Source organism: Diplotaxodon limnothrissa, linkage group LG22 (assembly GCF_057381915.1).
Source record: "Diplotaxodon limnothrissa isolate DT_005_m linkage group LG22, D_limnothrissa_male_GT1.1, whole genome shotgun sequence".
Lineage (NCBI taxonomy): Eukaryota > Metazoa > Chordata > Actinopteri > Cichliformes > Cichlidae > Diplotaxodon > Diplotaxodon limnothrissa.
Window position 1 is genome coordinate 6145354 of NC_140616.1, and position 144179 is coordinate 6289532.

General features: G+C 38.3%; 10 protein-coding genes across 12 annotated transcripts in view; 3 read left to right on the top strand and 7 right to left on the bottom strand.

The window, feature by feature from the left end:
* The window catches only part of LOC146609282 (class I histocompatibility antigen, F10 alpha chain-like), a 16837-nt gene extending 14007 nt beyond the window's left edge, over positions 1-2830 (bottom strand). Inside the window, exon 1 of the mRNA XM_085346282.1 lies at positions 2725-2830. Coding sequence (XP_085202408.1) covers positions 2725-2791 — 67 coding nt within the window. The 5' untranslated portion in view covers positions 2792-2830. The remainder of the gene's footprint in view (positions 1-2724) is intronic.
* Positions 2831-12413: 9583 nt separating this feature from the next.
* LOC146609283 (class I histocompatibility antigen, F10 alpha chain-like) lies at positions 12414-26977 on the bottom strand. Its single transcript, XM_085346297.1, has 8 exons — positions 26809-26977; positions 20672-20932; positions 17364-17642; positions 15837-16139; positions 15255-15350; positions 14387-14404; positions 14146-14214; positions 12414-13822 (listed from the first exon to the last, which is right to left on the bottom strand). The coding sequence occupies exons 1-7, from the start codon at positions 26975-26977 to the stop codon at positions 14168-14170; spliced, it is 1173 nt and encodes a 390-aa protein (XP_085202423.1). The 3' UTR covers positions 12414-13822; positions 14146-14167.
* Positions 26978-33197: 6220 nt separating this feature from the next.
* LOC146609284 (class I histocompatibility antigen, F10 alpha chain-like) lies at positions 33198-61368 on the bottom strand. 2 transcript variants are annotated; one of them, XM_085346279.1, is made up of 11 exons: positions 61311-61368; positions 59964-60224; positions 57975-58253; positions 57548-57850; positions 43931-44191; positions 37232-37510; positions 36172-36474; positions 35447-35542; positions 34579-34596; positions 34348-34407; positions 33198-34021 (listed from the first exon to the last, which is right to left on the bottom strand). In XM_085346279.1, the coding sequence occupies exons 1-10, from the start codon at positions 61366-61368 to the stop codon at positions 34370-34372; spliced, it is 1896 nt and encodes a 631-aa protein (XP_085202405.1). In that variant the 3' UTR covers positions 33198-34021; positions 34348-34369. The 2 variants fall into 2 exon arrangements, with proteins under 2 accessions (XP_085202405.1, XP_085202406.1); XM_085346280.1 differs by lacking the exons at positions 57548-57850; positions 57975-58253; positions 59964-60224; positions 61311-61368 and adding an exon at positions 49932-50076 and having other exon boundaries at positions 36157-36474.
* Positions 61369-63423: 2055 nt separating this feature from the next.
* On the bottom strand, positions 63424-71110 carry LOC146609285 (major histocompatibility complex class I-related protein 1-like). 2 transcript variants are annotated; one of them, XR_014905055.1, is made up of 7 exons: positions 71007-71110; positions 67674-67934; positions 66197-66475; positions 65416-65733; positions 64990-65081; positions 64593-64699; positions 63424-64485 (listed from the first exon to the last, which is right to left on the bottom strand). XR_014905055.1 is itself a non-coding variant. In XM_085346289.1 (6 exons), the coding sequence occupies exons 1-5, from the start codon at positions 71071-71073 to the stop codon at positions 65029-65031; spliced, it is 978 nt and encodes a 325-aa protein (XP_085202415.1). In that variant the 5' UTR covers positions 71074-71110; the 3' UTR covers positions 63424-64485; positions 64990-65028. The 2 variants fall into 2 exon arrangements, 1 of the variants encoding a protein (XP_085202415.1); XM_085346289.1 differs by lacking the exon at positions 64593-64699.
* Positions 71111-71817: 707 nt separating this feature from the next.
* On the bottom strand, positions 71818-81390 carry LOC146609286 (class I histocompatibility antigen, F10 alpha chain-like). Its single transcript, XM_085346987.1, has 7 exons — positions 81336-81390; positions 80413-80679; positions 79687-79965; positions 78821-79135; positions 78406-78498; positions 77803-77984; positions 71818-71919 (listed from the first exon to the last, which is right to left on the bottom strand). Exons 1-7 carry the CDS (start codon positions 81388-81390, stop codon positions 71818-71820), a joined length of 1293 nt encoding a protein of 430 aa, XP_085203113.1.
* A 7082-nt stretch (positions 81391-88472) lies between these two features.
* On the bottom strand, positions 88473-105748 carry LOC146609287 (class I histocompatibility antigen, Gogo-OKO alpha chain-like). Its single transcript, XM_085346276.1, has 9 exons — positions 105475-105748; positions 105048-105350; positions 95990-96250; positions 91828-92106; positions 90552-90854; positions 89969-90064; positions 89101-89118; positions 88861-88929; positions 88473-88535 (listed from the first exon to the last, which is right to left on the bottom strand). Exons 1-9 carry the CDS (start codon positions 105731-105733, stop codon positions 88495-88497), a joined length of 1629 nt encoding a protein of 542 aa, XP_085202402.1. The 5' UTR covers positions 105734-105748; the 3' UTR covers positions 88473-88494.
* A 3705-nt stretch (positions 105749-109453) lies between these two features.
* LOC146609288 (tapasin-like) lies at positions 109454-116133 on the top strand. Its single transcript, XM_085345981.1, has 8 exons — positions 109454-109816; positions 110957-111148; positions 112415-112663; positions 112786-113145; positions 113292-113615; positions 114788-114889; positions 115091-115119; positions 115276-116133. The coding sequence occupies exons 1-8, from the start codon at positions 109756-109758 to the stop codon at positions 115285-115287; spliced, it is 1329 nt and encodes a 442-aa protein (XP_085202107.1). The 5' UTR covers positions 109454-109755; the 3' UTR covers positions 115288-116133.
* A 964-nt stretch (positions 116134-117097) lies between these two features.
* Positions 117098-131406, top strand: daxx (death-domain associated protein). The gene is made up of 11 exons (XM_085345932.1): positions 117098-117390; positions 118794-119052; positions 120184-120633; positions 120949-121080; positions 121219-121335; positions 122784-123015; positions 123453-123622; positions 126285-126426; positions 126975-127509; positions 128391-128517; positions 129509-131406. Exons 2-11 carry the CDS (start codon positions 118810-118812, stop codon positions 129566-129568), a joined length of 2208 nt encoding a protein of 735 aa, XP_085202058.1. The 5' UTR covers positions 117098-117390; positions 118794-118809; the 3' UTR covers positions 129569-131406.
* Positions 131407-132996: 1590 nt separating this feature from the next.
* Positions 132997-136552, bottom strand: LOC146609290 (uncharacterized). Its single transcript, XM_085345748.1, has 2 exons — positions 136441-136552; positions 132997-133988 (listed from the first exon to the last, which is right to left on the bottom strand). Exons 1-2 carry the CDS (start codon positions 136550-136552, stop codon positions 132997-132999), a joined length of 1104 nt encoding a protein of 367 aa, XP_085201874.1.
* Positions 136553-141086: 4534 nt separating this feature from the next.
* LOC146609291 (uncharacterized) overlaps positions 141087-144179 on the top strand; it is a 3273-nt gene continuing 180 nt past the window's right edge. Inside the window, exons 1-2 of the mRNA XM_085345747.1 lie at positions 141087-141187; positions 143210-144179. The exon at positions 143210-144179 is cut by the window's right edge and continues 180 nt beyond it. Of these exons, the coding sequence (XP_085201873.1) occupies positions 141087-141187; positions 143210-144179 (1071 nt within the window). The remainder of the gene's footprint in view (positions 141188-143209) is intronic.

Below are 144179 nucleotides of genomic sequence, written 5' to 3' on the forward strand. Positions count from 1 at the left end.
TGCAAACACTGAAGGAACAACTGAAAAGCGACAGTGTGTGTGCTCGCGTCATGGACATGTGCACCGAAGGCTGGCCAGAACATGCAAAACAAGAGCCTTTACTGCGAAATTACTGGCCTGACCGAGCCACGCTCACTGTTGAAGACGGCCTTTTGTTAAAAGACACACGGCTTGTCATTCCTTCAGCAATGAGAAACGAGGTGCTGGAAAAACTACACGAAGGACATCAAGGTGTTGTAAAATGTAAAGCTCGTGCACGCCAAACAGTGTGGTGGCCCGGGCTGAGTCAACAAATCTCTGAGATGGTGCTCAAGTGCAAAACGTGTATTCAAGAAAGACACAATAACAGTGAGCCACTCATGCCAACAGAATACCCTGCCCGCCCATGGCAGAGAGTGGGCACAGATCTTTTCGAGCTGGGAGGGAAAACTTACCTTCTCGCTGTTGACTATCACTCTAGATTTGTTGAGATTGCTTTGTTAAACAGGACAAAATCAAACGATGTCATTACTCACCTGAAATCTTTCTTTGCCCGTCACGGCATCCCAGAGGTCCTCATGTCTGATAATGGGCCACAGTATTCAGGTCAAATCTTTACAGACTTTGCAGCAGCATACGGCTTCAAACACATCACAAGCAGTCCCAAGTTTCCGCAAAGTAATGGAGAAGCAGAACGTGCTGTGCAGACTGTAAAAAATCTTCTGAAAAAAGCAGCTGATCCTTATCTAGCTCTTCTTGCCTATAGAGCTACACCACTGCAGTCCGGATACAGCCCTGCAGAGCTTTTAATGGGCAGACGTCTGCGAACCACACTGCCGATGCTTCCATCGCAGCTGGAGCCCACACTGCCGGACAACGCACTGCTCGCTCGAAAGGAAAGGGAGAAGAGGATGATGGACATGGCAAACTTCAACAGGCGCCACCGCGCAAAACCTTTATGCAGCCTGTCCCCAGGAGAGCAAGTTTGGGTGACTGATGTCAAAACTACAGGCACTGTTATCCAAAATCACTCTACACCCCGATCATACACAGTGGAGTTACCACAAGGGACTGTGAGGCGTAATCGTGTGCATTTGATTCCTTTAAGTTCACCTGTGCATGAACCTGCTAATGTGCCTGTGTTGCAGAAGCCTCAAACACCCAGTGTGATCCCTGCTACACCTGTTAACACTGATGTGGTCAGAACCAAGTCAGGGAGGCCAATAGTTAAACCTAAAAAGTTAGATCTGTAAGAAAAAAAAAAAGGTTGTTGTTATGTAACTGTGTTATAAGGGTTTTGTAGAGCACAGTAAAATAAAGCTAAAAAGAGTTGTTAAGAAAAGAAAAGAACAAGAAAACAAAAACAAAAGGTTAAAAATGTAATGCAGATTGTTTGCCAGATGTTCTTGTATGGCTTTGAAAAAGAGAAGTTCTGTCCTGAGAAAAGGAATATTCTGTTTTTGTTTAAAAGGGGAGATGTGGTGTATTCATAATTGTCTCTGGTACATTTGTTGTATGGGCAGTATGTGTTCACTGTTTGATTGTGTAATTACGTGTTACGCACTGGCAATGCATGCCGGTAGATGGTAATACAGGAAGTAAAAGAGATGGTCTTACCGCACACAGTGGTCCCGCGTACTTATTCAGATTCAGAGTAAGAATCACACAAAAAGTACATGGATTTGTTTGTTTATTACTGACCAACGCACACAGTAGTTTAAAACGCTTCTCATTAGCGCCCCCTGGTGGAGGAGCGAGTGTGTTGCAAAACTCATCAGGGATTTCTCACCTGCAGCTTCTTATTGATCATTCAGCAGTGATAACAAAATTAGTTCATGATGGTATGTGTAGTGTACTCACACTTTACATACATAAACTATCTGATATTATGAAGTAATAATGATTTAATTTGCATCTCAATTCAGTTCAATTGAATTCTATTTTATTTTATTTATACACGTCACAACAAAAGTCACCTCATTGCGCTGTTAATTAAGCAATAACACCAGAAAAACAGTGAACTTCATATCCGGGTGTAACTACTCGTTAGTTACGACATGTGTGCGCAATGTTTGTCAAACAGAAAATATTCACAAACATAAAACTGGTGAATAATACTGAAGACACTACAAAGCAGGAGTCTTTTAACTTTTAATAGACTACATCAAATGACATGTGGCTCTTCATATACTGAACAAATAATTTTTAAATAATAATAAAATAAAAATAATATTTATAAAGATACTTAAATGAACTTTAGTTAACTTTAATGAGCAGCTGTTGTGTGAAAATGTTTTAAACCCTCATGAAAATTAAAATAGTACTTGGTTTTTAAAATAAACGTTTTAATTATTGTCACCAGATTATCATCAGACCTCCTCACTGATGTTTTATTTGATGGACTGTTTGGAGAGACAGCAGAGTCACAACGCTTAAAAATGCGTCACGAACGGTTTAAACCCGGAAATCATCAAATAGTTTGGGACATAAGTCGCCTTGTTTTAATCTTTGCCTTCATCTAAACTTTAATGTTTATTATTAGGTATTGAAAAGATAAACAGACGATTTAATTACCTGTATAATATAATCGATTGTTTCTAAACATTGACATTTTCTACTAGGATCCATTACAACTAAATGTTTAGCGTACAGGAACTTTCAGGGGAGCAAACAGTCCGTCCATTTGTCTTTCAAATTACATAAATCTGACATAGAAAAAGACAAAAATATAACAGTCAAACTGACCTGCTGCTGCCCCCTGAAATCCCAGGAGAAGAAAGAAGATGAAGGCCTTCATTGTGACCATAAACATCCAAACCTTTATCAGACTTTCTGCGTTCGCTTGTCCAGAAAAAGCTAAAATGGAGAACCAGGAGAAACGTCACCATTAGCCTCGATCAGAGCCAATAGGGATTTACTCTGAGAGTAAACGTCACTGAAATCAACGAAACTGAAAGTAAAATATCTTCATATGAACCAGTTTATCACGAAGGGAAGTTTAGTTTCAACAAACAAGGTAAAGTACTGAGAACAGTAACTAACAGGTAACTGACAAGGTCACGACAGAAGTACAGCACAGCAATCCTGAGTTTGTCTGAGTGACTTTCCAAGAGAGTTTTCTCGAGAGAGATCTGTGGATCAGTTTGTGCTGGCACCCTGGACAGCTAGCAATCATTCCTTTTGTTTGTAACCCTGTTTTGCCTTCACCGTAAATAAACACAATGTCACTGAACCTTTAAGTCTCACACTCTTGAGTCCAATTCTTTCCAGTGTCCATGACAGTTTAATCGATTAACTGAGAAATTGCAGAAAAAACAGGAACCTGTAAATATTTGGAGTTTAGTTGGATGAAATACTTTCATCATGATTTAATCATCAAACTTGCTGTTGATTAATTTTCCTTTGACCATCTAATTGAGTATTTGGTTCAAGACTAAGCCACTGTGGTCAAGGCAAGTTAATACCATCTAAACAAGAGTTCGGACTGTGATCTAAATGACAAATTTTCAATGTACTGCAAAAACAAACAAAAAAACATTAACAGCACGTGTCAGTAAAAACATCAACAAACCTCCAGTTTGGTTGAAGCGCTGCTTTAAATTATTAATGGAGGAAAAAATGCAGTGTTCCTCTCCCAGTGCTGTGTATCTGCTGCATCGTTCATCCACTGCTGTTTGGGTTCAGCTCTCCTGGTGCTGCTGTCATAACGAATCATCTGAACTTCATCAATCATCCCCGTGGATCCAGCTCTGGGGAATCGGGGTCCGTGAGCAGTGTGGGCTATTATTATTATTATTATTATTATTATTATTATTATTATTATTATTTGGTGTGTGTGTCGTCTGCACTGCTGCTGTTCTCTGTCCACATTTGTATGTAGGCAGGTGTGTGTGTGCATGTGATGTGTAGCTGTTTTCTGTGGCCAAGTCACAGCCACCTGGCCACACCCGAAGTCCTTGCCACACACCTGCTGCTGATCTGGGCTCGTCGGGGGAGCTGTTTAGGAGAGCGATGGAGATTCCACCGACGCGGGATTATTGCGTTAGACTTCACGTCAGTCTTCTAGTTTAGTTTAAAAGTCAGTGAGTGTATGTCTTCTGGGATTAAGTGTTTTAACGGCTGTCTCTATTGTTTTCCTCAGGAGGAGTGTGGGACGAGAGAGAGCAGTGAGCACGGGGAGTGCAGAGACACAGGAGCAGAGAGCACTAAACAGGGACTTTTTGGGAAGAAGACACGACACGGGAGTAAAGGGAGAGCACGGGGATTTATTGTCATTTTCGCACTGTAAATAAACAAACCACTTGCAGTGAAGAGTCCACTGTTCTTTGTCCTCCTTTCCCCCACATCCCCACGGCTTTGCCTGGCAAACCGTGACAATCCCAAGTGTAGAAATACTTCATAGAGTGGGTCACTGTAAGAAATATTTAATGTAGTGAGAAACAGCTTTAAAAATCAGCACATTTTCAAAATAAAAAAAACTATACCCACATAGCAAGCAGGTGTGCCCCGGATCTGGTGTGAAGCCGGCACTGCTGGCTGACTTCTGGCACGATAAGACGTATGTCATCCAGGTATGGGCCAAGCCTGGCATAGATGGCACTGTTTATGTGATGGCATGCCACATCTGGCCCGATTGTGGTTTGGTGTATGTGGCCCAGGCTCACAGAAAACGGGTCTGGCCCGGATCCGGCATTAAGCTGGCACTTCTGACTGACTGGTGTCATGGCAAAGTGTATGTCAACCAGATGTGGGTCAGGTCTGGCAATGATGGCACTATTTATGTTCCTATTTTCCTATTTTAGTTAGGAGACCCAAATGCCATGTTGCAATACTATACTGCTATGGTAGCCAACGTTTCAAATACAGGTTTGACAGGTTTGTAGTGTACACTTATACAAAACCTAGTGACGGTTTACTCATTTTTGCCAGTGGGTGGCTGTAACTCAGGAGGTAGAGCAGGTCACCTACTGCTCAGAAGGTTAGCGGTTTTATCCCTGGCTCCTCCAGTCTGCATTTCAAGAGTGTGAATGTAGTTAGGAAGCACTCAGTTTAGAGAAAGCGTGTGGTTGGGTGAATGTGACATGTTGTATAGACCACTTTCAATAATCTGGGAACGTGAAAAGCGTTGTATAAGAATCTGTTCATTCACTGTCTGAACAGAGTTTTGTCATGTTACTTTTGCACTGTTATGCACATGTTTTTATTACATGGCTTAATTAAGGTACACATTAGGCTGACATCTGGGGCCAGAGTTGAAACTCTTCTGGGCCAGTAAAGGACCACCATTGTGTCTGCAACTGGCCTTGTGCTGGCCCATGTGTGGGCCACCTCTGGCGAACCAGATCTGGGTCACCAAAGCGCCGCCATCCTTTGCGGTATGTGGGCCACGTGTAAGCACATTGTGTGGGACAGATCCGGGCCATACCAATTTTGCTATGTGGGTAGTGTCTCCTCTATAAATACAAAAATAAATTTATGAATCAATGTTTTATCTTTTCAGATTATCTTATATTAAAAACTTACATTTTGTAACTACAATATTGTTTTGTAAAAACTGTTGTTTGTAGGTCATTTTGATTTGGTTATACTTTCATGATGCATCAGTAATGATTTACAGTCCTTATTATGGCATTAACCCGACCACAGGCTGCCAGTAAATTATTATTATTTTTTTTTAAATATTGTGCAGATTACAACTGTTTCTTTCCCTTTTTGCTTATATAACACTTCTATACCTTACACCATAAAACATTATGAGCAGCTTAAATTTTTCTTCGTCTACAATTAGAAATTTAATTTCAACAAAAATAATTTGTAAACCAACACTCATTTAGGTTTTGATGTTTGTAGCTGTTTGTAGGCTTTCTGCAAACAGCTACAAACAAACATCAGGGACCCAAACCAGCCCTCTCACGGCCTGTTCTCCCTCCAGCATCTGGAGAGAGGTGACAGAGCATCAGCTGCAGAACCAGTAGGATGCTTGAAGACTTTGCACTAACAATCCTTATTTCGGATTTGTTATCACTGTATTTTATTTCTTTTACTGATCATTGTACCGTAGAGGCTGGTGAGAAGCAACATTTTGTTGAAGCCTTTGTACTTCTGTAAAAAAACAACACCAACAACAACAAAAACAAACAAACTGCGAAATAAAAATAAACTTTGAATCTTGAATATGTGGAAGCCGAGAGTCTGTTTACAGTAACACCTGAGCCACCTGAGAGCAACACTATCTCTAAAGAACAGTTTCATTTTATGAAGCTTACCTGCAGACACAGACGCTGTCCAGTAAAGAAGCAGCATCATAAACGTCCTCATTTTCAATTCAATACTCGCATTATAAGAACAAAAAAATTAATACAACCGTTTATTGTTTTAATTTTGCCACAAAATGAAACTACAGCCTCTGAGTCCGCACGCGCAGTGACTCCTCTCTGACCAATAGGAATTCAAAGCTGGATGCGCCTCACCAGTAACCAGGCAAAATGAGAGAACCGAGGTTTATTTATTTACTAATTTATTTTGGAAAGTGAAACGCTTCAGGCAGAAACAAAGAGCTAGTAGCGCGTAATCTGTGATTTTGATCAGAGACCTAAAGTGACGTAGTGATTAAAGACACATACCAATCATGTATATTTGTGTCACAGCTGTTATCACATATTTTCTGGAGTTATTTGTACTTAATCATATTCTTACTAATGCCATTTTAAAAGTAGTTTAAATTATGCTCATGTTTACACAACTATGCAATTAACCTTGAGTTCCCAGAGTAATCCAGATACAATTATTCATCCACCCACAAATTTATCTTGCAACCTATTCCACCTGATTTGGGACAAGAGATAAGGTACACTCTAACAGGTCTCGCCCAGAGAGAGAGAAAGAGCAACCATACACTCTCACATCCACACCTATGCTTCATTTAATCACCAGTTAACCTAAAATGCGCGTTTTTGGGATCAAGTCAAAGTGAAAGAAGTGTAAAAGAATTGTTGTTAAAGAAATGAAGCTAATAATGATTAACATGAGAAAAACTTTAGCAATGTAGAACTATGTATGAAAACACATAAACCACAATATTTAAGTATTATTGTCTGAATCCAAGGGTTACAGACATAATATTATGCATTTGGAATATAAAAACAAAGTTTTGGATTTTAAGACTTTTTACTAGTTCTGTTTCTCTTGTCCTCATCTGACATTTTTTGTTTGTTTTTTGAGTAGGATTTGCCACAATATCCAATATATTTATCTCTCTCTCGCTGTCTCATTAATAAGATTTGGATTTCTGAGATGTGGGTCAGCAGCAGAATTCAGTGGGTGGTGTTAATAGACCTGACTGTAACAAAGAAGGAAAAAAATGTCTGTTTGTAGACTCCGCCACACTCAAAATAAAACTGCCGCATGCGCAGTAGCTCCTCTCTGACCAATAGGAATTCAAAGCTGGCTGCATCTTAACAGTAACCAGGCAAAAAAAGGGAACCAAGGTTTTCTTTCGAAAGTGAAACTTATCATGACCTCAGAAACAAAGAGCCAGTGGTGTGTAGTCGTTGGGCTCTGTGTCTTTAACCACTACCTCACTGTAGGCCGTCTAATCAAAATCACGTGTATTTGTGTCACAGTTCTTATCACATATTTTCTGAAGTTATTTAATCACATTCTTACTAATGACATTTTAAAAGTAAATTAAATTATGCTCATGTTTACATTCATGTACAAATAACTTCCCCAAGCAATCGAGATACAATTATTCATCCACCCACAAATTCAACTGGCAACCTATTCTACCTGATTTGGGACAAGAGGTCAAAGCTTCATGTCTTTCTCTTTCTGCAACGTGATAAAATAATGAAACGATCAACAATTAAAATCAGAAAAAAATTAGCGATGTTAAATTTTGGACGTATAAAAACAACATTTAAGTATTATTGTCTAAATCGAAGGGCTACAGACTGAATATTATGTATTTGCATTCAAAATAAAAATGTTGACTTTCTGTTATTTCTGTCCTCATCTGACGTCTTTCTCATGACTTGCTACCACCCACTCATATGAACTTACTTTAAGTTATAATCCCACTTTTCATGATTAAAGCACTTATTCTGCACATGTCTAAGCATCAAAGACTGTCATTAAGCTTTCTCCAGAATGTGCTGCTGGGTTTGGTTTGTCAGATGGCGCCATCTAGCAATGGGATTGTAGTACTGCTGAATATAAAAGTAAGCTTTGTCTTTAACTGTCTAAGTTTCAGTCAACTAAGTTGTGTTTTCTTACCCCTCCCAATCCAAATGCATAATGCTAGTACGGTGGCTGTTATAGGACAAACAAGTTTTATTCAGCGAAGACTAAAATCATGAAACTGCCTCCATCTGGCAGCAGAGCTCTCTGCTGACAAACGGGCCATCTCTGACTGCGAATGTGCTACCTCTTGTTGTTAGAACTGAAGAAGAGGTGAAAACGACTAAAACTACTAAAAACTCACAAAGACTTAGAATCGGAGAAAAGGGAAAGCAGCAGTGAATAAAGAAATAGACAGCAATGTTTTTGGATATAGAAAATAAAACATGATATGCTGTGGAAATAGGGACTATTTATTAAACTTAAAAATAGGTGTAAAAGCTAGATTATTTAATCGGGACAGAGACCTTCTAGACAAAAGATGAATAAGAGTTTGTATAAATGGTACGCAATCTAATAACTGAGAATGGAACTCCTCAGGGAAGATTGTTTGAGCCATTAGTAATTTTAATTAAGATTAAATATATCTTTGATCAAATTCCTAGGCATATAGGAAAGTCAGCTTTTGCAGATGATACAGTCATCTGTAAGAGAGGAGGAAGTGTGCAGACTGTTTAAAAGCAGCTGCAAGAAGCAGTTAAGCAGGTACAAATATGGGCTACTACATGAGGATTTCAGCTCTCCATAGAAAATAAAACTAAATAGTTTATTTAAACAGGAAACATATAAGCAAATATTGTTTTATCTATCTGTCATTTTAAAGTTTTAGGCGTGCACTTTGATGTAAAGCTTACATGAACACAGCATGTTAACAGGACTGAGAAGAAAATGTAAAAAGAGTTACAAATATAATGTAGTGGTGGGGACACAAAAGGCAATTCTAAAAAGTATATATGCAAGTTTGGAATCATGGAGCTGTAGCATATGTGTCAGCATTGTGTTATTATCTGTTTGTATTGAGGCGCAATCGGCTTTGCAGCATTTAGCTGAACTGAGCAGAGTATAGACGTCTACACTTCAGTGAGCTGTCACTAGTGGCGCTAGTTAGATGATGTGCTGTGATCATGAGCCGTTTCTCTTTTCCTTTCCCATCATTCTGGTATAACCATTAGTTTATCTGTCCAATGATTTATTTATTTTATTTTCTACATTTCTGTGCACGCTGTTTTAGATGTTTTCTGGGAAAGTCTTCCTTTTCTTGAGTAAAACTAGTGTTTTGTACCTTGTTGTAAACCCTCTGTATTCACATTAATTAATTACATTAATGGTTCTCTAGACTGCAGACCACGACAATGATCTACCTAACTCATCAAGTGTTATTGGCTTTGTTAGATGTTTTGAGGTTATTGCATTCATGCACTTTAGTTGTCTTCTGTGGTCTTTCAGGCCTTTTGATGTTGACGAGCTGGTCAGTGCATTCATTCTTTTTAATAACGCACCAGATTGTTGATTCTCCATGATGTTGTTTCTCTCCATAACTTGCACTAACATCACTTTGGGCTTTATATTAAAAAATTACAGCTATTGTACTCATACTTATATAAAAGCTAGTCAAAATAATAATAGTTTGACTTTTCATTACACTGCAGACCAGCACCGACCAGGAACAAACCTGACAACAATCTGCTGGCAATGCTAAATTTGTACGATTGTACACAGACCAGTAAAATCTAAGAACAGCTTCAGCTGTTCTACAGGCAGTTATAGCATAAAGCTTGAATCGTGCTTTCCTCATGGCATAGTCACATAAAGCTAACACTTCTTTTGAGAATATTTTCAAGCCAAACGCTGGACAGTCACATCAGCAGGTAGAGTTTTTCCTACTTACAAGAGGATCATTGCTGCTTGGATTATATCCTGTGTTGTTGCAGCATAACTACAGCTAACATGCAGTAGAACAGTAGGCCCATATATTTTAAATTCCCTCGTTCAAGACCATGATGACTTAAAATCACAGCTCTATGTAAAGATTTGACTTAATTTTGTGAAAAACAAATAACACAAAAACAGTAACCTACCATCTGTACATCAGCTCAATAATTTGCTGTAGGCAAAGGCCAAGACTTACTGTTTGCCACCCAAAGCATTTTTCTTGCAGCATATCTGTCAAAAATGTCCATCAGGATTATTTTTAAATGGATTGCTTTTTCTGGTAACTCACATTTACAATCACAGACAAAATACAAACAAATTATTAAATTTGTGTGATTTTCCAGTTTGAACGCACAGAGGTACAGTGCTCAGCACTGTTGACTGTGAGGTTCCATGTTCAAATCACCTGATTTAATTATATGGTTTTTCCCTCTTTCTACAGTCTAAAGAAGTTAGATTGTGGTTCGTAATTGGACATGATGTGGTTGTGAACATATAGTTGTCTGTTCTGCAACGTGTCTAGTTCCCATGGCTGCAAAACAAGCTGGCATCATCATTCCTCCACCACCATGTTGACAATTGATATGCTGTGTTTATTTATTTGTTCCTCAACATGGTGCTGTGCATTAAGGCCAAACATTTCCACTTTGGTATTTTCTGTTGAAACTTTAAAACTTAATCTGCACTGGAATTTAGAAAGGAGGAGGAGACTTTCACCTGACAACTAACAACTAACCAAACATACCATATTTGTTCAGTCTTTCTCTAATTGTACTCATAAACCTTAACATGTACAGTAACATGCTAAATGATACCTGTAGATTTGTATAGCTCTTTATTTTATTTACTCTTTGTCATGTAGTTTCTCTGAGCACTGCATGGTCTCACCCTGGGGTGAATTTGCAGGGTGAACTGTCCTTGTAAATAATGTAAAGAACAATAGCTACTCTATTATACAATACAAAATTATACAAGAGACAGATACACAGTTCAAAGTTAGGAGGAAATTTCAATATTGTGTTAAATTCTTGAGTCGCCCTTTATTCTTATTTCTTTATATTTTCTTTTCAAAGAGCCAGACTTTGTTTTAATTTTTAACTAGTCTTTATCAATAACTCTCCAGGCTTTTAGAAAGTCTTTCAAAGTGTTTCTTCTTATTCCCAAAGAGCTATGAGCTGAAAACTTACATAGAAAACTGTCTCTAGTTTATGGTCTATAGTCTCTGTGTAATATCTTCACAGAGAACAGAAAAATCTGCTTTAAACATCCTTCAAGAAGTCTGAAGAACTCTTCCTGAAGACCTCATAAAGGAAATGACAAGAAAGCTGCCCAAGAGTCTTTGTTAAAGACGATCATACCGAATGTTCACTTTCAAACTTGTTAGAATTATACAGACTCTCTTTTTGCCTCATATACTGAATTTATACTTTTGTTTGTATGTTTGTTCATTTTTCCATAAATCATTGCACCTATTCCTAATAAAGTATTTTAAAAAATGACACATAGCTCATGACTTTTTCAGAGTTCTTTATATTTTGAGATGAAATGTGAGATTCATCTTATCTGGTGTGATTTCTGTCAAATTGCTCTTATTTTTAAGGACAAAGCCACGAAAGGTGTTTTAAATAAACAGAAAATGAACAAACATATTATAACTACTTGTAAAGTGGATGAAGCATTCAACACAACAAAGAGTGAAAAAGGGCAGATCTGCAAAATGAATGTACATCAGCATCTGAACTAACCTATTTTTAGCAGATAACTCCTCACATATTCCAAATACTTTAGCCACTCCTGGGTGAAGCAGCTGCTCTAACAAAGCTTTGTTACTGTCACTCTTCAGAGCACATGGAAATTAGTTTTGCTTGTAGGATGAAGGAGCATTTAGCTCAAAATATAAATAATTTCGCAGCACTTATTGTCCTCTCATGTTTTGAATGTGCAAAGTCTGTTTCTGAATGAATTATATATGTGATATATATGTAAAGCATAAATACACATAAATGTAAACTTCACAGGACTAAATCTGAATCATTAAATTGTTATCAGTTTGCTTTTTGTTTACAATCATATTTATTCATACTGTGGATCTACTGGCTTGAAGGGTTCAGTGTAGATTTTCTGCTAAACTATCAGCAACTAAAATAATCTGAGACATGTGGCTGAGAGCATCTCAAGCCTTACACTGTTAAAACACCAAACAGTGGCTATAGATGTAACACCATTTGGTTTTAAGAAGCCTTGATTATTAATGTTTAGCAAACGTTATTTCAAAATCTCTGCACTAACAGTTCTTTTAAACTCCGTCAAGCTGACTGGCGGTCATGTGTCAGTTCAAACAAAATGGCACGAGACTGGAATTAAATTTTGCCATCAACTGGTAGTCTTTATTAAATAAAGTATGAGTTTACGTGTCAACACACGCCAAAGAACCCAAGCCCTCTAAAAGCAGCTGGCTTCCTTTTATACTCTACCTGATTCAGGCGACCATTCTGGAATAGCACAAGTCTATAAAGTGTGAAGGTTGATTCTGTTCATCTGGACGTAGTTTTCAGTGGGAGAAACATTTCGTCACTCATCCAGGTGACTTCTTCAGTCTCAGCTGACTGCAGGTTTCCCATAAACAGTGCATTTGCACAATAGCTGAAACCAGCCCACTGAAGGAACAATGGGTTGTGAGGTCAGTTACTTCATCATATGCAAATTGTCAAGTCTAGTGTTGGTAAACCAAATGAAAAAAATAAACATCCACAAAAGCAAACATCGAACCACAATACAACACACACACAATACTTTTGTCACAAGGACACTTACTGGACTGGAGCTGGCATCATTACACCTAAGCTTACTGAGCTACTATCACAAGTTAAATTGTAGCTAATCCATTAATATTTGGGCTGGATTCATGAAACTTTAGCCAAGTGTACATTTTATTTTTTTAAAAAGTCACAGAAATTTGGATTATTTGGGAGTTTATTGAAAAGCAAAAGTACAAAAAGGAGAGAAAGAGCAATGCAGTTTTACTGATATATAAACAGAAACAAACCCACCAATGTGTTAAAAACATAACCCACACAAACCTCCAGAATCTCAACTTGAACTAAACTCTAAAATCAAAAACACTCAAAACTTGTCTTAAATCAAACAACAGAGAATAAACATAATCTTTATTAATTAAGAAATAAATCAGATATAAAGTAAAATCTTTTAAGATCTCCTGGAATTCAACACAAGTTTGTCTTTTAAATCAAATTTTAAGTAAACGTACAAGATTTAGAAATATATTATTATGATTCCTTTATCACTGAGAGTGAGGGAATCTCAGCATTCATGAGTGATGCAATAATTTACAAGAAAACCAGAAACACTAAACTAATATATGTTTGAGTGAAGATGAACATACAAAGGTTTAATTATGATTGTATTGAGACTGCTGTGATGCTTTCATTGTTTCATATTGTTTTTATTGTGTTTTACGTCTCTCCAGGTGGTCACATCTTTGTTAGATCTTCAGAATAATTTAATGCCACCATTATGATGTATATGTTAAACATTTGCCAACTCATTTTCAAACTCCTTTCCATTAAATCTTGACTAATAAGCATCTGCAACTATATTTTAGATTTTAGATCTTTTTAACAGATTTTATGATGTGAACAATCAACGAATCAACGAATTCAATGAATTCCAGTTTATGGAGAAGAACGAGCAGACACGTCTTCTCTCATGTTCTCTGTAGACATAAAGAAATAAAATAAATGTTAGGATAAATCAAATCCACAAATAACATATTTACAGTTTCATTAAGATCTAAAATTCTGATTCAATCGAGTATTTACTTCATATGTTTCTGAATGGAATTAACACATTTGTTTTCATTTTGTTAAATCATTTCATGAAACGTTCTTTTGAAAGTATCTTTCTCTTCATATGATTTAGTTATACTAAAGCACTTTTTTTTGGATATATTTAAAAAGGAGATTTTACTACAGCCACTATTTTACATAAGTTTAAAAAGAAAGCTAAAACATGAGACACAAATATGAAGTAACTCACTGTGTGCAGAGCTGTTTGTGGTTTAGGCTTGAGGAAGCATTTGCTCCTTGACTTCACGGTTCTCTACAGCTGTAGGGTCAGAAACACAATGTTAGTCCACATCCTGCTCTCATCTGTCACTTTTACAACAATCGAACACAACAGGAAACAGCCCTGAAAGACTGTTTAGATTAGAGTACAGAAACCCTTTTTAATTTAGTGTAGACAAGAGATTAGAGAAAAGTGACAAATTTTAACTTACGAGATGGTGGACGTTTCTCTGAAATAAAAAAGAAAAAATACATCATGTTAGTAATTTGTTGTAAATGTTAACACTATTTTTTTCATGTATTGTACAAGGCATCAAACATAATTTCATGTTTTCATTTTGTAATCTGGACAAAAGCATTAATTTAATGTGTAAAATTAAAAACATAGACACTGGGCTTACTCACTAATGTGTTTATAGATATATTCTGACTTTTCCCACAAAATGTGCTCATGTTAAATTTATAAGTAAAGCGACTGAAGGTAGAGAACGTACACATTTCTAATGCAGGTAAAGGTGTACCTTAGGATGTGTTTGTTTGGCAGAGTTGATGGTTAAGAAAAGAGAAACAATGTTTGGGTTTCAATAACTGAGTTGGTGGTTATTTTGTTCCCTGACACAAACTGTAGCTCAGGTGTAAAAAAACAAAACAAAAACAAAAAACAAACAAAACACAAAGACAGAAAGAAAAATGATGCAGAAAAAGTAAATAACAGACAAGAAGAAAAAGTGAAGTAACTGGACAAAAATCTACAAGTGCAGAGAAATGAAGGGGCAAGTTATGAAACACAACGAGCATGATTAATGAATATTGTTGTAATATATTGAGGATTTGAAAGAGTCTGATCATCCTGCTGGCAGAGAAAGTGTTAAAATACTTTAATATTAATCTGAGGACTCAGCTTACACTGCTTTTGGTTGTTACCTGTTTAATCCTGTGTGCATTGTTTGTTTTCTTTTGAAAACTGTTAATAATGACTTCAATTAAGTCATATTACTCTTACTATCATTATTATTGTTTGTACTATGTCATCATTGTTGTTGCATTATACAAGAAAAATCCAGGAAGTTTGTTTCTCACCTGTCCTCTTTTTGTAAATAATGAATGCGATCACAGCGATGGCAGCAACAACAACAACAGCAACAACAACAGGGATGATCGAGGAGAAGGAATTTCCTGTGGATCACAGAACAAACAAAAGGTGAGAACAAAAAGTTTCCAATCAGATAACAATCATGTACAAGAGCTTCGTTTATGGTCACTACATGTTTGTCTCACTAATGTTTGTTTTCATTCCAACAATAAAAGTTCTGCCATTAAATTAAATTTCAATACATTGCCAAAAAATTTGAACATATGTTTCAAAATATACCTTTTCCCCAATTTACTATTTAATCTTCTAAAACTGTCCATTAGTCAGATAATCAGTGGCCACACATGAACATGTTTTATATTCATCAATGTTCAGCAGGAAAAAATGTGGTGGAAAAACACAACTTGGTCTAAACTGATTTAGGTCTTAAAATTATTCTGACAGAAGCTGACAGAAAGAATATCAAAGCAAACAAACTTTCTCATCCAACATGAACCACAGGCTATTGCAGTAATTCAAGTGTGTGTTTCCCATGTTCATCACTCATCTGATCCTGATTCCAGACTCACCTTCATTGGTCTTGATCACTGCTTTGTCCAGTTTGGTGGCGATGTCCTCGTTCACACCAGAGAGCTGAAACACACATCTGTATCTGTCCCAGTCTTCAGGTGTGACTGATGAGAGATCCAGGTCAACACTCATCTGGAAGGTCCCGTCATTGTTGGTGAGAATCTCTCGTTTGTTCACACCCTCATGAAGCTCCACTCCATCTTTTTTCCAGACCATCTCGGCTCTGTTAGGATAGAAACCTGTAGTGTGGCAGGTGACTGGAGAGGAGGAAGACTTCTGGAGGAGAGACACTTTGGGGACATCTGTGGAGTAAAGACAAACAGTTCATTCTTTCTGTATTATTACTATTACTTGTATTTGAGCTGGAGGGGTGCATAGTGCAGACGAGACGTGAAGAAAAGAGTGTAGACAAGGTGGAGTGGATGGAGACGAGCAAGAGTGGAAAGGAAGGTTTAGAAGATGGCAGTGAGACCTGCTGTGATTTAATATCTGAGGATGGTGGCACTGAGACAAATACAGGAGACAGAACTGATGATATTAAAATTATCATAAGGAGTGAGAAGGATTAGAAATGAGTATATCAGAGCTAAAACTGTGGAAGATGATCTGCTATGATGACCAACAACCAACAAGATTATTATTATTATTAATGGATTGGATTTATATAGCGCTTTTCAAGGCACCCAAAGCGCTTTACAATGCCACTATTCATTCACTCTCACATTCACACACTGATGGAAGCAGCTACAGTTGTAGCCACAGCTGCTCTGGGGCAGACTGACAGAAGCGAGGCTGCCATATCGCGCCATCGGCCCCTCTGGCCAACACCAGTAGGCAAGTAGGGTAAAGTGTCTTGCCCAAGGACACAACGACCAGGACAGAGAGCCCAGGGATCGAACCGGCGACCTTCTGGTTACAGATGCGATTCCCAACCCCCTGAGCCACGGTCGCCCATTACTATTATTATTAAAACCATACCAATTTCTTTTGATGTGATGTAGTTTATAAAATTATATTAAATTTAAAAAATGTGTCAAAAGGCCACGCAAAGTGCAATTATATTAACCCTTTCACATTAGGGGTCACTACAGTGGACAACTATTCAAAGGCTGTTTTCTTGTATTTGTGTCAGTGATGATGGTAAACTTGCACATAAACCACTACATTGAACACTGATGTGTCACTCCATAGGCAGGGTTACAGTTGTTATAGTTGTTACATAAATTGTTATACTGTTATAAAATATTTTTAAAATATATATATATATATATATATATTGTCAAATTCATAAGTCAAAATGTTTGTTGTACAACTAAGTGGATATGTAAAAATACTCTTTAAAAATGAAAAGTACTTGAAAAATCTTTTTTTCATGCCTTAAGATGAATAAAAATACTCAAGAAAAAAAAGCTCTGATTGAGGTTTTCATAATTCATGCATGAAAAGGTTAATTTAATATCATATTAAGTAATAAACTGAGACATATAACTTTTGGTTAACAATCTAATTCTGGTCATAGATTTTACCTGTTTTCATCAGAGAGCTCCTCCCATAGTTCACATACTTCTTCAGTGACTCAGGACAAATCTGGGTGAGGTAATACTTATACAGAGCCATCATAGCTCTGTTATTTCCCCACTTCATCTGTGTCATGACAGCCTGTTGTTTTGGAGCGACCCATGTCGCTGTCTTCAGGTCAAAGCTTATGAAGTCCTCTCCATCATAACCTTCTTGGTGATATCCATTCACTTCACCTGTTTCTTCATCCCATTCACAGCCGCACATCTGCTGGTAAATGTGAACACCTGAGAGAAAAACAGAGACAAAGACTGCAGTGAACCAGAGAGGCTGCACTAAAGTCTTATACTGACACAGAGACGTGATCAACATATAGAGGATCTACATTTATGGCTGTTTTTGTCTCATTGGAAGATTTTTAAAACCAGTCATCATTAACAATGTAGATTTTACAGAAAGACACTGGGAAAAAACAGAATTCATTTTCTCCCGTTAGCACATCTACGTCCTGCCTGCAGAGATATCACTGCACAGTTTATCTATGCTGCTGTAGGTGGAGCAACTTCCTGTGAGCTGCAGGATCAGACAAACACACTAAGCTGGATCCTCAGCAGCCGACACAGATCCTGATTCTGGATTTAAATTTACATCCTCTGAAACTCTGCAGCCGTCATCAGTCCAACAAAATCCTCCAACAAAAAAAAAACTAAACACCAGACTGTCCTGAGGTTTTTCTAGAGGTGTCTCTGTTTAATATGATCATGTGACATTAATCTAATCTGGAGTTCTACTTACAGCATTTCAGGCTCCAGCAAATACTTCATGTCATCATTGTTGACTATGCAAGAAATAATTTTTGATAAATCACTTAATTTCTTGTGCTGTGACCTGACAAAAAGGTGAAAAAGGTTCCTCTAAGATTTTACAACCATGTTGTCATTTTTGTTACATTTACTAAGAGCAGAGGACTGAAACAATAACTCCGACTTTGAATTTGACTCCATGCTGGGACACTTTGGTGTTTTTCAGCGCTGTGACCAGATCAGATTTTGCACTAAAAATATTAAAACATTCACATTAATGATATTATTGGATGTGTAGCACAGAGATCTGTGGGTGTCTTTCAGTAGGAACCTGAGTGCCACTGATGCTGTGATGAGAGCCGACAGTCTACAGGTGAGAGCGACACGAGGAGTCATTCCTGCTTTTATAACATCGCTGCTCTCAAAGCCACGAGAAACGCCTCGATGCATCATCACAGGTATTTTCTTTATATGAACATGTGGAGTTACACACCACACTTTTCCAGCCTGTTTGGTTAATAAATTATATTACTATTATTATATTACTATATAATTGCTAATCAATAAATCAGGACGCTGTGAATGTCCATGGAAATCTCGCAAAAACACCTCCTTATAGGCGGCAACAAAGTGAATGTGGGATGAGCTGGTGTTGTCTGCACTCCTTTGATGTTTTTGTTGAAAGTCCAGGCAAGTATACACATGTTAAATGACAAGATATACGTGTTCAAATGGCGTCAATTAACTCACAACTATATGATAATTCTTCATAACTAAACAATAAGAACAAGTAGTCTGATGTCCTGTGATCATTATGAAGCTATAATTTGAAATACAATAACACGTTAAGTTTTTGTACAAAGTATCAGTATCGGATCAGTATTGTTGATACCACCCTGAATATTACATCACTAGTCACTGAGCGCTGGAAAAAGCAGCTCAGTGACCCAGAACGCTGTTATTTTCCTCCGCTTTCTGGAAATTTCTTGCTAAATTTTACGGCGTCCTGATTTAACAACACCACCTTAATAATCAACCTTCAGCCAGTTTATGGGAAAAATAAGACATTTTAACAATTTACTTTCCTTGATTATATTTTCAGGTTGTTGTTTATTAGTAAAAAAAAAAAAAACATTAAATTTTAAATCTGGGACCAAAAATATTAAACATAGACTGAAACTCATATTTACTGTCTTATTTTTAAATAAATAAAGAATAAATAAAAATCAGTGTAAAATTTAGAGAAACTGTTAGCTGTTAAACGTCTGTCTGTCTGTTAGTTTGTGTTTCTTATTTTTGGTCTATCTACTTCTCACCAAACTGTTGTCCTATTGAAGTAAAACTAAAAGTTAAATATTTATTTATTTTCCACAGAGTAGCTTTGAGTTTGTCACCGATTTATTTATGGAACCTCTGCTAATGAAAGATAATCCTGAAAACATTTCCTCATGAAAACGGGCTGAATGTTTTATTTTCATGCATTTAGTTAAATTCATTCATAAAGAGGCCGTGGACAGTGAACGGGCCTTTGAGCTGTCTCTACTTTCAGCCTGTTACAAAGTCAACCCTGCTTGATTCTACTGTTTTGTATTAAATATAACATTATTATTATTATTATTATTATTATTATTATTATTATTATTATTATTATTATGTGTTTAATGGAATCTGGAAAAACTGCTGTCAAAACTGTGCCATCACAGCACATTTAACATCTCAGCTAGATGATAAATTATTTCATCCTAAGATGCTGTTGATGGTGTCTGACATATTTTCTTTTTCTATAATTTATTACAACATGTGATTATTTGTGAGGGTCGTCTGAACTGAGACACGGAGCGACTTCCTGTGAGCTGCAGGAACAGACAAACACAGTAAGATGGATCCTGAGCAGCAGACTCAGATCCTGATCCTGGGTTTAAGTTTCCATCCTCTGAAACTTTGCAGCCTCCTATCGTTCTAACAAAAATCGTATAACTGCGGGAAAACTACACACCGGACTGTCCTGAGGTCTTTCTAGAAGCTTCCACTGAAGGAGAGTTTCAGTCCAGGATTGTTTTTATTAAAAGTCAAATATTGGTTCACAATAATTGTAAAACAAACACACTTCAGACTGATTATTTAGATCCTGCTGATTCTCTGGAGATTATTTTCTGAATAATCGATTATTAAGAAATTGCAGCAAAAACAACCATCAAGGTTTCAGAGGTAAAAAATCCTAAATATAAACCGAAAACTTCAAATATCATGAATTTATCTTTATTATTTGATTATTTTGATCAACTAAACAGTTAAATTATGGCAGTTCATACAAACATGATCATTAAAGCTGTTTGGATTAAATGAAAGTTTCCCAGACTGTAGTTCTACATTTATTACGTATTATTATGTTAATAATTTTAATCTGTAATCTGAATGAAACATTTAATGTGTGCAAACCTGTTTACTACTGTAAACAAAACACACTGAAAACATTAACAGCAAATATCAGTAAAAATGAAACATGAACAAACCTCCAGTTTGGTTGAAGCGCTGCTTTGCAATCTCAATGTTGGCTTTGAACCACTGCTGGTCACCCCTCCTTTTTGCAGTCTGACTCTCCCAGTACTGCTGATCTATGTTGCTGGCAAACCAGTCCTGTTTGGGCACAGCTTTCTCCGTGTTGCTGTCATAATAATCAACCTGAACATCATCAACCATCCCAACAACCACAAACTCTGGGAAGTTTGGGACTTGAGAGGACGCAGTGTAGAAATACTTCAGCGAGTGGGTCACTGTAAGAAACAGTTAATGTTGTGAGATCTCAGGAACACAGACTTATAAATCTGGTTATTTTTTAAATAACACAATAAGAAAAACTACAGCACATTAAGGACATCCTGTAATAATCCTGCTGTCCCTTCAAAAAACACAAAATAGATTTATGAATAGATATTCAGTCTTTAATGTCATTTTTCTGATCCTCTTTTCTTCAAAACTTCAAATTCTAGTTTGAACCTGATTATTCACAGAAAGTTTTAAAACTGTTGTTTATCCTTCATCCATCCATCCATCCATCCATCCATCCATCCATCCATCCATCTTCATCCGCTTTATCCGAGGCCAGGTCGCGGGGGCAGCAGCCTAAGCAAAGAGGCCCAGACCTCCCTCTCCCCAGCCACCTCCTCCAGCTTATCCGGGGGAACACCAAGGCCTTCCCAGGCCAGCCGAGAGATATAATCTCTCCAGCGTGTCCTGGGTCTGCCCCGGGGCCTCCTCCCGGTGGGACATGCCTGGAACACCTCACCCAGGAGGCGCCCAGGGGGCATTCTTGTCAGATGCCCGAACCACCTCAGCTGGCTCCTTTCGATGTGGAGCAGCAGCTGCTCTACTCTGAGCCCCTCCCGGATGGCCGAACTTCTCACCCTATCTCTAAGGGAGAGGCCAGCCACCCTTCGGAGGAAGCTCATTTCTGCCGCTTGTATCCGCGATCTCGTTCTTTCGGTCACTACCCACAGCTCGTGGCCATAGGTGAGGGTAGGGACGTAGATCGACCGGTAAATTGAGAGCTTCGCTTTTACACTCAGCTCCCTCTTTGTCTGTTTATCCTTCAGTTTAGTTTAATTCAGTTTTCATGATTGATGGTTTGAACGCATTATAGGTTTTAATTTAACTATATTTTTATTTTGTTTTCATTGTTAAACAAAATACATACAGATACATACAGATACATACAAAATAAATACAGAAAGTTTTACTTCCCATATCTTTGCAGCTTCTTATTGATCATTCAGCAGTGATACCAAAATTAGTTCATGATGGTATGTGTAGTGTACTCACACTTTACATACATAAACTATCTGATATTATGAAGTAATAATGATTTAATTTGCATCTCAATTCAGTTCAATTGAATTCTATTTTATTTTATTTATCCACGTCACAACAAAAGTCACCTCATTGCGCTGTTAATTAAGCAATAACACCAGAAAAACAGTGAACTTCATATCCGGGTGTAACTACTCGTTAGTTACGACATGTGGCTCTTCATATATTGAACAAATAATTTTTAAATAATAATAAAATAAAAATAATATTTATAAAGATACTTAAATGAACTTTAGTTAACTTTAATGAGCAGCTGTTGTGTGAAAATGTTTTAAACCTTCATGAAAATTAAAATAGTACTTAGTTTTTAAAATAAACGTTTTAATTACTGTCACCAGATTATCATCAGACCTCCTCACTGATGTTTTATTTGATGGACTGTTTGGAGAGACAGCAGAGTCACAACGCTTAAAAATGCATCACGAACGGTTTAAACCCAGAAATCATCAAATAGTTTGGGACATATTATGGGCAGAAATCTGTGCCATCAGAAACTGAATTTGAATAAGTTAAATTTGAATTTGAATTGCTCAGATTGAATCTGAATTGTAACTTGAATAAATGCTTTTGAAAACTGAATTTGAATTAGCCTAATTTGAAATTGAATTTATGGTTTGAAAATGATCATCACTAAATTGAAATTGAATTTTATATTTTGAAAATGAATTGATTTGCTTTGAAACTGCATTTTATCCTTTAAAAATTTAGCTCTTGAATAATTTCAGTTTCACTTCTCACCATTTAGTTTCAGTTCTACAATTCAATTTCAGTTCCAAAATTCAGTTTTTGGAACTTACATCCGGTTCCGGTTCAAGCGCAGATTAATAGAACTACGTTTTACTAGCGGACCGAAAGTGCTACTGACGGGAATCTACAGCATCTTGAGCTGAATTAAGACTTCAGAAGCCATTCGTCATGTCGAATGACCAGCGGATAAACTCTCAGGTTGGTAATAAATGTATTACATGTATAAGAACAAGCGTCATGTTAACAAATGATAGCCGTAAGGTAACTTTTATGCTTATTGTAGCTGTTAGCTAAAAACGCTAATTTAGCGTAGTTTGCCCTGAATTCAGCTTTGACAACAAATATGATCGACTGTTCCTAGTAGAATTCCAAAGTTGTCATCTTGGACCCTCTCAGAGTACCCCCTCTGTATGCTTGTATGCTACAGTAGGGAAACATGCAAAACAGTGTCCAAACCTTTGTATTTTAGCTTTATTTATGTCTTACACAGCATCCCAACTCTTTGGCTAACTTAATAACTTTAGCTAAAGTGAATAGTTAGTCTAATTCATTAGTGTAACATTACTGGATCACCTCTGTTTGAAGTGATATAATATGATATACAACTATCACTGTGTTTAACTACCATAATAATTCTTAGGGTACTGAGTGCATGCTTAATTAGATTTTGTTTTTTAAAGCATACTGCTCCATTACTATATTTCACAGGCTGAAGTTGTCGGGTCACCTCCTAAATCGACCATCTTTTACAGGTGTTTTGTGCCAGAAATGGAGTGTCCACTGAAGACTGAAGATACTGAATGTCTACGCCTTGCTATTGATCCCTTTTGTGCCTTCATCTAGACAAGAGACATTAACTTAACCACTCTCATATGCTCTGTACCTACATCACCTTCCCTGACAGTTGTAGCTTGGCTCATCTGAGGGTGAAATTATAAGAATGTGTTATTTTGCAAAGTGCTCTCTAGGGTTCCTAAATAAAATATGGCATTGAGGTCATTTCTTTTGAATTAATCCCTCCTTCTGAAATATAAGAACCTCTCCTGGTTTTAATAGCACTTTGGATTTCCTTACTTTCTGTTCCACTTCCAAACCCAAATAGATGCTGACAAGCTGACACAGTAACATGGAAGAGGGGAAAGAAGTTGGAAAGGACTACTACAAATAAACCCAATGCCTAACAATGAAAAATGTAAAATAAGAACAATAATGATAATAAAGATAAAAGATGAAGTAACAAGTTTTTAGTTTATTCCAAATGATCATCCAGATGTCTGTGACATGTGATGACAAACACCATAATGGAAGGCCTTAGTCATCACATGCTTAAACTCATCATATATTTTTGCATATGCTGAACAGGCAGTCAGACATGCTGTAACTGTGGGGTAGAAAACTGCATGAACACTATACAGCAGGGGTCTCAAACTCCAGTCCTCGAGGGCATGGAAAAGTTGCATGACACTGGCCCTTGAAGACTGGAGTTTGAGGCCCCTGTCATATGGAATATGACAGGTGTGGTTGAACTGCATGAAGACTCTGAAGTTTCTCTTCTCTTCTGGCAGGACAGGAATGTGGCCTTGTCCTGTGAGCCACTGTAAGGGTGTACTTGGAGTAGAACTGGACTGTCACCGGCCTCAGGCTCTTCACCCTTTTCAAAGACAAAGCATTCATTTAGATAAAATATTAGATATTGTTTACCTGTAAATGCACAAAGTAAATTTTGAAATGTAATGAGTGTCAAGAGTGAACAAGCACTGATAGTGTAATCTACAGCTGTGGCCAAACGTTTAGAGAATGAGAAGTGTTGTTTGCTTATTTACAAAGTTTGCTGTTTCAGTGATAGTTGTATATCATATTATATCACTTCAAACAGAGGTGATCCAGTAATGCTGCACTAATGAATTAGACTAACTATTCACTTTAGCTAAAGTTATTAAGTTAGCTAAAGAGTTGGGATGCTGTGTAAGACATAAATAAAGCTAAAATACAAAGGTTTGGACACCGTTTTGCATGTTTCCCTACTGTAGGGGTCTCTGCAAGCATACAGAGGGGGTACTCTGAGAGGGTCCAAGATGACAACTTTGGAATTCTACTAGGAACAGTCGATCATATTTGTTGTCAAAGCTGAATCCAGGGCAAACTACGCTAAATTAGCGTTTTTAGCTAACAGCTACAATAAGCATAAAAGTTACCTTACGGCTATCATTTGTTAACATGATGCTTGTTCTTATACATGTAATACATTTATTACCAACCTGAGAGTTCATCCGCTGGTCATTCGACATGACGAATGACTTCTGAAGTCTTAATTCAGCTCAAGATGCTGTACATTCCCGTCAGTAGCACTTTCGGTCCGCTAGTAAAACGTAGTTCTATTAATCTGCGCTTGAACCGGAACCGGATGTAAGTTCCAAATGTAATGGGGAAGGCTTTAGGACCCAGGGGACTCAATGGAGGGCATAAAAGAGGGAGTAGTAACAGGTGCTGATGATTCCCACTGACAAGCGGCTGTGAGTAATGGATGCGTGAGTAGGTGAAGAGCCGAGAAGTTTAATTGCCTACGACGCAAACTGTGGTTTTAAACCTCTAGATGAGGTTCAAGGTACAGGCTGTTTGTCTTTTAGTGTCCTTTCTTAAATTTTGTTGAAATGTATTTGATGTTTATTATAATTTATGTTTTAGTAGTGATTTCTGTTGAAGAAAAGGCCAAGACAAATCAGGTGTGCAGCAAATACAGTTGCCTACTCGAGGTATGTTAATTTAATATATTTGACATTAAAAAAAGGGGGAAAAAGTCTATTATGCATTATAATTTAACTTGTATTGTATTCCCTCCTGTAGGGCAGGCTGCACATGCCCTCCTTCTCTGTGTGGTTGTGTTTTTGTTTGATTTTAGCAGGGTCACCGTTTTTAATTATTTTCGTTGTTTTATCCCGGGTTTTGTTTATTTTTATTGGGTTGGCGCAATACTAAGCGGGCAACGTGCAATCCCTGAGTGGGGCTCATACCTTGGGGGAATGAGGATTTTTAGAGGTGCTCTGTGTGTGGGTTTGCCGTGATTAAGGTTTATTAAGAGTGCTTTTGTATTACCACCGTTATTGCCTGAGCTAACACTTAGTGCATGCTATAAGTGTTCGGTTGGGCCTGTATATGTTTGAGGTGGAATTGTCTCTTTTAGAGTGATGAGCACCTGGGACCGCCAAGGAGGAACAAACCCTCAGGTGATAGCCGCGTTGCTGTCTGGTTGCACCAATACTACCTCTTTTTGTTGTAGTGATGTTTTAGGTTTTTTTTTCTTTTTCTTAAAACTTTGGTGTCTTGTTATATGAATAAAATTTTGAACATCTTTTACTGATATTGACCCTCTGGTCCTGTTTATTCTGGACTCGGTCCTGTGAGAGTTTTGGGCCTGGAAGTTCGTACCAGTCATAGTAGAGGCCCACAGCGGTTACTTGGTGGCTTACGCCACGCTACACAAAAAACTGAATTGTAGAACTGAAACTGAATGGTGAGAAGTGAAACTGAAATTATTCAAGAGCTAAATTTTTAAAGGATAAAATGCAGTTTCAAAGCAAATCAATTCATTTTCAAAATATAAAATTCAATTTCAATTTAGTGATGATCATTTTCAAACCATAAATTCAATTTCAAATTAGACTAATTCAAATTCAGTTTTCAAAAGCATTTTTTCAAGTTACAATTCAGATTCAATCTGAGCAATTCAAATTTAACTTATTCAAATTCAGTTTCTGATGGCACAGATTTCTGCCCATAATATGTCGCCTTGTTTTAATCTTTGCCTTCATCTAAACTTTAATGTTTATTATTAGGTATTGAAAAGATAAACAGACGATTTAATTATCTGTATAATATAATCGATTGTTTCTAAACATTGACATTTTCTACTAGGATCCATTACAACTAAATGTTTAGCGTACAGGAACTTTCTGGGGAGCAAACAGTCCGTCCATTTGTCTTTCAAATTACATAAATCTGACATAGAAAAAGACAAAAATATAACAGTCAAACTGACCTGCTGCTGCCCCCTGTATTCCCAGGAGAAGAAAGAAGATGAAGGCTTTCATCTTTCTTCTTTCTTCATCTTCTTCATTGTGACCATAAACATCCAAACCTTTAACAGACTTTATGCGTTTGCTTGTCCAGAAAAAGCTAAAATGGAGAACCAGGAGAAACGTCACCATTAGCCTCGATCAGAGCCAAAAGGGATTTACTCTGAGAGTAAACGTCACTGAAATCAACGAAACTGAAAGTAAAATATCTTCATATGAACCAGTTTATCACGAAAGGAAGGTTAGTTTCATCTGGTCTTTATAAATTTTTATGTTATGACAGGTTTAGTTCATGTTATGCTGGGTATACACTGTATTTATTTAATTTATTTTCTATTCAGTGGATAAAATCTTATTAAGTTTCTCAGTGGAGTGATTTGTATTAATTTTAAACGCATACACTGATACACACTCATCCCCCCTCCCTTTCCAAACGCATTCGATGCTTGTCCCCTCCCGGTGTTGTGCCAAAAAGTGATTGCCGGTGTTCTGAGAAACCATCCTACTTTGACGTCCTCGTATTATGATTTGACGGTGACTTGTGACTAAACCTAACCCTACCCTTAACCATAACCCTAACCATAACTTTTAAGAAGTATTGCGGATGGGTGAGAGAAAAAGAAGCTAATTTGGGTTTGGTGTTCTGCACATGCGCGGCGGCTGCGCAGAAACATTGGGTAGGATGTTTTTTGAGGTAGGATGGATTCCCAGAACACTGGAATTGTGTTGTTTGTGTCACTGTAAGTATAACCCCCTGCACTGTGTCCAAAACATGTCTGTGTGTTCTGCTCCCGTGGTCCACCCGCATCGTGTCATAACAAAGAGACAACTCATTTTAAATTGTATTTTTGAGAAATTTGTTACTAGCAACTTCTCACAAACAAACACATTTGCTGAAATTGTTGAAGTGGACTGAAAATCGGTGGCAACAGGAACGGTAACAAACAAGTCTCACACTCTTGAGTCCAGTCAATTAAAATGTCCATGACAGTTTAATCGACAGTTTAATCGTATTCCTGCATAATGTGAATGTGAATATAAACAATAGGTTTTTTTTTTAAAGTAATTACATAAACATCGATTAAACTGTCCATGACAGTTTAATCGATTAACTGAGAAATTGTAGAAAAAACAGGAACCTGTAAATATTTGGAGTTTAGTTGGATGAAATACTTTCATCATGATTTAATCATCAAACCTGCTGTTGGTTAATTTTCCTTTGACCATCTAATTGAGTATTTGGTTCAAGACTAAGCCACTGTGGTCAAGGCAAGTTAATACCATCTAAACAAGAGTTTGGACTGTGATCTAAATGACAAATTTTCAATGTACTGCAAAAACAAACAAGAAAACATTGACAGCATGTGTCAGTAAAAACATCAACAAACCTCCAGTTTGGTTGAAGCGCTGCTTTAAATTATTAATGGAGGAAAAAACGCAGTGTTCCTCTCCCAGTGCTGTGTATCTGCTGCAACGTTCATCCACTGCTGTTTGGGTTCAGCTCTCCTGGTGCTGCTGTCATAACGAATCATCTGAACTTCATCAATCATCCCTGTCATGGACTCTGGGGACTCGGGGTCCATGAGCAGTGTGCGCTATTATTATTATTTGGTGTGTGTTTCATCTGCACTGCTACTGTTCTCTGTCCACATTTGTATGTAGGCAGGTGTGTGTGTGCATGTGTTTTCTGTGGCCTAGTCACAGCCACCTTCAGGCCTGGTGGGTGTGGCCCTGCTAGGGGACTGGCCACACCCGAAGTCCTTGCCACACACCTGCTGCTGATCTGGGCTCGTCGGGGGAGCTATTTAGGAGAGCGATGGAGCTTCCACCGATGTGGGATTATTGTGTTAGACTTCACATCAGTCTTCTAGTTTAGTTTTAAAGTCAGTGAGTGTATGTCTGCTGGGATTAAGTGTTTTATATTGTTTTCCTCAGGAGGAGTGTGGGACAAGAGAGAGCAGTGAGCATGGGGAGTGCAGAGACACAGGAGCAGAGAGCACTAAACAGGGACTTTTTGGGAAGAAGGCACGACACGGGAGTAAAGGGAGAGCGCAGGGATTTATTGTCATTTTCGCACTGTAAATAAACAAACCACTTGCAGTGAAGAGTCCACCGTTCTTTGTCCTCCTTTCCCCCACATCCCCACGGCTTGCCCTGGCAAACCGTGACAATCCCAAGTGTAGAAATACTTCATAGAGTGGGTCACTGTAAGAAATATTTAATGTAGTGAGAAACAGCTTTAAAAATCAGCACATTTTCAAAATAAAAAAACTATACCCACATAGCAAGCAGGTCTGGCCCGGATCTGGTGTGAAGCCGGCACTGCTGGCTGACTTCTGGCATGATAAGACGTATGTCATCCAGGTATGGGCCAAGCCTGGCATAGATGACACTGTTTATGTGATGGCATGCCACATCTGGCCCGATTGTGGTTTGGTGTATGTGGCCCAGGCTCACAGAAAACAGGTCTGGCCCGGATCCGGCATCAAGCTGGCACTTCTGACTGACTGGTGTCATGGCAAAGTGTATGTCAACCTGATGTGGGTCAGGTCTGGCAATGATGGCACTATTTATGTTCCTATTTTCATATTTTAGTTAGGAGACCCAAATGCCATGTTGCAATACTATACTGCTGTAGTAGCCAACGTTTCAAATACAGGTTTGACAGGTTTGTAGTGTACACTTATACAAAACCTAGTGACGGTTTACTCATTTTTGCCAGTGGGTGGCTGTAACTCAGGAGGTAGAGCAGGTCACCTACTGCTCAGAAGGTTAGCGGTTTTATCCCTGGCTCCTCCAGTCTGCATGTCAAGAGTGTGAATGTAGTTAGGAAGCACTCAGTTTAGAGAAAGTGTGTGGTTGGGTGAATGTGAGATGTTGTATAGACCACTTTCAATAATCTGGGAACGTGAAAAGCGTTGTATAAGAATCTGTTCATTCACTGTCTGAACAGAGTTTTGTCATGTTACTTTTGCACTACTATGCACATGTTTTTATTACATGGCTTAATTAAGTTACACATTAGGCTGACATCTGGGGCCAGAGTTGAAACTCTTCTGGGCCAGCAAAGGACCACCAGTGTGTCTGCAACTGGCCTTGTGCTGGCCCATGTGTGGGCCACCTCTGGCGAACCAGATCTGGGCCACTAAAGCGCCGTCATCCTTTGCGGTATGTGGGCCACGTGTAAGCACATTGTGTGGGCCAGATCCAGGCCACACCAATTTTGCTATGTGGGTAGTGTCTCCTCTATAAATACAAAAATAGATTTATGAATCAATGTTTTATCTTTTCAGATTATCTTATATTAAAAACTTACATTTTGTAACTACAATATTGTTTTGTAAAAACTGGTGTTTGTAGGTCATTTTGGTTTGGTTATACTTTCATGATGCATCAGTAATGATTTACAGTCCTTATTATGGCATTAACCCAACCATAGGCTGCCAATAAATATTTTTTTTAGTATTGTGCAGATTACAACTGTTTCTTTCCCTTTTTGCTAATATTACACTTCTATACCTTACACCATAAAACATTATGAGCAGCTTAAATTTTTCTTCGTCTACAATTAGAAATTTAATTTCAACAAAAATCATTTGTAAACCAGCACTCATTTAGGTTTTGATGTTTGTAGCTGTTTGTAGGCTTTCTGCAAACAGCTACAAACAAACATCAGGGACCCAAACCAGCCCTCTCACGGCCTGTTCTCCCTCCAACATCTGGAAAGAGGTGACAGAGCATCAGCTGCAGAACCAGCAGGATGCTTGAAGACTTTTCACTAACAATCCTTATTTTAGATTTGTTATTACTGTATTTTATTTCTTTTACTGATCATTGTAGCGTAGAGGCTGGTGAGAAGCAACATTTTGTTGAAGCCTTTGTACTTCTGTAAAAAAACAACAACAACAAAAACAAACAAACTGCGAAATAAAAATAAACTTTGAATCTTGAATATGTGGAAGCCGAGAGTCTGTTTACAGTAACACCTGAGCCACCTGAGAGCAACACTATCTCTAAAGAACAGTTTCATTTTATGAAGCTTACCTGCAGACACAGACGCTGTCCAGTAAAGAAGCAGCATCATAAACGTCCTCATTTTCAATTCAATACTCGCAGTATAAGAAGAAAAAATTAATACAACCGTTTATTGTTTTAATTTTGCCACAAAATGAAACTACAGCCTCTGAGTCCGCACGTGCTGTGACTCCTCTCTGACCAATAGGAATTCAAAGCTGGATGCGCCTCACCAGTAACCAGGCAAAATGAGAGAACCGAGGTTTATTTATTTACTAATTTATTTTGGAAAGTAAAACGCTTCAGGCAGAAACAAAGAGCTAGTAGCGCCTAATCTGTGATTAGAGACCTAAAGTGACGTAGGGATTAAAGACACATACCAATCATGTATATTTGTGTCACAGCTGTTATCACATATTTTCTGGAGTTATTTGTACTTAATCATATTCTTACTAATTTCATTTTAAAAGTAGTTTAAATTATGCTCGTGTTTACACTCATATACAAATAACTTCCCCAAGTAATCCAGATGCAATTATTAATCCGCCCACAAATTCATCTGGAAACCTATTCCAGCAAAATCAGCTGGAATAGCTGTGTGTCCTTCTCTTTCTGCAACGTTGCTGCAATGATAAAATAATGAAACGATCAATTCCTAAAATCAGAAATGTTGAATTTTATTTAAAAAAACAAAAAAAAAACAAATAAAGAGGCAATATTTATGTATTATTGTCTAAACCGAAAGGCTACAGACTGGATATTATGTATTTACATATAAAAATTAAAATATAATGTTGGATTTTAAGACTTTCTGTTAGTTCTGGTAGTCTTTATTAAATAAAGTATGAGTTTACGTGCCAACACATGCCAAAGAACCCAACCCCTCTAAAAGCAGGTGGGCTCCTTTTATACTCTACCTGATTCAGGCGACCATTCTGGAAAGCACAAGTCTATAAAGTGTGGTGTTCCCAAAAGGTTGATTCTGTTCATCTGGACGTAGAGTTTTCAGTGGGAGAAACATTTCGTCACTCATCCAAGCTGACTGCAGGTTTCCCCAATCTTATAAACAGTACATTTACACAATAGCTGAAACCAGCCCACTGAAGGAACAATGGGCTGTGAGGTCAGTTACTTCATCATATGCAAATTGTCAAGTCTAGTGTTGGTAAACCAAATGAAAAAAATAAACATCCACAAAAGCAAACATCGAACCACAATACGACACACACACACACACACACACACACACACACACACACACACACACAATACTTTTGTCACAAGGACACTTAATGGACTGGAGCTGGCATCATTACACCTAAGCTTACTGAGCTACTATCACAAGTTAAAGTGTAGCTAATCCATTAATATTTGGGCTGGATTCATGAAACTTTAGCTAAGTGTACATTTTATTTTTAAAAAAAAAAGTCACAGAAATTTGGATTATTTGGGATTTTTGAAAAGCAAAAGTACAAAAAGGAGAAAAAGAGCAATGCAGTTTTACTGATATATAAACAGAGACACACCCACCAATGTGTTAAAAACATAACCCACACAACCCTCCAGAATCTCAACTTGAACTAAACTCTAGAAGAATGAGATTCAATATGTTTTGGACCAGAGAGCAAAGCTTCATATTTTCTGGGGGAAAATTTGCTCCATGCCCAGGAACATCAGCAGCGCCTGTACAACAGAGGGGCTAGACTCAGTCAAATTTCATCCATTTGGTTTGTACCAATTTGTCACACTTCTGTTTGGATGGAGTCCCTGCCACCTTCCAGCACCTTTTAGACTGGGTGCTGCACCCTCACGCTGCATATTCTGTTACTTTTTGGATGATGTCATCATACACAGTGACACCTGGGCAGAGAATGTGGAGCAGGTGCAGTCCTGGAGTCCCTGAGGCAGGCGGGTCTCATGGCCAACCCAAAGAAGTGTTGATGGAGGGAGGTACAGTATCTGGAGTACCACTTAGGAGGCAGGCAGGGCATCCCAAGACCAAAAAGGAGGTGAGTCACTTCTTGGGGTTGGCTGGTCAATACCCCCGGTTTGCTGTATACTGTGCTAGAGACAGCCGCTGCAAAGCTGCACAACCAAAAGAGTGGAGACAAAAAAATATATAAACATTGAACCATCTTGCAACGCTGTGTCCGTGGGGTCCTTTGTCACAAGGACACTTAATGGACCTGAGCTGTCACTATGACACCTGAACTTACTGAGCTACTATCACAAGTTATATTGTATCTAGTCCATTAATATTTAGGCCGTATTTATGAAACTGTAGCTAAGTTTACATTTTATAACAAAAAAGTCACAGCAATTTGGATTATTTGGGACTTTATTGACAACCAAAGTACGAAAAGGAGAGAAAGAGCAATGCCGTTTTACTGATACATATTCTACTAATTAATTTTTTAAAGTTTACAGACAAATGAGGAAAACCTTGAAAAATCCTGAACTATAAGCAGAAACACATCTACCAATGTGTTAAAAACATAACCCACACAACCCTCCAGAATCTCAACTTGAACTAAACTCTACAATCAAAAACCCTCAAAACATGTCTTAAATCAAACAACAGAGAATAAACATCATCTTCATTAATTAAGAAAAAAATTCAGACATACAGAAAAATCTTTTAAGGTCTCCTGGAATTCAACACAAGATTGTCTTTTAAATCAAATTTTACGAAATACACAAGTAAACATGTACAAAATTTGAAAAATATTATGATTCGTTTATCACTGAGAGTGAGGGAATCTCAGCATTCATGAGTGATGCAACAATTTACAAGAAAACCCCAGAAAAACTAAACTATTGGATTTTTGAGTTAAGATGAACATACAAAGGCTTAATTATGATTGTACTACAACTGCTGTGATGATTCCATTGTTTCATGTCTCTCCAGGCGGTCACATCTTTGTTAAATCTTTCAAAGAAAGACTTTTTTAAACTGAAAACAACAAATTCAGAATAATTTCGTTTCACCATTATGATGTTTATGTTAAATATTTGCCAGCTCATTTTCAAACTTCTTGATTAACCAGCATCTGCAACTATATTTTAGATTTTTTTTTAAACAGATTTTATGATGTGAACAATCAATGAATTCTAGTTTATGGAGAAGAATGAGCTGAACCACATCTTCTTTCAGCTCCAAACCTACAGAGATAAAAAGAAACACAATAAATGTTAGGATTGTTCAGATCCACAAATAACCTACTTACAGTTTCATTAAGATCTAAAATTCTGATTCAATCGAGTATTTACTTCATATGTTTCTGAAGGGAATTAACACATTTGTTTTAATTTTGTTAAATCATTTCATGAAACGTTATTTTGAAAGCGTCTTTCTCTTATATGATGTAAAGTTATACTAAAGCACTTTTTTTTGGATATATTTAAACAGGAGATTTTACTACAGCCAGTATTTTACATAAGTTTTAAAAGAAAGCTAAAACATGAGACACAAATATGAAGTAACTCACTGTGTGCAGAGCTGTTTGTGGTTTAGGCTTGAGGAAGCATTTGCTCCTGGCTCTCTACAGCTATAGGTCAGAAACACAATGTTAGTCCACATCCTGCTCACATCTGTCACTTTTACAACAATCGAACACAACAGGAAACAGCCCTGAAAGACTGTTTAGATTAGAGTACAGAAACCCTTTTTAATTTAGTGTGGACAAGAGATTAGAGAAAAGGGACAAAGTTTAACTTACGAGATGGGGGACGTTTCTCTGAAATAAAAAGGAAAAAATGCATCATTTTAATAATTTGTTATAAATGTTAACACAATTTTTTCATGTATTGTACAAGGCATGAAACATAATTTCATGTTTTCATTTTGTAATCTGGACAAAAGCATTAATTTAATTTCTAAAATTAAAAACATAGACACTGGGCTTACTCACTAAGGTGTTTATAGATATATTCTGACTTTTCCCACAAAATGTGCTCGTGTTAAATTTATAAGTAAAGCGACTGAAGGTAGAGAACGTACACATTTCTAATGCAGGTAAAGGTGTACCTTAGGATGTGTTTGTTTGGCAGAGTTGATGGTTAAGAAAAGAGAAATAATGTTTGGGTTTCAATAACTGAGTTGGTGGTTATTTTGTTCCCTGACACAAACTGTAGCTCAGGTGTAAAAAACAAAACAAAAACAAAAAACAAACAAAACACAAAGACAGAAAGAAAAACGATGCAGAAAAAAGTAAATAACAGACAAGAAGAAAAAGTGAAGTAACTGGACAAAAATCTACAAGTGCAGAGAAATGAAGGGGCAAGTTATGAAACACAACAAGCACGATTAATGAATATCGTTGTAATATATTGAGGATTTAAAAGAGTCTGATCATCCTGCTGGCAGAGAAAGTGTTAAAATACATTAATATTAACCTGAGGACTCAGCTTACACTGCTTTTGGTTGTTACCTGTTTAGTCCTGTGTGCATTGTTTGTTTTCTTTTGAAAACTGTTAATAATGACTTCAATTAAGTCATATTACTCTTACTATCATTATTATTGTTTGTACTATGTCATCATTGTTGTTTGCATTATACAAGAAACATCCAGGAAGTTTGTTTCTCACCTGTCCTCTTTTTGTAAATAATGAATGTGATCACAGCGATGGCAGCAACAACAACCACAGCAACAACAACAGGGATGATCGAGGAGAAGGAATTTCCTGTGGATCACAGAACAAACAAAAGGTGAGAACAAAAAGTTTCCAATCAGATAACAATCATGTATAAGAGCTTCGTTTATGGTCACTAAATATTTGTCTCACTAATTTTTGTTTTCATTCCAACAATAAAAGTTCTGCCATTTAATTTAATTTCAATACATTGCCAATAAATTTGAACATAGCAATGTTTCAAAATATACATTTTCCCCCATTTACTATTTAATCTTCTAAAACTGTCCATTAGTCAGATAATCAGTGGCCACACATGAACATGTTTTATATTCATCAATGTTCAGCAGGAAAAAATGTGGTGCAAAAGCACAAGTTGGTCTAAACTGATTTAGGTCTTAAAATTATTCTGACAGAAAGAATATCAAAGATACTCGCAAATTTAAATAAACAGTGAAAAGACAGCAAAGTGGACAATAATTTAAATCAGAGCGCTCAAAACTTTAAATATTAATATTTATTAAGAAATTAACAAATCAGTATCAGTATTAAAAATATTTAATAAATCTGTATACAACGGGGGAGGAATTAAACTTTTCATCAAACTCAAATAAAACCACATGAACTGCACCATTTTTACAGTAAACTAAATGCATGTTTCCTACCTTCATCACTTTTACCCTTGTTGGTTTTGACCTCTGATTTGTCCAGTCTGGTGACGATGTCCTCGTTCACACCAGAGAGCTGAAACACACATCTGTATCTGTGCCAGTCTTCAGGTTTGACTGATGAGAGATCCAGGTCAACACTCATCTGGAAGGTCCCGTCATTGTTGGTGAGAATCTCTCCTTTGTTCACACCCTCATGAAGCTCCACTCCATCTTTCCTCCAGACCATCTCGGCTCTGTTAGGATAGAAACCTGTAGCGTGGCAGGTGACTGGAGAGGAGGAAGACTTCTGGAGGAGAGACAGTGAGGGACGAACTGGAGAGATATTAAAATTATCATAAGGAGTGAGAAGGATGGACAGGATTAGAAATGAGTATATCAGAGCTAAAACTGTGGAAGATGATCTGCTATGACGACCAGGAGCAACTTTAAAAGATTATTATTATTATTATTATTAAAACCATACCAATTTCTTTTGATGTGATGTAGTTTATTAAATTAAATAAAATTTAAAAAATGTATCAAAATGCCACGCAAAGTGCAATATATTAACCCTTTCACACATAGTGGTCACTACAGTGGACAGCTATTCAAAGGCTGTTTTCTTGTATTTGTGTCAGTGTTGATGGTAAACTTGCACATAAACCACTACATTGAACACTGATGTGTCACTCCATAGGCAGGGTTACAGTTGTTATAATTGTTACATATATTGTTATACTGTTATAAAATATTTTTAAAATATATTTTAAAATATATTTTTGTTATGTTATAGTTTTTACACAGTGTATATTAATTATTCATTTGTCAAATTCATAAGTCAAAATGTTTGTTGTACAACTAAGTGGACATGTAAAAATACTCTTTGAAAATGAAAAGTATATGTTTAAAAAAATGAAGTTCAAAAATCTTTTTTTCATGCCTTAAGATGAATAAAAATACTCAAGAAAAAAAAGCTCTGATTGAGGTTTTCATAATTCATGCATATAAAGGTTAATTTAATATCATATTAAGTAATAAACTGAGACATATAGCTTTTGGTTAACAATCTAATTCTGGTCATAGATTTTACCTGTCCTCATCAGAGAGCTCCTCCCATAGTTCACGTACTTCTTCAGCCACTCAGGACAAATCTGGGTGAGGTAATTCTTATACTGTGTGATCGTAGCTTTGTTACTGTCCCACTTCGTCTTTGTCATGACAGCCTGTTGTTTTGGAGCGACCCACGTCTCTGTCTTCAGGTCAAAGCTTATGAAGTCCTCTCCATCATAGCCGTCTTGGCGATATCCATTCACTTCACCTGTTTCTTCATCCCATTCACAGCCGTACATCCGCTGGACAATGTGAACACCTGACAGAAACACAGAGACAAAGACTGCAGTGAACCAGAGAGAGGCTGCACTAAAGTCTTATACTGACACAGAGACGTGATCAACATATAGAGAATCTACATTTATGGCTACTTTTGTCTCAGTGGAAGATTTTTAAAACCAGTCATCATTAACAATGTAGATTTTACAGAAAGACACTGGGAAAAAAACAGAATTCATTTTCTCCCGTTAGTACATCTACGTCCTGCCTGCAGAGATATCACTGCACAGGTTATCTATGCTGCTGTAGGTGGAGCAACTTCCTGTGAGCTGCAGGATCAGACAAACACACTAAGCTGGATCCTGAGCAGCCGACACAGATCCTGATTCTAGATTTACTTTCCATCCTCTGAAACTCTGCAGCCGTCATCAGCCTGTGAGAAACTAAACACCAGACTGTCCTGAGGTTTTTCTAGAGGTGTCTGTTTAATATGATCATGTGACATTAATCTAATCTGGAGTTCTACTTACAGTATTTCAGGCTCCAGCAAATGCTTCATGTCATCATTGATGACTATGCAAGAAATAATTCTTGATAAATCACTTAATTTCTCTGGTAGCACGGTGGCACAGTGGTTAGCACTGTTGCTGCACAGCAAGAAGGTCCTGAGTTCAATTCCACCATCAGGCCGGGATCTTTCTGTGTGGAGTTTGCATGTTCTCCCCGTGTTTGCGTGGGTTCTCTCCGTGTGCTCCGGCTTCCTCCCAGCGTCCAAAGACATGCAGCTTGTGGTGATAGGTTAATTGGATAATCCAAATTGCCACTAGGTGTGAATGTGAGTGTGAATGGTTGTCTGTCCCTGTGTGTTGTCCCTGCGACGGACTAGCGACCTCGCCTCTCGCCCTATGACAGCTGGGATAGGCTCCAGCGCCCCCCACGACCCTGAAAAGGATAAGTGGAAGCGAATGGATGGACAGTTAATTTCTTGTGCTGTGACCTGACAAAAAGGTGAAAAAGGTTCCCCTAAGATTTTACAACCATGTTGTCATTTTTATTACATTTACTAAGAGCAGAGGACTGAAACAATAACTCAGACCTTGAATTTGACTCCATGCTGGGACACTTTGGTGTTTTTCAGCGCTGTGACCAGATCAGATTTTGCACTAAAAATATTAAAACATTCATGTTAATGATATTATTGGATGTGTAGCACAGAGATCTGTGGGTGTCTTTCAGTAGGAACCTGAGCGCCGCTGATGCTGTGATGAGAGCCGACAGTCTACAGGTGAGAAACACGAGGAGTCATTCCTGCTTTTATAACATCGCTGCTCTCAAAGCCAACAGAAACGCCTCGGTGCATCATCACAGGTATTTTCTTTATATGAACATGTGGAGTTACACACCATCTAGGTTCAAATTCCACACTTTTCCAGCCCGTTTGGTTAATAAATTATATTAAAATTGCTAATCAATAAATCAGGACGCTGTGAATGTCCATGAAAATCTCGCAAAAACACCTCCTTATAGGCGGCAACAAAGTGAATGTGGGATGAGCTGGTGTTGTCTGCACTCCTTTGATTGGAGTGTAGATTAAGTGGAGGAGAAACATGGGGAGGCCCTGCATGAGTCAAGAAAACGCTCACAGCTGTCACTGAGAGAGGTGGGCGGGTCGATCCAAATATCGATAGTATTGATACCAACACTGGTATTGGTTACGGATCAATACTAGCATGACTGGATTGATTCTTTGCTTTTATCCTTCATGTTCAGTATGTAGCCGCTGAACTGTGTTAATTATTTCTGTAGTGGGGATTCCCTTTGTCCAACCAAACATCCTACAGCTTAAAATTCACAAGCCACTGCTGCACTGTAGTAATGTTTTGTATGCAGGCAAAAGAAGTCCAACTATCAAACTCGAAAGTTGCATTTTATTGTTTATTTTTCCAGTTTGGAAAACAATAACAAAGATCCATCTTTGTTCCTACCCGCTGCTTCTCCTGCTCTGGTAAAAAACCATAGGCCCACCCCAGTGCATTCTGGTCCTATACCAGTCCCTTTATTTATATATTAAAAAAAAAGACCTTACAGTTCTTCCTGGCTGACTTAGCAAGATAAACAACAAAACAAAACAAAACAAAGCAAATATTAACCTACAAATAAACTTGCAAATAACCCAAAAATATAAACAAACCAACAACAAACACCAACAAATTTCAGAATAACAAAAATAAAGAATAAATAGCTCCAACAATTTCTTTGGAAGAATAAACCTCAAACATGCACTATGAAAAATGTCCAAACCTTTTTGTGTGCTTTAGAGACAGAATTTACATCACAGGTCTCCAAAAAACTGAGTTTCAAAAAGCATGAAAAGCTGAAAAGTGTGTTTTGTTGTGTCAACTAATTATTGTGGAAAGTAACAATCACAGTGATATAGTGGTCATGGCTCACTACTCTCCCCCAATTAGCTGCCTGAATAACTTGAAATTATTGGAGCTGATATCGACAATACTGCCCCTGTTGAAAGTGTGAATGTTGAATGTTTTTGTTGAAAGTCCAGGCAAGTATATACATGTTAAATGACCAGATATACCTGTTCAAATAGCGTCAATTAACTCACAACTATATGATAATTCTTCATAACTAAACAATAAGAACAAGTAGTCTGATGTCCTGTGATCATTATGAAGCTATAATTTGAAATACAATAACACGTTAAGTTTTTGTACAAAGTATCGGTGTCGGATCAGTATTGTTGATACCACCCTGAATATTACATCACTAGTCACTGAGCGCCGGAAAAAGCAGCTCAGTGATCCGCTCAGTACGCTGTTATTTTCCGCCGCTCTTAAATGTTGCGTAGATGAGTGACCAAAGCTGTGTTTAATGACCAAAACAACCCGTGGGTTTTTTCACCGCTCATAGGGAGGCTTTCTGGAAGGATTCTTGCTGAATTTTACGGCGTCCTGATTTAACGACACCACCTTAATAATCAACCTTCAGCCAGTTTATGGGAAAAGTGAGACATTTTAACACTTTACTTTCCTTGATTATATTTTCAGGTTGTTGTTTATTAGTAAAAAAAAAAAAAAACCCATTAAATTTAAAATCTGGGACCAAAAATATTAAACATCGACTGAAACTCATATTTACGGTCTTATTTTTAAATAGGACAAAAATCAGTGTAAAATTTAGAGAAACTGTTAACTGTTAAACGTCTGTCTGTTAGTTTGTGTTTCTTATTTTTGGTCTATCTACTTCTCACCAAACTGTTGTACTATTGAAGTAAAACTAAAAGTTAAATATTTATTTATTTCCCACAGAGTAGCTTTAAGTTTGTCACCGATTTATTTATGGAACCTCTGCTAATGAAAGATAATCCTGAAAACATTTCCTCATGAAAACGGGCTGAATGTTTTATTTTCATGCATTTAGTTAAATTCATTCATAAAGAGGCCGTGGACAGTGAACGGGTCACTGAGCTGTCTCTACTTTCAGCCAGAGGCGGAGGCAGACATATGATACACCCGGGGCTTAGCCCTAAAGGGTAGTATGCATGTGGGATTGGGGGGGGGGGGGGGGGGGGGGGGGGGTGTAGAAATGACTGAAAGATTAATAGGCTCTGTTTTGAGTTTTGTTCGAAAAAGAATGACTTCATATTGGGAAAAATATATATCACATATACAGGACACCTTAAACTAGTTTTTTAATTAAGCAGCAAGGCAGAACAAGGTCAGGGTATCGAGGACTAAACCCCAATTCAACCAGACCCAGAACTGATCCGGAATTAAAACAGGACTACAACAGTTCAAAATCAGGACTACTGAGGACTTAACCAAGACAGAACCAGAATCAGAACTAGATGATAGTAGCACTAAAAATCATCATAGACCTGCACTACACTTATTTTTTTAATTCTACCAAAGTCCACTATTTAGATTCAGAAAAGTTTATATAATTATTCAGCCTTGTTGTGCAAACAAGCCTGCATAACTTAATAAATATAGAATTTGAAAAATAACAAACCTAAAAAGAAACACTAGGTACGAGATACATGAGGACCTATGATACGGTGATACTTTTGGTAAACAACCATTTGACTGACATGTGTGTCTCACCTGCTCTTGTTCATCTCTGTTCTGTCCTCATTCTCCATCTCCATCTCTGTTCCTCTCTCTCCCTCTCTGCTCCTCTCTCTCCCTCTCTCTCCCTCTCTGTTCCTCTCTCTCCCTCTTTGTGCTGACAATCATCAAATATACAGTTGAAACCAGATATTTACAAACTCTTCAGATAAAAACACAACACTTTTATAATTGTAACATCAAATCAGACTAAATGTTTAGTTTTTTAGATTGATAAATATAAAAAACATATTTGTTAACTTTAAGAGTAAAGAGAGAAACTATCTGTATTTCTTAATTGTAAATGGCACCAAATTGTATTCAAACTGAGCCACACTTATGGAACTCCACAGTTCTTTTCCTGGTGTTTTGGTTGACATCTCTTGATTTTCCCATGTCAAAGAAACAGGCTTTGTGTTTTGCCTTATATGCATCCACAGCTGTGCCACCAATTCACTCACATGGACTCTACTAACCAATCAGAAGCTTCTTCAGCTCAGAATAGAATCTTTGGAGTTTTCTTATTAATTAACAATAAACTTAGTGTATATGTGCTCCTAAATTTGATGAAAGTAATAAAAAAAAAAATAGACAGCTCCCTCTTTTTATTCTGACATTTAACTAATTCAAAAGATATTTCAATATTTATTTAACCAAAACAAAACAAGTTTACTCTAAATTGATGTTGTACAGTAAAAAAATGTTCTTGTGTTTTCCCTAAAGTGTGTGTAAATATCTGGTTTAAACTGTGAATATACTGCTGTGTATTGAAGTTCCTCTTGTTTTGCATAGAAATATACTGAACAGCATACAAAGCATAATAAATAAAATAACATCTACCAGAGTTTTTTCTTTGAAAGAAGCCCCTTATGTCCATTCTTGTATATCAGTGCATTACTGAAACCGATTTATTTAGCCGTGGAGGGAAACAACTGAAAATATGAAATAAACACAGACTCTCTAAAGAAACAGCATTGTTGTTGTTCGGCTTTTCATTTCGCCATTTGTTGATTCACTTGAAGAGCAAGTAACGTAATATGGGTCAAGTGATCAGTTTGATATCAATCTTTCGTGATGCACCGTCATATTTACATTATTTGTACAGTACAAATGATTTGCTTTGGTACCTGGTCGAACTTCAGTTCTCCTCTGTCTGCCTGGCTCCGTTTCTCCAACAGCGCACTGGCAGGCAGCAGCTCCTCCCGCCCCCTCGCTCAGTCGCTTAGTGTCTGAGCTCGGATCATACCAATATTAGGGGGGATTTACGCACAGTCGTAAATTCCCACAGTGTACACTATGTGCTTCGAATATTGTGTATAGTTTTTGTTTTATACAGTTGTCAGCCAGGCATCTAACTATGAAAAAATTACACTCCAAAAGACCCCGGGCTTCTGACAAAACAACCCGGGCTTAAGCCCAGTAAGCCACCCCCACGCTCCGCCACTGCTTTCAGCCTGTTACAAAGTCAACCCTATTTGATTCTACTTTTTGTATTAAATATAACATTATTATTATTATTATTATTATTATTATTATTATTATTATTATTATTATTATTATGTGTTTAATGGAATCTGGAAAAACTGTTGTCATAACTGTGCCATCACAGCACATTTAACATCTCAGCTAGATGATAAATTATTTCATCCTAAGATGCTGTTGATGGTGTCTGACATATTTTCTTTTTCTATAATTTATTACAACATGTGATTATTTGTGAGGGACGTCTGAACTGAGACACGGAGCGACTTCCTGTGAGCTGCAGGAACAGACAAACACACTAAGATGGATCCTGAGCAGCAGACTCAGATCCTGATCCTGGTTTAAGTTTCCATCCTCTGAAACTCTGCAGCCTCCTATTGTTCTAAAAAAAATCGTATAACTGCGGGAAAACTACACACCAGACTATGTTGAGGTCTTTCTAGAAGCTTCCACTGAAGGAGAGTTTCAGTCCAGGATTGTTTTTATTAAAAGTCAAATATTAGTTCACAATAATTGTAAAACAACTACATCTCAGACTGATTATTTAGATCCAGCTGATTTTCTGGAGATTAATTTCTGAATAATCGATTATTAAGAAATTGCAGCAAAAACAACCATCAAGGTTTCAGAGGCAAAAAATCCTAAATATAAACCGAAAACTTCAAATATCATGAATTTATCTTTATTATTTGATTATTGTACTGTAGTTCTACATTCATTATGAATTATTATGTTAATAATTTTAATCTGTAATCTGAATGAAACATTTAATGTGTGCAAACCTGTTTACTACTGTAAACAAAACACACTGAAAACATTAACAGCAAATATCAGTAAAAAATGAAACATGAACAAACCTCCAGTTTGGTTGAAGCGCTGCTTTGCAGTGTCAATGTTGGCTTTGAAAGACTGCTGGGAACCCCAACAGTTTGCAGTCTGACTCTCCCAGTACTGCTGATCTGTGTTCTTGGCAATCCAGTCCTGTTTGGGCTCAGCTTTCTCCGTGTTGCTGTCATAATAATCAATCTGAACATCATCAACCATCCCAACAACCACAAACTCTGGGAAGTTTGGGACTTGAGAGGATCCAGTAAGGAAATACTTCAGCGAGTGGGTCACTGTAAGAAACAGTTAATGTTGTGAGATCTCAGGAACACAGACTTATAAATTCTTTTATTTTTTAAATAACACAATAAGAAAAACTACAGCACATTAAGGACATCCTGTAATAATCCTGCTGTCCCTTCAATAAACACAAAATAGATTTATGAATAGATATTCAGTGGTTAATGTCATTTTTCTGATCCTCTTTTCTTCAAAACTTCAAGTTTGAACCTGATTATTCACAGAAAGTTTTAAAACTGTTGTTTATCCTTCAGTTTGGTTTAATTCAGTTTTCATGATTGATGGTTTGAACTCATTATAGGTTTTAATTTAACTATATTTTTATTTTGTTTTCATTGTTAAACAAAATACATATTATTTTTAATCTGTGACTTCTGAAGTGAGTTGTTCTCTTTTGCATTTCAATTTTTGATATTTCAAATTATATGAATTGATTGAAGCATATCGATGCTTCTTCTTTGTTTATATTATTTTTATAGATTTTTTTAAGCTTAAAATTGTTACAGAAAGTTTTACTTCCAATATCTTTGATCGATAATATTATCAATAAAACCAACGCTAATGTTAGGTAACTATTATTTGGGGAATATTATCTTAGCAATTGTTATTTTATGGTTTATTCTGTAATCAGGTTTTCAGTTGAGTTTTCAGTTATCAAAAGTCAACAATATTTGTTAGTTTAAAACGCTTCTCATTAGCGCTCCCTGGTGGAGATTGTTTATAAATTGCAAAACCTTTCTGGTATTTCTCACCTGCAGCTTCTTATTGATCATTCAGCAGTGATACAAAAAATTAGTTCGTGATGGTATGTGTAGTGTATTGGCACTTTACATACATAAACTATCTGATATTATTAAGTAATAATGATTTAATTTGCATCTCAATTCAGTTCAATTGAATTCTATTTTATTTTATTTATACACCTCACAACAAAAGTCACCTCATTGCGCTGTTAATTAAGCAATAACGCCAGAAAAACAGTGAACTTTATATCCGGGTGTAACGAACGGTTTAAACCCGGAAATCATCAAATAGTTTGGGACATAAGTCGCCTTGTTTTAATCTTTGCCTTCATCTAAACTTTAATGTTTATTATTAGGTATTGAAAAGATAAACAGACGATTTAATTACCTGTATAATATAATCGATTGTTTCTAAACACTGACATTATCTACACTGTAAAAAAAAAAAAATAATATAAAAGTATCTTACTGTATATTTTACAGTTTTGTACTGTTTTTCTGGAATATCATTAAATTTACATAAGTAGACTGTGATTTTACATGTCAAATGTAAAATAACATAACATCACTGTAAATGTAATAAAACACAATTTTCTTGTTTTTTAAATATATTTTTTTGTACATATGCATTCAGTGGGGAAAAAAAGTATTTAGTCAGCCACCGATTGTGCAAGTTCCCCCACCTAAAATGATGACAGAGGTCAGTAATTTGCACCAGAGGTACACTTCAACTGTGAGAGACAGAATGTGAAAAAAAAAAATCCATGAATCCACATGGTAGGATTTGTAAAGAATTTATTCGTAAATCAGGGTGGAAAATAAGTATTTGGTCAATAACAAAAATACAACTCAATACTTTGTAACATAACCTTTGTTGGCAATAACAGAGGTCAAACGTTTACTATAGGTCTTTACCAGGTTTGCACACACAGGAGCTGGTATTTTGGCCCATTCCTCCATGCAGATCTTCTCGAGAGCAGTGATGTTTTGGGGCTGTCGCCGAGCAACACGGACTTTCAACTCCCGCCACAGATTTTCTATGGGGTTGAGGTCTGGAGACTGGCTAGGCCACTCCAGGACTTTCAAATGCTTCTTACGGAGCCACTCCTTTGTTGCCCGGGCGGTGTGTTTTGGATCATTGTCATGTTGGAAGACCCAGCCTCGTTTCATCTTCAAAGTTCTCACTGATGGAAGGAGGTTTTGGCTCAAAATCTCACGATACATGGCCCCATTCATTCTGTCCTTAACACGGATCAGTCGTCCTGTCCCCTTGGCAGAAAAACAGCCCCATAGCATGATGTTTCCACCCCCATGCTTCACAGTAGGTATGGTGTTCTTGGGATGCAACTCAGTATTCTTCTTCCTCCAAACACGACGAGTTGAGTTTATACCAAAAAGTTCTACTTTGGTTTCATCTGACCACATGACATTCTCCCAATCCTCTGCTGTATCATCCATGTGCTCTCTGGCAAACTTCAGACGGGCCTGGACATGCACTGGCTTCAGCAGCGGAACACGTCTGGCACTGCGGGATTTGATTCCCTGCCGTTGTAGTGTGTTACGGATGGTGACCTTTGTTACTTTGGTCCCAGCTCTCTGCAGGTCATTCACCAGGTCCCCCCGTGTGGTTCTGGGATCTTTGCTCACCGTTCTCATGATCATTTTGACCCCACGGGATGAGATCTTGCGTGGAGCCCCAGATCGAGGGAGATTATCAGTGGTCTTGTATGTCTTCCATTTTCTGATGATTGCTCCCACAGTTGATTTTTTCACACAAAGCTGCTTGCCTATTGTAGATTCACTCTTCCCAGTCTGGTGCAGGTCTACAATACTTTTCCTGGTGTCCTTCGGAAGCTCTTTGGTCTTGGCCATGGCGGAGTTTGGAGTCTGACTGTTTGAGGCTGTGGACAGGTGTCTTTTATACAGATGATGAGTTCAAACAGGTGCCATTCATACAGGTAACGAGTGGGGGACAGAAAAGCTTCTTACAGAGGACGTTACAGGTCTGTGAGAGCCAGAGATTTTCCTTGTTTGAGGTGACCAAATACTTATTTTCCACCCTGATTTACGAATAAATTCTTTACAAATCCTACCATGTGAATTCATGGATTTTTTTTTCACATTCTGTCTCTCACAGTTGAAGTGTACCTCTGGTGCAAATTACTGACCTCTGTCATCATTTTAAGTGGGGGAACTTGCACAATCGGTGGCTGACTAAATACTTTTTTGCCCCACTGTATTTAGATTGTAAAAATACATTCAGAAATGTATCATAATTTCACAAATATTTGTCTGTTATTTGAGAGATTGATCTGTTAAATTCAAATGTAATACTATGGAAAAATATATAAAATGATTGACAATTAATGAGAATAATTAATAATTAAAGGAGTATTTGAATTATAATTTTGCTGAAAATTTCATGTCATCTAGGTCTGTTTCAATAATTCAGAGGTAACAAGTGAAAATATAATTAATAGGAATAAAAACTAAAAAAAACATATAAAACATTGCACGGCCACACTGTGCTAATTATATATTTAAAAAAAATAAATGTAGAGGTAGGAATTGCAATTAATATAAATCTCAAAGTATTCACAACATTCCTGAACAGAAATAGGCCTCTGCACCTGGGGTGAGGGCGTGGCCATGAAAACAATGTTACATGCCATTGGATGTTGGGACACATAATAACATGACGCTAAGCATCGGCCAATGAATGTGAACTAACAACCACAAGGTCGCGGGTATGGCTGTGGAAAGTAGTGATGGTAAACTTGATTATTTTTGCTGAATCGAGTTTGAATGAGTCACTCACCAAAGTGAATCGGGTTTTTTGAGTCATTTGAGTCACTGAGTCAGTTGACCAGAGTGCAAAAAATGTACATTTTCACTCAAACTTAATTTGTTTCTCTTGTCATGTATATCCTACTGCTAAGATGAGTGATTGAAAAAGAAAAACAACTATTTTTATGGAGCAAAAAAGAGCAAAAAAAATTCTAAAGGGAACATTTATTTTAATTTTATTTTAGTAGTATTTTCCTCAAATGTGTCAAATATATATTTTCCCATCTAAATGTCCACTGAGCTGTGAGCCAGGGGGCGGTAATGCGCCTTAACATTGGTTGCCAACCAAGAAGAAGAAGAAGAAGCTGCGAGCCAGGAGGGAGGGGGTGAGTGAGTCCTGAGTGATTCGCTTACGCTATGATTCAGCACAGGAAGGGAGGGGGTGAGTAGCTCAAATGTGTTGTTAGCATGTTAGCAGAGCGATGCTACTGTGAACCGAGGAGCTATTGTCTTGATGTGAGCTTCTACTCAGGGTTTTTTCTTCCAGTTCAGAGCAGAAATGTTTTTGTTAAGAAACTGGCTGTTGTTTTTTTCCCCACAGTTTTAATTATAAGCTAGATATATTTCTACTAATGAAATTAGTTTGCTAAGAGCAACAGGGATGAGTCAGTGAGTCAGTTGGGCTTGTGAATCATGATTCACGAGTCAGTAAAGTGATTCTCGAGTATTGAACGATTCATTCATGATTCGCGCATCACTAATGGAAAGCGCGCTGGAAGAGATAGGTTGGTGAAAGATCATCCATGCAGTGCTGCAAGGCAAGTATATCAAACTCAGCTTAGTAGATTTAACTTGGAATTGCTTGACCACTATGAAATCAAATTGTAATAGGCTATACACTGACACTTGTGGTGCTTGCTCTGCAAACACAGTCCCATTCGTTCAGTTATTTTGGTAAAAGTTTGTGTTAAAGTGACAACTTACAACATATCAATACTTATCAGTTAAGTATAATCAGCATAACAATGAGGCTTTTGTTTTACTCGAGTTGTTCTTTGCATATGATTACTTTGCAAATTTCTCCAAGGGAACCCAAATGGCCAGCAGCAGCCCTGAATGTGAGACTTTCAGAAAGCTAGAGCTACTTCTAAACCTGCAGGTTATGTGCCTCAAATATACCCCTTTTCATTGCTCCAGATGTGGGGAGGCAGATGAACGTTCGAGGTGGCATCGTCCCCTTCTTTTGTGCTCAAATGTGTGTTTGCATTACATTCTTTTTTCTACGTGCTTTTGTTTATGCATAAGTGTTAGTTGTTCTTGGATTGTTCCAGGAAGGGTTATCTTTTTGTCAATAAAATCCATGTTAATGATTGAAACAATGTCTCATGTCTTATAAGTAAAATAAACATCTACAAACTGCTCAAACACAACATATGATCAAGAACTAACATAATCTTGATGTAATTATAATCAGGGGTTTTGTTTAATAAGGGTTCTTTGGGTGTTTTGTGACAGATAAAACCCACAATCTTACAGGGAGCACACTTAATTCAAACTGAAAGTCCAGTAAATATTCAGGAAATTTATGTTAAATTACACTTCAAATCTAAATTTACATGTGATATTATGTAAAATTAACAGTGAATTGTAATTTTAAAGCCAATATCTAGTTTTTTGACATGTTTTGAAAGATAAATCAAATTATTTTGTGCTGTATAATGTAGTATTACATCAAATATAATTGAATATATAACTTTTTTACATCAAATAATGTTATTTAACCCAACTGTTAACTGTATATTTCTGTAAATTTAAGCATTATTATTCATATTGCCACATTCATTGACCTTGTTTATAGGAAATTTCATTGTTTAATCACATTAAAATGTTCCTAATTTAATGTTTAAAAGCACTTGAAAAAGGCAAAATCCCATGTAAAATTAGGGCAACAAATTGTATTTTCATTACTGAAAATAACCGTATTTTTATGAGGAAGTTATTTTCTGTTATTTTACGGTATTATTTTGGCGCCCCAGCTGCCGGAATAGTACTGTTTTTTTAAGATGTTTTTTTAACAGTGTACTAGGATCCATTACAACTAAATGTTTAGCGTATTTCTGGGGAGCAAACAGTCCGTCCATTTGTCTTTCAAATTACATAAATCTGACATATAAAAAGACAGAAATATAACAGTCAAACTGACCTGCTGCTGCCCCCTGTATTCCCAGGAGAAGAAAGAAGATGAAGGCCTTCATCTTCTTTCTTCTTTCTTCATCTTCTACATTGTGACCATAAACATCCAAACCTTTAACAGACTTTATGCGCTCGCTTGTCCAGAAAAAGCTAAAGCTAAAATGGAGAACCAGGAGAAACGTCACCATTAGCCTAGATCAGAGCCAATAGGGATTTACTCTGAGAGTAAACGTCACTTAAATCAACGAAACTGAAAGTAAAATATTTTCATATGAAAAAAAGGTTAGTTTCATCTGGTCTTTATACATTTTTATGTTATGACAGGTGTAGTTCATGTTATGTTGGGTATACACTGTACAATTTATTTTCTATTCAGGGGATAAAACCTTGTTAAGTTTCTCAGTGGAGTGATTTGTATTAATTTTAAACGCATACACTGTAAAAAAAAATCAAACTTGCAATTGCTGAGCTTACAGTCATTTCTTTCACAATTCAACAATAAAAGCTGAGTTGCCCCATAAACTCAAATACATTAAGGGTTTCAACTAATCCTTTAACGTTTTGGAGCAAAAGTTGGTCTCAGATGAAATTTATTGCTGGCAAAATGAATGAATTCAAGTTTTACATGAGTTGAAGCTGTTGGCGCCTTTCTGTGCCTGAGCACGCATGCGCATCTCATATTTTTGGATACTACGGGGTCTACTTTGCACTTTTGCAAGGACTGAAAGCCACCTGGCCGTCTGCCTTAATGCGAACACGAGGCTTTTTACACCAGGAGCTGGATGCTAGTGATGGGATTTCTGGCTCTTTTTAGAGAACCGGCTCTTTCGGCTCGGATCACTAAAAAGAGCCGGCTCTTTTGGCTCCGAACCGGCTCCTCAGGTTGTTTTGTTGCTTTAATTAATTTATTATTAACAATAATATAAAATTATGCATAAAAGGAATTACTAATGTAAAAAAAAAAGTGGTTTTATTTATATATGTTTATATATAAATATATGCGGTGGCCCCTAGAAACAAAGCACGTGCAAACTCCAAAACACATTTCTAGTGTTAACTGAACTTCCAAAACAGAGCTACCTAGATCACTTAAATCACACAATTGAAAGCATGTGTGTATTGTGTATTGTTTGTGTATTTATACACAAGCACTCGTAAATATTCAAATAATTTACCTTTTACTACCACACACCAAATCCGGTCGTTGGTACTTCCTGGCTTGTGTAGCCACTACACTGCGCCTAGCATCCTGGAGCACTTCTGTTGTCTTTTGTACGTGTTTTGGAGTTTTTATGTGTTTTGGAGTTTTTACGTGTTTTGGAGTTTGTACGCGCTTTGTCTCTAGGGGCCACCGTAAATATACTTTTATTTATTCGCTCCACATAAAATGTAAGAAATAAATCATATAATACAAAAACCACCTATTTATATTTCAGCTTTTAACTATTTAAATTTTCAGCTTTTTCCTTTTAAACAACACAAAACACTGCAAACCACAACACAATTAAATATAAATTAAAATATGAAAACAAAAAGAAGATGCACATTCTCTGTCATATGGGCCTGCATGAATAAACTTTCTGAATTCTTTATCATCCGCAACTGAAAATAGTTGTGGATGATTACTATACCTTTCAAATGTGATGTTGTTGTCCCTGCCTCTCTTTCTCTCTCTCTCTCCCTCCCGCTCTGTTCCTGTGCTACTGCGAGTGTAACTACCGCCCCTCCCCTCTCTTCCCAGCGCAAAGCACAAGGCTCGCGTGCGGAGTGAAGCGGAAAAAAGGTGCGAGAGAGAGGGTGAGAGAAAGAAAAAAAAACAACCCCACGGCTCCCAATAAGGAGCCGGTGTTCTGAGAAACCATCCTACTTTGACAAATCGTCCTACCCGTATTATGATTTTACGGTGACTTGTGACTAAACCTAACCCTACCCTTAACCATAACCCTAACCATAACCATAACCTTAAGAAGTATTCCGGATGGGTGACAGAAAAAGAAGTTAATTTGGGTTTGGTGTTGTGCGCATGCGCGGCGTCTGCGCAGAAACATCGGCTAGGATGTTTTTTGAGGTAGGATGGATTCCCAGAACACCGGCTCCTCGTCAGCCCGGGCTAGTAATCAGGTTGTGACAAGTAAGCTCTCCAATTCTCACCCTCTTCCCTCGTATTATCCTTGCTTTTGCTTCCCTGTACACTGACACTAATCTCTACTCTCCTTTTTCCGTAATAAATGCTAATTATTGGGAATTAGCATGAAATGCAGGATTTGTTTGTTTTTGTCAGGGTCCCTGTGCCTACCCGGTCGGCTCAGTACGGCTACATATGTTTTGTATTCCTTTTTTTATTTTTTTCCTGCTCTCTCCTTTCCCCTCTTTCCCTCCTCCCTCTGCCTGGGCGGAGCTTACCTGCGGGCTCCTGCCCTTGGCCCACGCACCTGTGGCTCATCACGAGTGATCCAGCTCCTTTATAAGACGGCAGCCCTGTGTTTCTCGTCGCTGGACCGTTGCCGACCCTCGTCAGTGTAACCCCAGCTCAATGACTTCAGAAGTGTTTCATAGCGATTTACCTAACTACCCATTCGTGTCTCTGTGTACAGATTCCCTGGACCTACCCCTGTGTTACCCGAGTGAGTGGAGTGTGAGGAGGAGTGGACGGAGAGTGTGCGTGTCTTTCCCGTTCGTGTGTGGACCCCCGGAGCCCGGCTTTCCCCTCACTTTTGTAAATAATCACCTGGTGCATCATAATAAAGACTCTTGTGCTTTCAAGACCTAGAGCCTGCGCGTGAGTCCGTTCAGTCCCGTTGTGACAGTTTTATGCATTTATGTATTCACCTCACACATGAACAATCCCCAGTTCAAGACCAGGAGGAGACACAAACCCAGACTCAGGGAGTCATGAGAAAGTCTACTCCTTGTTTCAGTCCAAGCAGGAATAAATGGGAGGCTTGTGTCAGGAAGGATATTCAGTGTAAAATCTGTACCAGTTAAAGCATGAAGATCGGTCCACATTGGCGACCGTTTGGGAAATAAGATGAGAAGTACATTAAGGTTATAATATAATTATAATCTACAGGGATTTATTGCAGCGGAAACAGGCTGCAATTCTCTGGGGATCAAATGATGCAGAAAAAGGCTGCCACAAAAAAAAAGACAAAAACATAAAATTCCTAGATAACCTGTCGTCACCTCCTGTATTCCCAGGAGAAGCAGGAACATTAAGACCATCAACATGTAAACGTTTAAGAGACTTTATTAGTTTTATTGTCCACAAAAAGAGACTCAGTGCTTCCTGCTCAGGTGTCAAAGATCCATCAGAATAAATAGGAATTCATCCTGAGAGCAAACGTCAGTTATATCTGGTTTAAACTCACACATTGAACCGGTTTTTGATGGCATCATAAAATCTGTTCTTTGTGGCTCATGTTGAATTGGAAACAAAAATATCACAAATGAATTCACTGAATTTCTGTCATGTGGCGCTCTGTGGAGGGTAGAGCAATAACTGTGTGATCACAAATTTGTGTAGTTATTGAGTCGTGATATTATATTGATTATATGTAATTATATTGTCGAAAGCATCATATTCTTTTATTCATGTCTTCTGTGGTAGTTATGTGTTAGCATTTTAAGGTACTTATTTAGTTTCAGTACAAGTCTAACGTTGGACCTACTTTCAGCTCAGCCTGCTATCTACTGTTATCATTCTCATGTAACACGCTATTACCTCTGTACTTCTCAGAAGTGAGACCCAAACAAACAAAGGATAAAGAGTCAAACAATGTTCTTAAACATAAACGTTAGCTCCTGTCAGCTTTTTTCTGCAGCTTCAACACTGAAAACTGTTTGACTGAAGAGAAATTTAAAACCCCTGCAGATGTTTGAACACCTGATGCTGTTCTTTTCATTTCCTTTTTTTCTTGGTACTTTTAATATTTAAGTTCTAGTTACTTCATGGTTTAGTGGTCAACACGTTTTCTTTACACAGAAAACATCAATACTTTTAGACTTGAAGGTGACACAAAAACCAAATCAAACACATGGATCCAAAAACATAGTATAACACAATAGAAATGTGTTTGAACAGACAAATTACAGCCGCTTATAAATTAAAGTGAAAGCAGCATTTAACATAAGAAATGTTGAACAAAGGATAGAAATGAAAGAGCATCGTCCAGCCTGTTTTTAGGAGAGAGCTGTTCCCATAGTTCCAACAGAGGTGAAGCAGCTGCTCTAACAACATTTTTTTTGTTTCCGTTACACTTCATTTTAGTTTTAAAGGCACATTATTTTGGAGTGATCCATGTCAGTGTTTGTATGCAATGCTATGACGTCTTCTCCAACATAACCAGATCATTACTGGTAACTGTTAACCTCCTTAGAGACTGCACCAAACCAAGTGAGATTCATCTAAGCTGATATCACATTTTTTCCATCATTTTTTTCATGTGAAAAGTCAGATCTCCCCTTTAGTTACATCATTTTATAGTTTATAGTTTAGTTTATACAATAGTTTATAATATTAAAGCAAATATTCATGAAACTGTAGCTACAGTCACATAGGAAGAATAAACTCAATGTGGATTCACAACAGGACAAAAATTAAGAATATTGTGGATTTTATTAAAAAGTCATCATAACAAACATAGAAAATAAATTAACAGCAATACTTACATTTATCTAATAAACAAACACCAGATATAAAAAATTGTTTACAAGAGAGAGAAAAACACCCTTAAAGTACTGAAGTACGAGAAGTATTTCATCAGCATTCATTAGTGCTGAAAACACACTTCAGTCTCAAAACATTTGAAATGACATTTGAAAGAAAACTAAACAGGTTTATATAAAAAGGTGATAAATTTGTCCAACAAAATAAGAATAAAGGTAGAAAAAAATAATAAAAACTAGGAAAACCAGACAATACAGGAGGCAAAGTCAGTGAGCACACAGGGAACAAAAGGAATGAAAAATGTGTTCACAGCATTATTGAAAAGCTACTAAACACAGTGACAAAGAACTCCATCCATCCATTTCCTGTCCTGTGTTCTCACTGAGATAAAATAAGACAAGAGTGGAGCCAGTCCTCACACACCAGGGCAGAGACGAAGTAACCTTTATCATCAGATTTACAAGTTAAAAAATAGTTTACTCTAATAAATTCGGTGATTTAAAGTCTCCAGTTAAAAATGTGAAAATCCACAAATGTTACGTTAAGGGAAATAAATCACCAAACCCTGTGAGTATATACCGTAAGTGTCATAGATGTAGGTGGACCTGTGTGTTTCTCTTTATGTATATTTACATTTATACAACTGATACTGGAAATATTTAATTTAAATTAAAGTCAACAAGCATGATGGAAAAACAATGATTCACAGTTTAGAGGTAACGAGGTAACAGTCCTCGTTTCAGCGCAAAAATTTACACAGAAATTTAAAAAGAAAAGACAAGAAAACATTATTTTCATTTCTGCAAATCAGCATATTTACATTGTAATACATTAAAGTCATTAAAGCAAAAGAACTGCAAATTGAGAATTTACCCACAATACTGTTAAAGCAAAAACATTTGTTCTAACTTTGTCAGCTTGGTGTTTTTGTAAACATTCTTATTGGTGTTAATATTTAATATTTATCCAAACTACAGAAGTGAGACATCTGTCCTGTTCTCTTAAAAATCTCACCTAAACTCACATAAAACAGCAACAATTGTAAAACTAAATAAAAAATACCTTGTGATTTTTTTAACATCAAATCACACACAAAAAACAGAGATAAAAAAAACAGAGATAAAAAAAACAGAGATAAAAAAAAACCAGAGAAAAAAAAACAGAGATAAAAAAAAAACAGAGATAAAAAAACAGAGATAAAAAAAAAACAGATTAAAAAAACAGATAAAAAAAAGGGGGGAAAGCGGAACACATTTTATGAAAGCTTTACAGTTTCTGGCCAACAAAAGTCACACTAATGTTTCACTGAACTGCCTTTAACTTTGATGATGGCATGCATTCACTTCATTAAGCTTATACTGTTTCACATATTTATTTTAGTGGACAGTAGATGTGTGAAAATGATGTTTCATGAACCACTTCAATAGAAACTTGAGCCTGATGACTCCTGGCATCAGGATCTTGTCCGTGTCATCAGGGAAGACAAAATGTATTAATGGAAAAATCTGTTCATTCAGTGTAGTCAGGTAGCCAGCTGACCCCACGTTGACCTCCAATACATTTGAAGGCTGTTACACTACCCAGGAAAAAGTCCATTTAATGTATGAACTGACTGTGAGCAGTGATGTCTGTCATTTAGGCTTCATAAGGAATCATTTTCTCTTGGACCTCATGGTTTTCTACAGCTGTAGGTCGGAAACACATCGTTAGTCCACAACACTTTTACAAACAACTGACAGATCTGAAAGACTTTTTAGTGCACATAAAACTCAAAGAAAACAGATCAGAAACATTTCACTTACGAGATGGAGGTCGTTTGTCTGTAATGAAAGAAAGTAAAAAACAGGGTTTGTTAAACATTATGTATTTAACTCTGTGATCTTGTCTTATTATCCAACAGTCATTCTCAGTAAACTCTGGCTCTGAGCCTTACTGTAATAACTGCTGGATGAAACAGTGTGATAAAGCGATGACAGACTCGACCACATCTGTATGCTTTTCAGCATCATTTTATTCACACGGTTGCTGTTAACACGCGGTTGCGGCTTTCCAGTTGCTCGCGAACATACACACCAACAACAACACTGAAATCCAGGACCCAGCACACTTTTAACCCGGCGAGGCATCTTTGCAGATGCCCTGCAGGTGCGTTCACCTCCCCTGCAGCAGCACCGCCAACCACACCCCGCCACAAAAACTCAAAACTCAAAGTCCTACAAAATCTGCTTTGTCCTCTCACCTGTCTTCTTTTTGTAGATAATGAATACAATCACAGTGATCACAGCAAGAACACCCAGAGCAAGAATCATGTGGATGATCATGAAGAGGGAATTTCCTTTAGATCAAAGAAAAACAAATCAGAACCTGAACAGATGAAACAGGATAGAGAAGATCACCAATCAAAACAGATAACAGCACTGATTATAGACAATAAGTCTGTCACTATATGCTTTACCTGTTGTTCATATCTGAATATATTCACTGTGTCTGTGCTTATTTACCCACATTTAACTCTGATGTCTTTGTGTCTCTTGCCCACTGAACTTCTGAGAATAAAAATATCCTTTTTAATTTAGTCAGTAAACTTGATTCCAAAATCAAATCATTACCTCTACTCGTCTTATAAAACTCTGGAGTAACTATACTCTGTTAACTGTGGCTGCTCATTCACAAGGTAAAACATGATTTGGGAAAAAGCATTAGTGTTTGGTAAAGAGTCTTAAATTCCTTTTATGTTCTTAGTTTGGAAATACAACTCACTTTTATTTTCAGCAGGCTCACAAAATTATTTCAAGATAGGAAACATGTCCCAGTCTAGACTTTAAGTGTGAAATAAACTGACAAAATTGTTCTATTTTTAACACATAAAACTGCATGAACTGCTCTTTACTATGCACTATTATATTACAGTAAACTAAATGTGTGCTTCTGACCTTCATCACTTCTGAGAGCAGACTGACCTTCATTGGTTCTGATCACTGCTCTGTCCAGTCTGGTGATGATGTCCTTATTCACACCACAGAGCTGAAACACACAATCGTAGCTCCTCCAGTCCTCAGGTTTGACTGATGAAAGATCCAGATCAGCAGAAATCTGGAGGGTCCCATCATTGTTGGGCAGGATCTCTCCTCTGTTCACACCCTCATGAAGCTCTTTCCCATCTTTCCTCCACAACAGTTTGGCTTTGTGTGGATAGAAACCTGTAGCGTGGCAGGTGATTGGAGAGGAGGAAGACTTCTGGAGGAAAGACACTGAGGGAAGAACTGTTGAAAAAATATAAGTGTTCGTTATTGTTATTATTACAAATTGTATGTTTGTTGACAATCAATCAACCTATAGCTGATTGATTGTCTTTCCAAGTCCAGTTAAAATCCAGTGTTATTGCACCTGTTCTCCTCAGAGAGCTCCCTGAATAGTTCAGATACTTCTTCAGCCACTTGGGACAAATGTGAGTGAAGTAGTTCTTCTGTCTGGCTGAGAGAGCTCTGTCAGAGTCGTACTTCTGTTTAGCGATGACTGCCTGTTGCTTTGGAGCGATCCACGTCTCTGTCTTAAGGTCAAACGCCAAAAAGTCCTCGCCATCGTAACCCAGCTGATCATAGCCGGTCACATTATTTGTTTCAGTATCCCATTCACAGCCATACATCTCCTGATAAACATGCACACCTGAAAGACAGAAACAGTACAGTGAACCAGAGCAAAGCTGCAGCACAGTCTCATCTCAATACAGACACATCAACCAATCGACAGTCACTGAAACAGAGGATCTACTGTTTCTCCTGCTGTTTACTGGTTCAGTGGAAACTAATTAAAACAAACTCTCATCAACACAGTTTAAACTTTACAGAGAAAAAACAGAAACAGACTGAGATGCTACACTCTGAGTCCCTATCTAACCTGCACTTCTATAGACATATATAAATAGGACTACAGGTTACACGCCTATATACATAATATAGGCACATACAGTATTTAAAGCTTAAACTAATCATGACAGCACGGTGGTTAGCACTGTTGCCTCACAACAAGAAGGTCTTGAGTTTAATTCCACCATCAGGCCAGGGTCTTTCTGCATGGAGCTTGCATGTTCTCCCTGTGTTTGCGGGGTTCTGCGGCTTCCTCCCACAGTCCAAAGACATGCAGTTAGTGGGGATAGGTTAATTGGAAACACTAAATTGCCCATAAATTGCCGAATGGTTGTCTGTGTCTATGTGTTAGCCCTGCGACAGACTGGAAACCTGTCTCTTGCCCTAAGAGAGCTGGGACAGGCTCCAGCAGCCTCTGCGACCCTGAAAAGGAGAAGTGAATGGGTGGACTAATCGTGCTCTTTATGATTTGAGAGATGGAAGCTGCTGATTGGTTCCCATCATCAAGTGGCCGCTTTAAAAACCCTCTGCAGCAGTTGTTCCCTGGGAGTAACTGACATCAGCAGCAAACCTGTCCTTGGCCTCCAAACCCTTAGCGACAAATTGTCATGTGTGTCTTCAGTGAACTGTTGGGTTTGTATATAGTGTTGTAGATACTCTTTTAGTGAAAGCTACTGCCTGAATGCTAACAGAGGTCTGTGGTCACATCTTGTCATTTTGTCTGTGTCCTGTTTTCCTTCTCTCACCCCAACCGGTCGCAGCAGATGGCCCCGCCCCTCCCTGAGCCTGGTTCTGCCGGAGGTTTCTTCCTGTTAAAAGGGAGTTTGTCTTTCCCACTGTCGCCAAAGTGCTTGCTCATAGGGGGTCATATGATTGTTTTTCTATCTATCTATTATTGTACGATTTACTGTGCAATATAAAACGCCTTGAGGCGACTGTTGTTGTGATTTGGCGCTATATAAATAACATTGAATTGAATTGAATTGAATTGAATCTCAGAGCTTACAGTTTATTTGACCAATAGGAGGGGAGCAGAGAGAAAATCCTCCATCCAACTTTTTGTCTACTAAAAACTGACATGTGAAAATAAAATTGATAACAAACCAAAAACCAAATAATAAGACAGCATCCAAAGTCCTAATCAGGCCCCATCAAATCTGAAAGCCCTCATCATATCATATTATCGTCCTTCTCACACTACAGGCTTACTTGTGGTAGCAGGCCGAGCTTTAACCTCACTACTATAGGAGCGTTCCCAGTTTGGATTGCAGAGACAGACCTGCTCTACTTTTAAGATTAGACTTCCTCTGTTTTTATAAACCACTTCTGCACCTCATTAAACTGTCTCCTGTGTGTTTGGTCCCTCAAAGTCACTGCTGCTGTCAATTAGTGCTAAACAATTAAATTAGTGTGAATGGAACATTTTTAAGTTTTAGTGGTTGAAAGTTGGATTTTATAGAAACTGAATCACAAAATCCCAGATGTTTCTAAACGCCTGTTCATTACTCACCCCCTGTTTCATTTAGGCGCTGCTTCACAAATTCAATGTTCCCTTTGAAGATCTGCTCATCCGCGATGGATGCCCGAGTCTGTCTGTCCCAGTACAGAGCTCCTTCACTCTTTGCCATCCAGTCCTGCTTGGGACTCTCTTTTTTTATTTTACTGTCATAGTACGTGAATGGCTGCCCATCTAACACGCCCACAGTCACAAACTCTGGAAAATGTGGAATTCCTGATGATGCCGTGTAGAAGTACTGCAGCAAATGTGTAACTGTGGCACAAGAAAATAACACACAGAGGAGTATACTGTTAAACATCAGAAACATGATTGTGATTATCATTAGATTTTCCATCATCATAGTTTTTATTAGAAACCTTAAAACTTGCTTTCATTAATACATTTTTGCAAACACCTCACAAATATGCAGATTTATAATAATTTGATCCATTTCAAAATGTCTTTTTATTCACTTTATCTGTGAAATATTATGTAGGTGACTATTAACATATGATGTTCACATCCTGAAATCTTTCAGCCATTACAGCATACTTTGTACAGGTGCACACACATGGTGTAAATGTCATGCTTGTTTTTTGGTTTTGCATGAGTTGTTTTATAATTTTATAGTTCTGTTTTTAATCCCTGTAGTTGTGACAGTCATTGCATTGCACTCAGTTTATATTGCCCAGGATAGCCCCATCCTGCGAGAGTTCATGCCCCAGAAGGACTCTGGCTTTGACCTATCAGGGTGAGCCTTACCAACAATAAGAGAGTGTAGCGGGAGGGATGATGAGCAAGTCATGGGATGGTTATATTTTAAAGAGATCTGGCCATGGGGGCAGCAGAAAATGTAGCAGAATTAAAATATTAGAGTTCTATAAAGATATTTTAGTGCGCTAAAAAAGCTATAATGTAGATACTATAATCATAAAACAGTCATAAATATACTCACAAATGCACCTCTTCATAAATCCTGTTCACTGTGTTAACCAGTTTACCAGCAAAACCAAGACGCTGGCTGTTCCACTCATCTTAAACTAACTTTTATGGTTTGGGATTATAACTTCACCCACAGCTGAATTAGTTTTTTGTTTGTTAAATATAATTTTGATATTTTGTTCTTTTCTTCAATGTTTTGACCCCCTTGGAAGAGGTGTTTACGTATTTACTGTTAGTTTTTTAAATTGTAAATACATTTTTTTAAAGTTGTTGTTGTTGTTTGTTTGTTTTTTTAAACTTGCCTCTGCTTCCTTGGCTACACACTGCTATCCACCTGTTCAGAAAGTTTTTCCCTTCACATAAACACAATGCTGGTTCGGCTGTTATTATAGAAGATAACTACATGGGTCAACTCACCTGCTGCTGCTTCGGATAGTCCAAGAAAAATCACACTCAGAACAACGAAGGTCTTCATTTTTGCTTAAGAGCTGGTAGATGGACAAATTGGGAATTTTTCTGTGCTGTAATTAATTCTTCTCGGGAGACTGGCAAATGCAGGGCTGGTTGTGCTTTATCAGCAGGTGGAACTTTGGCCTGACCCTTAGATCCAGACTTAAATGTGACAGCATCACTAGAGAGATCTGACCTCAAAGGAATCAGCCAAGTCAGGACATTACTTTGATTGAGCCCTTGTAACTACACAAGCTGGAAGAATATCAGGCTGGTCATGCTGAGGTAGACTCCAGATTCAGCTCCGGTCTGTCTAACACTTCAGGAATGGGCATGACTTTGCCTCCAGCAAGTCAATACCTTTGATAGGCAATGCAGAATGAACAGCAACTTTAACAATCCCACTAACTAAGGAAGACTGGATGTGAACCGTGTGCAAAGAGGCAGATATGAATCTGTGTTCTACTCCCTGGACAATGACACTAGATTGGCAGAATGACTCCTCTGAAAATGGTAAGATCTCTTCTCTAATGATGGACTGAGAGGCCCCCGTGTCTCAGTATTTTTACTGGCTGCTGACCTTTCGGATTCCCAGTCAGTGAAACTACTCACTCAAGGATGAAGGGTTTGAAACAGGGATCAGGGTGGTGATAGTCAGGCTGCAATGTCATTCCATTCTCTGTAGCTTTAATCAGTCCCACACTTTTGTTTGTGAGGAGAGTTGCTGTTTGCGCTTTTATGCCAGACACTCTGCAATGAGATGACCCTCATGCGGAGGTGAGCTCACGGGGAGGTCAATGTAGTCTCACTGGCCTAGCAGCGGAGCGACCAGACTCAAACCGTGCAGGGTGCAAGGCTGTGGGTTTGTCTGGATGAGATTTAGGGGTAAAAAAAACCCAAAAAACATTCCTACGTGTTGTTTGACATTGACGTCACCTTCTGTTCATTTAAGAACATTATGACTCTCTCAGGTAATTTTTTAAATCCTCCAATAGCATTAACTCGTGCAGTGATTCATAATCATCACCAACTCCTTTAACAGCACACCATTTATCAAAAAGATCCTCTTTTCATGTGCAAACTCAATGTATGTTTGGCTGCTAGACCTCTTGTGATTCCTAAATTTCTGCCTGTAGGCCTCAGGTACCAGTTCATAGGAACGTACAATTGTTTCTTTCAACACTTCACATTTCATACTCTGCTCTAAGGAAAGTAAAGCTACCACCTCCTGAGCTTTGCCCACTAATTTACACTGAAGTAAAATACTTCATGTCTATTGGCCAGTTCATAGCAGTAGCCATCTTTTCAAAAGCATTAAAATATGAATCTACTTCAGACTCAAAAAAGGTAGGTACTAATGCAATGTTCTTGCTCACTTCAAAACTTTTGTCAGACTTTTGGGGTTTCTTCAAGTGGCATGCGTCTTCTGCCCTGAGGATATCTTCAATGCTTCTACTTGAAGCTGCTTTAACCTTATTTCCTTTTCAGCTTCTATCTCAAGCCTACGGATCTGTAGCCGGAAATCATAATCTGCTTTTTGCACCTTCTCCTGGGCCTCTATCTGTAAATGAAGTAAGCGAACCTTAAGCTTTGCATCACTGCTAGATTTCTGGGGTTCTGGACAGAAAGGCTTAAAGCGAGACAGGGTTTGTGGAGCTGCATCTGGCTTGACTTGGGCACCCGGAGGTGTAGCAATTATAGCTTGTTTTTCCGTTCTATCTGAAAAAACAGGATAAGCAGAGGTTCCAGGGGGAGCTAAAGAGTCTTGAAAGGGGACCTCAGTCATAGTAGGGCTAATTAAGATACCCAACTCAATTAACCCCTCCAGCAATGCCTGCTTAATGTCCCTTTTTACACCATATTTTGGTACCAAAAGTTTATAGTGAGCAGCAACACTTCATGGCACAATTCAATCTTTTTAACAGTAGGTTGATTAACAAAATCAAGCAGGTCAAAACTCATCTTTGATGGCAGCCATGAAACAAAACCACCTTAACTTGCACCATTTCATCAATTTAGATCCTCTGGAAAAGAGTAGAATTCTTAAAACTGAGTTTATTAAACAGTGTTATATGCACAGCAAAACAGTACAATACCGCACAACAGCATATAGCAAGCCCGCAAAGCGAAGGGTGTAGAGCCTTTAAGCACAAACAGCAGAGACACATAAAATGACAGCCAGGAAAAAAAGCTGCCCGGGGCATATCCAACCTTCCTTTATATGGGATCAGTGATCCCTCTTCCTGCTGTTTGGTAACTTTCCATTCCTTGTTTTTTACTTGGACCGTATTAATTTTAAACTAATAAGTACTTTCTTAACACTATAAATATCAATATTACCCCAATTATTGATGTAATGTGTTTGTCAATCCTTTCCCCCCAAGCGGTTGTCAAACCCACTTCCACTTTGTAGCTTTTTTAATCTCCGACACTTGTGTCACTTAACCTTCTGGGCTACTCCATAACTTTTCCGAGCCCTATTCCCAGCATCCATCATTTTTAATTGGGTCCCTTTGTCAGTTTTATGGCCAGAGTGAGTCCAAAAGTCTACAAATCTCACAGATAACAGTTAATCATCCTGACAACCTTGGCAAACTCTGGTTTGAGGTGGGCCACTATATTTGATAAAGAAAGGTTTTTCACAACTTTGGGAGAAAAGAGTCTCAGGTGCATCCTCAGCAGTGCCAAGTTGAATTAACCCTATGTTTGGATGGGGTTGGCCATAACACTATCAGAGGTTACTTATTGATCCCAATTATTACATTTCAAACAGTATTCATCAGCATGTGCTCATACAACAAGTGGCACAAACTTTATTAGATGTAGATAATATTTGACCTCAATTTATGGGTCTTGTGATTTCGAGCATGTAGGTTAAATGCTTAACACAGTGATTCCAATATATAAAACACTACAGTATAGGTGTGTATGGTGTATACGAATATATGTGATTACATAGTATATATGTGAGTATATGTCCAGTGTATACAGGTATATATGTCATAAAAAAATCCACAACATAACTAGATCTTAACACTTCATTTTATGATGTGAATGATGAACAGCTGATGAGGTCACAGTTTATGGGGGCAAATGAGGCTTGTTGATGCTTCTTGTTTCAGTCCAAAATTTGTCCATAAACCTAAAAAGACAAAATAAGATATATTAACATTCCCAGTTCAATCAAGCAATGATCTTGTGATTTTGAAGCACAAAAAATAAGTAAAATAGTAAATGTAGTAATCTCACTGTTTGCAGGGCTGTTTGTCATTTGCTCTAGAGACTCAGAAAGTCACGTCACAAACACACTGTTAGTCCACATCCTGCTCTGATCTGAAATTTTCTCAAGAATGATCCTGAAAAAGTTATTTAACATAAAATACAGAAAACATTTTATTCTACGCAGGGCATAGGGGATCAGAGAAAACAGAATAGAAACAAGTTTTACTTATGAGATGGGGGACGTTTTTCTCAATTACAAAGAAAAAATAATTTCAGTTACATTTATAAAATGTTATACATCGTATCTTTTCTCACATTGTCACACAGCTCCTATTCTTATGGAACGGTGACTCTGGCCCTTGTGGAGCTTATTCTGTTTTGGATAAACCATCGAGTAAAAGGGATTTCTGTTTTTGTCTCTCACCTGTTCTCTATTTGTAGTCAATGAAACCAATTACAGCAATCACTGCGAGAACCATTGTTTCATGGTCGCAAAGATCCTGGCGAGGAAATTTCCTGTAGATGACACAACAACAAATAAACCATAACCTGAACAAATGAAACACGTTAAAAGAGACAAACTTCAGTTTGGCAATTAAATAAAAATACGGGGAAAAAGATACTCGCAAATTTAAATAAACAGTGAAAAGACAGCAAAGTGGGCAATAATTTGAATCAGAGCGCTCAAAACTTTAAATGTTAATATTTATTAAGAAATTAACAAATCAGTATCAGTATGAAAAATTTAATAAATCTGTATACAAGGGGAGGAATTAAACTTTTCATCAAACTCAAATAAAACCACGTGAACTGCACCATTTTTACAGTAAACTAAATGCGTGTTTCCTACCTTCATCACTTTTACCCTTGTTGGTTTTGATCACTGCTTTGTCCAGTTTGGTGACGATGTCCTCGTTCACACCAGAGAGCTGAAACACACAGTTGTACCTCTCCCAGTCTTCAGGTGTGACTGATGAAAGATCCAGATCAACACTCATCTGGAAGGTCCCGTCATTGTTGGTGAGAATCTCTCCTTTCTCCACACCCTCATGAACCTCCACTCCATCTTTCCTCCAGACCATCTCGGCTCTGTCAGGATAGAAACCTGTAGCGTGGCAGGTGACTGGAGAGGACGGAGTCTTCTGGAGGAGAGACACTGAGGGAAGAACTAAGGAGAGAAGAGAAAGATAGATGCTATATTACTATTATGTACATACTAATGTAATTCCTGTGGGATGTAATGTAATTTCAATGCCTTAGTTAAGGCTTTAAAAAAGCCTATTAGCATGTGTATGTATGATAAAGAAATGGAGGCTGGGAGAGACTGGTTATAAATGTCAGTGTGTAAATGGTGGATAAATTGGGCCAGAGAAAATTGGGGCAAAAGGAAAATATGATAAAAAAACAAAAAATAAACAATTGTAATTAATATGTAGGAGTAACAGAGAAATCAGGAGAAAGGTAGAAAGAGGCAAATGTCAATGTGTGAATGGAAATGAGAGAAAGAGAAAATTTAACTGTGATGTTTTTTTGATGGGGCGAGGGTGTCAATGCTTTTATGTTTTAATGGTCAGAAAAAGAAAAATATTAAGATTGTTCTGGCCAAAAAACAGCATGTTATATGATTTCACCTGTTTTCATCAGAGAGCTCCTCCCATAGTTCACATACTTCTTCAGCCACTCAGGACAAATCTGGGTGAGGTAATTCTTCCTCTGTGTGATCAAAGCTCTGTTACTGTCCCACCTGTTTTTGGTGATGACAGCCTGTTGTACAGGAGCAACCCACACCTCTATCTTCAGGTCAAAGCTTATAAAGTCCTCTCCATCATAACCAAACTGCTCATATCCGTTCACTTCACCTGTTTCATCATCCCATTCACAGCCGTACATCTGCTGCACAATGTGAACACCTGACAGAAAAAAAGACTTTACATTAGGAACAACTGTAGAACACAGCATACATTAAGAATTGACAATATCTTTACAAGAAAACACTGATCCACGGTCATTTATTAAGAGAGGATATTAACATCTGTTGTTTTTGGCTCAATGGAAGCCACTTACAGATAATCATCACTGAACAGTGTGAGCATCTTAGGGAGATAAATACTGGGGAAACATTTCTACATACTCTCTTTATCAAAGAAAAACAGCCTCCATAAAGACCAACACACATGTGCCTGTGCCTCGGAGCGACTGAGGGACCCTTTTCTCTTCAAGCAAATCCAAGAGTGTCAGTACTCACTGACTGGCTAGCTGGAGACTCGTGCCAGCCCTCCTGTATGCAGATTGCAGTGTGTCAACCCTCAAAGACAATTGGCTGCCTGGGATCCTGTGATGCTCCAAGAAGCAATGACTGGTTGATTGTACTCACCTGTCGCTGCAAAAGGCTGGAAATTGTTCACTTAGTGGCTGCTGCTTAGGAATAAACATGCAGTTTGTCCTTCGTGCCTCCCTCTTTGAACTTTGTTTGTTAACCTTTGTACATGGTTCACTTATCCTGATCCTGGGTATTAAGGATCAGGATAACTGCAACCAGTTATCCTTCTAACAAAATCCTCTAACTGTGAGAAACTACACACCAAACTGTCCGGAGGTTTTTCTAGAAGCTTCCACTGAAGGAGAGTTTCAGTCCAGGATTGTTTTTAATAAAAGTCAAATACTAGTTCACAATAATTGTAAAATATTCAAACCTCAGACTGATTATTCTGATCCTGCTGATTTTCTGGAGATTATTTTCTTATTAATCAATTATTGAGAAATTGTATCAAAAACAATCATCAAGGTTTCAGAGACAAAAAAAAATCCTAAATATAAACAGAAAACTGCAAATATTGCAAATCTATCTTAATTATTTTGATCAACTAACCAGTTAACTGACAAATTATATCAGTTTATACAAACATGATCCTTAAAGCTGGTTGAATTAAATTAAAGCTTTCCAGACTGTAGTTCTACATTCATTATGAATTATTATGTTAATAATTGTAATCTGTAATCTGAATGAAACATTTTCATTTGTATACAAACCTGTTTACTACTGTAAACAAAACACACTGAAAACATTAAGAGCACGTGTATCATTAAAAAAATGAAACATGAACAAACCTCCAGTTTGGTTGAAGCGATCCTTTGCAATCTCAATGTTGGCTTTGAACGTCTGCTGGGAACACCTGGAGATATCAGTGTTCCTCTCCCAGAATTGTGGGTCTACTGCACCATTCACCCAGTCCTGTTTGGGCACCTCTCTCTCCGTGTCACTGTCATAATAATTAATCTGAACATCATCAACCATCCCAACAGTCACAAACTCTGGGAAGTTTGGGACTTGAGAGGACGCAGTGTAGAAATACTTCAGAGAGTGGGTCACTGTAAGAAACAGTTAATGTTGTGAGATCTCAGGAACACAGATTTTTTTGATTTTTTTAAAATAACACAATAAGAAAAACTGCAGCACGTTAAAGACATCCTGTAATAATCCCGCTGTCCCTTCAATAAACACAAAATAGATTTATGAATACCCCGCCTCTCCCCCTATGACAGCTGGGATAGGCTCCAGCGTCCCCCGCTGCCCTGGGTGAATGATTTGAACTCATTATAACTTTAATTTGACTATATTTTCATTTTCACTGTTAAAGAAAGTACACATTACTTCTAATCTGTTTTGCTTTTGTTAGCTGTTGAATTAACCATAAACTCGATTAAGTTTCTTCTTTCTTCTGAATAAAGCAGCATGACTTCTAAAGTGAGTTGTTCTCTTTTCTATTTCCATTTTTTATATCACAAATTATAGGAACTGATTTAATTCTTTTGATGTGACTGTCCAGACTTTGTTTTTTTGTTGTTGTTTTTTCAGAATTTCAGTGTTGGGTTTTCTAAATATCAATATCGATGCTTTTCTTTGTTTATTTTATTTCTCATGGATTTTGTTAAAGCTTAAAATTGTTACAGAAAGCTTTAATTCCAATATCTTTGATTGACATTATCAATAAAAAGCTAATGTTAAGTAACTGATATTCTGAGAATATTATCTTAAGCATTTTGGATTTTATCTTTTATTCATTAATTAAGTTTGCAGGTGAGTTTTCAGTTATCAAAAGTACATGGATTTATCTGTTAGTGTTAGTGACCAAGGCACATAGTGAGTAGTAGAACCTCAAAATCCCATCCTTTCGTGAACCTCGGGACCAAAAAATGGTCCCGCCCCAAAAGTGCTCTAAAAATGTTATATATCAATATTTTTTTCTACTTTAAATTAGTCAATCTTTTAAAACTACTTCTGCTTAAAATATCCATGTCAAGTTTTAATTATATTTTCATTGTTTTAACCCTTTAAATCCCAGTTTTATTACATGAGCGCCCTGTTTTTTTAGCCCCAAAAAACAAAAAACTTGAATATTTTCCAAAAAAAACATTTGAGGTAATATTCAATTGTTATTATAATTAGGCCTTTAGATGGACTAAAGATTGGCACCAAGAGTCATTTCGATCGCCTTTTATTTTTTTTCCAGGAGCGCATTTCATAAAATGCACACTATCGACCACGCCCAAAAAGTGCAATAAAAATATTAAATATTAATTTTTTTTCACTTTAAATTGGTCAGTCTTTTAAAACTACTTCTCCCTGAAATATTCATGTCAAGTTTTAATTACATTTCGCGGATTTTAACCCTTTATATCCCGGTTTCGTCACATGAGCGCACTGCTTTTTTTGCCCCAAAAACATAAAACATAAAACATAAAATATTTTCCAAAAAAAACATTTGAAGTAATATTTTATTGTTATTATAATTAGGCCTTTAGATGGACAAAAGATTGGCACGAACATTAATTTCGATCCGGTTTTAATTTTTTTTCCAGAAGCCAAAAATGTCCCCAGGCGGCGCTGCTGCTCCTGCTCCCCCGGGGAGGAGTGCCTCTGCCGCGGGTGTGTTTCGCGCAGCGCCGGAGCATATGGTTCGGTTCCCGTGTCTGCAGCACACACTTCCGCTACCACGTGAAAACAAATACGTCATTTCCTGTTGATTAAAAAATAAAATAAAAAATCAAACGAACCTAAGGGCAGAAAATGGTCCGGAACGAGCAGCGGGGCAGGCTGCTGTGGTACGCGGGAAATTAGTGTGCCTTTTCCGGGTATCTGTCTCGAGCAGGCCGCTGGAGAACATGTGTATGTTCCAGCAGGCGTCACATGTGGAGCAAGGGCGCCACCCGGTGGACAAATAAAAAAATTACAACTCTAAGGCCTGTAGTCCAAAACGAAACCTAAGCTGGAGACCTGACGATCGATTTGACCGTAATTTTTCTGGCGTGAAAAATAGCGTTTATAATGGGTTTCAATGGGGCACAAATCGGCCACGAGGTTCGATAGTGGATGTATGCCTTTTATTCAGCCATTTAAGCTCATTTAAAAAACTCAGACTGAAATTTTAAAATAAAATGGGAAAAAAATACATGTTTGAAAATTTGGCTATACTCCATTAAACACAGTGGAAATGGCGTGGAATTAAAAAACGCAAAGGCCACGAAATGGTCCCAGGTTCTACAGAGGGTTAAAACTTCTCATTAGCGCTCACTGGTTGAGGTTGAGTGTCTTTAAATTGCAAAACTTTTCTGGCATTTCTCACTTCCAGCTTCTTATTGATCATTCAGCAGTGATACCAACATTAGCTCATGCTGGTATGTAAAGTGTATTGGCACTTTACATACATAAACTGTATTCAATTATAAAGAAATAATTATTTAATTTGTATCTCAATTCAGTTCACTTGAATTCGATTCAATTTTATTTATACACCTAACAACAAAAGTCCCCGCTTGTGGGGATAGGTTAATTGGATAATCCAAATTGTCACTAGGTGTGAATGTGAGTGTGAATGGTTGTCTGTCCCTGTGTGTTGGCCCTGCGACAGACTGGCGACCTGTCCAGGGTGTACCCCGCCTCTCGCCCTATGACAGCTGGGATAGGCTCCAGCGCCCCCCCGCGACCCTGAAAAGGAGAAGCGGGAGCGAATGGATGGATGGACAACAAAAGTCACCTCATTGCGCTGTTAATGAAGCAATAACATCAGAAAAAAACAAAGTATTCACAATAAACTCCATTTAATGACATGTGGCTCTTTATATACAGCTTATGCTGAACAAATAATTAAACATCTAAGTTTTTTACAGATACTTTGTGTCAAATGAACTTTAGTGAACTTTAATGGTGAGCTGTTGTGTGAAAATGTTTTAATTCCTTGTGAAAATTAAAATGGTATTCCGTTTTTAAAATAACAGTTTTGATTATTGCCACCAGATTAGCATCAGGCCTCCTCCCTGATGTTTTATTTGTTAGAGTGCTTGGAGAGACAGAAGAGTAACAACGTTTAAAAATGCGTCATGAACGATTTAAAGACGGGACTCGTCAAACAGTTTTCGACAGAAATCGTCAGTCAAACTGACCTGCCGCTGCTCCCTGTATCCCCAGGATAAGAAAGAAGATGATGACCTTCATTGTGACCATAAACATGCAAACCTTTGACAGACTTTATGTTTCAGTTGTCCAGAAAAAGCTAAAGCTAAAATAGGAGAAAAGGAGGAGAACTAGGAGGTACGTCACCACTGGGCTCCATCTGAGCCAATAAGAATTTACTCTGAGAGTAAACGTCACTTAAATCTGGGGTAAACGCACCCTTTAGGGTTATCAACGAAACTGAAAGTAAAACATCTTCATATGAACCATGAATGATGAAGGGAAGGGTTAAAGTTTGGTTCATCTTATCTTTATTATCTTTTATGTTATGACAGGTGTAGTTATGTTGGGTATACAATGTATAATTTATTTATGTATTTTTAATCTGGGGTTAGCTGTTTGGTACAGATTGCCTCTGGGGTCTGTGAGGTTACAGCGTCTTTAAAGGCACAGAACAAATTTTAAAATTTGTTTTTGTGCAACTGATGAGGAATACATATCAAATATGATTTCGCCGAGCTTCACTGAATCGTGGTGGTTTGGGCTCCCTCCAGTGGATAAAACCTCGTTAAGTTTCTCAGTGGATTGATTGGTATTAATTTTAAATCAATATGTGTGGCGAGGGCCGCCTGTAAGGGGGAAAATGATGAAAACTTTCTATTAGTACGTAAAAAAAAAAAGAAAAGAAACCATAAAAAATGCTTCACAAAGTACTTATAAACGTGTTTGTTTCCTAGCATTAGTTTTGTTTTGTTTTTGGCAACACAGAATAATTCCAGTCAGCCTCTGCCCCCGCCCTCATTATTTCACGGTTTGGTTTGGTCCAGGTGTACGTTCCCAGCTGATGAGCTGGAGGGGCATGATGGTGGCTGAGTTGAGAGCACAGCTGGACTGGCCATCGGGCTGTGGGCAGACAAACAGAAGAAAAAGGTATTGAGGTGAAAAGGAACACAATTTGTCCCGTACTTCTGCTAGAATGAAAAAAAGACACAAAGCTGGAGTTATTCTGTGTCTTTACGCTGCACAGCTGCCTCTTCTCTCCCCCTCCTGTTGCTAATTCAATCATGAAACTGATCAATGATCAGCTGATCGGCTTTTCTGATGCAAGTCCTGTCTCTCTTGCTTGTTTACCGCCCACTTTGCGCCAGAAAGAGGAAACCAGCGGATGTCGCGCTAAACAACAGCAGCACGTTTAAGCTTGATCAGCTGTTGTTAGAATTTATTTAATATTACTTCTTAGTATCAGCTGATGTTTGCTGGAGCCACAGCTGTAAAGCTGCTGGTCATGATATCGGATTGGATATCTGGTGAGAGGGAAACATGAAGATGAAACCAGGAGATGTCCTTACTGAACCATCAGAGCTGAACAGGTGATGGAGAAACAGGTTTACCTTTTAGGTGACATGGATGAGTTGAAGGGAAGTTATGAACTGTTTCTGAGAGACAAATAACCCCAGGATCCTTTCTACATAGCTGACAGCTGGGTGATTCTCTTTTTGCAGCAACATTTCATGTCCTCATATGAATGTGCCAAATATGTAAAACAAAGTAATTCAATTATGTGTTTAAGTGTTTGGCATTATTGAAACATAATTTAAACATAAATAGGTTCAATTCTGTCCCAGACTATTTTCTGCATGTCATCATTCTTTTCCCACTTTCCTCTCACTTTCTGCACTGTCCTATCCACACATTCTATCTACTTTCAACTGAAGGCCAATTTCACTAAAACCACTGACGGTGTGTAACTGGGCTTGTTCTTTTACACATAATGCATATGGTTCATACAAAAAGTTTGAATTAATCTGATTGAAAAGACAAAATCCAGTGCTTAACAGTATCAAGGTAAGTGAGAAATCTGCAGTTTTGAGTGACAAAAGTACAAACTGCTTTGATGAGCTGTGACATTCATATGGAAAATTAATTAACACAATAGTGGTGTTTACAAAAACAATGAGAAAGTCTGCTGTGGATGAGGAAATACGTCACTGATTTGAGAACTGCATTAAGAGTGCTGAGTGTGCAGCTGTGTGAAGGCAGGAATAGGACCCAAATGCAAACTCGTGGAGGCGGAACTTAAACTCAAAGACCTCAGCTTTATTGCTGGCATAAGACAAAACAGAAACTAAACTGGGAAGGCTAGAAACTGAGCTTGAAACAGAACACAGAGACAAGTATGAGGGACGACGCGATGACGAACAGGAACACACGCAAACACTAAATACAGAAGGGGAACGGGCAAAGAGCAAACACCTGGGAGACATGGCTGACACTAATTACAAAGACGAGATGGGGAGGAAGCAAAACAGAATACATTGACCTTCAAAGTAAAACAGGAAACAGTGGGCACAGAACTAAACCTATACTAAACAGAAGGGCACCAGAACAAAACCTAAGAACTAGAATACAAAAACAGAAATCAACACTACAAGTCATATAAAACAGAGAAATCACAGAATAACAACAACAATAATAATAATAATAATACACAAAATACTTGGGTCACCAACCTAGGACTGTGACAAGAACTGCATCAAAACAGTGAAGAAAAATTGTTAACTTCTGTTGCAGCAGAAACTTTTTCTCAGAAGTTCAGTGTTGAAGATTCCTTGGTGAAGTTCACAAGCTCATTCAAACTTTTTCTGTCTTCTGTTCAGATAAAAATCAAATATTTATTAATGAGGAGGGCTTTGAAAATATAAAATACATCATGGAATGAGTGAAACCTACTGGTAAAACTCATTCATCGTGCACATAATTAATGTTTATTTTAAAATCAGTCAATACAGCACAAACCTGACTGAATGCAGTACTTGTATCACTTACCGTTGTCACAGATAATATCTCCAGCAGAATTACCAGGTGTCTTGGACACTAAAGAAAAAAACGAAAAACATCCAGATGAAGGACTATAAATAAAAAACTGGACAAGATAAATAAATAAAAAGATACAGTTACTTGATCACTAGTAATATGTAACATATATAATGATATACAGGATTCACTTTAAAGCCATGACTGTGACTGCTGTAATGCCTGAGCTTTATGCCAGTACTTCTTAGCAAGATAAGAACTGGCAGCTGGAGAGGTGTCCCTGATGTCTAGAGCTGGTGGGACAAACCAGTTCCAGTGAAAAATGCAGAAATATTTTTAATTAATATGTATCGAAAAAAGATTGCAAAAGCATTCTTAGAAAGATGGCTATATGTAATGTTAACAGTTAATGTGTGAGCAGAGATCAAGTACACTTAATTTTAATAGTTTGTGATTTGCTGTTTATATTTTCTCTAGAAGGATGATCAGAAGAAGTCTTTGAACCTGGGGAGAAAAAGTAAAAGACCACGACTGTTGTTCATGTTTTTATCATGTCAGTGACTTATTGAGGGGCATTAAAACTTTTAAAAAAATGCATTTGGTTAAGTTTCTGTCTTTTACAGGTTAGCTATCCCAGTGGAGGTGATGAGTAACAGATAATAAAACAACGCAAAATTGACATATAAACATTTTTGACATGTCAAAAAAAAAAAAAAGAGTGACCAATATAGCCACCCTTCTTTTCAATAACTGTCACAAGCCTTGCATTCATGGAGTCTGTCAGTTTCTTGATCTGTAACTTTTTGAGCAGCAGCAACTACAGCCTCCCAGCAGTGGCGGTCCTAGCCCGTTTGGCGCCCTGGGCGAACACTCCCTCACCACAACATAACCTAACAGACCTACACCTTAGTTCACAGATTCACTTTGTCTAAGGTGTATTTCTGGGATTTCACACAACCCAGGATTCAAATCATGAATACATAATGAGCTTGGATTTACAACATTACGAATGAAATGTGCTCTATTTGGAAGCAGCCGCCCCCTCCTCCCCTTTCGACGGGTTGTGTGTGAGACTTTAAATCATCAAACTGTAAATTATAAATTTTAAATTGTTATTGATCCCTTTACCCCGAGTCCTAAAGTGTATATTTATTTTCTTACTCTTCTTATATATATATTGTTTGTTTACTTGCACTGCTGTAACTGGAGCCTCGTCGTCTCGTCTCTCTATATACTGGACTGTATGTAGCGGAGATGACAATAAAGTTTACTTTGACTTCAGCAGCGAGCAGGCGCACCGAGGGCTCTCGCGCTTACTTTTCGTGTATAGAATTTCAAAAAAACATCGGTGCAAATTATAAGTCTGTATCATAATGTCTGGTGTTTTTGTGTTTGTTGGTTTGTTTTTATTTTGTTTTATTTTGCGAGTTGGTTATTAGATGCTGCTCCAGCCGGCCAGAGAATCCCCCGCCGCCCCGCCCTCTCCTCCCAGTGCCGCAAGCAGCAGGCGCACCTCGCAAATGGAGGGCACCCTTACTCCCAGCAAATGGGCGATCGGTGCCTATGCCATTCCCAATATGCGCTGGCTGACGTCGGGGCAGCATGAGTACGAGCAACTTTTTTTTTGCCGATGCCCGTGATGCCGCCCCGGGCAACCGCCCGTGTCGCCCGTATCTAAAACCGCTACTGCCTCCCAGACACTGTTCAGAGAGGTGTTCTGTTTTCCTACACTGTAAATCTCCCATTTAAGAGGGCCCATAGTTTCTCAGTAGGGTTTAGGTCAGGTGAGCGAGGGGGCCATGTCATTATTTTTTTTTTATCCTTAAAGCCTTTACTGGCTAGCCATGCAGCTAGTGCTCCATGCATATGACGGAGCATTGTCCTGCATAAAAATCATGGTCTTCTTGAAAGATGCAGATCTTTTCTGGTACCACTGCTTAGAGAAAGTGTCTTCTAAAAACTGGCAGTAGGTGATTTTGAGGCCATCCTCAACCCGAAAAGGTCCAACCAGCTCATCTTTAATAATACCAGCACATACCAGTACCCCACCTCCACCTTGCTGCCATCTGAGTCGAAGTGGAGCTCTGTGTTCGTTACTGATCCAGCCACAGGGCCCTCCATCTGGTCCATCAAGAGTCACTCTCATCTCATCAGTCCATAAAACCTTTGAAAAATCTGTCTTCAGATATTTCTTGGCCCAGTCTTGACGTTTCAACTTGTGTGTTTTGTTCAGTCGTGGTTGAGTTTCAGCCTTCCTCACCTAGGCCATGTCTCTAAGAACTGAACACCTTGTAAATCTGGACACTCCGGGTAGGCTGCAGTTCTGGAATATGGCAGCAGGAGGATAATGGGTTCCTGGTAGCTTCACGTTTGATTCTTCTCAAATCTTTGGCAGCTAATTTTAGTCTTTTTTTCTCAAAACGTTTCTTGCGACCCTGTTTGCTATTTGCAACAAAACGATTGATGGTTCTGTGCTCACACCCCAATATCTTATCAATTTCAAGAGTGCTGCATCCCTCTGAAAGACTGAGAAAGAGAAGCTGCCTAACAATTATGCACACCTTTATATAGTGTGTTAATCTCCTTAGGCCACACCCTCACTCATTACGCAAATACACATCACCTGATATCCTTAAATCCAATAAGCACTCAAGTTTATACAGATTGAAGTTGGAAAATATGCATAAAAATTATGATATGGCCAAAATTCCGTAAATGGCCTGCATTTGTATAGCGCTTTTCTAGTCCATAGGACCCCAAAGCACTTTACACTACATTCAGTCATTCACCCATTCACACACACATTCACACACTGGCGATGCCAAGCTACATTGTAGCCACAGCTGCCCTGGGGCGCACTGACAGAGGCGAGGCTGCCGGACACAGGTGCCACCGGGCCCTCTGACCACCACCAGTAAACGGACTAGATATTACAATCCTGCATTGCTTTAAGTGGAAAAAATCTTGAGGGATGGCTGTTATTAGGAAAGGCAGCCCAGAAACTTTAACAGCGGGTCCCATCGTTGTGTGCCTCAATTTCACAGGCTTGAATTGAGATTTACTCATTACTACAAATCTCATTATAATACGGTCATTAAATTAAGTCAGGTTTTCAAAGAAATTTAAAATGTACTTATAAGTTTGAGGACATTTGGCTGTAAAAACAAGAAAACACATGTCAGCTGTAAATACAGGAATACTGATACCCAATCCTTCCTACACTACTGGTTACCTTGGACCATATAAATAATTATATAATTATGACACTGGTGCCCTAAACATCACTTTTGCTTCGGATGTTGCTGTGTCTGAACCCGAAACTTATTTCAATTTAGAATCTGGACAAATAAGTAAAATGCTTAAGCCATGAACTTTTTTGTCTCACCTGTTTTCTTTCGATAAATAATGTGTCACGGACCCGGCTCTGGAGGACTCGGGGGTCCGTGAGCAGGATGGATTATTATTATTATCATTATTATTATTATTATTAGTGTTGTTGTTATTTGGGGATGTGTGTTTTTCTGCACTATGCTGTGTTCGGGTTTCCACTCATATGCAGAGGCAGGGTGTGTACATGTGTGGCTGGAGGATGGAGAACAGCCACATGCAGGCCTGATGGGTGTGGCCCTGCAGGAGGACTGGCCACACCTGAAGTTCCTGCCACACACCTGTTGGTGATCAGGGCTCGTCGGGGGAGCTACTTAGGAGAGTGTTGGAGCTCCCACCGGCGTGGGATCATTAAGCTAAGACTCCAAGTCAGTGTGTAGTAGTAGGAAGTGCGGATCGTGCACGCGCGGGTTCAGTGTTTAATGGCTGCTTCTGTATTGTCCTGCAGGTGGAACGAGGGACCAGAAGGGCAGCACGCACAGGGTGTGCAGAAACACAACTGCCGGGAGCACTAGCACGGACGTCGGAGGGGAACACACACATGGGAGTCTAGGGAGCAAAGGGGATTTATTGTGCATCTGTTACCTTCACTGTAAATAAAGTGCACTGTTTGCGTCGCAGAACCATGCATTTTGGGTCCTCATTCCCCCATATCCCCACGGTCTGCCAGTCAGACCGTGACATAATGAGTCCAGTTACAGCAAAGAGGACAACAAAAGCTTCAATGACAATATAGATGATCATGACCCTGGACCATCCTGGTAAGGCTTAAAAAAAGAAAACAAATTTGTTCATTTTTTTCAGAAGAAGCGTCATAAATGATTGTTTATTGGTTAAAATGTTTTTCTGTTATGTCAAATATGTGCTTTTTAACTTACATTTACTGAAAAATATTCATATTTACCACATAAAAATAAAAGTAAATAGAAAACTGTCAAATAAAATTTACACTGTTATCTTTAAATTCCCACCCTCTTTCTAAAGGTTTACTTATGAAGTTTTTCTAATGAGATTTACTGTTCTTAGACTGGCTTATACCCAAAGTCTACAGCTTTTGAATCAGACCAGTAAGAATTAAGCCTTACTTTCACTGGTCCTAATCACAGCTTTGTCCAGTTTGGTGACGATGTCCTCCTTCACACCAAAGAAGAACACCGAGTAAAAAAGATTTCTGTTTTTGTCTCTTACCTGTTCTCTTTTTGTAGACAATAAAACCAACAGCAATCACTGCGAGAACAAGCATTGCAACGATGATCAGGATGATCATGGCGAGTGAATTTCCTGTAGATGACACAACAACAAATGAATCATAACCTGAACAAATGAAACATGTTAAAAGAGACAAACATCAGTTTGCTAATCAGATAATGCAAAAAAAAGATGCTCGCAAATTTAAATAAACTGTGAAAAGACAGCAAACTGGACAATAATTTAAATCAGAGCACCCAAAACTTTAAATGGTAATATTTATTAAGAAATTAACAAATCAGTATCAGTCTGAAAATCTTCTTAATCATGTATACAACTTACACTTTTCATCAAACTCAAATAAAAGCACATGAACCGCATGATTTTTACACTAAACTACGTGCATGTTTCCTACCTTCACTTTTACCCTCGTTGGTTTTGATCACTGCTTTGTCCTGTTTAGTGATGACGTTCTCGTTCACACCAGAGAGCTGAAACACACAGTCATATCTCATCCAGTCTTCACGTCTAACAGATCCGAGGTCCAGATAAACACTCATCTGGAAGGTCCCATCATTGTTGGGAAAGATCTCTCCTTTCTCTACACCTTCATGAAGCTCCACTCCATCTTTCCTCCAGAACATCTCAGCTCTGTGAGGATAGAAACCTGTAGCGTGGCAGATGACTGGAGAAGAAGGAGTCTTCTGGATGAGAAACACTGAGGGAAGAACTGGAGAGACAGAGAAATTTTACTGATTCTCTTTTTAAACAGTTATAATAATTATTATTATTATTACTATTACATTGGAATATGTACAATGCTGGTATTATGATTACATTTAACAAAATAACCCTTTTTTTCACATTTTCAATTTTCCACAGCGATCATGCCTAAAACCAGAATAAATTTCAAATACAACATCAGTTGACCAGGTTGTGAAACAAAATTCGAACTTCAAATACAAAAACAGAATATCATGTGCAAACAAAACACACTCAACCACAAGGTACCCAGCTTGTGCTCAAGAAAATGTTATAATAGCAATTCCAATATTTCTCTGTATTTATGAAAATATTATAAAAGAGATTTCTTACTCAAAAAAAACACACATTTAAGATGAGTTGTATTCTCCCATCTCCTTCTGCATGTTTCTTAAATGCAATTAAATATTATATTTCGCTTTATAATTACAAAAATGTAACATTGCATTACCTAAATATTCCCTTCCAAAACTTGGAGAAGACGTGGCATGAAACTAAATCAGTTCGAGTGAAACCTACCTGTTCTCTTCAGACTTTCCTGACCATAGTCCACATATTTCTTCAGCCAGTCAACACAGTCCTGAGATAAGTACTTTGTCCTCTTTGTATTCCAATCTGAATCACGATCCCACTTATTTTTGGTCATGACAGCCTGAGGTGCTGGAGTGATCCATGTCTCCGTGTTTACATCAAATGTTATGAAGTCTTCTCCATCATAGCCGTACTGGTGATATCCTCGAACATCTTCAAACTCATCATCCCATTCACAGCCATACATTAACTGGACAACGTGGATACCTGTGTGAGAGAGAAGCAAAATCATAGTGTGTTCCAAAGAAGTATTGATCCACAGACACCAAAACAGAAGAGCTGATTACTTCTTAAACAGCCAGCCGTCATATAAGATGCAGAATGAGACAAAAAGACAGTAGCTGGGGTTGGCGAGCATAAATTTATTCTGATTTAATCTATGGAGATAACATGTCATTTTCAAACATTTAGTGATTGTTTATTATTGAGTCAGAAACACTGCAAATGAGCAGCATCTGATGGTCTCTGACTCTTCAGTGTGTGTGTTGAATCAGACTGTTCTTTATTCAGGTGTGAGTTCAGACATGAGTCCAACACAGAACAGACATATAAATAAAATGATGTTATTTACAAAAACTGGAGTAATGCAGTTGGAGAACATGTGAGTGCTGGTTTACAATGAAGATGAAAAGATAAGATAAATCTTAAACAAACCTCCAGTTTGATTGAAGCGGTGCTTTGCAATTTCAGTGTTGTTTCTGAACACCTGCTCAGCATTACTGAACCCTCTACTCTCAGTGTCCCAGTACTGTGGATCATCTTCTGTGACTTTACTCATCCAGTCCTGTTTGGGCACAGCTCTCCTGGTGTTGCTGTTATAGTGAATCATCTGAACATCATCGATCATCCCAACAACCACAAACTCTGGGAGGCTTGGGACCTCAGAAGATCCAATGTAGAAATACTGCAGAGAGTGAGTGACTGGAAAAAAGTTATTGACAACTTAAAATCCCATGTTTCATTTCATTTTGTATATACACAATACACAGTAGATAATTAATCACTTCAATAAACAATATAAAGCTGAAAATAAACCTAATAATATATTCTGAAAACATTTTTTATTCAAACTGACAGAAAAACATCCAGCAACAATTCACTTAATAGCTCAGTATGAAACGTAAATATAAACAAAACCCCAAACTTAAAACACGAAACTGAAAAACAGCTCAATTTGGGTGTTTTTGTACAGAAATGCAACCTTTGATAGCAGCATTTACAGAAACACAGAAGCTGTTTCGTTTCCACATAAGTCAAAGTATTTAGGCTATGATTAAATTTTCAAAATCCCTTATATAAACATATTTGTAGTTTATACAATGATTTGAGCTACATTTGTTTTTAGATTACACCAGGTGGGCTACATCATGTTTCTCCTGCGGAAATACATAAAAAAGTACAGACTAATGAATGTTTGCAAAGCAAGCTATAAATACACAGTTGATAGCCAGCACACGATTACTTAATGAATATGTATCAAAATAAAACTCTGCTCTTATTCTTTGAGAAGCATTAGGCCAAGACCAATCTGTGACGCCTGAACAACCCTGTTTTCCGCTTCAGCGCCCAACACCTACCTGCAGACACACACACTGCGCAGCAGAAGAGGAGGAGCAGAATAATCGCCCTCATTTTTAATGTGAAACAGAAATGAGAAGAGAAAACGAACAGGCTCGGTAATTACTGTAACTTCTCCATAGTCGAGAAATTTCTTGCCAAAAGTGGTCGTCTCAGAAGATGGCTGTTTTAGGGGGGCATGTACGTTTTTCAGTGTGCCTTTTGCGGGTTTACGTTTTGCACGTACGTCACGTGGGAGATGTTTTAATGATTGTATGAAGAAATATACCTCACGTGGGCTGTACTCCAGTAAGCAGATTTAGCTAACAACTCTGAGATGAGGGAAAACTCTGAGTTAGTTACAGTGGTAACAGACTTTATGTCTTAAACTTGCTAGATTGCTAGAACAGATTTTCTTAAACTAACTCCCTCTGACTCCTCCCCTCCTGCCGCAACTGAACTGCGTGACTGACACTCCGATTCATTTCCTTATTCATAACGTCGCTGTCAAAGCTAAATTATCCCACTGAAAAAAAAATTCTGCCATCTGTAAGTGAAAATTCAAGGTTATTTTCCCATAATTTCAACTTACTTAATCAACATTGTGAAAAAAAATCAAAAACAGTCAAAACAGAACAAATGAATCTGCAGCAGTTTCAATTTTTAAAAACACTGAAATCCCAGTGAGAGGTTTGTTTGCTATGAACACTTTTCAAGCCTGTGTATCTCAAATGTCAGGACAGTGATGGTGATTATGTACATATGATCAGCTAAGAATGAAATCTATGCTGCTAACTGCTTGATTCTATGGATAGTAATGCAGCTGTCAAACAGCCAGGCAATCCTCTGAAATATTTACCATACAACTCATACTCATCAATGTTCGATCATGTGTCATGTTTAATTTGTCAAAGTGATGTAAAAATCTGTCACAGTTGGAGATAAGGTAAATATTTGAGTCACTATGAGGCTGAAATTACTTTAAAATTCTGAAACTGAACAATATGTTTTTAAAGTGACTTTTTAAATGCAGCATGCAGACACTTTGATCGTAATCTGATTAGATTTAATTTTGAAGTGTGCACACAGATTCCTTATTTAAAATTACTTTAAATAGGTCATCCTCCCAAAAGTATGCTGAAAAACATCTCAGAGCTGGCTGTGTGGCAGGGTGTGAGTAGGGAGTATCTTTGTTGACTGCTCAGATTGCTACTCCCATCATTGCAACAATTCAGTTTGTGATGTTTCCTCCCTCTTATATATTCCACAGTCAACTGTAAATGCTGTTATTGTTATTGTTATTGTTATTAAGTGGGAGCATTTAGGAAACACATAAGTCCAAAACCTCCTTTATGGCATAGGTTTCCATGGCAAATGCATGTCCTGTAAGTGTAACAGCATGTCCTATAAGCCTGTACTTTTGTCCACACAGCAGTGGGATATAAATCAATATCCATCCAGCCATTCTCTTCCAATTATGATCACATTGTTGAAAATATTTAAAACATCTCTTGCAAAATACCTCATATCCTTTCTCATGAAAAAAAATGTACATAGGCTGCAGTTCAGAGGCTTCCTAAGTTGTTTTCTCCTGTTTAAGTATGAAGTTAGGAACAAGCGCAGAGAAAAATTCAGTTTTCTGTGCTTACTATTTATTTTGTATACATTAGCAAAAGGTCCTTCCAACAATTCAATCATTTTATAGAAATGCCGTGAAACTTTGTCCTCAGATCAAATACTATTAAATTGTTTCCATCGTAACCATACTGATAATGTCCATGCACCTCTATAACAGGGGTCCCCAATCCCAGTCCACGAGTGCCGGTGTCCCTGCAGGTTTTAGATGTGTCCTTGATCCATCACAGCTGATATAAATGGATAAATTACCTTCTCAACATGTCTTGAAGGCTGTATCCCAATTCAGGGTCTGCAGCCTTAAAGTACGCAGCCTCAACGATCCTCAAGGGCCGCGTACTCAAAGACCACTAAGGCCGGAAGTGCGAGGCTTGTGAAATGGGACGGTCTAGCCTCCGTTGCGCTGCCCAGGTTGCCTAGCAACCATGATACTAACAGCTGGAAACGTGTCATGCACGATCTGATATCCTCGTGTCGTTACCACATCATCATAATAAATGTTGTTCCAGGGTCCACATTACAAGTAACCAATCACCTTCTTGTGACGTCATACTTTTGCGAGTCCGTGAACATATAGTTGTCTGTGCTGCAACATGTCTAGTTCCCATGGCTGCAAAACAAGCTCGCATCATCATTCCTCCACCACCATGTTGACAATTGATATGCTGTGTTTATTTATTCGTTCCTCAACATGGTGCTGTGCATTAATAATAATAATGGATTGGATTTATATAGCGCTTTTCTAGGCACCCAAAGCGCTTTACAATGCCACTATTCATTCACTCTCACATTCATACACTGGTGGAGGCAGCTACAGTTGTAGCCACAGCTGCCCTGGGGCAGACTGACAGAAGCGAGGCTGCCATATCGCGCCATCGGCCCCTCTGGCCAACGCAAGTAGGGTAAAGTGTCTTGCCCAAGGACACAACGACCAGGACTGAGAGCCCAGGGATCGAACCGGCGACCTTCCGGTTACAGATGCGATTCCCAACTGATTCCCAACCCCCTGAGCCACGGTCGCCCATTAAGGCCAAACATTTCCACTTTGGTATTTTCTGTTGAAACTTAATCTGCACTGGAATTTAGAAAGGAGGAGGAGACTTTCACCTAGAGTTGGATGTCTCGAGACCACTTTTACTTGGTCTTGGTCTTGTCTTGGTCTCGACGGACTTTTGTCTTGGTCTCGGTCTTGGTCTCGCTGTTTCGGTCCTGCGTTCTCAAATCGACATAGTGTTCGGGAGATTTGGAGTCAACCATCAGCGGAGCGGGGGGTGGCTTACTGGGCTTAAGCCAGGGTCATTTTTTCAGAAGCATGGGGTCCTTTGGAGTGTAATTTGTTAGTTAGATGCCTGACTGACAACTGTATAAAACAAAAACAACACACGAAGCACAGAGCGCACCGTCGTAAATTCCCCCTAATTTTGGTATGATCCGAGCTCAGGCACTAGGCGACTGAGCACAGCACCCATGTGAGCGAGGGGGGAGAAGCTGCTGCCTGCGAGTTTGCTGCAGACAGAGGAGAGCTTAAGTTTGACCAGGTACCAAAGCAAATTATTCGTACTGAACTAATAATGTAAATATGACGGTGTATCACAAAAGATTGATATCAAACTGATCACTTGGTTGCGTTACTTGCTCTTCGAGTGAATCAACAAATGGATAAATAAAAAGCCGAACAGCAATGCTGATTTTTTAGAGAGTCTTAGCTTACATTTCATATTTTCAGTTGTTACCCTCCACGGCTAAACAAACTCTAAATCGGTTTCAATTGTGTACAGATGTACACAACAATGGACATAAGGAGCTTCTTTCAAAGAAAAAACTCAGGTAGATGTTATTTTATATATTATGCTTTGGATGTTGTTCAGTATATCTATGCAAAACAACAGAAATTTCAATACACAGCAGTATATTCACAGTTGTAACCAGATATTTACACACACTTTATGGAGAAAACATAAAAACTTTTTTTTTACTGTTAAACATCAATTTAGAGTAAACTTTTGTTTTAGATAAATAAATGTTGAAATATCTTTTGAATTAGTTAAATGTCAGAATAAAAAGAGGGAGCTGTCTATTTTAATCACTTTCATCAAATGTAGGAGCACATATACACTAAGTTTATTGTTAATTAATAAGAAACTCCAGACGATTCGATTCTGAGCTGAAGAAGCTTCTGATAGGTTAGTAGAGTCCATGTGAGTAAATTGGTGGCACAGCTGTGGATGCATATAAGGCAAAACACAGAGCCTGTTTCTTTGACATGGGAAAATCAAGAGATGTCAACCAAAACACCAGGAAAAGAACTGTGGAGTTCCATAAGTGTGGCTCAATTTTGAATACAATTTGGTGCCATTTGCAATTAAGAAATACAGAGTTTCTCTCTTTACTCTTAAAGTTAACAAATATGTTTTTTATATTTATCAATCTAAAAAAAATAAACATTTAGTCTGATTTGATGTTACAATTAAAAAAGTGTTTGTGTTTTTATCTGAAGAGTACATAAATATCTGGTTTCAACTGTATATTTGATGATGTTGGTGTTTGGCTTGATTGTCAGCACAAAGAGGGAGAGAGAGGACAGAACAGAGATGGAACAAGAGCAGGTGAGACACACATGTTAGTCAAATGGTTGTTTACCAAAACTCATCAGAACATGTATCTAGTACCTAGTGTTTCTTTTTAGATACCATTTGTTACTTTTCAAATTCTATATTTATTAAGTTATGCAGGCTTGTTTGCACAACAAGGCTAAATAATTATATAAACTTTTCTCAATCTAAATATTGGACTTTGGTAGAATTAAAAAATAAGTGTAGTGCAGGTCTATGATGATTTTTTAGTGCTACTATCATCTAGTTCTGATTCTGGTTCTGTCTTGGTTACTGTTGTAGTCCTGTTTTAATTCCGGATCAGTTCTGGGTCTGGTTGAATTGGGGTTTAGTCCTTGTGTCTTGATACAGGCCCGACTTTGTTCTGCCTTGCTGCTTAATTAAAAAACTAGTTTATGGTGTCCTGCATATGTATATAGAATAGCATCTGGCTTTTTTTGTCTCGGTCTTGGTCTTGGTCTCGTCTTGACTCGGTCTTGGTCTTGTCTCAACTTGGTCTTGGTCTTGTCTTGGTCTCGGATTAGGCGGTCTTGACTACAAGTCTACTTTCACCTGACAACTAACAACTAACCAAAATACCATATTTGTTCAGTCTTTCTCTAATTGTACTCATAAACCTTAACATGTACAGTAACATGCTAAATGATACCTGTAGATTTGTATAGCTCTTTATTTTATTTACTCTTTATCATGTAGTTTCTCTGAGCACTGCATGGTCTCACCCTGGGGTGAATTTGCAGGGTGAACTGTCCTTGTAAATAATGTAAAGAACAATAGCTACTCTATTATACAATACGAAATTTCAATATTGTGTTAAATTCTTGAGTCGCCCTTATTCTTATTTCTTTATATTTTCCTTTCAAAGAGCCAGACTTTGTTTTAATTTTTAACTAGTCTTTATCAATAACTCTCCAGGCTTTTAGAAAGTCTTTCAAAGTGTTTCTTCTTATTCCCAAAGAGCTATGAGCTGAAAACTTACATCTCAGAATATTTTAGCATCATGTGCAGTGTGCCTAAAAAACTGTCTATAGTTTATGGTCTATAGTCTCTGTGTAGTATCTTCACAGAGAACAGAAAAATCAGCTTTTAACGTCCTCATAAAAGCAATGACAAGAAAGCTGCCCAAGAGTCTTTGTTAAAGAATAAAGGTGATCATACTGAATGCTCACTTTCAAGCTTGTTAGAATTATACAGACTCTCTTTTTGCCTCATATGCTGAATTTATATTCAGAATAATTCAGTGCCACCATTATGATGTATATGTTAATGATGTAATGTTTGGCAACTCATTTTCCAACTCCTTAACATTAAATCTTGACTAATAAGCATCTAAAAGAGATAAGATAAAACTTTATTAATCCCGCGGGTGGGATTAATCCCGCAGCAAAAGGGATAAATAGAATAAATAGGAATAAGAATACAAGGGAATTGCACATTTGATTGATTTATTGGTAATTTATTTCAACATGTGAACAATATACAAGTACATTTAGAAAAGAAAATAAGAAAAAAATACTATACAAATTACATACAAAAAAAAAACGTTCTGATTAATTTACATGTTGAAAGGGAGTGGGAAGAAGTGCACACTTATTTAATCCCACCCCTTTGCCATAAATTATCAGTTAATATTTAGTCAGCTTCCTTACTGATATAATTTGTAATAAAAATAGTGAACAGATTTCTGATATACTATAACATCACATGAGGGGTTTTTTTTGTTTTTGTTTTTTTTAAATAGAGACATTCACTTAATTTAAATATTTTCCTTTTCTTTATAGTTTGAGAAGATCATATTTTTATAACTCTTTTTGAACAGTTTTATGTTTGGACATTGCTTTAATTCCATATTCAGACTGTTCCATAGTTTCACTCCATGAACAGAAACACAAAAGCCTTTTCTTGTAGTACATGCCTTCATTGTTTTGAAGTTACAAAAACCCCTTAAATAATAACTTCCTTCTTTCAAAAAAAAAAACAAACAAAAAAAAAACAAACAAAAAAAAAACAAACCACACACACACACACACAAAATACTCTGAATATTACCTGGTAGTTCTTTATTTTTTGCTTTGAATAGAATTTGTGCTGTTTGGAATTTCACTAGATCATCAATTTTCAATATTTCAGACTGCAAAAATAGTGAGTTTGTATGTTCCCTATGACCTGCATTGTGGATGATTCGAATTGCTTTTAGTATTGAAGTCTATTGCACCGTTTGTTATTAACAAAAAGTATTGCACAGTGAAAAAGGCAATACAGCTTAGTTGTTCCCCTCTCCTTTGTCCTCCTGTTTCCCCTCCCTCTCACCTCCAGAGAGGAGTTAGACAGTTTTTAAGTCTGTTGGTTCTTGTCTTTGGCAGAAGCAACCTGTCACTGAACAGACTCCTCTGGCTGTTTATGGCTGTGTGCAGAGGATGCCCAGCATTGTCCATAATGTCCAGCAGTTTCTTCAGTGTCCTTTTCTCTGCCACTGTCACCAGAGTGTCCAGCTTCATGTCGACCTATAGAGCCAGCCTTCCTGATCAGTTTTTCCAGCCTGGATGAGTCCTTCTTACAGCATAGAAAAGTACTACAGCAACCACCAACTGGTAAAACATGTTAAAAGACCTCAGCCTCCTCAGGAAGTACAGTCGGCTTTGGGCTTTTTTATACAGGTGCTCGGTGTTGCATGACCAGTCCAGCTTGTTGTCCACCCACAGCCCGAGGTACTTGTACTTGTTGACCACCTCCACCTCCTCTCCCTCTATCTGAACCGGCAGTGGACCTGCTCTGGACCTCCCGAAGTCCACAACCAGTTCCTTGGTCTTTGAGGTATTGAATTGCAGGTGGTTTGTGTGACTCACAAACCACCTGCAACTATATTTTAGATTTTAGATCTTTTTAACAGATTTTATGATGTGAACAATCAACGAATTCAATGAATCCCAGTTTATGTAGAAGAACGAGCTGACACGTCTTCTCTCAGGTTGTCTGTAGAGATAAAAAAGAAATAAAATAAATGTTAGGATTAATCAATTCCACAAATAACCTATTTGCAGTTTCATTAAGATCTAAAATTCTGATTCAATCGAGTATTTACTTCATATGTTTCTGAATGGAATTAACACATTTGTTTTCATTTTGTTAAATCATTTCATGAAACGTTCTTTTGAAAGCATCTTTCTCTTCATATGATTTAGTTATACTAAAGCACTTTTTTTGGATATATTTAAACAGGAGATTTTACTACAGCCACTATTTTACATAAGTTTTAAAAGAAAGCTAAAACATGAGACACAAATATGAAGTAACTCACTGTGTGCAGAGCTGTTTGTGGTTTCGGCTTGAGGAAGCATTTGCTCCTGGACTTCACGGTTCTCTACAGCTGTAGGTCAGAAACACAATGTTAGTCCACATCCTGCTCTCATCTGTCACTTTTACAGCAATCGAACACAACAGGAAACAGCCCTGAAAGACTGTTTAGATTAAAGTGCAGAAACTCTTTTTAATTTAGTGTGGACAAGAGATTAGAGAAAAGGGACAAAGTTTAACTTACGAGATGGGGGACGTTTCTCTGAAATAAAAAGGAAAAAATACATCATTTTAATAATTTGTTATAAATGTTAACACAATTTTTTTCATGTATTATACAAGGCATGAAACATAATTTCATATTTTCATTTTGTAATCTGGACAAAAGCATTAATTTAATGTGTAAAATTAAAAACATAGACACTGGGCTTACTCACTAATGTGTTTATAGATATATTCTGACTTTTCCCACAACATGTGCTCATGTTAAATTTATAAGTAAAGCGACTGAAGGTAGAGAACGTACACATTTCTAATGCAGGTAAAGGTGTACCTTAGGTTGTGTTTGTTTGGCAGAGTTGATGGTTAAGAACAGAGAAATAATGTTTGGGTTTCAATAACTGAGTTGGTGGTTATTTTGTTCCCTGACACAAACTGTAGCTCAGGTGTAAAAAACAAAACAAAAACAAACAAACAAACAAAACACAAAGACAGAAAGAAAAATGATGCAGAAAAAGTAAATAACAGACAAGAAGAAAAAGTGAAGTAACTGGACAAAAATCTACAAGTGCAGAGAAATGAAGGGGCAAGTTATGAAACACAACGAGCATGATTAATGAATATTGTTGTAATATATTGAGGATTTGAAAGAGTCTGATCATCCTGCTGGCAGAGAAAGTGTTAAAATACTTTAATATTAACCTGAGGACTCAGCTTACACTGCTTTTGGTTGTTACCTGTTTAATCCTGTGTGCATTGTTTGTTTTCTTTTGAAAACTGTTAATAATGACTTCAATTAAGTCATATTACTCTTACTATCATTATTATTGTTTGCACTATGTCATCATTGTTGTTGCATTATACAAGAAAAATCCAGGAAGTTTGTTTCTCACCTGTCCTCTTTTTGCAAATAATGAATGTGATCACAGTGATGGCAGCAACAACAACAACAGCAACAACGACAGGGATGATCAGGGAGAAGGAATTTCCTGTGGATCACAGAACAAACAAAAGGTGAGAACAAAAAGTTTCCAATCAGATAACAATCATGTACAAGAGCTTCTTTTATGGTCACTACATATTTGTCTCACTAATTTTTGTTTTCATTCCAACAATAAAAGTTCTGCCATTAAATTAAATTTCAATACATTGCCAATAAATTTGAACATATGTTTCAAAATATACATTTTCCCCCATTTACTATTTAATCTTCTAAAACTGTCCATTAGTCAGATAATCAGTGGCCACACATGAACATGTTTTATATTCATCAATGTTCAGCAAGAAAAAAATGTGGTGGAAAAACACAAGTTGGTCTAAACTGATTTAGGTCTTAAAATTATTCTGACAGAAGCTGACAGAAAGAATATCAAAGCAAACAAACTTTCTCATCCAACATGAACCACAGGGTATTGCAGTAATTCAAGTGTGTGTTTCCCATGTTTATCACTCATCTGATCCTGATTCCAGACTCACCTTCATTGGTCTTGATCACTGATTTGTCCAGTCTGGTGACGATGTCCTCGTTCACACCAGAGAGCTGAAACACACATCTGTATCTGTGCCAGTCTTCAGGTGTGACTGATGAGACATCCAGGTCAACACTCATCTGGAAGGTCCCGTCATTGTTGGTGAGAATCTCTCCTTTGCTCACACCCTCATGAAACTCCACTCCATCTTTCCTCCAGACCATCTCGGCTCTGTTAGGATAGAAACCTGTAGCGTGGCAGGTGACTGGAGAGGAGGAAGACTTCTGGAGGAGAGACACTTTGGGGAGATCTGTGGAGTAAAGACAAACAGTTCATTCTTTCTGTATTATTACTATTACTTGTATTTGAGCTGGAGGGATGCATAGTGCAGACAAGACGTGAAGAAGAGAGTGCAGACAAGGTGGAGTGGATGGAGACGAGCAAGAGTGGAAAGGAAGGTTTAGAAGATGGCAGTGAGACCTGCTGTGATTTAATATCTGAGGATGGTGGCACTGAGACAAATACAGGAGACAGAACTGATGATATTAAAATTATCATAAGGAGTGAGAAGGATTAGAAATGAGTATATCAGAGCTAAAACTGTGGAAGATGATCTGCTGTGACGACCAGGAGCAACTTTAAAAGATTATTATTAATATTATTATTATTTAAACCATACCTATTTCTTTTGATGTGATGTAGTTTATAAAATTAAATTAAATTTAAAAAATGTGTCAAAATGCCACGCAAAGTGCAATATATTAACCCTTTCACACATAGTGGTCACTACAGTGGACAACTATTCAAAGGCTCTTGTATTTGTGTCAGTGTTGATGGTAAACTTGCACATAAACCACTACATTGGACACTGATGTGTCACTCCATAGGCAGGGTTATAGTTGTTATAATTGTTACATATATTGTTATACTGTTATAAAATATTTTAAAAATATATAAAATATATATATATGTTTTTGTTATGTTAGTTTTTACACAGTGTATATTAATTATTCATTTGTCAAATTCATAAGTCAAAATGTTTGTTGTACAACTAAGTGGACATGTAAAAATACTCTTTGAAAATGAAAAGCACATGTTTAAAAAAATGAAGTTCAAAAATCTTTTTTTCATGCCTTAAGATGAATAAAAATACTCAAGAAAAAAAAGCTCTGATTGAGGTTTTCATAATTCATGCATGAAAAGGTTAATTTAATATTATATTAAGTAATAAACTGAGACATATAACTTTTGGTTAACAATCTAATTCTGGTCATAGATTTTACCTGTTTTCATCAGAGAGCTCCTCCCATAGTTCACATACTTCTTCAGTGACTCAGGACACTCCTGGGTGAGGTAGTTCTTCCTCTGTGTGATGAAAGCTCTGTTACTGTCCAACTCCATCTTTGTCCTGACAGCCTGTTGTTTTGCAGCGACCCACGTCTCTTTCTTCAGGTCAAAGCTTATGAAGTCCTCTCCATCATAACCATCTTGGTGATATCCATTCACTTCACCTGTTTCTTCATCCCATTCACAGCCGTACATCCGCTGGACAATGTGAACACCTGACAGAAAAACAGAGACAAAGACTGCAGTGAACCAGAGAGGCTGCACTAAAGTCTTATACTGACACAGAGACGTGATCAACATATAGAGGATCTACATTTTTGGCTTTTGTCTCATTGGAAGATTTTTAAAACCACTCATCATTAACAATGTAGATTTTACAGAAAGACACTGCGAAAAAAACAGAATTCATTTTCTCCCGTTAGCACATCTACGTCCTGCCTGCAGAGATATCACTGCACAGTTTATCTATGCTGCTGTAGGTGGAGCAACTTCCTGTGAGCTGCAGGATCAGACAAACACACTAAGCTGGATCCTGAGCAGCCGACACAGATCCTGATTCTAGATTTACTTTCCATCCTCTGAAAGTCTGCAGCCGTCATCAGTCCAACAAAATCCTCCAACAAAAAAAACTAAACACCAGACTGTCCTGAGGTTTTTCTAGATGTGTCTCTGTTTAATATGATCATGTGACATTAATCTAATCTGGAGTTCTACTTACAGCATTTCAGGCTCCAGCAAATGCTTCATGTCATCATTGATGACGATGCAAGAAATACTTTTTGATAAATCGGTTAATTTCTTTTGCTGTGACCTGACAAAAAGGTGAAAAAGGTTCCTCTAAGATTTTACAACCATGTTGTCAAATTTATTACATTTACTAAGAGCAGAGGACTGAAACAATAACTCAGACCTTGAATTTGACTCCATGCTGGGACACTTTGGTGTTTTTCAGCACTGTGACCAGATCAGATTTTGCACTAAAAATATTAAAACATTCACGTTAATGATATTATTGGATGTGTAGCACAGAGATCTGTGGGTGTCTTTCAGTAGGAACCTGAGCGCCGCTGATGCTGTGATGAGAGCCGACAGTCTACAGGTGAGAAACACGAGGAGTCATTCCTGCTTTTATAACATCGCTGCTCTCAAAGCCACGAGAAACGCCTCGGTGCATCATCACAGGTATTTTCTTTATATGAACATGTGGAGTTACACACCATCTAGGTTCAAATTCCACACTTTTTCAGCCAGTTTGGTTAATAAATTATATTAAAATTGCTCATCAATAAATCAGGACGCCGTGAATGTCCATGGAAATCTCGCAAAAACACCTCCTTATAGGCGGCAACAAAGTGAATGTGGGATGAGCTGGTGTTGTCTGCACTCCTTTGATTGGAGTGTAGATTAAATGGAGGAGAAACATGGGGAGGCCCTGCATGAGTCAAGAAAACGCTCACAGCTGTCACTGAGAGAGGTGGGCGGGTCGATCCAAATATCGATAGTATTGATACCAACACTAGTATTGGTTACAGATCAATACTAGCATGACTGGATTGATACTTTTGAACTTTTATCCTTCAAGTTCAGTATGTAGCCCGCTAAACAGTGCATTCTGGTCCTATACCAGTTCCTTTATTTATAAAAACAGAAAAAGAAAAGACCTTACAGTTCTTCCTGGCTGACTTAGCAAGATAATGGATGGATGCAAACTGCATTTCGTTGCCCTGTACCTGTGCATGAGCAATGACAATAAAGTTGAATTCTATTCTATTCTATTGAATTCTATTCTATTCTATTCTATAAACAACAAAACAAAGCAAATATTAACCTACAAATAAACTTGTAAATAACCCAAAAATATAAACAAACCAACAACAAACCCCAACAAATTTCAGAATAACAAAACTAAAGAATAAATAGCTCCAACAATTTCTTTGGAAGAATAAACCTCAAACATGCACTATGAACAATATCCAAACCTTTTTGTGTACTTTAGAGACAGAATTTACATCACAGGTCTCCAAAAAACTGAGTTTCAAAAAGCATGAAAAGCTGAAAAGTGTGTTTTGTTGTGTCAACTAATTACTGTGGAAAGTAACAATCACAGTGATATAGTGGTCATGGCTCACTACTCTCCCCCAATTAGCTGCCTGAATAACTTAAAATTATTGGAACTGACATCGACAATACTGCGCCTGTATTTACTTGGTTGAAAGTGTGAATGTTTTTGTTGAAAGTCCAGGCAAGTATATACATGTTAAATGACAAGATATACGTGTTCAAATGGCGTCAATTAACTCACAACTATATGATAATTCTTCATAACTAAACAATAAGAACAAGTAGTCTGATGTCCTGTGATCATTATGAAGCTATAATTTGAAATACAATAACACGTTAAGTTTTTGTACAAAGTATCAGTATCGGATCAGTATTGTTGATACCACCCTGAATATTACTTCGGGAAAGGAAATAAGTAGCATCGCACATCACTAGTCACTGAGCGCCGGAAAAAGCAGCTCAGTGACTCGCCCAGAACGCTGTTATTTTCCTCCGCTTTCTGGAAGGGTTCTTGCTAAATTTTACGGCGTCCTGATTTAACAACACCACCTTAATAATCAACCTTCAGCCAGTTTATGGGAAAAATAAGACATTTTAACACTTTACTTTCCTTGATTATATTTTCAGGTTGTTGTTTATTAGTAAAAAAAAAAAAAAAAAAAACATTAAATTTTAAATCTGGGACCAAAAATATTAAACATAGACTGAAACTCATATTTACTGTTTTATTTTTAAATAAATAAAGAATAAATAAAAATCAGTGTAAAATTTAGAGAAACTGTTAACTGTTAAACGTCTGTCTGTTAGTTTGTGTTTCTTATTTTTGGTCTATCTATTTCTCACCAAACTGTTGTCCTATTGAAGTAAAACTAAAAGTTAAATATTTATTTTCCACAGAGTAGCTTTGAGTTTGTCACCGATTTATTTATGGAACCTCTGCTAATGAAAGATAATCCTGAAAACATTTCCTCATGAAAACGGGCTGAATGTTTTATTTTCATGCATTTCATGCATTTAGTTAAATCCATTCATAAAGAGGCCGTGGACAGTGAACGGGTCATTCAGCTGTCTCTACTTTCAGCCTGTTACAAAGTCAACCCTGTTTGATTCTACTGTTTTGTATTAAATATAACATTATTATTATTATTATTATTATTATTATTATTATTATTATTATTATTATTATTATGTGTTTAATGGAATCTGGAAAAACAGCTGTCATAACTGTGACATCACAGCACATTTAACATCTCAGCTAGATGATAAATTATTTCATCCTAAGATGCTGTTGATGGTGTCTGACATATTTTCTTTTTCTATAATTTATTACAACATGTGATTATTTGTGAGGGTCGTCTGAACTGAGACACGGAGCGACTTCCTGTGAGCTGCAGGAACAGACAAACACAGTAAGATGGATCCTGAGCAGCAGACTCAGATCCTGATCCTGGGTTTAAGTTTCCATCCTCTGAAACTCTGCAGCCTCCTATCGTTCTAAAAAAATCCTATAACTACACACCAGACTGTCCTGAGGTCTTTCTAGAAGCTTCCACTGAAGGAGAGTTTCAGTCCAGGATTGTTTTTATTAAAAGTCAAATATTAGTTCACAATAATTGTAAAACAAACACACTTCAGACTGATTATTTAGATCCTGCTGATTCTCTGGAGATTAATTTCTGAATAATCGATTATTAAGAAATTGTAGGAAAAACAACCATCAAGGTTTCAGAGGTAAAAAAATCCTAAATATAAACCGAAAACTTCAAATATCATGAATTTATCTTTATTATTTGATTATTTTGATCAACTAAACAGTTAAATTATGACAGTTCATACAAACATGATCATTAAAGCTGGTTGAATTAAATTAAAGCTTCACAGACTGTAGTTCTACATTTATTATGAATTATTATGTTAATAATTTTAATCTGTAATCTGAATGAAACATTTAATGTGTGCAAACCTGTTTACTACTGTAAACAAAACACACTGAAAACATTAACAGCAAATATCAGTAAAAATGAAACATGAACAAACCTCCAGTTTGGTTGAAGCGCTGCTTTAAAATCTCAATGTTGGCTTTGAACGTCTGCTGCTGACCCCTGGAGATATCAGTGTTCTTCTCCCAGTACTGCTGATCTGTGTTGCTGGCAAACCATTCCTGTTTGGGCACAGCTTTCTCTGTGTCGCTGTCATAATAATCAATCTGAACATCATCAACCATCCCAACAACCACAAACTCTGGGAAGTTTGGGACTTGAGAGGACGCAGTGTAGAAATACTTCAGCGAGTGGGTCACTGTAAGAAACAGTTAATGTTGTGAGATCTCAGGAACACAGACTTATAAATTATTTTATTTTTTAAATAACACCATAAGAAAAACTACAGCACATTAAGGACATCCTGTAATAATCCTGCTGTCCCTTCAATAAACACAAAATAGATTTATGAATAGATATTCAGTGTTTATTGTCATTTTTCTGATCCTCTTTTCTTCAAAACTTCAAATTCTAGTTTGAACCTTCACAGAAAGTTTTAAAACTGGTGTTTATCCTTCAGTTTGGTTTAATTCAGTTTTCATGATTGATGGTTTGAACTCATTATAGGTTTTAATTTAACTATATTTTTATTTTGTTTTCATTGTTAAACAAAATACATATTATTTTGAATCTGTTTTGCTTTTGTTTCGCAGCATGACCTCTGAAGTGAGTTGTTCATAATTTTTATGGACAGGATTTCTAGGCGCAGCCAAGTGGCGGAGGGCTTTCACTTTGGTGGCCTCAGAATCTCATCTCTGATTTTTGCGGATGATGTGGTTCTGTTGGCTTCATCGGGTGAGGGCCTCCAGCTCGCACTGGAACGGTTCGCAGCCGAGTGTGAAGCAGCGGGAATGAGGATCAGCACCTCCAAATCTGAGGCCATGGTTCTCAGCCGGAAAAGGGTGGAGTGCCCACTCCGGGTCGGGGATGAGTTCCTGCCCCAAGTGGAGGAGTTCAAGTATCTCGGGGTCTTGTTCGCGAGTGATGGGAGAAGGGAGCCGGAGATCGACAGACGGATTGGGGCTGCAGCTGCAGTAATGCGGACGCTGCACCGGTCCGTCGTGGTGAAGAGGGAGCTGAGTGTAAAAGCAAAGCTCTCAATTTACCGGTCAATCTACGTCCCTACCCTCACCTATGACCACGAGCTGTGGGTAGTGACCGAAAGAACGAGATCGCGGATACAAGCGGCAGAAATGAGCTTCCTCCGAAGGGTGGCTGGCCTCTCCCTTAGAGATAGGGTGAGAAGTTCGGCCATCCGGGAGGGGCTCAGAGTAGAGCAGCTGCTGCTCCACATCGAAAGGAGCCAGCTGAGGTGTTTCGGGCATCTGACAAGGATGCCCCCTGGGCGCCTCCTGGGTGAGGTGTTCCGGGCATGTCCCACCAGGAGGAGGCCCCGGGGCAGACCCAGGACACGCTGGAGAGATTATATCTCTCGGCTGGCCTGGGAACGCCTTGGTGTTCCCCCGGATAAGCTGGAGGAGGTGGCTGGGGAGAGGGAGGTCTGGGCCTCTTTGCTTAGGCTGCTGCCCCCGCGACCCGGCCTCGGATAAAGCGGATGAAGATGGATGGATGGATTTTTTTAAGCTTAAAATTGTTACAGAAAGTTTTTCTTCCAATATCTTTGATCGATAATATTATCAATAAAACCAAAGCTAATGTTAGGTAACTATTATTTGGGGAATATTATCTGAGCAATTGTTATTTTATCTTTTATTCTGTAATCAGGTTTTCAGGTGAGTTTTCAGTTATCAAAAGTCAACAATATTTGTTAGTTTAAAACTCTTCTCATTAGCGCTCCCTGGTGGAGATAAATTGCAAAACCTTTCTGGTATTTCTCACCTGCAGCTTCTTATTGATCATACAGCAGTGATAACAACATTAGTTCATGCTGGTATGTGTAGTGTACTCACACTTTCTACATACATAAACTATCTGATATTATGAAGTAATAATGATTTAATTTGCATCTCAATTCAGTTCAATTGAATTCTATTTTATTTTATTTATACACGTCACAACAAAAGTCACCTCATTGCGCTGTTAATTAAGCAATAACACCAGAAAAACAGTGAACTTCATATCCGGTTGTAACTACTCGTTAGTTATGATATGTGTGCGCATGTCAAACAGAAAATATTCACAAACATAAAACTGGTGAATAATACTGAAGATAATACAAAGCAGGAGTCTTTTAACTTTTAATAGACTGCATCAAATGACATGTGGCTCTTCATATACTGAATAAATTATTTTTAAATAATAATAAAATAAAAATAATATTTATAAAGATACTTAAATGAACTTTAGTTAACTTTAATGAGCAGCTGTTGTGTGAAAATGTTTTAAACCCTCATGAAAATTAAAATAGTACTTAGTTTTTAAAATAAACGTTTTAATTATTGTCACCAGGTTATCATCTGACCTCCTCACTGATGTTTTATTTGTTGGACTGTTTGGAGAGACAGCAGAGTCACAACGCTTAAAAATGCGTCACGAACGGTTTAAACCCGGAAATCATCAAATAGTTTGGGACATAAGTCGCCTTGTTTTAATCTTTGCCTTCATCTAACCTTTAATATTTATTATTAGGTATTGAAAAGATAAACAGACGATTTAACTACCTGTATAATATAATCGATTGTTTCTAAACATTGACATTTTCTACTAGGATCCATTACAACTAAATGTTTAGCGTACAGGAACTTTCTGGGGAGCAAACAGTCCGTCCATTTGTCTTTCAAATTCCATAAATCTGACATAGAAAAAGACAAAAATATAACAGTCAAACTGACCTGCCGCTGCCCCCTGTATTTCCAGGAGAAGAAGGAAGATGAAGGCTTTCATCTTCTTTCTTCTTTCTTCATCTTCTTCATTGTGACCATAAACATCCAAACCTTTAACAGACTTTATGCGTTCGCTTGTCCAGAAAAAGCTAAAATGGAGAACCAGGAGAAACGTCACCATTAGCCTCGATCAGAGCCAATAGGGATTTACTCTGAGAGTAAACGTCACTGAAATCAACGAAACTGAAAGTAAAATATCTCATATGAACCAGTTTATCACGAAGGGAAGGTTAGTTTCAACAAACAAGGTAAAGTACTGAGAACAGTAACTAACAGGTGACAAGGTCACGACAGAAGTACAGCACAGCAATCCTGAGTTTGAGCGTTTTCCCTCGAGAGAGAGACTATCTGTGGATCTGTTTGTGCTGGCACCCTGGACAGCTAGCAATCATTCCTTTTGTTTGTAACCCTGTTTTGCCTTCACCGTAAATAAACACAATGTCACTGAACCTTTGAGTCTCACACTCTTGAGTCCAATTCTTTCCAGTGTCCATGACAGTTTAATCGATTAACTGAGAAATTGTAGAAAAAACAGGAACCTGTAAATATTTGGAGTTTAGTTGGATGAAATACTTTCATCATGATTTAATCATCAAACCTGCTGTTGGTTAATTTTCCTTTGACCATCTAATTGAGTATTTGGTTCAAGACTAAGCCACTGTGGTCAAGGCAAGTTAATACCATCTAAACAAGAGTTCGGACTGTGATCTAAATGACAAATTTTCAATGTACTGCAAAAACAAACAAAAAAACATTGACAGCATGTGTCAGTAAAAACATCAACAAACCTCCAGTTTGGTTGAAGCACTGCTTTAAATTATTAATGGAGGAAGAAACGCAGTGTTCCTCTCCCAGTGCTGTGTATCTGCTGCATCGTTCATCCACTGCTGTTTGGGTTCAGCTCTGCTGGTGCTGCTGTCATAACGAATCATCTGAACTTCATCAATCATCCCTGTGGACTCGGGGTCCGTGAGCAGTGTGCGCTATTATTATTATTATTATTATTATTATTATTATTATTATTATTTGGTGTGTGTGTCGTCTGCACTGCTGCTGTTCTCTGTCCACGTTTGTATGTAGGCAGGTGTGTGTGTGTGCATGTGATGCATAGCTGTTTTCTGTGGCCAAGTCACAGCCACCTGGCCACACCCGAAGTCCTTGCCACACACCTGCTGCTGATCTGGGCTCGTCGGGGGAGCTGTTTAGGAGAGCGATGGAGCTTCCACCGATGTGGGATTATTGTGTTAGACTTCACAGCAGTCTTCTAGTTTAGTTTAAAAGTCAGTGAGTGTATGTCTGCTGGGATTAAGTGTTTTAACGGCTGTCTCTATTGTTTTCCTCAGGAGGAGTGTGGGACGAGAGAGAGCAGTGAGCACGGGGAGTGCAGAGACACAGGAGCAGAGAGCACTAAACAGGGACTTTTTGGGAAGAAGACACTACACGGGAGTAAAGGGAGAGCACGGGGATTTATTGTCATTTTCGCACTGTAAATAAACGCATCGCTTGCAGTGAAGAGTCCAGCGTTCTGGGTCCTCCTTTCCCCCACATCCCCACGGCTTGCCCTGGCAAACCGTGACAATACCAACAACCACAAACTCTGGGAAGGCTGGGACTTGAAAAGACGCAGTGAAGAAGTATTTCAAAGAGTGGGTCACTGTAAGAAACAGTATGTGTATACTTATTTTACTTGATAAGCTGTAGCGATAAAAGGTTTTAACTCTTTATGAAAATGAAAATGGTATTTTGTGGCGAAAATAAAAGTTTTGGTTACAGCCACTAAATTACCAACAGACCCCCTGACTGATGTAAATTACAGCTGTTGGATCGTTTAGAAAGACGGCAGGTTCACTTATAAAAAGATGTGCAATGAGAAATTTAAAGAAATAGCTAAGTTCAAAATATAAACATCATTTCTCATCTTCTAATGCTAAATGCTAATTATTGGGAATTAGCATGAAATGCAGGATTTGTTTGTTTTATGCATTTATGTATTCACCTCACACATGAACAATTCCCAGTTCAAGATCAGGAGGAGACGCAAACCCAGACTCAGGGAGTCATGAGAAAGTCTCAGTCCAAGCAGGAATAAATGGGAGGCTTGTGTCAGGAAGGATATTCAGTGTAAAATCTGTACCAGTTAAAGCATGAAGATCGGTCCACATTGGCGACCGTTCGGGAAATAAGACGAGAAGTACATTAAGGTTATAATTATAATCTACAGGGATTTATTGCAGCTGAAACAGGCTGCAATTCTCTGGGGATCAACTGATACAGAAAAAGGCTGCCACAAATAAAAAGACAAAAACATAAAATTCCTAGATAACCTGTCGTCACCTCCTGTATTCCCAGGAGAAGCAGGAACATCAAGACCATCAACATGTAAACTTTTAAGAGACTTGATTAGTTTTATTGTCCACAAAAAGAGACTCAGTGCTTCCTGCTCAGGTGTCAAAGGTCCATCAGAGCAAATAGGAATTCATCCTGAGAGCAAACGTCAGTTATATCTGGTTTAAACTCACACATTGAACCGGTTTTTGATTGCATCATAAAATCTGTTCTTTGTGGCTCATGTTGAATTGGAAACAAAAATATCAAAAATGAATTCAATTTCTGTCATGTGGCGCTCTGTGGAGGGTAGAGCAATAACTGTGTGATCACAAATTTGTGTAGTTATTGAGTCGTGATAATATATTGATTATATGTAATTATATTGTCGAAAGCATCATATTCTTTTGTTCATGTCTTCTGTAAATGGCCTGTATTTGTATAGCGCTTTTCTAATCCCTAATTAGTCCCCATTCACACACTGGTGATGGCAGCTACATTGTAGCCACAGCAGCCCTGGGGCGCACTGACAGAGGCGAGGCTGCCGGACACTGGCGCCACCGGGCCCTCTGACAGCCACCAGTAGGCAACGGGTGAAGTGTCTCGCCCAAAGACACAATGACCGGGGCTCGAACCCGCAACCTTCACATTACACGGCGAACTCCCAACTCTTGAGCCACAATCGCCCACGATGTGGGCCACGATTCTGTGGTAGTTATGTGTTAGCATTTTAAGGTACTTATTTAGTTTCAGTACAAGTCTAACGTTGGACCTACTTTCAGCTCAGCCTGCTATCTACTGTTATCATTCTCATGTAACACGCTATTACCTCTGTACTTCTCGGAAGTGTCAAACAATGTTCTTAAACATAAACGTTAGCTCCTATCAGCTTTTTTCTGCAGCTTCAACACTGAAAACTGTTTGACTGAAGAGAAATTTAAAACCTCTGCAGCTGATGCTGTTCTTTTCATTTCCTTTTTTCTTGGTACTTTTAATATTTAAGTTCTAGTTACTTCATGGTTTAGTGGTCAACACGTTTTCTTTACACAGAAAACATCAATACTTTTAGACTTGAAGGTGACACAAAAACCAAATCAAACACATGGATCCAAAAACATAGTATAACACAATAGAAATGTGTTTGAACAGACAAATTACAGCCGCTTATAAATTAAAGTGAAAGCAGCATTTAACATAAGAAATGTTGAACAAAGGATAGAAATGAAAGAGCATCGTCCAGCCTGTTTTTAGGAGAGAGCTGTTCCCATAGTTTCAACAGAGGTGAAGCAGCTGCTCTAACAACATTTTTTTTTTGTTTCCGTTACACTTCATTTTAGTTTTAAAGGCACATTATTTTGGAGTGATCCATGTCAGTGTTTGTATGCAATGCTATGACGTCTTCTCCAACATAACCAGATCATTACTGGTAACTGTTAACCTCCTCAGAGACTGCACCAAACCAAGTGAGATTCATCTAAGCTGATATCACATTTTTCCATCATTTTTTTCATGTGAAAAGTCAGATCTCCCCTTTAGTTACATCACTTTATAGTTTATACAATAGTTTATATCATTGAAGCAAATATTCATGAAACTGTAGCTACAGTCACATGGGAAGAATAAACTCTGTGGATTCACAACAGGACAAAAATTAAGAATATTGTGGATTTTTATTAAAAATCATCATAACAAACATAGAAAATAAATTAACAGCAATACTTACGTTTCTAATAAACAAACACCAGATATAAAAAAAATGTTTACAAGAGAGAGAAAAACACCCTTAAAGTTCTGAAGTACGAGAAGTATTTCATCAGCATTCAGCACCTGTGTGTTTCTGTTTATGTATATCTACATTTATACAACTGATACTGGAAATATTTAATTTAAATTAAAGAAAAACCATTTGTTCTAATTTTGTCAGCTTGGTGTTTTTGTAAACATTCTTATTGGTGTAAATATTTATCCAAACTACAGAAGTGAAACATCTGTCCTGTTCTCTTAAAAATCTCACCTAAACTCACATAAAACAGCAACAATTGTAAAACTAAATAAAAAGTACCTTGTGATTTTTTAACATCAAATCACACCAAAAAAAAAACCCAGATAAAAAAGAAAAGGGGGAAAGCGGAACACATTTTATGAAAGCTTTACAGTTTCTGGCCAACAAAAGTCACACTAATGTTTCACTGAACTGCCTTTAACTTCGATGATGGCATGCATTTACTTCATTAAGCTTATACTGTTTCACATATTTATTTTAGTGGAATGCACATGTGTGAAAATGATGTTTCATGAACCACTTCAATAGTAACTTGAGCCTGATGACTCCTGGCATCAGGATCTTGTCCGTGTCATCAGGGAAGACAAAATGTATTAATGGAAAAATCTGTTCATTCAGTGTAGTCAGGTAGCCAGCTGACCCCACATTGATGAACCTTGACCTCCAATACATTGGAAGGCTGTTACACTAAAAGTCCATTTAATGTATGAACTCACTGTGAGCAGTGATGTCTGTCATTTAGGCTTCATAAGGAATAATTTTCTCTTGGACCTCACGGTTTTCTACAGCTGTAGGTCGGAAACACATCGTTAGTCCACAACACTTTTACAAACAACTGACAGAGCTGAAAAACTTTTTAATCTACAGAGTGCACATATAACTCAAAGAAAACAGATCAGAAAGGTTTCACTTACGAGATGGAGGTCGTTTGTCTGTAATGAAAGAAAGTAAAAAACAGGGTTTGTTAAACGTTATGTATTTAACTCTGTGATCTTGTCTTATTATCCAACAGTCATTCTCAGTAAACTCTGGCTCTGAGCCTTACTGTAATAACTGCTGGATGAAACAGTGTGATAAAGTCATGACAGACTCGACCACATCTGTATGCTTTTCAGCATCATTTTATTCACACGGTTGCTGTTAACACGCAGTTGAGGCTTTCCAGTTGCTCGCGAACATACACACCAACAACAACAACAACACTGAAATCCAGGACCCAGCACACTTTTAACCCGGCGAGGCATCTTTGCAGATGCCCTGCAGGTGTGTTCACCTCCCCTGCAGCAGCACCGCCAACCACACCCCGCCACAAACCGATTTAGTGTTCAATGTGAATAAAAGAAAGCATCAACTCAAAGTCCTACAAAATCTGCTTTGTCCTCTCACCTGTCTTCTTTTTGTAGATAATGAATACAATCACAGTGATCACAGCAAGAACACCCAGAGCAAGAATCATGTGGATGATCATGAAGAGGGAATTTCCTTTAGATCAAAGAAAAACAAATCAGAACCTGAACAGATGAAACAGGATAGAGAATATCACCAATCAAAACAGATAACAGCACTGATTATAGACAATAAGTCTGTCACTATATGCTTTACCTGTTGTTCATATCTGAATATATTCACTATGTCTGTGCTTATTTACCCACATTTAACTCTGACGTCTTTGTGTCTCTGGCCCACTGAACTTCTGAGAATAAAAATATCCTTTTTAATTTAGTCAGTAAACTTGATTCCAAAATCAAATCATTACCTCTACTCGTTTTATAAAACTGGAGTAACTATACTCTGTTAACTGTGGCTGCTCATTCACAAGGTAAAACGTGATTTTGGAAAAAGCATTAGTGTTTGGTAAAGAGTCTTAAATTCCTTTTATGTTCTTAGTTTGGAAATACAACTCACTTTTATTTTCAGCAGGTTCACATAATTATTTCAAGATAGGAAACATGTCCCAGTCTAGACTTTAAGTGTGAAATAAACTGACAAAATTGTTCTATTTTTAACACATAAAACTGCATGAACTGCCCTTTACTATGCACTATTATATTACAGTAAACTAAATGTGTGCTTCTGACCTTCATCACTTCTGAGTGCAGACTGACCTTCATTGGTTCTGATCACTGCTCTGTCCAGTCTGGTGATGATGTCCTTATTCACACCACAGAGCTGAAACACACAATCGTAGCTCCTCCAGTCCTCAGGTTTGACTGATGAAAGATCCAGATCAGCAGAAATCTGGAGGGTCCCATCATTGTTGGGCAGGATCTCTCCTCTGTTCACACCCTCATCAAGCTCTTTCCCATCTTTCCTCCAGAACAGTTTGGCTTTGTGTGGATAGAAACCTGTAGCGTGGCAGGTGATTGGAGAGGAGGAAGACTTCTGGAGGAAAGACACTGAGGGAAGAACTGTTGAAAAAATATAAGTGTTCGTTATTGTTATTATTACAAATTGTATGTTTGTTGACAATCAATCAACCTATAGCTGATTGATTGTCTTTCCAAGTCCAGTTAAAATCCAGTGTTATTGCACCTGTTCTCCTCAGAGAGCTCCCTGAATAGTTCAGATACTTCTTCAGCCACTCGGGACAAATGTGAGTGAAGTAGTTCTTCTGTCTGGCTGAGAGAGCTCTGTCAGAGTCGTACTTTTGTTTAGCGATGACTGCCTGTTGCTTTGGAGCGATCCACGTCTCTGTCTTAAGGTCAAACGCCAAAAGGTCCTCGCCATCGTAACCCAGCTGATCATAGCCGGTCACATTATTTGTTTCAGTATCCCATTCACAACCATACATCTCCTGATAAACATGCACACCTGAAAGACAGAAACAGTACAGTGAACCAGAGCAAAGCTGCAGCACAGTCTCATCTCAATACAGACACATCAACCAATCGACAGTCACTGAAACAGAGGATCTACTGTTTCTCCTGCTGTTTACTGGTTCAGTGGAAACTAATTAAAACAAACTCTCATCAACACAGTTTAAACTTTAAAAAACACAGAAACAGACTGAGATGCTACACTCTGAGTCCCTATCTAACCTGCACTTCTATAGACATATATAAATAGGACTACAGGTTACACGCCTATATACATAATATATAGGCACATACAGTATTTAAAGCTTAAACTAATCATGACAGCACGGTGGTTAGCACTGTTGCCTCACAACAAGAAGGTCTTGAGTTTAATTCCACCATCGGGCCAGGGTCTTTCTGCATGGAGCTTGCATGTTCTCCCTGTGTTTGCGGGGTTCTGCGGCTTCCTCCCACAGTCCAAAGACATGCAGTTAGTGGGGATAGGTTAATTGGAAACACTAAATTGCCCATAAATTGCCGAATGGTTGTCTTTGTCTATGTGTTAGCCCTGCGACAGACTGGAAACCTGTCTCTTGCCCTAAGAGAGCTGGGACAGGCTCCAGCAGCCCCTGCGACCCTGAAAAGGAGAAGTGAATGGATGGACTAATCGTGCTCTTTATGATTTGAGAGATGGGAGCTGCTGATTGGTTCCCATCATCAAGTGGCTGCTTTAAAAACCCTCTGCAGCAGTTGTTCCCTGGGAGTAACTGACATCAGCAGCAAACCTGTCCTTGGCCTCCAAACCCTTAGCGACAAATTGTCATGTGTGTCTTCAGTGAACTGTTGGGTTTGTATATAGTGTTGTAGATACTCTTTTAGTGAAAGCTACTGCCTGAATGCTAACAGAGGTCTGTGGTCACATCTTGTCATTTTGTCTGTGTCCTGTTTTCCTTCTCTCACCCCAACCGGTCGCAGCAGATGGCCCCGCCCCTCCCTGAGCCTGGTTCTGCCGGAGGTTTCTTCCTGTTAAAAGGGAGTTTGTCTTTCCCACTGTCGCCAAAGTGCTTGCTCATAGGGGGTCATATGATTGTTTTTCTATCTATCTATTATTGTACGATTTACTGTGCAATATAAAACGCCTTGAGGTGACTGTTGTTGTGATTTGGCGCTATATAAATAACATTGAATTGAATTGAATTGAATTGAATTGAATTGAATTGAATTGAATCTCAGAGCTTACAGTTTATTTGACCAATAGGAGGGGAGCAGAGAGAAAATCCTCCATCCAACTTTTTGTCTACTAAAAACTGACATGTGAAAATAAAATTGATAACAAACCAAAAACCAAATAATAAGACAGCATCCAAAGTCCTAATCAGGCCCCATCAAATCTGAAAGCCCTCATCATATCATATTATCGTCCTTCTCACACTACAGGCTTACCTGTGGTAGCAGGCCGAGCTTTAACCTCACTACTATAGGAGCGTTCCCAGTTTGGATTGCAGAGAAAGACCTGCTCTACTTTTAAGATTAGACTTCCTCTGTTTTTATAAACCACTTCTGCATCTCATTAAACTGTCTCCTGTGTGTTTGGTCCCTCAAAGTCACTGCTGCTGTCAATTAGTGCTAAACAATTAAATTAGTGTGAATGGAACATTTTTAAGTTTTAGTGGTTGAAAGTTGGATTTTATAGAAACTGAATCACAAAATCCCAGATGTTTCTAAACGCCTGTTCATTACTCACCCCCTGTTTCATTTAGGCGCTGCTTCACAAATTCAATGTTCCCTTTGAAGATCTGCTCATCCGCGATGGATGCCCGAGTCTGTCTGTCCCAGTACAGAGCTCCTTCACTCTTTGCCATCCAGTCCTGCTTGGGACTCTCTTTTTTTATTTTACTGTCATAGTACGTGAATGGCTGCCCATCTAACACGCCCACAGTCACAAACTCTGGAAAATGTGGAATTCCTGATGATGCCGTGTAGAAGTACTGCAGCAAATGTGTAACTGTGGCACAAGAAAATAACACACAGAGGAGCATACTGGCAGTCTTTCTGGAACATGCTCCAAGTTTAATCCTGGGGTGTTGCAGCAAGGGATAATCTGGAGAGAGTTAACTTGAACTCTAAGTTGGTTACTGTGGCAACAGGTCCATCATACACAGTTCAGCAGTTTAATGTCTGGCAAAGTACAAGGATTGGCCCCTTTGTTGCAAAACTGCATAAATCTGAGAGTTTCCGTGACTCAGTTTATTTTATGTTAGTGACTGTTTAGTTGGCTCCTTTGCCTTTTTCTCCAGCATTAAAGCTGTGATTTTTAGCTCAGTTCTGTGTTGCAAAGTCATTTTTGGGCCCACAAATCTGCCTGTCAAACATCTACATATATCACAGAGCACGTTTTTCAGCAGATTGAACCAGAGGATGAGAGACATGATAGCACCATGCTAACACTGTAATATTTTTTTCAATTTAAAATTAAAGCAGAATAGATTTAATTTTTTAATGAACAAAGAAAGTGCTTGCATAATCCAGGCTTGATGTTTAATCTGTTAATTTGTCCGCATTTATTATGTTGGCAAAGTGTGAGGAGGTAAACTTAGAATAAAGACCTGTTCATTTCTCCTGAATTGGTGCCACATTCGTTAGGAAAATGAATCATGTTGTCACAGAAGACTTTACACTGAAAGCACCTCTGCAGTCTCTTCTCTTGGTGTATTTAAATGGCAAATAGACAAACACCTATCATTCACTCTTATTTTATCCTTAAATGTAATTATTTTATACAAATGGAAATCTTTATACGTATGCTCCAAGTTATATAGCTTGGTCATCTTTTGATTAGGAGCTTTTAATTCTTCTATAATCATAGGTAGCACATATGTTTTCATCTATTTCCTTGTGTCTATCAAACAAACCCTGCTGCGGCTTTTCTGGTGTGACTTTGATACAAACAATGAGGAAATCACATCAGTTAAAGGTACAGTGGCAAGCCTCGCTAATTCTGTTGGTGGTGTTTTGCAGAAAGGTCAGTCACAGTGTTAGAGCGCCACCACTGGACTCAAACGGCACTCCATTTCCACCGCTTTCTGTGAAACCACGTGATCACTCTGTTAAGTTTCGTTTTTGTGTTTATGACACCCGATCTGGTTTGATTTGTAAGCGTTGGCGCACAAACGGAGAACAAAGAATAGGCTGTTATCTAATATATGTGCCAGGACGTTAAGGCTTCTTGTCTGACTTGTTCTGCAACGTTCCTGCAAAAATAAAGAAGTGAAACAATCAATTGACTGAGAACCTTCACAGACAAACAATCAATTATTAACATCAACATTTTAGACAGGTCAGAAGGACATACATTTAAAAATAAAGTGTACAGCTAACTTCTAATCTGTAAAGAACAAGTTACTAAACTCATACAGAGAAGTAATTTATGATGAATTCTGTATGCATTAAAAAACATAAATAAAAAAAAGAACTTCTATTACTAAAACCAAGGCTTATACACTCAGTATGCTGCTTTTACAATATAAAAACAAAGGCTGTGTGTTTAGATTTAAGACTTTCTATTTTTTCTGTTTCTCTTGTCCTCATCTGACCGCTGCCCTCAGACTGGGTTATCTTTCTGATGCCTTGCTGCCACTGACGTAGCAAGTTACTCCACAATTTGCCTTTGGTTAATTTTTAGTCAGAGGGCTCCATCTAGCGGCGGGATGGCAGTAATCCTGAATGCAATTTTGAAGACGTATTCTTCTAAGCTACTGTAAAATCTTTGTTTTTAGGCTTCCGGGTACTTTAATTTTTCAGATACACATTCACTCTTATGTCAGCTAATACTGATATATTATAAACTTATGGCGTGTTTTTGTGTTTTTCCTGGATAACTGTCGGACTCGTCTGTATGTGAAAGTGAAACTGAACTTGATCTCGGACTTGAAGGGGAAAACCAGCCAACTAAACCTTGTTTAGTCCGTTTGATTGCAGCTAAACGAGGGGACCTGTCTGTGAGGAAACACGGATAAACATGACGGAATTATCTACCATCTATAAACTGTCTCTGATCGCCGTTACCTGCTTTATTCAAGGTAAGCTAGTCGAGCTCATTGTTGCTCTGTTGGTCTGACAGACAAAAATACATCTATGCATGCTGTATTACTAATATTATAAACCGTACATGTAAGAAAAACCTTTTTTATATGCATGGAAGTCATCTATCTGTTCAATAACATATAAAAGTTGCAAAACAGCTGGTTGAAAATGTCAAAAAAAACTTGGACAATAACGTCAAGTTTAACTCTAAGAAAACATAGTAAAGTTCATATTTGATGACCCTTTTACAAGCCGAATTTAAAATAAAGCCCAAATGCGTCTTAAAACGTGTAAGTGAATGTTATAGGTGTATGCATGATTACGTTTAACAAAAATAACATAAATTTAATACATTTTTAACATGGAGTTCTGCGTGAAACCCCGAGCGAGTGGTGCACGTCTATTTTCGTGCCCAAAACGTGATCGTCTGTCCAAAAGTGATTTCCGGTATTTGCCGAAAAGTGATCATCCATATTTAAACTGCTGTAAATGACTTGTTGACCATTAATATGTGAACGAACGTAGAAGCTGCAATCACTTTCTGGCAAAGTTATCCTACATTCAACCAGTTAAAAAGTGTCACGGACATTAAAAACGTCTTCTTTTAGATGTATATGGCCATATCGTATATGAAAACTATAGTCTATTTACAAATACAATCACCAACACCTGAAATCACAAATTAAAGCAGTGCTGTCTTCACTTTAGTGATTTAGACTGTGCGATATTCACAGTAAACAGCTGGAGACTTAATTTTTGGGGAAAGGCAGATGGGCTGTTGTCTGTTTGCTAAATGAAAAATAAAAAAAAGGAGGGGAGTAAACCAAAAGCAAAACACTGAAGGGGTGGAAACAGTTAAGTACAATATTTATGGGTCGCCAGACAGAACTGGACTTTTACTTTTAGCTGTCATTTTAAACTGGACCTCATGAAACATATTACGCTTGATTTAACTTTCTTTTCAATAATAATTCCTATAACTGCCTTGTTTATTGGTTGAGCTTGAAAAGACAGTTTGCACAACAATAATTTTCTGAGTGGATGATGTCGAGAAACGTAATGGCATAATATAACGTGGTCTGATATTTACAGAGGTTTTACTACCCATTAATCTCCTGTTAAACTTTTGTCTGAAGCCTGCAGCAGCAGCTGTCCGGTGTTGGAGTGCTGGTTTGTGCAGGAGAAGGCGGGACGAGGAGGAGGTTTAACTGGAGCTACGACCCAAGAAAAATCCCTGCTTCACATCAGAACCGAAGCAGACGGCCAGAATGACGAGTCCCAGCGCGCTCCTAAAGACATCAACCCTGAAAGAGTCTACTCTGTGATCGGTAATGAGTAAAATACAATCCAGCTTAGTTAAATTAGTTCTGCAGCTCGATAAAAGTCATATTTTATCAGAGTTTACGTCCACTTTTTCTTCTCCTCTCTCTTATCTGGATGCATTTACATCTGATTGAGTCCCAGTATGTCTGAACCATGGCTAGCAGATTTTACCGCTGCTAAAGCCTGAGGCAGATACTTAACGTCCAACATGACAATAAAATTAGCTCAGTTAACAGAAAGAAGTCCATTAGGCATAAAATGATTGAAAACCATAATTATTTACATGAGTACATTTTAGATGATCTGTTGAAAATAAATGAAATGGTTCGGCCGAAACAGTCACACTAACATTTCATCATCTATGATTGCTCCATTCCTTCGCTGTAGCGTCATTTTGATAAATCACAGCAAAAATCCCACTGATGGGTTGATCACCTGACTATTCAGTAATAGTCAGGTGATCAACTGACCTCATATTCGTGAACACACAGGGTCGCCAAACCTCCAGTACAGGGGAAGGCTCTTACCTGTTTCCTTAGTGAAGTCCAGGTGGTGACTTTTTTGTCTGGCAGTGTGTAATAAACATATAGACCAAATGTTCTTCTATAAAACATCCCAGCTGCTCGTTTTAGTCACGAAAATGTCCTGGTGTTTAAAAGTTACTGCACATAAAGTGTGTATTTAGCACATTAGTCTGGAAAACATGTATTTCCTAGGTTGTTAGTTTGACTCCATCAACATTTCTCTTTGAGAATATTATGTAAATATTATGATTACATAACAATTTAGATAATAAATCTAAACATGTATTCATAGCAGCTCTGCATGTTTCTATATTTTTCTTTTTGTATTTTTATGGATTCCATCATTGGACAAAGCATCTCTTTTTAAGATTTATTTGTTATGTATTTTCACATGTGTAGGTTTAAAGGCATATTTGTTTAGGGGCAGGTATGTAACACAAACCACCCTCCACAACATAACAGCATAAAATAATTTGCCATATCTGTCCCATGTGGGCCTCTGAATAAGTAATACTGAGCAACACGTACAAAAACTATACAAAAAATATAAAATGAAAAGCAAAAGAAGAAAATAAAATTAGGTAAAAATTGTAATTCCGCAAACTGTGTTACTTTGTGGGTTAAATTATTCAATTAAAATTATTTACACACAGCTGTTCATCTTATTTTCTTTTATTTATAAACAGATCGAGTGTCTCAGACATCTTACATGTTGTATAATCGTGACCTTTGACTCCTGTTTCTCAGACCCAGCTGGCACTCTCTGCCACCGCTCGCTCAACCCTCCCAGAGGCTCTGTGACGAAGCCCCAGTGTGAGATCAACCCCTTCCTGCCGCAGCCCTCCAGCCTGGACTGGGTTTCCTCGCTCACAGAGTCTGGCCTCAGCCCCGTGTACCTGCAGGCTGAGTGGTTTTCATCTGCATTTCAGGGCCTCAACGAACAGCTGGGCATCTCTACTATCACCCGCGCCCCCACAGGATCTAAAGAGCACAGTGGTAAAGATTTGATTTTAACCCAACACATTTATATCTGGGGGTTCACAGATCAAAAAATTGATTGGCCGACAATTATAAAAGTTTATTATCTCACGTGTGTCGGTCTGACTCTGTTTCCTCAGTGATCCTGAGCGTGACGACTAAAACGGTCTCAGTAAAGTCCAGACTCGGGGAGCCTGTGCAGCTGGACTGCGGCTTTTGGATCAACCCTTCCTCTCCTCTGTATGGGCCTGGATTCGCCGTCGAATGGCGGTACCAGTTCAGAGGCCGCGGACGGCTGATTCTGGCTTACGACGGGAAGACTGACCGCCTCGCCGACACGCAGGAAGAAGGAGCCACGCTGGACTTTGATGCTTTGCACGAGAAAGGAAACGCATCCCTGCTCCTGCAGGAGGCTAAAGTGCTTCACTCTGGGACGTACATCTGCACGGTGTATCTGCCACACCTGCTCGCTCAGGTGGCGCTGGACCTTGAGATTGAAGGTGAGGAAAATGTATTTCTGGAGCATTACGCACGTGTTTGCTTCACTGAAATAAGCAGATGTGTTTTAAATAAACACTCAGCTCTGTAAAAACTCCAGATTTAACTTTTAACCTCATCTTGTTTTTCTGCTCCTCTCTCCACCCAGAACCGCCATCCCTCTCCATCCACCCCTCCACCCTGCCCCTCGCTGTTCCAGGTCAGACTATAAACGTCCAGTGTGAAGCGTCCGGCTTTGCGCCCCTCCCTGTGGAGTTCAGCTGGGAGATTAAAGGTGCCGACGGGAAGTCCAAGACCCTGGATTCATTCAGCGTAACGGGCCACCGGCAGGCCTGGGACCGCACCTTCAGCCAGACCTCCCGACTCGAGATCGACACCTCTAAGCTGGACCTGGGCAGAGGAGGGGAGCTCACCTGTGTGGCCGCCCACGCTGGAGGCACGAGACGGACCAGCGTGACCCTCAATGTCATCGGTAATGTGAAGCAAACCTGGAAGACAAGCAAGCAAATTAACAGCTCAGTTTATGTTGAGTTAAAGCAGTTTTTATACACCTGGAGAAGGTACTAATGATGAAATAGAAAGAAGAAAGGTAGAAACTGATATAAGATAAGATATTACCACTAACAAAACACTTTCCTTTAAATGTGGCTTATTAGGTTAGTATCACATATAAATGACTAAATATTTAACTAATCTTGAAACACGTTTACCTGGATAACTTTTGAGTTATCGTAGTTTGACACATTCTTAGATTTAAGTAAACAGTTTGAATCACCAGCTTCTGGATTTAAAACAGTTTGATTTTGTTAATCACAAAGTAACCATGTGGTACCATTTATGACCCACTGTGATATTTTATTTCTAAAAAGATTTACTGCATCACAAACCTTCAGACTAACCTGAACTGTTGCATTTAAGTAATATTTAATGGCATTAGAACATTTTAGTATATCTGTTATAGATGAATGAAGCAGCACAGATATGATAAACACCATGAGAGCCATTAAAAAATGACTCCTGTTAGTACCTGAAATGGCTCAGTTGGTGAAATAACTCTTAAAGGTTTAATATTGAAGTATATATAATACTGTGCAAACGTTTCAGGCAGCTGTAAACAAAGAATGCTTTCAAAAAAGTGATAATTATCTATTTTTATCAATCAACGAAATGCGGTGAATGAACAAAAGAGAAATTTAAATCAAATCACCTTTGCCTTCTTCTACACTTGCACAGTTTTTGAAGGAACTCGGCTGGTAGGTTGTTCCGAACATCTTGGAGAACTAACCACCGATCTTCTGTGGATGTTGGCTTCCTCACATCTCTCTGTATCTTCATGTAATCCCAGACACACCTGAGTATGTTGCTATCAGGGCTCTATGGGGACCGGACCATCACTTCCAGCACTTCTTGTTCTTCTTTACACTGAAGATGGTTCTTAATGACTTTGGCTCCATGTTTGGGGTCATTGTCCTGCTGCGGAATACATTTGGGGCAAATAAACAATCATTTATATTTTTCAAAAGCATCTTTGTTTACAGCATTTTTTCACACCTGCCTAAAATGTTTCCACAGTACTGTAATAATAATTTAACTGACAAACCTGTTCAGATCAGATGAATCCTAACGATCTTTTTTCCTTTTCAGGTTTCAGTTCTCCGTCCATCGAGGACTCTATGGCGATGGTCGGCGTGGCGCTGGTGCTTTATGGGCTCATCAAGTTTGTCTCGTGGACATTTACCAGCTCAGGTAGCAAATATTGACGCAAAAATATCGTCCAACAGTTTTAATGTGTATTGAAGGTTTTTTTAATCATTTCAAGCTGGAAAAAATCTTGTCACCTTTTGGATCAAATAAAAAAGAATGAGTAATATGTTTCAAAAAGTAAGATGTTTATTAAACTCTGTGTCTGACTTTTTGTTTTTTCATTTGTATTTTCTCTGTAAACAGGCTCAGCTGAGGCTGATAAACAAGATAAGGTAATGTCACTGTAATATTTACTGCAGACAAACATATAAATGTGTTTACAGAAATCTCTTATTAACTTATTTACCTACTGTATGTTTCATCACCCTGGACGTGGTGCTTCTTGGTGTTTCCTTTGAATTTAATTTTACAATTTTTTCCCATCACAGAAAGAGAAGTGAAGATGAAAGAAGGCAACTGACCATCAGTGGCATTGATCCACTCGATATGTTTGATGGGATTTCAGGAGGGGCTTTCCACATGTTCATGGGACAGATTTTTTCTTTTTCTTTTGTTTTTTTTACTGCTCTGGTTTGAAGGTAAACTTGTATGTTTTATGCTTGTTTTTATCAAATTTGTTTATTATAAAATGTTTGGATTCAACTTTTTGTTCTTTAGAAAGGGACAGGGATATCTCGAAGACGCTCAGTTCAAACACATTTCTTGTGATGTTTCTTTAATCTTTCTTTATAGAGCTGTGTGGTTTTGCCTTCCTCTGTTTATGGTTTATATGTCGTCACAAACACTGGAAAAAAAAACTATGAGAGGAAGTTGGGAGGGATGTGTTGAAACATCAGCTTCTGTTTTTTAAAGGTTAATCCTTCCATTCGATGTTCCCGTCTGTCTAAAAACCTCATTAACTCACGCTTTTTGGAACCAGAGATCGGACTGTATTTGTTGGTTTATAAAGAAAAGGAAATGCTGTTTTAATTAAGTAAAAATAATTCAACTAATAATAGACTCATTATTTTAAAAATAATATTTATAATAATAATAATAGACTGTTTAAATTGTCTGTCTTATTTTTGTTATTTTTGTAAATATGGAGATTGTATTTCTGTTTTCATATTATTTTTAGGTGTGTTTGTCTTTTTCTTCATCACATGCTTGCCCGGGATAATAAACATTAAACCTGTGACTGAAATGGAGATTTTACAAACAGAGCACAAAATTCTGCTGTAAGGAAGATTTTAAATTAGCAAATGATTTAAACGGACTCTGAATTTTAATTAAATAAAAAAAATCTCTTGAAACACACCAAATAAGTCCTCTTCTTGTTTAACACTCTGCTCTTATACATGCTTTAAACCACACATTCACTCACACTTACTGGTCACTTCATTAGGTACACCTTAATAATACTGGGTTAAATACTTTTTTGTCCTCAGAGCTGCTTTAATTCTACATGGAATAGATTCAATAAGGTGCTGCAAATATTCTTTGGAGATTCTGGTCCATATTTACATTTAGCATCACACAGTGTCCATGGCATGTCTCTCTCGTTCTGCTACATCCCAGAATTGCTCTATTTGATTGCAACTTGGTGACTGTGGAGGCCATTCATGTACAGTGAACTTATCCTCATGTACAAGAAACCAGTTTGCAATGTTTTGAGCTTTATGACATAGTGCATAAGTCTGCTGGAACAAGGGGCCTGAGGTTCATCAGGAAAATTATACCCCATCACCAGCCCGAACTGTAGACAGACAGGATGATCCATACTTTGATGTTGTTTACCCTAAATTCTGATCCTACCATCTGAATGTTACAGCACAAATCAAGACTTGTCAGAGCAGAAAACGTTTTTCCAATCTTCTGCTGTGTAGTTTGGTAAAGTAGTGTGGTAAAATCCAAGCAGATCAGCATTTTCTAAAATATTCAGAGTCAGACTGGCTATAACCCCCCTACGACGTCGAAAGTAGCTTAAACCATCTTTCTTCACCATTCTGAATCTCACATTGAACTTAAACACAAAATAACGGTAAATCTGATAAAAGTTCAAAACATGAAAGTACTAAATGTAAAACAATTAAAGAAGCTTTATAAAGTCAATTAAGTACATTCAAAGAAATAATAATAATAGTAATAAAAATTGACATCAACGGTACACGTCAGCAGCTGTCCAATGGGAAATGGCATTACTCATCGTCACGAATCTGTCGTCCAATCAGAGGCGTTGATGTTGAGCGGAGTTTAGCGGGTACATTTTCGATCTCGACTCGATAGCACAGCTAAGTGAAGGGGCATTGTTTTGATGAAGAAGATCCAGTCTGATAAAAACGAACGAGATTAGAGGTCATCTCGGGTTTGTTTACCCGGTTCACGAGGCGATGAGAGCGTAACTCGACTTTTTTTCTGGCAGGTTATTTTTTTACTTAGAAAAGTCCGAATGCTAACTAGCCTCCAGAGCTAACGTCAGCTAAGTAACTGGAGTGTTGTGATGTCCTGCGGCGGTGCAACGTTTTCTTGTTTCGTTGTCAACTCCAGCGGCTCGTAAAGAACAGGTCGGTGTGTATCCTACTGTCGCATTATTACGGTGTGCGTGGGCGTGCTTTATTTAACCTTTTGTCTTAAGTTTTCCACCTGTAATGTGCTGTCTGTGTCATCGTGATTAGTTTCACTTTCATGTGTTTGGAAACTGCTATCTCCTGTTTGTTTTCCTATTTTCCGAGTAAACACAGCGGAACGATAACACTGATCAGCCGGCTTCTGTAGCCCTAAATGAAGCATCAAATTCACAAACTGTCGATGCTTCTGTGTTAATGCTGTAATATGGACGCAGGAGCCTGCCTTCCAGTTATTGAAGTTTAACTGATGATAGAAAATGGTGGCATGCAAATCACAGGTTCACACATCCTCAGGTGAATTGTCTAGGCAACGGGACATTGTTGAAAGCAGTCAACTGACATGACTTTGGAGACTTCTAAGGCTTCTGAGGGCCACAGAATGTATTTTAGCAGTTATTCCAGAAATCCATTACCCAGCTTGGGAATTTGAGTGATCATGCCCCTGTTTTAGGAAGCTATTTGCTCAGATTAAACTGTTTTTTTAATCCAGAGGTGCTTCATCTATTATCAGGTAACTATGCTGATCCACAGTAGGTTGTGTTAAAGAAGAGTAGCATACATGTATAAAGCCATTACCTACTGACCAATCAAACCGACCATCATTCTGATGCCCTGGTGAGCATCAGTAAAAAATATGGATTTTTATACTCACCTTTATTCCTGCTTTTTCCCTTTTCACTGCAAGCAATGTTTAAATTATTTCATTCCTTTATATGTGGGTGCAGCTGAAACTGTCTCACACACATCTGCACACTATAGTGTTTATTTTACAAACTAAAAAATTGTAATTATACTTCAGATCCTCCTGTGTCTTTATGGTGGAGCTGTGAAAGTGACAGCTTTGTTAATGCGCACAAATGCATGTGTTCAGCTTTCATTCCTGACTTTAAATTGACTTTTTTGACATTGGAGGACTTTTCCACACATTAATGTAGCACTTTTGAAACATTTCCTCGTACAGACACACAGTAATTTCATCTGGCAGCTGTGGTGCTTTCAGCCTTACTGTGTGTTACTCTTCATTTTGTGTTCTGACATCATAGTTTGTAAAGGTAGCCACTCTGCAGTCATTAGACTTGTCTATGTTTCAGATCTTTCATGTGAATATGACCTGAAACTGGTTCTCTTTGAAACCAGATAAAAATATCCTGGGTTTGTTGAACTCTGTTCACAGAGCAGGTCCCTGCTTTGGTATTTAAATAATCAGAAGTGCCCACATGGCCAGAATTTGTCACCTTTTTTTGTGCCAATGTAAATATTGTACAGATCATGAAAACACTGAAGTTCTGATGCTTGTGTGTCATCCTGTTCTGGTCTCATTCTGCCTGTTTGTATTTTAGAAAGCCGGCGTTTTGAATGGCGGTGGCTCCTGCCTCGATGGCAGATAAAATCATTGTGCTTGATGAGGAAGGCGAAGAAGAAGAGAGTCCTCAGCCCTCCTCCTCTGCCTCCAAATCAAGCCCTGACCTTCAAGCCAAAAATGTCTCGCCGCTCAAAGCTCAGCTGCCAGTGCCCACACACATTACCCAGTCACCCTTCGCTACAGCGAAGAAGACCACGCAGTGTCTGCAGGCAGAGAATCAGAAGTTGTTCACTGAGGTGAGTTTATATGATGTTCCAAAGTTCATGACCAGAACTTAAAATAATGACATTTATGCAGAAGTATTTCATGTGTATCAGACTTCAGATTGCTCTAAGTGCTCAGTTTTTCTGTCTGGGTGACATTGACTTAAAATCTTATCTGTGTGTTTTTAGGCTAATTGTTGAAACATGATATATTTAAATGTTGACTTTTAAATTAAATTAACAAGTAAGATGATCCATGTTTCCCAAATAATACTGTGGGAAACTCAGTGGTGTCATCAGTTAGTTCCTCATTGAGCAGATCAACTCCACTCTTCTAGACTGCAGCTGGTGGTCTTTACCACACTGGGGGCCTGACCAGCCTGCCTGTAGGGGAAACACAGGAAGGTCCACAGCTTGCTGGTCACCAGTAACTCAGCTTTCAGAATAAGAGGGGATTGTATGGTGTTTAACCTGTTATATGTTGTCTCATAGTGATTCAGTAAATGCAAATTCCTGAGTACCGTCTAGTTTTGCAGAACATCGTTCCATGGAGTTTATCCCAGCATGAGGCGAAGTACATCCTACAGCTCTCCTCCACTGGGTGCAAAACAATTTTATTAAAACAGTCATTAAAAAAAAACACGTTTAGTATTTGAAAGTTGGTAAGACCATTTTTGTATATTTCATTTTGATATATAAAAAACAACAACTATAATAAAATAACAATAAAATAACAAAGAAGAAAAAACTATAATAAAAATAACATTCAATTATTATTTTTAATTTGGCTTGTATGACAGTCTCATTAATAGTGACGGTTTTTTGTGTTTGTTTAAGAAATGAACTGATGGGTGGGTGAGGTTGATTTAGTTGGAGAGTGTACTGTGAGAGGATATACCCACTAGCATTAAATATGTATGTAATATTAAACTTTAGATCTAAACTTCCTCATTTAAATTACCTACTTATTTGAAAATATACAGATACACCCTATAAAGTCAATCCTGGGCCACTTTATACTGCAGATTTGTGTTTGTGTTAAAAAAGCACTGAAACCAGTCTTGTAACATCTGTCTTTTTCACTCCCTTGTTGTTCTCTTTGGTTCCTTATCTGTCATACTTTCTACTTTATCTCATCCTTTTTTTCTGTTTTCTTCCCTCCAGTTTGTGGAGCACTGCAGGCCCCTCACAGAGGACTGCCCGGAGGTCTTGACCTTCCTCCAGACAAAGCACTCAAAGGCCTGCCCGGACTTCCTGTCATCAGTGGAGTTGAGGAACACTTTGGGACGATGTTTGACTCGCACTCAGGCCAACCGCTCTAAAACATTTGTCTACATCAATGAACTGTGTACTGTGCTCAAGCAGCATGCCATCAAGAAGAGGCAAACCCTCTTCAAGGTTGACCCTGGGCCTTCTACCTCAACGTCGAGTGATCTTCAGTCTACCTCCGTCACGCTCAAAAGTACAAGCAAGAGTAAAGGTAACCTGGACGAGGAGGAAGAAGGTGTGCAGCCGGCAGCAGATGAAGAGCAGCCTTCCACCTCAGGACAGCAAGCGAACAGAGAGGCAGACCGAGAAGAGGAGAGAAAAGCTAAAAGAGCCTCCAGGAAGCAGGTTAGTGTGGATTAGGTGTTGCTGTTGAATGAATCTTGGGATTATAATCAAAGTTTTATTTGTATACTGTATATTATATATACAGTTTTATTTGCACAGCACAATTTGCCTCAGTGTTTTTAAAATTACTTCAATACAGTCATTTTAAAAGGGAAAAAGAGTAAAGCAGATCAAAGCACACTGGTTAAGGCAGCCATTAAATATAAACTATTAAAAAAATGAAATATCCCTCCTTTTTTATTTTTCAGCAACAGTAAGGGTTTGACACTTTTGTAGGAAATGATCATTCATGTCTGTCCTGTGTGTTCCTCTCAGATAGCGTACCTGGAGAACCTGCTGAAGGTGTACAACGAGGAGATCTGCCGCCTGCAGCAGGCTGAGCTGAGTCTCACTGACATGGAAGCGGAGGACTCGTTATACATCCAGGAGCACAAACTCAAACGCAAGGTCAGCCTCCAATGTGGTGCAGCTCGGTGGCTTCCACTCTCTAATACAGACATTAAAGCTGTAAAAAGTAAATGTTTACGACAGCCTGTGTGGCAGCTGCTCACACCTCCCTCACGTGTCCTCCTCCTTTTTTTCCAGATGATGAAGATTTATGAAAAACTGTGTGAACTAAAGGGCTGCAGCACACTAACAGGCCGAGCCATTGAACAGAGAATCACCTACAAAAGCACTCGTTACCCTGAGATCAACAGGAGGGTGAGCTGCACGTTGTTGGGGCTACTTTCTAACCCGAGGGGTGGATTAATACGCATCTGCAACAGAGCCAGGCTTTTTTTGCATTAACTGCCTCATTGAAACCAAATACAGTTATGATGACTGTGGTTCTAAACTTTGTCTGTTAACTCTGGTTTTACACTTCAGTCTCTGCGCATGCTCACGTTTATGTGCTGCTTTACTCGTAGAAAATTCCATGCAGACATTATCAGCAGAAGGTTAAATGGCCGTAAAGAAATGTTAAAATCAAACAAAAAACATTAAACAGCAAAGGCAATGCCGTGTTTATACACTGTTGAAAAAACATGACAGTAAAAAAACAAGGGGATGTCCAATAGTCCCGGTATAACACAAAGTCACTAAGGCCTCCTCATGTAACAGCTCGTCTCCCATGATCTCCTCCATACTTGAACCTATGCTGGGAGATGAAGCAAGCCTCCTTATGATTGCATGTGTGGATGTGACATCATGGAGAAGCTGGACTGCCTGTGCAGCCTGAAGGTGCTGCTTCAAGCTGCCACCAGTGACAAAAAGCAAAACTAGAGAAAAGTCATTAAGGATGAGGAGACGGTCTGTGGCACCACGTCCTAAACCCTCACATCTCAGTCAGCGTGTTCAGCAGTTTTATTTATACAGCGCCAAATCACAAAGACAACAGACAACCCTAACAATCATGTGACCCACTGAGCAAGTGCTTTGGAGACAGTGGGATGAATGCTATAACTCAAGAATGCAGTGACATAGGATTTTAACATTTTTATAATAGGTGAAGTTAATAGGAGGCTGAGTGGGAGCTCTGATGGCCGTTAGTATTTTTCCGATTGCCTGAAAAGATGTCTCTCCAGTCCTCCGGTTGACACTTTCATTTGAAATAAAGCAGTTGAAATGGATTCACATCTGGACTGATTGATATTCCTTAATTTAAATGACTTGATCTTACACTGCAGTGATCCAGTGTTCCCTTCATTCTTTGAACATTTGTTGTTCTGCTCTGTGTGCTCTCAGGACTGCTGTTTATGTTGAGCTCTTCTGAACTCTGTAGCATTTAAACTTGATTCTAATTCAGGTCTGATGCTGTCGTATAATCTAATGAAACATTTGGGTTACATTTTAGTTCGTGACTAATTCAGATTTACTGATAAAATATTTTTGGTTAAACTGATAAGGTTTCTAATTTAACATTAACTGTGAGCATCAGTGTAAAAGAGATTAGGCCACAGATTAGGACTAAGCATAAAAACATTATTGGTTTCTTGCTGCTATTAATGGTTTCTGTCTGAGGTTTCCGAACTATTTGCAGTTCTTTATAAAACACAAACTGGCAGACACACACAGCGATCACACAGAAGAGATTTGTATCTGTGATTATTTAATTTCATGGAGCTATATTTTCATTCGAGTTTTTTCCTCTGTGTTCCTCCCTTTGTCAGATCGAGCGTTTCATCAACAGTTCCGAGGTACGACACAACCCTCCTGATTACCAGGACATCCTCCAGCAGGTGTTGCGTGCCAACGATCGCCACAACCTCTGCTTGACCAGGAAGCATATAAACCAGATCGCCCAGGAGGCGTTCAGAGAGACCGGGAGCCGCATACAGGACCGCCGTCACCTGGACCTCGTCTACAACTTTGGCTCTAGCCTCACCGACACCTATAAGCCTGGTAAGATAATAAAGAGAAATGCTGCTGCTCGTGCGGGGCTTCACTGTCTGACTGCACACTGAAGTGTTTCTACTCACAAATCTGAGCGTTGATTTGAATTAAAATATGAATATTTGTTCATTAATTTACTTTAAAGTTTGCTCCACACTTTCAGTTCCTCACTGCTGACATTTTTGCTCTCATTTAAAGTTGTGACAGTTTTTATATTGTTTTTGATGTTTAAAAAAATAATTAATAAAATGTATTTTATTTAATTATCTCTCTGGTCGTCCTTTCATACGTGTTTAGAAGGATTAGCACTAACTCACAGACTTTTTCCATTCGTCTTCTTTCTTTCTTTATCTACATCTTATCTAAATAGTAGAAAACACCTGGAATGTCATTCATGATGTAACTGTTCATCCTCTTGTCTCTCCGCCCTCCGCCTCCCTCTTTAGCCACAGACCCAGCTCTGAAGGACCCCTCACTGCTGAAGAAACTGCGGTCGAACCGAGAAGTTGCTCTAACTAGCCTGGAGGAGGTCATCAAGAAGTACGCTGTGAAACAGGACGACACGGAGGAGAAGGAGAGGAGCAAACGACTGCAAAAAGACAGGAAGGACAAAGAGGTAACAGAGGAACATCATCACAGTGATAGGTTTGTAGCTTAAACCTATTCGCTGGAACGTTGAAGACAATTTAATTACACAGCAAAGTAAGACACGAGTAGGCAAAGTTCTTTATGTTCCTCGTGCACGGGAGAGAACTGGACAAACGCTGTTCCTTCGCTTGACCCCAGTTGCTCTCGTCCGCTCCCCCGTAACACTGCTCTTTTATTGAGGTTACATGAATATACATAGGTTCATTAACATATGACGTCTACCTACACACAAAGAGTACCTTGCCTGTGCGTTGTGTAAGTGTGTGTGTGTGTGTGGGGTCAGAGTGTGACCCGATAAGCGACTTCCCTAAACCTGCTGGTCTGGAAGTCCAGCAGTTCATCTAAACAAAAGGCACTTAGACTAAAACAGACATAGCTACGTTTATCCTACCACAAAACAATAAAAGAAGGTACAACCTCCCCCATGCTCCCAGGATGTGGGTGTGAATGCCAGAGCACTCTGGAATGCACACAAGTCTTTGCAGACTATTAGCTATTAACACTATTAACTATGACATTGATTATAAAACTCTAAGCATATATGAGTAGATATTTCTAAGCATAAATGACAATCAACAATATAAACCTGACACACATTTTTATGTGTGAAAACATTAGATTTTATGTCTTTCTGTTTTTCTGAGAGGTCGTTCTCCGTCACGATGGGAAAATATTCCTCTTCTTCTGCCCGTCTCCGCTGTGGTGTGCCCCAGGGCTCGGTACTGGGTCCTGTGTTGTTTTCTCTGTATATGTTGCCCTTGAGCTCCATTTTTGAAAAACACAATGTCTCTTTTCACTGTTACGCTGATGATATTCAAATCTACCTTCACCTGACTGGGGATGCTTTATCCTCACCACATCCTCTGTTTGACTGTCTGAGTGATGTCAAGGACTGGTTATCACGTAACTTTCTTACTTTAAATGGAAAGAAGACAGAAATTATTGTTTTTGACCGAAATATGCCTCTGGGACAATTGACTGGCACATTTGGGCCTGTTGCTAACTACCTTACTGATACTGCCAGGAATCTTGGAGTTTTCATGGATAGTTCCTTCAAACTTGACAAACAGGTCTCTACTGTGGTAAAAACTAGCTTTCATCAACTACGCCTAATCTCTAAGGCTAAACCCTACATACCACACAAAGATATGGAGAAACTCATTCATGCTTTCATTACGTCAAGTCTGGACTATTGTAACTCACTCTACTTGGGTCTACAATCTTCTCTTCTGCAGCGTCTGCAGCTGGTCCAGAATGCCGCAGCACGTCTCTTGACCGGCACTAGAAAGTTTGACTCTATCACCCCTGTTCTGAAAAATTTACACTGGCTTCCTATCAAATATCGAATTGATTTTAAAATTCTATTGTTTACTTATAAAATTTTAAACAATATGGCACCTGACTACTTAGCTGATCTCCTCTGTCTGTACAGCCCTCAGAGAGCACTAAGATCATCGGGCCAACTGCTCTTGGTGCAACCTAGGTCTCGGCTGAAGACCAGAGGAGACCGTGCCTTTGCCGTTGCTGCACCCAGGCTATGGAATACTCTCCCTCTTCATATTCGCGCGTCAGATTCCATTCAGTCTTTTAAATCACGTTTAAAAACGTATTTGTTTGATCTGGCATTTAAGGCGAATTAGGGTAATTTACATCTGGCTCTGTATTTAGATTATGTAATTATCTTATATTTTATATATTTGTAATTTATATTTTATTGTGATTTTATTTGTACTGCGATTTTACCGGAAAGCACTTTGGTGTACTTTGGTCTTAAAAATGTGCTATATAAATAAATTTTGATTGATTGATTGAACATCAGTCTGCTTTATTTCTTAAAAAGAATTAAGGTCAAAATTTGTGGTACATCTTGTGTATTGAATAGCAATATATTTTACAGTTTAATCTTATAAAGCAGAGGAAGAAAGTATTTTAATCACACAGGACTGTAAAAGTACCAAAGTAAAGAAGTAAAAATTTAACTCAGGTTTTACCTTTTCTATTTATTTATGTTCTGATGAGGTATGTTGGAGTTAATAAATAAAAAAATTGTCAATGTCAGTAAAATTTGCTGGCTCAGAAATATAAAATACATAGTGGGGAGGAAAAATTGTAATGTGACAAAGAAAAACATTTATAAACCTGTGAGTCGTGTTTGGGGGAAAACAAAGAAACTGGAGTGTTTATTTGTTTCACTTAATCCCAAAAGTTTTGTCTCATATTAATCTGAAATTATGAGACTATAAAAGATTTTAGTTTTGTGCTTGTTTGTGCGATCATGCCTCAAGAGTTGGCAGTTTGTCTTGTAATCGGAAGGTTGCCGGTTCGAGCCCCGACTCTGTCGTTGTGTCCTTGGGCAAGACACTTCACCCATTGCCTACTGGTGGTGGTCAGAGGGCCCGGTGGCGCCAGTGTCCGGCAGCCTCGCCTCTGTCAGTGCGCCCCAGGGTGGCTGTGGCTACAATGTAGCTGCCATCACCAGTGTGTGAATGTGTGTGTGAATGGGTGGATGACTGGATGTAGTGTAAAGTGCTTTGGGGTCCTTAGGGACTAGTAAAGCTCTATACAAGTTCAGGCCTTTTACCATGTGTTTGTGTTCTGAATCTTGTTTAATTTCCTTTGCTGCGTTTCAGGGCCACACGTCAGGAAAAAAAGTGGAAACTGAAGAGATGAATGGCGTGTCTGAGGAGGAGGAGGAAGAGGATGAAGATGATGAATCCTCAGATCCAGACATAGAGGAAGAGATCCAGGCCAGCACTCAGCAGGATGGACCAGGTTAGACCAAATAAATGTGGTTATATTGAAGCAACATATTGGCTGACAAGAATCAAATTAGATATAAATCTAATTTCATTGTTCACCACAAAAGCTGCATGTATAGAACACAGGAGTTTGCATCTAGGTAACTGCCCTCTGCGGTCTGTACCAGGATCTAAATATTCTTATTTTATGAAAACATAACTGAGTTTCTGAGATTTTAAGTCACCGCTAGGACTGCTGCTAAGGTTAGCCACACTGTGCTGATAATGTGTAACGTATGATTTAATCATTGAACAGAATGATTAACAATTTAATGTGACTCATAAACACACAGAGAATTCATACAGACAATGTTTAAACTCATCCGTCAGATTGGGCTCAATTAAAGACTGTTTTTCTTCCCTTTAGGCTGTTATTTAGTCTGTTTTTTTTCTCCCTTTTAAACAACGAATACATTCATACAGTCAAATAAGTGTTATCAGATTTCAAAAACTGTGACCAGATGAAGGGGGCAGAGATAAGAGAAGAAAATATTTATGTGCCTTTTTTGCTTCTTTCTTTAGATGAAGAAGACAACGAGGAAGACGACATTAACGAGGTGGAACAAGCGAGCGAAGGCACCAACAAGGAGGATCAGAACGATGATCAGATTGCACACGTTTCTGCAGGCGAAGAAGGAAGCTTGAAAGATGAGGACGAGCAGGTTACGAGTCCTGCTTCTGATGAGACAAAGTCCCAGATCTCGCCGCTGTCTGATATCCCCTCCCCCGCAGAAAGCCCCAGCCAATCAGAGCCCATGCAGACTGATGACCAGAGGCCGTTATCGAATGGTGACCACAAGAGCTTACAGGAACCTGCAGATTCTTCCAGTCATGAGTCAGTCGTCCTGTCAAACTACAACCAAGGCGAAATGGGCCTCACAGCAGCAGCCAATGGGAAAGCATCTCCGTCATCGCCAGAAGACGGCGTGGAAAGGTGCGGCACGCAGACAAGCAATGGCACGTCTCCACCGCCCAGCCCCAGAACCACGAGGAGCCAGAAGAGGAAGTGGGAGGAAAGGAACTCGCAGAGTAGAAAGAACCTAATCATCCACGACAGGTGAGGCTGTCGCTGAGAGGTCAGGAGTCCACGATGAAAATGTGTTTGTGAGATAATTAATAATACAAACAAACAAATAATGACTTATTTCTCAAAGTCAATGTGAATGTATTTGATGCTCTTTAGCTTTGTAACTTTTATAACTGTTCAGAAGGCAGAAGCAGGTGTTATAATGTGTTTATAGTAATATTTAAAACTGTAGGAGAGCAGCATGGAGGCCTGCTGCTCTCAGGAGGAACAGTTTTACGCCTCCACCGTGAAAAGCTGATGAGGCTTTGTTTCCACTCTGCCGGGCGGCGTGAACACGATAGTTCAAGATCGACGCAACGGAGCATTTTCAATTTGAAACCATCAGTGCGTCTACTGGGACGCTGAGGCCTTTCACCTTTTGAATACGATGAACTTAAATAGTTTTAATAAACAGAATGTGAAAGGTTTGACTAGTTTTTAATTAAATAACCAAATTTGTGTCAGGATGAGAAATTCAGGCTTAATTAAACTTCTTGGTGGTGATTTGACCTCAGAATAAGTGTGGCAGTGTGAAAACACTCATGTTTAATTACCAGTGAGGTAACAGTTGAACTGGAAATTAATAATGGTATCCTAAGACGAGCTCTAAAATCATTTCTCTTGCTTGTATCAAGAGTTACCATCATTTCTGTTGTGTTCATCACTTCATAATCTGAGACTCTCACTGACTGTGTCTAATAGACGAGGCTGCATTGAAATGTGTGACTTCTTTGAAAATGTCCAGTTATCGAAAATCCTGCTCTCATTTAAATTGTAGTTTCAGCTCTTTGAACTTGAGTTCATGGTTTTATTTCTCTGGGTTCATTTATTCTCTGTATGTTTGTTGATCTTGGCTCTTTCATTCTCCTCAGTGATGCGGACATCCCTCTGGATATGGGCGTTGTGACCTGCAACTCTCCAGAGACCACTCGAGCAAACACGCCAACGCAGGAAGTGGTCAGCAGCTCGCAGTCGACACCGCCACCGAAGAAAAACAAGGTGGGGCAAATAGAGTCATACCAGAGGAGCTGAGTTTCAGGATAGAAACGATGCAGTGAGGACGACACTTTGAATAAAACACCTCACGTGTCTGAATTTACAGTTATTTTGTCATTTTGACAAACTGTATCAACACAATGGACCTAAAATAACACACAAAAATAAAACCTCAAAGTGGTGAAAAGTGAAATAGGTTTTGCAAAATATATTTAAATGTTTAACAAATCATTTTTATAGCTTGAAGTCTAAATATACATACATGTAAAAAAAAAAAATTTTCTTTTACAAATTTTGTAAACAGGTTTATCCAACTACTTACATTCAGAAGTGTGTATCTGTTCACACAAATTATTTGTGCCACTCTGAAAACTAGTTCCTGTTGCCCACAAGACAGAGGGGCACATCACAGGCCTGACAACAGGATGTGTATCACTCCTCCTGTTGTCCACCTGGAGACGGTGTTTACATTGAAGGCTGCCTTTGGTGTTTTTTTTGTCCAGCTGTAGCTGCGTCGTTGTTTTGACAGACACACAGAAAAAACCCCACTTCACTCCAAACGAGCTTAATGCCACAAATCTCAAAAATTGCTGTTCTCGCAGCCATTTTCTCAAAACTTTCGTCTGTTACTAAGCAACCAAATGGTGTGTTGCCATATAATTTTGTGATAGGCTGACAAGGTGAATTTTTCCATGAATAGTAAAGGGCGTTGAAAAGCATGGCGTGAATTATCATAACTCTGGTGTTATTTGGCCTCTCAACACTAAAAACTGGAACGTAGTTGAAGTCTTCACTTTTAACACAAGTTAACAACTGAGGCTCAGCGAGGGTGCGTCTTGTTGCCACGTCACCTTAAATTGGTCATGTGATGTGGGCACACCGGTACGTCTGTCAACAGCATCAACATGTTTTTAAAGATGTTTTTATTCTGCTGATACTCCGAGTGTTTCTCCAGAAGAGTAAATACTTTATGCTGCTGTCTGTGTGATTGCAGGTCAACGTGGCGACACAGTGTGACCCAGATGAGATCATCGTCCTGTCAGACTCAGATTAACCTTTAACCTCAGAACTCTGACTAGAGTCATTTACAGCAGAGGAAGTCTGAGGTTTGAAGCAAATAAAAGCCAACACAACTGTTTTTGTAAAGAACTGGAATGAAATGTTTGTGATTCAATGTGTATAAACGCCAGCTGAGGCAGCAGGTTCTGGGATGCCCCTGCTGTGCACTACAGAATAAAGTTTTCATTTGATCCGAGCAGGGAAACTCGAGCTGACGCTGACCTCGGCTGCTTCTTGCACTTTGGGTACAGAAACTAACCGCCACTCATTGTGTCGCTAAAAATAGTGAAATACATTCTGTTTTTTTACTGCTCTGAAGCTGAAAATACTTCACTGGGATTCTTTTTACTCGACCTGAACGCTGATTTGTGGTTGGTGTGTTTTTAGGTAACAATCAGTGCCTGATTAAAATTGAACTGAGCAGTCAGACGTGAGGCCCAGATGTTGAATTTCACTGGACATGGCTGCTCTGGCAAACTTCCAGTTTGTTTACATTTTTATATTTCAAATCTGTTTTCTTGACAGAGCAGGCAGTGAGGTGATGTTCTCTATTAAAGTCCTTCTATTGATGTTGTTTTATTTGCTGCTATTTATGATCTGAGCGAGCTGTGCCGTGGTTTCAGTTGCAGCAACGACAACAGGAAAACATTTACACTGCTTAGATGTTTCCTCTCACAATTTCGATTCAAAATGAATTCGGTTAAAAGGTTTAAAATAAAGTAATTTACCTACTGAGGCAGGTGCTGGTGAGGCTGCAGGAACAGCTACAGGAACGGAAACGCTGAAAGTTCTCTTAGCAAACCCCACAAAAAAACAATCCCCCACCCCCCCAAAAAACTGCAACAAAGTCTTCCTGCTTAAACATGTTGTTGTGCTGCATCACTCACAGGAGACAAAAGCATTAATCTGAACTAACCAAATCACTTTTGAGTCATTTGTGGGACTTTTGTTGATTTAAAAACTAAAACACACCAGTGAGCCACAATTTTCAACCTTTTGAGGATTTTAAAATAATGCTACACTCACAGAATGTATTAATCCTCGTCTGAAAAGTAGTTCTAAACAAATCCGCTCCTCCTTTTGGAGTAGCGTATGCTGAAAACTACATGCCCAGCTGTTTTAAGAAATAACTGCATATTTATGAGCCTCATTTCCAGCCGTCTCTAATCATAACCAGCAGTAAAGCGCAGGAAGTTATGACGCGTACCGCTTGTCGAGGGGTCTGTTGACACTGAAATATAAATAACAGCAGTCTTATCTTTAAAGCGGTCAAATTTCATCCCAAGACAGACGAACTCTACCTCTGCCCGCAAGTGTGCGTAAAAGATGGATGTAGTCGACATCATCCATTTGTTCCTTAAGTCCTGATATGTCAAGCTGAATGTTTTGGCGAGGTCAGGCTGAACCCCCTTTAGGTAGTGACCTGTCAATCATGAAGTAGGCCTGTTTTTCACCGGGTGCATTTGTTTGTCCTCGTTTTTCTAACGAGGATCATAATTTACTAAATAAACGTCAAATTCAAGAAAACCCAAAAGCAGCGACTGAGGCCATAAACCGTAAAGTCTTAACAGCTCATAGGTCGATGCAGATTTCTATAGACTGACATCTTTGCAAGTAATCGCTCCCTACTGGCCGTTAGAAAGATTACATGGTGCTTCCACGCTGGCTTTACTGTTATTATACAGTAATAACAGTCTGAGCGCCTCTGCGGGATAACCACGTTCTTTCTGCCTGCTGCCAAAGCTCAACTCAGCCAAAACTAAACATGAACACAAAGATCACTGCAGGTCTGGTGACTCTGCGTTTGGGTCCTTTTAGAGATCCTGAACACCTTTAATTATAAATACATTCTGTACTTTATTCAAGGTTTGTTTTGTGTTTTTGTTCTCGTGTCGGTGCACTGGGCATTGAGAAAAACTTTTGTTTTTTTGTTTGCTTTATGCAGGCTTGGAGTTCAATTGTTTTTTTTTTGTTTGTTTTTTTTTCTTTTTTTGTAGTAGCAGATCGCCTCACAGGTGAAACGATGATATTTTGGGGTAAAAGCTCTTTTCAGAGTTAATAAAATGCCTGGAATGTTACCTTTGCTGCGATCTATTAGACCTCATTTATGCAGAGGAATGTTTCGTCATTCACTATGAATTTGTTCATTTTTTTTTTTCATTTTTGATATTAAAATAAATACTTTTGTCATAAAAGACTCTGCTTCTGATTTTTACTTGTAGAATTAAAATATTTTAATGTCAGTTTTTCAAAAGCTGCAGATTGGTTTTTGTCTTTCTTTCAGGTACTTTATCAGCTGGTTTATGTCATGGCGTTAGCTCAAACCCACAGATGTTGCTTCATGTTGTTTGCCCCTTGAATAATTTACAAAAATCAGAATGTTCCATTTAGTCTTTAACAGCTTCACTTAATTATGAAAGCAGTGCAAATAATTGTTCTGTATAATGTTTCAGAGGAGTGGTGTAATATTCAATGTAAGAAACAAATTATTAAATTATTATTAAATTATTAACGTAAAGCAGCAGAAAAAACATGAAAAGAAAGATCGAGAGACAAACGTCTTCTCCTGGACAGGTGAGCTGCTTCATTTTTCCCATGATGCCTATTGTTACACCCTACTTAAAAGCAAGGTTGTATCTGGGGTGGGGTGTGACACAAAGTGAAAAGAAAACTATTAACTGCCACAAAGTTAACGTGGCAGTTAAAACTATTTCACAACCAAACGACCCAATGAGGCCCAAAATCCACTGTGGTTCACAATTATCTCTGTAAAGGCACACCTTTTTTGCCCGAACCACTGTAGCCCACATCCCAGAGAAAAGCAAAGGAAAAGGGGGCGTGGCATTTTGAGGCGGCAGTCTTGATGCAGTGCTGACGAGCTGCACCGCATCTCAGCTGCAGCTTGTGAGGCAGACCTGGAACACAGGAGGAGGAGAAAGAGCTCTCTCACACGGGGAGACCCCCGGTCAGCGACCAAAACACCTATCAACAAACTTATCTTTGCTGTATGTGGCTAATAGCTTAGCATTCTGCTAACTATGATCACTAGAGTCTCGAGCTTCACTTGTACAGAGACGCCAATAATAAAGTTTTTCCTCAGCTGGTTTCTCACCATGTGGGGAAAATCGATTTAAAACATGAACATGTTGGTGGTGCGCAGAGAACTTCTGTTTCAGATGGAGTTTTGTCCTCACCATCACTGTGAGGAAAAATTATATCTCAGGATGTGAAAAAATAACACAATTTAGTTTCATCTTTAGGAGAAAAGTGAGGGAGCCGGACCCTAGATAAAGTGTCTCAGGTACATGGATGCAACGAGTCAGTCATACGAGGTAGTGGTGTAGCTGGTGGACGGTTTTGTGTCTATGTTAAAATGAGACCAAACCTACACCCCGTTTAGCTCCTGGTTGATTCGGAGCTTCATCAGTCTGCGGAGCAGCTGATGTTCTTTCCTGTGATAAATGACTTTCTCACGTGAGTCGTCATGTGCTTTTTCACATGTGTGACGTTATAAAATCTTTCCCCACACAGCGAGGAGCTGAAGGCTTTCTCTTCAGCGTGACTCTTCAGATGCTGTTTGAGACTCCGGCTGTGAGTAAATCTTCTCCCACACTTGGAGCAGCTAAAAGCTTTTTGTCCCGTGTGGATCAACATGTGAGAATTGAGGTCGGCGTTGCGGCCGAATGTTTTGCTGCACCTGGAGCAGCTGTAGGGTTTTTCTCCCGTGTGGATGCACAGGTGTTGTTTCAGATTCCCGCTGTGTGTGAACGTTTTACTGCAGAACTTGCAGCTGAATGGTTTCTCCCCCGTGTGAGTCCTCCGGTGGTTTATTAGCGTTGTCTTGTCTTTAAAGCTTCGTCCACACTCAGAGCAGCTGAACGGTTTCTTTTCCGTGTGAATCCCCATGTGTCTCTGCAGGTTTCCACTGTCCACAAATCTTTTTCCACACTGAGAGCAGCTGACAGGTTTCTCTCCTGTGTGGGTTCTCAGGTGTCTGCTCAGATTTCTGCTGTGACCAAATTTTCTCCCACAGACAGAGCAGCTGAATGGTTTCTCATCAGCATCACCTGATGCCCGAGGCGCTGCAGGTTCACGGCTCTGCTCACACTCATCAGAATCACTGACGTCTGTGTCTGAAGAGCCTGAAGTTTTCCCGTCAGGCTGTAGATCTGGATCAGGCTCTGGTCCTCCCACAGAGTCACTGACCTCCTCAGTCCGTCTGTGATAAAGCTGTAAGGATTCAGGTTTCTCTTCACCCTCCTCACTCTTCACAGGGGCAGGGCTGGAAGTGAGCTGGGCGATGACAACCTCCTCCTGTTCGTCTTTAATGTCTGGGTCCTCCCGGTCCACACTGGAGCTCCACTCCTGCTCCTCTTTTTCACCAATGACCACTTTTTGGACACCCAGAGGTAAACCTGAAACACAAACATTAATATTGAGTTCATTTTGTCCTGAAACCAGAAAATTTTCACAAAGTGACAGTTACTTTTTGTGGATAATGAACATATTTTTACATGACCATGACAATTAATATGACTTTTAGGGGTATATATATATATATATATAGCTCGTATTTATTCAGGACTTGTTTTCAGTTGATCAGCTTTTCTCCTGTCTCCTCACCTGCTCTGTGCGCTGGTGGGAGGAGCTAAGTGGAGGTGACATACCATCAGAGAGAAGCTAGCGTCATGCTAGTGTTAGCTTATCATCAGCAGCGAATCTGTTTCCAGCAGCAGCAATAAAACTCACCTTCTTTTCTCGGTTCCAGTTCCATCTTTAAATCAACTTCCGGTGGTTCACAGTGTCGGGCCACCTATATGTGTACTTTTAAGGAAAAAACGACACAGTAGGAGTAGGTATTGATTTATAAATACTACTGTGTTTATAAACTAAGCTGTAGTGTTTGCACAAACCAAACACTAAATAAGAACTCATCACTGTGCAATAGACATTTAGCGGAACCTAGCTAGTTCTATCTAACTGTCTGTATGTCTCTAACTAACTTGGCAGCCTGTTCTCTTTGTCTTGATAATACTTTCTTTAACGATTGAAGACATTTTGGGGTCAACATAAAAGAAAGGCAGATGTGAAATGTAAAATTTAGGTCAGAGGTTAAATGTGACAAGGTTTCTATTTATTGACAACAAACACTTCCAAGAGTCATAGTTTCTGAGTTATAAGGCTTTTTGTCAGTTGTTTGTCAGTCCTTTAAGAGTCTCTAAAAAAGCCGATGTTTCAAGACTTCCCCCGTGTCTTTAGACATGTTTTAGGTTTCATATCTTTCAATATCAAAACCAATCCTACAATGTCAGTAGGTAATGAATCAGTAAAACATTGTGTCTTTTACAACAGGATAGCAGTGTGTTCACCCTGCAGTGTTTAGTCATAAAGTACATTTTTGTTATGTCCTGTCCAGCTTTTGAAGGACATATTTTGCTCATCATTAGGCAAGATTAATTTATATTTTCTGAGCTATTAACTGGAATTACAGGTTCTAGAACAAAGTTGTAGTTTATTTTGTGAATACAGCAAAGCAAAAATGTGCTCAGTGTCACTCTTCAAAACACCAGGAGGAAATATTTAACAAATTAACCAAGTCAAAAAAGTAAGCTCTGTGCAGTTTGGAAAGGCCCAGAGCCAAAACATTTGTCACTAACTGAGAGAATCATCACACAGATGCTACAGGCAGGACCTTTCAAAATAAAGCTCCAAGTGGCAGCACTACCAGGTAATCCAAACTCAAAGAGATTCTAAGAGTCAGAACAGGTTCATTAAACATTGAAAGAGATTAAATAATTTTAATTATTTTCTATTAAATAAAGAATCAAAAAACCTGATAGTCTGTCATCATCAGTCCACCTGACAGGTGTCTGACTGCAGTTCCTGACCCAAGCGCCCATAAATAACAAGTAAGGAGAGAGAATGTGCTGGTTTCTCAGTGACAAACTACATTTTTTCAGTAAAATAAATGAATAAAAGCCTCCACCAGGACCTTTGAGCGTGACGAAATATTTTATGGAAGAAAAGAATCTACACCAGGAGACCCCAGAGGAGCGGACACTGAGGAGTACACGCCCTTCACCTTCAGCTACAGGGACTAGCTGCTACTGGCAACTGTTGTCCAGATTCAGTGATTCACCTGCTTATTACTAGGGGTGGGTTTTTATAATCAATTTATCAATTAAAATCGATTCTGGCTTGGATAACGTGAAATCGATTCATTAAAATCCTGAATCGATTTTTTAATATAAATTTATTTTGCCCGAAATGCCAGAATCTCACGTGAAACCTCACAAAATTTCAACAACCACCAAACAGCTAAGACAGTAAATGAGAGCAGAAACACGGATTCTGCACAAAGATGTAAACACACAGCGCGGAATCGTGGATCGAATCGATTCGGGACCTTGTGAATCGGAAACGAATCGATTCTAGAAATGAGTGACGATACCCAGCCCTAGTTATTACTCAGTTATTTGATTACAGGTGCTTCATACGGTCTTGTTAATGTTTTATTTGTTTACATGTTTAGATGTGTGAACGAAGCTGTTTGCATGACCTTTGGCCTCTGAGAAAAACATCTTTACAAAAACCGAGTCGCCGTTTGTATTCTTTTTTATTTTTTAATTTAATGCATGTTGATCATTTATTTATTTATTTATTTATTTTTACAAAAAAAAACTCGTCGTATTTAGTCAAGGGTTTTGTTTTTGGCGATCAGCTTTTCTCCTGTCTCCTCACCTGCTCTGCGCGCTGGTGGGAGGAGCTAAGTGGAGGTGACATACCATCAGAGAGGACCTAGCGCGATGCTAGCGTTAGCTTATCAGCATCAGTGAGTCTGTCTCCAGTAGCGGGGAGTAAACTCACCTTCGTTTCTCGGCTCCAGTTCCGTCTTTAAGTCAACGTCCGGTGGTTGACAGTGTCGGTCCAGCTCAGCTCTGTCCACAGAACCGGACTTTGGAGGACTTTCTGGATCCATCTGCTAACTGAGCGCATAATCAAGTCCACTAAAATGAGCGCTGCCACTTCCGGGAAACATTTCAAAATGAAATGATAACAAGCAGACAGATTTAGTTCCGATATGCTCCATCAAAATAAATTTTTTTTATTTTGGAGTCAATCCCTTAGGTAAATTACCTTTACCTAAATGCAAAAGTCATATTTGCTCCACTCTAGCATCTACAGTCCTGTCCTATTACACTGCAGTGCTCCACTACCTGGTTTAGTCACTCAGGTAGGTAAATCAGAATCCCTAAATATTCCTCTGACACAATGAGATAGAGAGTCACACATTTCACCACTCTACCACACACAGAAACCATAATTCAAGTGAAAAATAATATGATTTTTGCAAATGTAATGAAACTTTTTTTGCGTTTGTTAGTGTCCAAGAATAATTCAGAGTGAATAATCAGAGATTTCAATCTAATCCACCCATTTTAGGGCGAATTCTTTAGTTATCAAACATGAGGCAAAGGCTCGGGCGTTAAAGGAATTAAAGAACAAAGCATCTGTGACAAAGCAGATAAGATGAAAACCATCGAAACATTATTTATTAATTAATATTAGTTCAGTGTCTTCATCACATAGAGGCAGCTCACCAATTCATTCAGCCCTTAAAGTAGCATTATTCAGTACACATACTAGAAAATCACATTGCTACTACACCGACCTGCACACAATGCAAACTGGTAATAGAGTTGTTTTGAATGGATCGTTAATATAACACCACTTGACAGCCCCACATGCGTGGCACTGTGTAAAAACTGATAAAAGCAGAGCCATTGCGGTAATGACACAATGAGAAAGTAAAAATTATGTGGGATGTTGTGAAATTGTGATGTGCTCATCATTAAGAAAGATTAATTTATATTTGCTGAGCTTTTAACTGGAATTACAGGTTCTGATAAAATCTAGTTAATGTTTACAAAGTGCTACATCAATCAACTATTCTTAAAATATTTAACCCACATAAAGTGAGTTAAAGAAGAAGCAACATTACTCGTGACTGCAGGATTGAGTGGTTTAACACAACAAGATAGAGAAGAGGAAAACTTTCCTGTGCACCAAAACAACACTGATCTCAGTCGATGATGTTCCAGATGTCTAAGGGTAAGGGGAGAGAGACTGCAGCATTACAAAAGCATCCTGTGAAAGTCTAGAACAAAGTTGTAGTTTATTTTGTGAATACAGCAAAGCAAAAATGTGCTCAGTGTCACTCTTCAAAACACCAGGAGGAAATATTTAACAAATTAACCAAGTCAAAAAAAGCAAGCTCTGTGCAGTTTGGAAAGGCCCAGAGCCAAAACATTTGTCACTAACTGAGAGAATCATCACACAGATGCTACAGGCAGGACCTTTCAAAATAAAGCTCCAAGTGGCAGCACTACCAGGTAATCCAAACTCAAAGAGATTCTAAGAGTCAGAACAGGTTCATTAAACATCGAAAGAGATTAAATAATTTAAATTATTGTCTATTAAAAACAGGATCAGAAGACTTCCTGATAGTCTGTCATCATCAGTCCACCTGACAGGTGTCTGACTGCAGTTCCTGACCCAAGCGCCCATAAATGACGAGTTATTTATAATATTTTGTAGTAAAAAATAAATAAATAATTACCTTAAGATTGAAATCAGGTGTGTCCGGCTGTTTTTCTTCGAATGATCCTGAAATAAAAATAAGCCAAAGTTAGAAACATTGATGTTGATGAAGTAGTTATAGGCAGAGGCGGAGCCAGACATTTGAAACACCCGGGGCTTAGCCCTGAAGGGTAGTATGCATGTGGATTTTTTTTTTCTTTTTTCTTTTTTTTGGGGAGGGGGGGGGGTGTAGAAATGACTGAAAGATTAATTGGCTCTGTTTTGAGTTTTGTTCAAAAAAGAATGACTTCATATAGGGAAAAAAAGATATCACATATACAGGACACCTTAAACTAGTTTTTTAATTAAGCAGCAAGGCAGAACAAGGTCAGGGCTGCATCAAGACACGAGGACTAAACCCCAATTCAACCAGACCCAGAACTGATCCGGAATTAAAACAGGACTACAAGAGTTCAAAATCAGGACTACTTAGGATTTAACCAAGACAGAACCAGAATCAGAACTAGATGATAGTAGCACTAAAAATCATCATAGACCTGCACTACACTTATTTTTTAATTCTACCAAAGTACACTATGTAGATTCACAAAAGTTTATATAATTATTTAGCCTTGTTGTGCAAACAAGCCTGCATAACTTAATAAATATAGAATTTGAAAAATAACAAACCTAAAAAGAAACACTAGGTACGAGATACATGAGGACCTATGATACGGTGATACTTTTGGCAAATGACCATTTGACTAACATGTGTGTCTCACCTGCTCTTGTTCATCTCTGTTCTGTCCTGTCTCCTCTCTCTCCCTCTCTGTTCCTCTCTCTCCCTCTTTGTGCTGACAATCATCAAATATACAGTTGAAACCAGATATTTACAAACTCTTCAGATAAAAACACAACACTTTTATAATTGTAACATCAAATCAGACTAAATGTTTATTTTTTTAGATTGATAAATATAAAAAACATATTTGTTAACTTTAAGAGTAAAGAGAGAAACTCTGTATTTCTTAATTGCAAATGGCACCAGATTGTATTCAAACTGAGCCACACTTATGGAGCTCCACAGTTCTTTTCCTGGTGTTTTGGTTGATATCTCTTAATTTTCCCATGTCAAAGAAACAGGCTCTGTGTTTTGCCTTATATGCATCCACAGCTGTGCCACCAATTTACTCACATGGACTCTACTAACCTATCAGAAGCTTCTTCAGCTCAGAATGGAATCATCTGGTTTTCTTATTAATTAACAAACTTAGTGTATATGTACTCTTAAATTTGATGAAAGTGATAAAAAATAGAAGCTCTGTCTCTCTTTATTCTGACATTTAACTAATTCAAAAGATATTTCAATATTTATCTAAAACAAAAGTTTACTCTAAATTGATGTTGTACAGAAAAAATGTTTTATGTTTTCTCCCTAAAGTGTATGTAAATATCTGGTTACAAATGTGAACATCCTGCTGTGTACTGAAATCCCTCTTGTTTTGCATAGAAATATACTGAACAACATACAAAGCATAATATATAAAATAACATTTACCTGAGTTTTTTCTTTGAAAGAAGCCTCTAATGTCCATTCTTATATTTCAGTACATAACTGAAACCGATTTAGTCGGGGAGGGTAAGAACTGAAAATATGAAATAAACACACGTAAGATAAGACTCTATTAAAAAAAAAAAAAAAGCATTTGTTCGGCTTTTCATTTCGCCATTTGTTGATTCACTTGAAGAGCAAGTAACGTAATATTGGTCAAGTGATCAGTTTGATATCAATCTTTCGTGATTCACCGTCATTTGTACGGTATGAATGGTTTGCTTTGGTACCTGGTCAAACTTAAGCTCTCCTTAGTATGGCTGGCTCCGTTACTCCAACAGCGCACTCACAGGCACAAGAGCACCTGGCTGCAGCCCCGCCCCCTCGCTCAGTTGCTTAGTGCCTGAGCTCGGATCATACCAATATCAGGGGGGATTCACGCACAGTCGTAAATTCCCACTGTGTGCATTATGTGCTTCGAATATTGTGTGTACTTTTTGTTTTATACAGTTGTCAGCCAGGCATCTAACTATGAAAAAATTACACTCCAAAAGACCCCGGGCTTCTGACAAAACAACCCGGGCTTAAGCCCAGTAAGCCACCCCCACGCTCCGCCCCTGCCGGTGACAAACATTTACCTGAACGATCTGACGGCAAGTAAGAGACACTTAAGAAAGATCTGTTTGTTTTTGCTATAAACAGTGGTTTTACATGGTTTTACTTTGATTTAAGGACATTTGGCGACAATGTCCAAACACCAGTTCTCTACTAAAACTGAATCAGACAGTTTGGGAACACCAAAACAGCAAAGGTGAGTAGTGACCACATTTGAGTCTTAAAGCCTTTATTGACGATTTTACAAGCGCTCTTTAAACGACTGTAACTCGGAGTTTTATATATCCTTTATTAATGCAGTTAGAAAAAAGTCCAGGCGGCTTAAATGATGCTTGGTCAATAAAGGGTTAATTTTATTTAAATAAATTAACTTTAGTCTGACATTTGAAGTGTCTCATATCAAGCTCCAGATGTGGACACCTGTCCATGCAAATCAGGGTCAGCTGATGTTAAATCACACAGTCAAAGATCTTTTGGTAACAGCCAGTTAAATATATTTATTTTTCACAGCAAAAAGCTCCGGTTTGAATGAGAAGGCGGCATTCTTCTTTCACTTTAACCCAAATCTCAGCATTGATTAGAAGGATCTATACACATGTTTTCATTATGTTTTTACTGTGTGGATGATAAATGAACTACTGATGGTGTATACAGATTACTGAATGAGTGAAGAAAAGCTGATGTGAGAAACAGCCTGTGTAGATGTCAGTAACTCTGCTCTGTTAAGAAACTCTGATTGCAGACGCCCCTTCTCTGGTGGATCACTATGACGATGGTCTTCAATCTGTCTGCTGGAAGTTTGGCTGTAATAAACCAAAAGAAGCTTGCAGAACTTATTGAACAGATAAGCACAAGTATCAAAGACAGGTAACTAAGCATCCTCTACAGCATGCCTATTCAACTACGAAGTTAGTTGGGTCAGATTTTCAAACCGAGGAATTTATCTGGGCCAGATATTTTTTTTAAGCCAGTAAGCAGCAGATCATGATCAATTTCAAACCCACACAACTGTACTGAAAAACAAGTATTTTTTTTATTCCTTTTCCCCTATAAATCTGGTGGTGACCTCTCACAAATGCACACCAAAAGGTCCATTTAAAAAAAAGGGAGCTATAACTAAACTATTTTTTGCACATTTGAAATAATAATAATAATAACAAAAAACATTTTGATAATTCCCTTTCAAATTAAAATAAATATTTCGCTGACCACTCACTTTTCCTGCCATGGATGGAGCCCCATCCGTCACAAGTATACAGACACGCTTCATATCCAGACCATTTTCCTCAAAAAGAGCTTAAATCTCCTCAAACATCATTTCGCCAGCTGTGTGTCCCTCTAACGGTAGTAAACCGAGCAATTTCCCATTCAAAAAACGGACATATACGCACAACTGTGCATTATCAGTTCTGTCTGTGATCTCCTGCTATAGACATTACATCAGTTTTCTTCAGGTCATCTAACAGCATTTCAAACTCGTCTGACGCCAGAACTTCAATTCTACGAATATTTGAACTGTCCTACAGGGGTACGTTTTTAATAGCAGATGTCACACTCACTTTTCACCGCATCCACCACGGCCAGCATGCAGTACTTCATTGTTTCAGAATCTGTGAAAGGCCTTTTCTTCTTCGCCAAGAAGCAAACACGAAGGGAAGCTGCTGCAGCTCTCTCTTGGGCTGTACAGGACCCTCACCATGGTAGTACAACTCCTGTTGTAAGATTATTAAACTCGGTAAAATGAATAAGTATTTGTCAGTCCAGGCAGGGTTAAACCGACAGTTTTCATTGTCAATTTTGCGCTTTTGGAGTGAGAAAGACATGCTGTTGTCGCATCATATATTACGATGATTGTTTAATATGTTTACATTACGGTGCATTGTGGGTTAAATATTGCTAGGCTACTAGGAGTGTTGCATTCAAAGTCTACACTACGCTGTAGGAATTTTTTTTTTTTTTTAAATTAATTAATGAATTCATTTTTTGCGTTTTCTCTGTGTTTCTGCCAGGACCACAGGCAGGGCCACTCGCAGGTTGCTTCTGGGCCGCCATTTGAATAGGCTTGCTCTACAGTCTCTGAAACTAAACATTTTTTGTTATTTGTTTTCATATGAATTCTGTTTGATAAGCTCGGCAGAGCTGAGCTATGTAATAAGGTGGTGACATATGGTTACAAGCAGCGTTATTATAGTTAAAACTAAACTAAAAACTAAAACCAAATGTGGAAAAAAACTAGTTAAATAAAATAAAATAAAAATAAAAATAAAGAACTTCACTTAAAAAAATATCACTGAAATGATTTTGTGAATTTGGAAAACTAACTAAGATAAAAATCAAAATATGGAGCATTTTAATCATGTCCCTACATCCTCCATACAATAATAACTAAAAACATTAGATCACCATGTTGCATGTAATGATGTGTCTCTGTAACTATTGTTGATCTGATAATGAATTTATCCTCTCTCAGTTCTTATTTCCTGCTGCTCTTTGTCTTTTCACTCTGCTTTCTGTAAATATATAAAGTTCTACATAAATAAAGCTGATATAAGAGAGCAGTGATGTGGAGAGGACTACAGCTCCATTACTATCCAGTCTAGCTTTGTTTCTGAGGAAATGTTCAGTACCTCACCTTTCTGAACTGAATGATATAAATATATCATTATTATAATGATATATTTATATCTAAACTTTGTATCACTTAATTCTTGTTATATTGTTCTTTATGTAAAGGGGATTCCCCATAATAATGCCATCAATAACAACAGTATACATGTAATAACATACATCTGGTATGTTAGCCATCTTTATGAGCTGTCATTAAGCCCTCTATACACAATTTTAATGTGTATATTTGTGTGTGTCTGTGTTTATTCTTTCTTGTGACAGGTACAACATTGAAGAAATGTATGCAGTGGCCACAAGTGTTCCGAAGGATGAAGACCAAGTTTCTTATGACTTCACAAAGGTGACGCCAAACCAACAGACAGAATTGAATGACGGCATCCTCAGGTCTCCGAGACTTGTGGTAGCCACAAAGAAAAAAGTCTACAATAAAAATGGGGACTGTCTATATACTGAACATGCAGAGTGGCGTGTTCTTCAGAATCTTAATCTTGAAGGTCAGGATGGTGATTTGTTGGTCTTCTTCTCTCATGCCAGTCCATGTGCCGAAAAGTGTGCAGATCCAGATGGAAAATACAGGATCACTGATCAGCTCAGACGTCTCTTTAATGGATGTGAGTGGGGTGCAAAGGCGTTTGTATTTAACGTTTTATTCAGGCCACCTAGGCAGGACATTAATCCAGACAGGATAAATTTTGCCCTGACAAATATTGGAATAGCCATTGATCACGAAAACTTATTTCGCTGTAACGAAACTAATAATGGCGATTTCCATTGCATCAAATGCTTTAATGGTAGTCAGATAAACCCAAATGCCTACAAAAGGAGCTGGAACAGGAAGCTCCAGGCGGTGCACCGTTGGTCAGATGAACAGTCAAAGTCTACCCAAATCATCAACCACATGGTCCTGGATACGATACACCCCCTCCAGTTTGCATACCGCCCCAATCGATCAGTTGATGACGCAACAGCATTTGCCCTGCACCACAGGGCATTAGCATTAGCCCTGCACCACACTCTGCAACATCTGAAGAGTAGCAGCACGTATGTCAGGATGCTCTTCCTGGACTACAGCTCTGCTTTCAACACCATCCGCCCAGGCAAGCTGATCGAGAAACTGAGTGACGTCAACATCCCAACTCTCACTTGCAACTGGATCCTGGACTTTTTGACAGAGAGACCACAGGTGGTGAGAATTGGAGGACGCGTGTCTGCTGAGCTCACCATCAGCACT

Coding starts and splice junctions, on each gene's coding strand:
- LOC146609283 (XM_085346297.1), bottom strand. CDS start 26,977: ATGGTGACGTTTCTCCTGGTTCTCCATTTTAGCTTTTTCTGGACAAGC. Junction 17,643..20,671: donor GCGCTTCAACCAAACTGGAG/GTTTGTTCATGT, acceptor TTTTTCTCTCAG/GTGTTCACATTTACCAGCAG. Junction 15,351..15,836: donor AGTGATCAAGACCAATGAAG/GTGAGTCTGGAA, acceptor TGTGATCCACAG/GAAATTCCTTCTCCTCGATC.
- LOC146609284 (XM_085346279.1), bottom strand. CDS start 61,368: ATGAAGACCTTCGTTGTTCTGAGTGTGATTTTTCTTGGACTATCCGAA. Junction 57,851..57,974: donor GAGCTCTCTGAGGAGAACAG/GTGCAATAACAC, acceptor TTTTTTCAACAG/TTCTTCCCTCAGTGTCTTTC. Junction 37,511..43,930: donor GCGCTTCAACCAAACTGGAG/GTTTGTTCATGT, acceptor TGTTTCTGTCAG/GTGTTCACATTGTCCAGCGG.
- LOC146609285 (XM_085346289.1), bottom strand. CDS start 71,073: ATGTTTATGGTCACAATGAAGGTCATCATCTTCTTTCTTATCCTGGGG. Junction 66,476..67,673: donor TCGCTTCAACCAAACTGGAG/GTTTGTTCATGT, acceptor TTTTTCTGTCAG/GTGTTCACATTGTGCAGCAG. Junction 65,734..66,196: donor GAGCTCTCTGATGAAAACAG/GTGAAATCATAT, acceptor TTCTCTCCTTAG/TTCTTCCCTCAGTGTCTCTC.
- LOC146609286 (XM_085346987.1), bottom strand. CDS start 81,390: ATGAGGGCGATTATTCTGCTCCTCCTCTTCTGCTGCGCAGTGTGTGTG. Junction 80,680..81,335: donor CGCAGTGTGTGTGTCTGCAG/GTAGGTGTTGGG, acceptor ACTTTTTTCCAG/TCACTCACTCTCTGCAGTAT. Junction 78,499..78,820: donor CAACGAGGGTAAAAGTGAAG/GTAGGAAACATG, acceptor TGTCATCTACAG/GAAATTCACTCGCCATGATC.
- LOC146609287 (XM_085346276.1), bottom strand. CDS start 105,733: ATGTATGGTTGTGAATGGGATACTGAAACAAATAATGTGACCGGCTAT. Junction 90,855..91,827: donor GAGCTCTCTGATGAAAACAG/GTAAAATCTATG, acceptor TTTACTCCACAG/ATCTCCCCAAAGTGTCTCTC. Junction 90,065..90,551: donor AGTGATCAAGACCAATGAAG/GTGAGTCTGGAA, acceptor TGTGATCCACAG/GAAATTCCTTCTCCCTGATC.
- LOC146609288 (XM_085345981.1), top strand. CDS start 109,756: ATGACGGAATTATCTACCATCTATAAACTGTCTCTGATCGCCGTTACC. Junction 112,664..112,785: donor AGGATCTAAAGAGCACAGTG/GTAAAGATTTGA, acceptor CTGTTTCCTCAG/TGATCCTGAGCGTGACGACT. Junction 114,890..115,090: donor GTGGACATTTACCAGCTCAG/GTAGCAAATATT, acceptor CTCTGTAAACAG/GCTCAGCTGAGGCTGATAAA.
- daxx (XM_085345932.1), top strand. CDS start 118,810: ATGGCGGTGGCTCCTGCCTCGATGGCAGATAAAATCATTGTGCTTGAT. Junction 120,634..120,948: donor AAAGAGCCTCCAGGAAGCAG/GTTAGTGTGGAT, acceptor TGTTCCTCTCAG/ATAGCGTACCTGGAGAACCT. Junction 123,623..126,284: donor AAGACAGGAAGGACAAAGAG/GTAACAGAGGAA, acceptor GCTGCGTTTCAG/GGCCACACGTCAGGAAAAAA.
- LOC146609290 (XM_085345748.1), bottom strand. CDS start 136,552: ATGGATCCAGAAAGTCCTCCAAAGTCCGGTTCTGTGGACAGAGCTGAG. Junction 133,989..136,440: donor ACTGGAGCCGAGAAACGAAG/GTGAGTTTACTC, acceptor TTTGTGTTTCAG/GTTTACCTCTGGGTGTCCAA.